This window comes from Myxine glutinosa, chromosome 1 (assembly GCF_964187855.1).
Source record: "Myxine glutinosa chromosome 1, kmMyxGlut1.1, whole genome shotgun sequence".
NCBI lineage: Eukaryota > Metazoa > Chordata > Myxini > Myxiniformes > Myxinidae > Myxine > Myxine glutinosa.
The window spans coordinates 66,141,818-66,285,996 of NC_136261.1; the positions used below are offsets into that span (position 1 = coordinate 66,141,818).

General features: G+C 43.5%; 2 protein-coding genes and 1 pseudogene across 3 annotated transcripts in view; all 3 read left to right on the top strand.

Annotated features, from left to right (window-relative positions):
• Positions 1–20,582: 20,582 nt before the first annotated feature.
• Positions 20,583–86,408, top strand: LOC137424764 (uncharacterized). 2 transcript variants are annotated; one of them, XM_068112558.2, is made up of 10 exons: positions 20,583–20,831; positions 25,814–26,203; positions 26,367–26,720; positions 28,641–28,793; positions 38,242–38,272; positions 62,948–62,982; positions 63,068–63,172; positions 68,362–68,505; positions 68,592–68,620; positions 83,697–86,408. In XM_068112558.2, exons 1-10 carry the CDS (start codon positions 20,786–20,788, stop codon positions 83,787–83,789), a joined length of 1,380 nt encoding a protein of 459 aa, XP_067968659.2. In that variant the 5' UTR covers positions 20,583–20,785; the 3' UTR covers positions 83,790–86,408. The 2 variants fall into 2 exon arrangements, with proteins under 2 accessions (XP_067968659.2, XP_078628838.1); XM_078772712.1 differs by lacking the exon at positions 68,362–68,505.
• A 17,230-nt stretch (positions 86,409–103,638) lies between these two features.
• On the top strand, positions 103,639–104,828 carry LOC144890614 (uncharacterized; annotated as a pseudogene).
• A 6,326-nt stretch (positions 104,829–111,154) lies between these two features.
• FARSA (phenylalanyl-tRNA synthetase subunit alpha) overlaps positions 111,155–144,179 on the top strand; it is a 157,720-nt gene continuing 124,695 nt past the window's right edge. Inside the window, exons 1-2 of the mRNA XM_068112593.2 lie at positions 111,155–111,369; positions 113,658–113,795. Coding sequence (XP_067968694.2) covers positions 111,223–111,369; positions 113,658–113,795 — 285 coding nt within the window. The 5' untranslated portion in view covers positions 111,155–111,222. The remainder of the gene's footprint in view (positions 111,370–113,657; positions 113,796–144,179) is intronic.

Consider the following 144,179-nt stretch of genomic DNA (forward strand, 5'->3'; position numbering starts at 1 on the left):
TCCATATGTTTTATACCTCTCCCACCGCCCCCTTCCCACGCCCCCCCCCCAAAGCCCTCGCCCTCTCTCAGATCTCTCGATGTCTCCATGTCTCTCGGTCCCTGCTCTCAAATGTTGTGTTTGTGTCCTTCCCCCTCTCTCCCCATCTTGTCTACCGCTCCCTATGTTATATGTTTTATGTGTCGGTTTGTCTTTCTGTGTGATTAATGTTCGCTCTTTCACGAGCCTCGACCTTGTATACAAAAAAAAAAAAAAAAGAGAAGGGGGCGCGAAGAGGTGTGTTGGTGAGGTGTGCGAGCGACGAATGTGTGCAAAGGTGTTCGGTGGTCAGGTGTGTGACGAAGTCTGTGAGTGGAATGAGTGTACCTGGGTGTGTAAGAGAAGGTGCAATGACCAAGAGCAGGGAGACGGCTGGATGTATGAGCAAGAAAGGGGTAGCGTATGCGTGTAAGCATGCAGGTGAGGCATCGACGGTAACCGGGTTAGCGGTTAGAGCGACTTATAGCCGAGTCGGGCCCTCGGTGCGCGTCGGGCAGCTTCGCGTGCCGCGAGGACCAGCGGGGATCCGAGCCACGGCGGGTTCGAAAGGACCGCCGTACGTGATCCACGCTGGGCCGCGTTTCGAACGGCCGCGTCCGTGCTCCACTAGGCGGAGTGGGAATCCCGATAGGGAGGGTCGTCATGGCGACCCCCTTTTGTGGAGAAGTTCCGGCAGGTCGAGATCGGGCAATTGGATGGCTCGGCGCCGAGGTGGTGCGTGGGATCTCGGCATGGGTAAGCCCCCGTCCCTGCACCGAGTGCCGGACGCATCCCGCCGCCGGCACCAAAGAACCCGAATTCATTGCTCGGCTTTACGAAGCCGGGCTGTAGACGTGAATTGGCGCACCAAGAGGATCTAATAAGTAGACGGGTGATGAGGTTAGTGTTTTGGACCCAAAATTAGAAAAAGGAAAAATTTGATGATTGGCAGATGATTGGCAAATTTTTGATTTGTTGGAATTTGGTAAGCAAAATTTATAGTAAGAGATGCCCCATGTGATGGGATGGCCAATCCACCATCCCTCACAAGGGGGGCAAAGGAGCACTAGATTATGGGGTTGATGGCAGTGAAAACTAGCCCGGGTGGGTTAGGATATTGTGTGTAGGGACCTAGAAGATGACCTTAGGTGACGTTAAGGTTAGGTAGTGACAATGATACCTGTAGTGGGGACGCAGGTAGATTAGTGTGGATGATAATGACGAGGGAGCGCAATAGTTTAAAGGGACGACTGGGAAGCGCAAGTTTCAGAGGGGAGTAGTTAGATGAGATGATGCCGTGTGAGTGTTGAAGGTGTATAGAAGTGTATTGAGCAGTGTGTAAGGAACAGGTGTGATTGAACAGGTGTGATTGCACAGGTGTGCAACTGGACAGGTGGATGGAGCGGTGTATGAGTGAGTGATATTGATGAGTATTGTGCTGACCAAATGGTCCAGGAAGGAAGGAGGGTGCAGGTGGCACCAGGTGTGAGTGCACAGGTGTGCAACAACAGGTATGAGGAACAGGTGTATGGAATAAATGGTAGTGTGGAATATCTGGAGTATTGGAATGGATGGTCGTGGAGTGAGTAGGATAGGAACTGTGGAGTGGAGTGGATGGTGCGAAGGTGTGAATGGGGGAAGAGTGGACCCCCATCACGGATACCCGGGGCGGGTAGTGTAAGTGTTAGGTAGAGGGTACAGGTAAATTGTGGTTGGATATTGGCATCTGTGGTGCGGGTGAGAGAATGGTATTTGGATGGGTGCATTAGTGTTGTGGAAATGGCTGGGCGTGTAGCCTGTTAGTGTGTGTAGTTGGTTTGGGCACTCCACCACTGTGAGGATGTCGGTCAGGTGAGGCCGCAGGTGGGCTCTGGGAGCCGGTAGTTGTGGATGGGGCCCGAGGATCCAGAGGACGGACCCTGGTAGCCCAGTGCCAGAGGGCACCAAGGGGTGATAGAGCCAAGAGGGGCCTTCCCCAGTAGATAGGTTAAGTTAAGGAGCAGGTAAGCTCGGGTGGCAACTACAGTGGTGGAGGTGTGCAGGTGGGTAGACCTGCTGGGAGAGCTACACGTCACAGCCCAGAAATTGTGCAAGGGCACCGGGAGATGAATCGGGGGAGTGAGAACCCAAATTGAGAAGCACCACAGTTTGGTCAATGGGAATTGGTTATTAGAACCCATAGTGTAAGTGGCCAATGGATTGGCAGGGCAAGACCCCGGGTAGTGTAAAGTGTGTTAATGTCATTTAGAGGATAGTTAGGATTGGAGTCTCCTCGCACCATCTGCATCCACTCACCTGAGATGAGGTAACTCCACACCATGCCATGTTTTATTATTTTTCATTAATGAAAATGTTTTGGATTGTGAGACGCATCATGACGTGGGTGTGACATTGTGCGTAATTCCATCTCTCCCTCCTTATGAGGATTGATGATGAATTGGTGATGGCAAATTTTGGATAGGGGGATTGGAGATGAATTTGGTGTAGAAGGGAAAGATGGGGAAGACAAGACGTAGTGACGAATTTGTAAAGGTGTAAATTGTTGTAAATATGGGGTAAGGGCAAGGGTAGTGTAGGTGACAGGGGGGGGGTGACGTACGGTAGGGACGAGTTTTTCTCACTTCGCTCTCTGTACGCATTTCACCCTGCATTGCCTTTATTGACGTGTACCCTTGTGACCTTACCCCTCACTCATTTGTAATCCCCCCTTTTGTCTCCCACTTGAGGACCTGTGCGCCATTGGGCTCCGAGGGGAGCGTGCGTGAGGTGGCCATTGTGCGCACAAGATTCTCAGAACCAGCATGCATTGCGTTGATGTACCACTTTATGGACCGCTGTTCTGCGGCGAAGTACCACTTGATGGACCCCAGGTTCTGGGGCAGGGCACCTCTGTTGGAGACCGGCCATAGTGGCCAGGGAATCTTGCTTGCGGACCTCGGTAAGGTGGCACCTATGCCAAACAGGTGGACCACCCTTAGTTGGCCCCTGAGGCCCAAAATAAAAATGAACACAAGTTGTGCTTTTTATTATTTCCAAGTAGGCCGCATGAAGCCAGAAGACGTCGGGAAGAACATCGGCCCAGCAGAAAAAGAGAAGACCACCACCAGTTGTTTTGTTGTGTTTATTATGAACAGTGGTGACTGTGCACCGAGTGGTGCTTTTGGTGCTTTGTGGTGCTTTTGGTGCTTTGTGGTGCTTTTGGTGCTTTTGGGTGCTTTGGTGGTATTGGTACTGGTGCATCGATGCAATGCATGCTGTCTCCTCCCTCCCAACAGGAATTTCTTTTTCTTGTTCCCTAAAAAGGAAAAAAACACAGGTCCTGGGTTGCGTTGTAAATAAGAAATAACGTCACTGTAAATAATGCTCCCCACCGTAAATGTATAGTTTGAGAACAATTCCGTAATTCGGTTAGCTGTGGGCTTGAGTCTGTTAGACAGGGTGCAATGCAATAGGGGGACATACTTATTTGTGTTTTAAAATCGTCACACTCAGGGTCAGGTTAAAAGTAGAGGGAACTACACCTACGTGTCACACTAAATTAAAGTTGTAGGCCCGGGAACGGACCTGAAGAAAGGAGGGTGCAGTGTAACGAATTTGGAAAGTGTAAAGAATGTGAAAACTGGTTTGCTGTGTTATAACTGGCCCTCGTAGAGTAAATAAGATCGAAAGACGTCCCTCTAGTTAATTCCATGAACCTACAGACAGGCCACGATATATCTTTTTAAATAGCTTATTTCCTTATTCTATGTAGGCTAAATATGTGTTTCCGACTAGATTGACTCTGCATTGCATCAAACAAAATAAGCGTAGGCCCCTCCGATGATCCATGGCAGCTCAAGTGCCAGGGATTCCCCCATTTGAGCTTTGACAGCAACCGTTTATTGCAGTACTGAACTGCTGTGCAACGTGACGGCGCATTACCTGCAGCTGCTGACCGGTTTTCGACATTTGCGGCCATTACGAACAAGGGGAGTGGCTAGAGAAGACGGGGGCCCCCCTTGTCATAGGGGGGAGGAGTAAGTCGGCCCCGCTCATCCAACCCAGAACAAGGGGTTTGGCTAAGAGAGAGCGGAGCGGGAACCCCCGAGAAAGTGCGCGAAGGTTCGGTGAGAAACCAATATAAACCGCCGCGGGACGCACTCTGTCCTCTTGCTCTGACCCCGTCCTCTTACTCTTACCCCGTCCTCTTGCTTGCTGTCGCTCGTTGTTGCTGGGGAGAAGGAAGACGCCTGAACGAGCAGGTGTGACCGAGCCTGCGAGCCATCGTGCGACCAGCTGCGCTGCAGCTAAGGGGACGCAGGCCACGAAAAGGGCGCGCCAGGCAGCAATCCACGCTGGACCCTCCATTGCCTCCCAAAACAACCATCCATCCTCAAGCCATACCTGCCTGCAATTTCCCCTGTGTAAGTGTGAACGTCGTCTGTCTTGAATGTTGTCCTGGGGTTTATAAGTAAACTGCATAGTATAAGCTAATGATTTCCCTGTGTCACCTGCTTCTTCCATCCATTGCTTGTAAATAACTTGATTGCTCCTTTTTGCTTGTGTGTGTATAATAAATCTGTTCCTCCTCTGTACTCTGTCTTCCTCCTCTCTTCCTTCTCTTTCGGTCGTTTTAGAGGTTTCCAAATTGAATACCTGTGGCGCGATTTGGTCAACATTTGGGGGAGTCGGGCTAATCGGGGATCCTGTAACGGTCGCGGTTGACCATCCACTCGGCCCAAAGTAACATCTTGTCCGCGGCCCGTAACAATATATATATATATATATATATATTGTTGCGGATCTCGATGCCGGCCTTCTCCCCTTACCAAGGGGGGATTAGTCCCCTTGTCTTTGACTGGCCTGGCGGGGCCCGGGACCTATGACGTCCCTTCCGGACAACGCGAAATAGGGTATTAAGACTAAAGCTTGCTATTACCTAATTACTCGCACTGCCCTGAAACGAGGAAATAAGCCCCGCACGAACCACGCGTGTTGAGACGCCGAGCGGTGCATACACATGATCCGTGCCGTTTAGATGGTGAACCCGGTTCTAGCGATCTTATTCGTGCCACGCTTAGTCAATGGATAAATCACAAAATTGGTCGAATTGGAAAAAGGAATAACAGGTTTATTTACACTATTCACAATGGTTCAGAGAAAAAGGAGACACAGTGCAGCCTTATACAGTCTTAACTTAATACCCAGAACAAACGGGCCCGTCTCACACACACACACTCACACAGGGCTTGCAGCTGCAGGATGATGGTCCGCGTCCAAGGATGGCTCTCGTGCAGCTCCCTCCGGTCTCCGGCTCGTCCCGTGCAGATGGTAAGTAGAGAAGACAGGAGCTCTCCACGTGTCGTTTGTACGCACAGGGTTATTACGGGGCGATTTGGTAGGGTGTGGGCTCTGGCGGTTAATCACTGCCAGGCTATTACCGCATTTACTCGCGTGGCTGAAGTAGGCGCTATTCGCCATGGGCGCATCTGGCTTCAGGCGTGTACTCAACGCCTCTTCTTCCTCTCCTCTGGCGCGTTCGTTATACAATGGCGAGTTACAGTTCAATGCCTCAAAGCGAGTGATGCGAGTCAAGTTCTCCTTCAAAGTCCGGCTCGTAAATTCTCCCAAGTGCTCACAATGCGCTCGCCCCCTCAAAACCTCCGACCAAGTCCTCTCCCAACAAGTCCTCTTCATAAGTCCTGTTCAAGGGCTTTGTGCAGTGACTTATATAGGCACGCCCTGTGAACCTTCTAGAACTCACCATACGCGCCTCTCCACGCCCTCTCATGCCATGCCGTTCGAGTCCTGGTTGGCTGGTGGCTCTTACCGTCATCGCCTCTGATGCTCTGCCTTGACGCCGCTCCCACCCCGACCTCGCGCTCCTCCTTCTTAGGCCTACCTCGTGTTACTCGACTAGTGAGCGAGCAAAGGGCAGCAAATGCTGCAGGCAGCCAAAGCGTAATAAACTGAGCGGGCAGCCAAATGGGGCGCGGGATCAATTACGCCCATCGAGGTGGAATTGGAGGGTGAACGCAAAATGAACGGGACCTAAACTCATGTCTTTACACAACGCAGATATTACCAGGGGAAAATGGCCTATACTTACACATACTATGACATAACTAATACTACAAGTGGGCCTACGTGTTGCTCGTGGAACTAACTATGGGGGGCAACCCTTTAACCTTTGATGATCAATATGTGCAAATCTCAAAACCGTAGCAATATATATATATATATATATATATATATATATATATTAGGGTGTTCAGAAAAAAAAACATTCTGAAATTTGATATGCATAGGTGCTCAAAACATGAGGCAACAGGCAATAAACAACTGGCAAAAATTTCAAGTCAACCCATTATAATTAAGTGACAGCTCAACAGACCCAAAATTTTGAATGAGCTAATGTATATATTATATAATATATATACGTTGTAACGCTTATGTATTAGTATACACTATACATTATACAATGTATTGTGTATTATATATGTTATTATGCAAGAATTTGATATTTGTATAAAAATAAAGTTTCTCTTTTTCCATTTTTTGTCAGTAATCAACCAATGATGAGTGCAGCAGTTGCAGCAGGTTATCAAACAAGGGATTCTCTCAGCATTTGGTTGCTGGGAGAAATGATTCCGGCACTTGAGGGCAATCAATTACCCACCAATCGTCAAGTATTATGTCGTTTGTTCTTCGATTTGAAGATCAACAAACTGGATGTTCCAAGAAGCTGTTCAAATGTCATTGATGATGTACTTCAGTTTTGGCATATGGCTAACATTCCCACAAAGCACAAACCAAATGCAATTGCAAAACCTAAAGCTTGCTATCAGGAGTTTGTCCTTCTTAGGAAAAACAAGGCACGGCGAACGGAGAGGCAGGGTCAATTGGAGACTGATTTTAGCCATAAACGGATTCAGCTATTTGATCTATGACATGCTAATTCTGAAAAGCTTATCAAAATTCCACAAGATTTTGAGTTCCTTCAAGATCAACAAGGACCCAGGAAGATGATAATGACCGGAGAAGACTTGCAGTTCAAAAAGCGAGAAGAGAAACGACAAAAACGACAAGGTGAAGAGATGATGCACATTGAAAAAGAACAGGAAGCAAAAAAACAGATGGTGATGAACCCTAATGAAGTGCTGGATGATTCATCACAATCAACAGGTGAAGAATCTGCAAATGATGATGAGCCTGTGGAGATTAACAAATATTTCTCAAAACAAATCGATATGCCTGAAACATCAGGAGCAACAACTCCAATGACTATGAAGTTGGACAAACGTTGCATCGTAGAAGACCCTTTAGTTGCAGCAAGTTTGGATAGAACTGGAACTACACCACGTGAAGCAATGCACATCATTGGTCCTGCACTGAAAGCTGCTGGGGTCCCTGTAAGCAGACTGACGCTGTCAACAACTTCACTTTATGAAGCTCGAAGGACAGTCCGCAAGTCAATTGGAGAAACTATTCAGGAAAACTTTTCGCCTGATACGCCTCTTGTTGTACATTTTGATGGCAAGCTGATGCCAGACAATGATGGTACAATGGCTGATCGTTTGCCTGTTGTTGTATCTGGAAAAGACGTAGAAAAGCTCCTTGGCATTCCAAAACTTCAATCTGGTACTGGAATCCTGATGGGAGAAGCAGTCATTAAGTTCATCAATGAATGGGATGGTGTGTCTGAATGGCTTGCTGGATTATGTTTTGACACAACAAGCACAAATACAGGACTCCATATGGGTGCAATCACAATCATTCAAAATGCCTTAAACAAACGCCTACTGTTTTTGGCTTGTCGGCATCACATATTTGAAATCATTGCTTCAGCTGTATTTGACACATTCTTTGTTGCATCTGGACCACAAATTGGCATTTTCGGTCGCTTTAAGAAGCATTGGACTTCCATTGACACAAGCAAGTTTGCATCACTTGCCACAAGCCTTGATGGCAGTGAGAAGGTTTGGTTTGAAAACAATCGCGACTCTGCAATAACTTTTCTTCGCAGTCAACTAATGGACAAACAGCCAAGAGATGACTATTTGGAATTGATTAGACTGGCTCTCATCACACTTGGAGATAATGTGGAAGGACATGTAAAGTTCAGCCCACCTGGAGCATGCCATCGTGCACGCTGGATGGCTAAAGGCATATACTGCCTCAAGATATCCTGTTTTCGCGACCAGTTTCAGCTATCTGCACATGAATTCCAGTCACTAAGATGCATTTGTCTCTTCAGAGTCACCTTGTATGTAAAAGCATGGTTCACTGCAAATGATACTTGCAATGCACCTTCCAATGACTTACACCTTCTTCAGGCTATGGAAGACTACTCTGAAGTCGATCGAAAAGTTGCCAAGACGGCTCTGTCAAAATTGAGGAGTCATCTATGGTATTTGAGTGAAGATTTGGTTGGCTTAGTTCTCTTCTCTGACAAAATTGCAGTGGAGGTGAAAAAGGATGTGGTAATCTCCTTAGAAAAGCCTGAGATGAAAGCAGATGTGAGATGAGTTCATGTTCCTGCCAGTCACGCATTCAAAGGGAGGCAGCTAGCTGAGTTTTGTGACAAGAAGGTCTCTCAATCTCTTCTGTGCTCTGAAGTTGTCAAAGGAGTTCCTTAAAAGCGATCCTGAAACATGGAGCTCGAATCAAGACTATATTCTTGCCCAAGAAAAAGTTTCTGCACGACGTGTGGTCAATGATTGTGCTGAACGTGCCGTAAAGGTGGCTACAGATTTCAACCTTGCCCTCACTCATGATGAAGCACAGCGTCAGCTCATCTTCCAAGTGGTAGAACAACACAGGAAATTGATCAGAAAGCCACTGAAGAAACATTTCTTTGAGGACAACACAACCTAATGATATCTACTTAATATGATAAAGACAGTGGTTTCTATCATGTGAAAACATTTGACATATGACTTATAATTTTCTTAATTGAAAAATATGTTTTTGAGTAATTAAATGATTTAAAAAGTAAAGCATTGAAAGCTATATTAAATCACTAGTTTTCCGAAAAATTGGTTCTTTTTTCATTTCTACATATGACTTGAGCTGTCACTTAATGTATACTGATCCACCTGAAAGTTGTCACATGTTCATAATGTCCAACCTCTCAAAATTAGAGGGTATGCGTTTTTGAAATAAAAAAAATTTTTCACACCATATAATTTCTGAACGGGCTAATATATATACAGACTTGGCATTTAATATGGAATATTTTTTTTGTGGGGGTGAACTTACTTTTCAAGATGACTTAGAACCAAAAGTTCATTGGAATTATGTTGAAATTATTCTAGATTTTGTTAATGTGACCTTTAAAAGAAACAAAAACCACATTTGACATTTCGAAACAAATAAATTGATCCTTGAAAGTGATGTAAACTGATATCGAACTCAATTCATGGACAGTACTGTGTTAAACTTCTGTACGTTTTCCAGAAGTATCTCTTTATTTTGCACATCAGCAAAAAAATTTTTTAACAAAAACAAAAGTTAAATTACAACTAGGATTATAGACAGTAAAATTACAGTTCAGTACTTCGTGTAACCCCCAAGAGCATTCAGGAGAGCACGTACACGTTGAGGCATGCTGTTCACGAGATTTGCCAAGGTTTCCACAGGAATCCCTTGCCATGCAGTGACAATAGCCTGCTGCAATTCATGCACAGAGGGCGGCTGCTGGTCCAAGTGGTCGATTTCACGTGTTAATTCTGCCCACAAGTTCTCTATCGGATTCATATCCGGGGACATGGCAGGCCACTCCATATGCTCTACACCACGGTCAGCAAGAAAGTGTTGGATCATGCGAGCTCGATGAGGCCGTGCATTGTCATCTTGGAAGACAGTTTCCTCGAAAGGCTGCACGAGCAAATGGAAGCAATGTTTCTTCCAGAATGGCCCTGTACTTGAACTGGTTCAGGTTTCCATTCAGAACAACCAGGTCAGTTTTGCCCCCTGCATGAAAAGCAGCCCAAACGGTCACCCCCACCACCTCCAGCTTGGACTCTCGGCACTATACAATCTTTGTTGTAGGCTTCATGCACTTGTCTGCGCACTCGGACGCGGCCATCTTGACGATAGACCAGAAATCTAGACTCGTCACTGAAGATCACGTGATTCCAGTGTCCTTACTGCCATTGACGGTGCTCTCTGGACCACTGCAATCGGCGCTGGCGGTGTTGTCTGGTCAGGCGTGGCTTTCTCAGGGGACGCCTGGCACGATAGCCTGCTTGAACCAGTCGTTGGTTGAATAGCCTTCTGGATACAGGCACATTTGTCAGTTGCTGCCACTCAGCCCCAAGCCGATTAGCTGACTTGGTACGGCCATTGCGGACTAACCGGTGCAGCTGGCGATCATCCCTCCTTGTGGTTCTGCGGGTACGTCCTGGCCTCGGTATTGGAGAAGGGACACCCCTCTGAACATTTCGTTTCAGGATCTTTGACACCTGACCTTGAGTGATGCCATACTGCCGAGCAATAGCACACTGTTTCATGCCCTAATTTCGTAAAGCCACCACTCCATGACAAACAGCATTGTCGAGTTGACGGACCATCTCCAGAGGAAGCGGCAATAACTTTTGGAGACGTGCAGCAGTTGTTTTCAACTAATACAGAACGTAACAACCCTTGTATACCCGACTGTGAGGCCAATCATCAAATGCACCTGTCCGTACATTTTGCCACGCCACCTGTGATATTATCCTGTTGTTGACTTCTTGCTGCGACAGACAATCAGTGACATGGTTCTTTTAACAAATAAATCACCAAAGTGTAAAAGAAACTCACCAGATTGATATACTGAGTTAAGAAAGTAAACCCAAGTCAAGAAAAAAATATATTCCATATTAAATGCCAAGTCTGTATATTATATCTATATATAATATATATTGTACTGTCCATACATGCTCACATTCTGATGGTGATACTTTATAGAAGTATTCAGTTGAAAAAGATAACGTATTATACTGGCTACCATCAGATGGCGTCTGTGGCCCATTATGTGTGGACAAACAAACAAGCAAATCCAAATGCAATACACTCTCCACTGGTGAGGGTAATAACTAAGAATAGTGTTACTGAAAATGAGGTTATAAAACCATACCATCGGATGGGCAAAATGGGCCACTTTTAGAATATTTTCCAGGGTCATTGTGCGTTCTCAATCGGGCCCCTGAGCCCAGGGGAGTACTCACAAAGGTTGGCAACCTTGCTTCACACCTGTCACTTCTGGACTCATCTCTGACAAATAAGCAGGACAGGACGTCTGCTTTCTCATTTGGCCTTACTCCTTTTGCTCTTTCATCCTTCTGTCCCTCTTCAGACCCATCAAGTAGCATTTGTTCTGCAGCAACCTCCTCCTTGTGAAACTTCCAAAATCGAGGCTCCTCTTTGTTCCTCCTTGAGAAACTTCCAAAATCTAGGCTCCTCTTTTCCTCCTTGTGAAACTTCCAAAATCTGGGCTCCTCTTTTCCTCCTTGAGAAACTTCCAAAATCTAGGCTCCCCTTTGTTCCTCCTTGTGAAACTTCCAAAATCTAGGCTCCTCTTTTCCTCCTTGAGAAACTTCCAAAATCTAGGCTCCTCTTTGTTCCTCCTTGTGAAACTTCCAAAATCTAGGCTCCTCTTTTCCTCCTTGTGAAACTTCCAAAATCTAGGCTCCTCTTTTCCTCCTTGAGAAACTTCCAAAATCTAGGCTCCTCTTTGTTCCTCCTTGTGAAACTTCCAAAATCTAGGCTCCTCTTTTCCTCCTTGTGAAACTTCCAAAATCTGGGCTCCTCTTTTCCTCCTTGTGAAACTTCCAAAATCTGGGCTCCTCTTTTCCTCCTTGAGAAACTTCCAAAATCTAGGCTCCCCTTTGTTCCTCCTTGTGAAACTTCCAAAATCTGGGCTCCTCTTTTCCTCCTTGAGAAACTTCCAAAATCTGGGCTCCCCTTTGTTCCTCCTTGTGAAACTTCCAAAATCTAGGCTCCTCTTTTCCTCCTTGAGAAACTTCCAAAATCTAGGCTCACCTTTGTTCCTTCTTGTGAAACTTCCAAAATCTAGGTTCCCCTTTGTTCCTCCTTGTGAAACTTCCAAAATCGAGGCTCCCCTTTGTTCCTCCTAGTGAAACTTCCAAAATCTAGGCTTCTCTTTGTTCCTCCTTGAGAAACATCCAAAATCTAGGCTCCTCCTTTCCTCCTTGAGAAACTTCCAAAATCTAGGCTCCCCTTTGTTCCTGCTTGTGAAACTCCCAAAATCTAGGCTCCCCTTTGTTCCTGCTTGTGAAACTCCCAAAATCTAGGCTCCCCTTTGTTCCTGCTTGTGAAACTCCCAAAATCTAGGCTCCCCTTTGTTCCTGCTTGTGAAACTTCCAAAATCGAGGCTCCCCTTTGTTCGTCCTTGTGAAACTTCCAAAATCTATGCTACTCTTTGTTCCTGCTTGTGAAAATTCCAAAATCTAAGCTCTTCTTTGATCTTGCTTGTGAAACTCCCAAAATCTAGGCTCCCCTTTGTTCAACCTATGGAAACTTCCAAAATCTAGGCTCCCCTTTGTTCATCCTATGGAAACTTCCAAAATCTAGGCTCTTCTTTGTTCCTGCTTGTGAAACTCCCAAAATCTAGGCTCCCCTTTGTTCAACCTATGGAAACTTCCAAAATCTAGGCTCTTCTTTGTTCCTGCTTGTGAAACTCCCAAAATCTAGGCTCCCCTTTGTTCCTGCTTGTGAAACTTCCAAAATCTAGGCTCCCCTTTGTTCCTGCTTGTGAAACTCCCAAAATCTGGGCTCCCCTTTGTTCAACCTATGGAAACTTCCAAAATCTAGGCTCCCCTTTGTTCCTGCTTGTGAAACTCCCAAAATCTAGGCTCCCCTTTGTTCAACCTATGGAAACTTCCAAAATCTAGGCTCTTCTTTGTTCCTGCTTGTGAAACTCCCAAAATCTAGGCTCTTCTTTGTTCCTGCTTGTGAAACTCCCAAAATCTAGGCTCCCCTTTGTTCCTGCTTGTGAAACTCCCAAAATCTAGGCTCCCCTTTGTTCAACCTATGGAAACTTCCAAAATCTAGGCTCTTCTTTGTTCCTGCTTGTGAAACTCCCAAAATCTAGGCTCCCCTTTGTTCAACCTATGGAAACTTCCAAAATCTAGGCTCTTTGTTCCTGCTTGTGAAACTCCCAAAATCTAGGCTCCCATTTGTTCCTGCTTGTGAAACTCCCAAAATCTAGGCTCCCCTTTGTTCAACCTATGGAAACTTCCAAAATCTAGTCTCGCCTTTGTTCATCCTATGGAAACTTCCAAAATCTAGGCTCTTCTTTGTTCCTGCTTGTGAAACTCCCTAAATCTAGGCTCCCCTTTGTTCCTGATTGTGAAACTCCCAAAATCTAAGCTCTTCTTTGTTCCTGATTGTGAAACTCCCAAAGTCTAGGCTCCCCTTTGTCCCTCCATGCGAAACTTCCAAAATCTAGGCTCCTCCTTTCCTCCTTGAGAAATTCCAAAATCTATGCTCCCCTTTGTTCCTCCTTGTGAAACTTCCAAAATCTGGGCTCCTCTTTGTTTCTACCTGTGAAACTTCCAAAATCTGGGCTCCTCCTTTCCTCCTTGAGAAACTTCCAAAATCTAGGCTCCTCCTTTCCTCCTTGGGAAACTTCCAAAATCTAGGCTCTTCTTTGTTCCTGCTTGTGAAACTCCCTAAATCTAGGCTCCCCTTTGTTCCTGATTGTGAAACTCCCAAAATCTAAGCTCTTCTTTGTTCCTGATTGTGAAACTCCCAAAATCTAGGCTCCCCTTTGTTCCTCCATGCGAAACTTCCAAAATCTAGGCTCCTCCTTTCCTCCTTGAGAAATTCCAAAATCTATGCTCCCCTTTGTTCCTCCTTGCGATACTTCCAAAATCTGGGCTCCTCTTTGTTTCTCCCTGTGAAACTTCCAAAGTCTAGGCTTCTCTTTGTTCCTCTTTGTGAAACTTTCTAATTCTAGGCTCCTCTTTGTTCCTCCTTGTGAAACTTCCAAAATATCGGCTCTTCTTTGTTCATCCTATGGAAACTTCCAAAATCTAGGCTCTTCTTTGTTCCTGCATGTGAAACTCCCAAAATCTAGGCTCCCCTTTGTTCCTGATTGTGAAACTCCCAAAATCTAGGCTCTTCTTTGTTCATCCTATGGAAACTTCCAAAATCTAGGCTCTGCTTTGTTCCTGCATGTGAAACTCCCAAAATCTAGGCTCCCCTTTGTTCCTGCTTGTGAAACTCCCAAAATCTAGGCTCCTCTTTGTTCCTGCTTGTGAAACTCCCAAAATCTAGGCTCCCCTTTGTTCCTGATTGTGAAACTCCCAAAATCTAGGCTCCCCTTTGTTTCTGCTTGTGAAAGTCACAAAATCTAGGCTCCCCTTTGTTCCTACTTGTGAAACTCCCAAAATCTAGGCTCCCCTTTGTTCCTGATTGTGAAACTTCCAAAATCTAAGCTCTTCTTTGTTCCTGATTGTGAAACTCCCAAAATCTAGGCTCCCCTTTGTTCCTCCATGCGAAACTTCCAAAATCAGGGCTCCTCTTTGTTTCTCCTTGTGAAACTTCCAAAATCTAGGCTCCTCCTTTCCTCTTTGAGAAATTCCAAAATATATGCTCCCCTTTGTTCCTCCTTGCAAAACTTCCAAAATCTGGGCTCCTCTTTGTTTCTCCCTGTGAAACTTCCAAAATCTAGGCTCCTCCTTTCCTCCTTGAGAAACTTCCAAAATCTAGGCTCCTCCTTTCCTCCTTGGGAAACTTCCAAAATCTAGGCTCCCCTTTGTCCCTCCTTGCGATACTTCCAAAATCTGGGATCCTCTTTGTTTCTCCCTGTGAAACTTTCAAATTCTAGGCTTCTCTTTGTTCCTCTTTGTGAAACTTTCAAATTACAGGCTGCTCTTTGTTCCTCCTTGTGAAACTTCCAAAATATCTGCTCCTCTTTGGCCATCCTTGTGAAACTACCAAAATCGAGGCTCCCCTTTGTTCATCCTTGTGAAACTTCCAAAATCTAGGCTCCTCTTTGTTCCTCCTTGAGAAACATCCAAGATCTATGCTTCTCTTTGTTCCTGCTTGTGAAAATTCCAAAATCTAGGCTCCCCTTTGTTCCTGCTTGTGAAACTCCCAAAATCTAGGCTCCCCTTTGTTCAACCTATGGAAACTTCCAAAATCTAGGCTCTTCTTTGTTCCTGCTTGTGAAACTCCCAAAATCTAGGCTCCCCTTTGTTCCTGCTTGTGAAACTCCCAAAATCTATGCTCCCCTTTGTTCAACCTATGGAAACTTCCAAAATCTAGGCTCTTCTTTGTTCCTGCTTGTGAAACTCCCAAAATCTAGGCTCCCCTTTGTTCCTGCTTGTGAAACTCCCAAAATCTACGCTCCCCTTTGTTCAACCTATGGAAACCTCCAAAATCTAGGCTCTTCTTTGTTCCTGCTTGTGAAACTCCCAAAATCTAGGCTCCCCTTTGTTCCTGCTTGTGAAACTCCCAAAATCTAGGCTCCCCTTTGTTCCTGCTTGTGAAACTCCCAAAATCTAGGCTCCCCTTTGTTCAACCTATGGAAACTCCCAAAATCTAGGCTCCCCTTTGTTCCTGCTTGTGAAACTCCCAAAATCTAGGCTCCCCTTTGTTCAACCTATGGAAACTTCCAAAATATAGGCTCTTCTTTGTTCCTGCTTGTGAAACTCCCAAAATCTAGGCTCTGCTTTGTTCCTGCTTGTGAAACTCCCAAAATCTAGGCTCTTCTTTGTTCCTGCTTGTGAAACTCCCAAAATCTAGGCTCTTCTTTGTTCAACCTATGGAAACTCCCAAAATCTAGGCTCCCCTTTGTTCCTGCTTGTGAAACTCCCAAAATCTACGCTCCCCTTTGTTCAACCTATGGAAACCTCCAAAATCTAGGCTCTTCTTTGTTCCTGCTTGTGAAACTCCCAAAATCTAGGCTCCCCTTTGTTCCTGCTTGTGAAACTCCCAAAATCTAGGCTCCCCTTTGTTCCTGCTTGTGAAACTCCCAAAATCTAGGCTCCCCTTTGTTCAACCTATGGAAACTCCCAAAATCTAGGCTCCCCTTTGTTCAACCTATGGAAACTCCCAAAATCTAGGCTCCCCTTTGTTCCTGCTTGTGAAACTCCCAAAATCTAGGCTCCCCTTTGTTCAACCTATGGAAACTTCCAAAATATAGGCTCTTCTTTGTTCCTGCTTGTGAAACTCCCAAAATCTAGGCTCTGCTTTGTTCCTGCTTGTGAAACTCCCAAAATCTAGGCTCTTCTTTGTTCCTGCTTGTGAAACTCCCAAAATCTAGGCTCTTCTTTGTTCCTGCTTGTGAAACTCCCAAAATCTAGGCTCCCCTTTGTTCCTGCTTGTGAAACTCCCAAAATCTAGGCTCCCCTTTGTTCCTGCTTGTGAAACTCCCAAAATCTAGGCTCCCCTTTGTTCAACCTATGGAAACTCCCAAAATCTAGGCTCCCCTTTGTTCCTGCTTGTGAAACTCCCAAAATCTAGGCTCCCCTTTGTTCCTCCATGCGAAACTTCCAAAATGTAGGCTCCTCCTTTCCTCCTTGAGAAATTCCAAAATCTATGCTCCCCTTTGTTCCTCCTTGCGAAACTTCCAAAATCTGGGCTCCTCTTTGTTCGTCCTTGTGAAACTTCCAAAATCTAGGCTCCCCTTTGTTCCTGCTTGTGAAACTCCCAAAATCTAGGCTCCCCTTTGTTCAACCTATGGAAACTCCCAAAATCTAGGCTCCCCTTTGTTCCTGCTTGTGAAACTCCCAAAATCTAGGCTCCCCTTTGTTCCTCCATGCGAAACTTCCAAAATCTAGGCTCCTCCTTTCCTCCTTGAGAAATTCCAAAATCTATGCTCCCCTTTGTTCCTCCTTGCGAAACATCCAAAATCTGGGCTCCTCTTTGTTTCTCCCTGTGAAACTTCCAAAATCTAGGCTCCTCCTTTCCTCCTTGAGAAACTTCCAAAATCTAGGCTCCTCCTTTCCTCCTTGGGAAACTTCCAAAATCTAGGCTCCCCTTTGTTCCTCCTTGCGATACTTCCAAAATCTGGGCTCCTCTTTGTTTCTCCCTGTGAAACTTCCAAATTCTAGGCTTCTCTTTGTTCCTCTTTGTGAAACTTTCAAATTCTAGGCTCCTCTTTGTTCCTCCTTGTGAAACTTCCAAATTCTAGGCTCCTCTTTGTTTCTCCCTGTGAAACTTCCAAATTCTAGGCTTCTCTTTGTTCCTCTTTGTGAAACTTTCAAATTCTAGGCTCCTCTTTGTTTCTCCCTGTGAAACTTCCAAATTCTAGGCTTCTCTTTGTTCCTCTTTGTGAAACTTTCAAATTGTAGGCTCCTCTTTGTTCCTCCTTGTGAAACTTCCAAAATATCGGTGCCTCTTTGGCCATCCTTGTGAAACTTCCAAAAGCTAGGCTTCTCTTTGTTCCTCTTTGTGAAACTTTCAAATTCTTGGCTCCTCTTTGTTCCTCCTTGTGAAACTTCCAAAATCTAGGCTACTCTTTTCCTCCTTGAGAAACTTCCCAAACGTGCAGGAGAGAACATGCAGGAGAGAACGTGCTGGAGAGAACATGATAGAGACAACGTGCTGGAGAGAACATGCTGGAGAGAACGTTCTGGAGAGAACGTGCTGGAGAACGTGCTGGAGAACGTGCTGGTGAACGTGCTGGAGAACGTGCCGGAGAACGTGCCGGAGAACGTGCCTGAGAACGTGCTGGAGAGAACGTGCCAGAGAACGTGCTGGAGAGAACGTGCTGGAGAGAACGTGCTGGAGAGAACGTGCTGGAGAGAACGTGCTGGATAGAACGTGCTGGAGAGAAACGTGCTGGAGAACGTGCTGGAAAACGTGCTGAAGAACGTGCCGGAGAACGTGCTGGAGAACGTGCTGGAGAACGTGCCGGAGAGAACATGCCGGAGAGAACAGAGCGTGCTGGAGACAACGTGCCGGAGAACGTGCTGGAGAGAACATGCTCGAGAGAAACGTGCTGGTGAATGTGCAGGAGAGAACGTGTGTCCTGCTTGTTGGCGGAGAGGTATGCACACTCGCCTCTCACCTGTACAGCCTGGGTTTGAATCTCGATCCAGCTCTAAGCTGTCACCATGGTGTTTCACAGGTAGGGTGATTCATCAATATGTGTGCCATCATTGAACTGGGCAACCCATCTGCCAGCATTGGTTGGTGGACGTTAAAAGATCCAAAGGTGTACTTCGCGAAGAGTAAGTGAACGATCTCCGGAACACTAAACGGATTGCAAATTCCTACCCTGACTACTCCTGGAAAGGAGAACTATCACAGATGCCTCTTCATGGTGGTTGTACCCACAAACGCAAGTCGGGGCCAAATCTTCCCCATTCTTCCATGCTGCCCAGATTCGTCAGGGCAGCGCGATCATGGTCAGAGCGCCGATCGATCCCCATGGACCGGTCCTGTCCCTGTTGTCTCTCTTTCTCTCTCACTCTGTCTCTCTCTCTAACTCTGTTTAAGGTGGGGGTACACCAGCTTTTCAACCGAATCTAAAACATTTCATTCTGTATTTCTTTTTTATTATTATTTGATGTACCATACTCTTCCCAGAGTGTCGGTGCTTATGAAGCATTTTCTCGGCAAGGGTATACTGGGTGGTTTGCCATTGCCTTCCCAACGTTGTTTGTCCGTGCTCCAGCCTCTTTAATGTTGAGCGTCAAACAAGGAAGCAGCACAAACCATTTTGAAGGTTTTTTGGTGCGAGTCGGCTGGGGTTTGAAGCTCCGGTCTCCCAGATTCAGAGTGGAGACCTTCCAGCAATTACACCACCAAGTCTAGTTCTCTCTCCTCACACCATGTCAAATACAAAATATGAACGTGAAACGTGTTCACCATTCTTACAGAAGTTTCTGAAATCTTAAATTGTGTAATTCGTACCCATGGCTTGTGTGCTTGTAATAGACTGTGTTCTTACAACTTGCAATGTGTTCATGCACAACCCTTACATAACTTACTAAATTAAGTAAATAACTAATTACAAACGAATAATAAATAAAAAACACCTTTAGAGACCATTTTTCCCCGCAGAGCAGGGGTTGGCCTTTTTCGGGCACGATGGTCCCCTTTTTGAAGCAATGTTTTATGGCCGGATGCCCTTCTAATCAGGTTCACTATGTTTTTTCGTTCAAAATTTTTGAAGATTAGCAAAACGATACATTTTTGGAATATTCAGAGCATGAGGAATCCAAAAATTAATGTTTACATTTGCGTAGACACCTTTGCGAAAATTACACTCAGGACAGTGATGAAGATCTGTAAAAGCATATTCCTGAACGGTATCGACCTAGTAGGTCCTGTGTATCGGACTTATAGTTCAATCTGATACTAACAAGGCTGCTTTCTTGCTTTATAAACCCATACCTATAACTTCAAAGGACTTGCAATATCATGTATTATGTAATACAGTTATATCACAAATATATAGACAATGGTTTTCAATTACCTTTGTTTGTTGCTTTTATATTATCCTGAGCACTATTTTGAGGCCTTTATTGGATTCCTTGACCCAGAAAACATAGGATTAGCATATTTAATTAAGTTTCTAGGTTGACTAGAAGCCGAGATAGCGCCAAATATGTATTTTATGGTGGCCATTTTGAAAATCCAAAATCTGTGTCTGTGCAAATGCTAACATGGATTTTCGGATTCTCCATGGTCTGATGATTCCAAAAATGTATAGGTTTGCTAATCTCACAAAATTTTGAACGAAATTATGTTTGTTCACATAGCGAACCTGACTATTCCTGCCGCCAACCCTGTTAGTCGCCTCTTGCGACACACAGGGAATAACCAGTGAACTGGTGCTCAATTTGCCGACCTCGGGAGGATGAGCAGGCTGAGTCAACCCCCTGGCGTTAATTCAGCGATCGACCGGGATTCGACCACCAGGATCCTCGGATCCCAAGCCAGCACCCGAACCGCTAACGCAACACCAGGCTTATTTACAAACGAATTATAAATACATAAACAAAAGTATCATTTCAATAATAATGGAGGCCATTACCCTTGACAGAGCTTTGGGGCATTCACGACAAATCAAGGAAGGTTTCAAGGCTACAACCAAAGCTTGATGGGTCATCCAACGCATCACAGCAAGGATACTTGAATGAAGTTGACAACAATTCCTTTGGAGTGCCAGAGCCAACTCACCTTTTTATCATCCACCAACAACCAGTGCTGGCTAATGGGATACCCAGGTAAACGTCCGGGATACCCAGGCCCTGCACGCCAAATGCCAGGATGACAGGTTATGGCTACATCAAGATTTGAACCCAGGCTCGCCAAATCAATGGCAAAAGTGGGGTGTCGGCAAACCTCTTAGTTATCCTTCCAGTCTGGATTTTAAGATAAATAACAAATTAATCATGTGCCTACGTCATCGTTCATAACGTGTGATGCATTTACAGCATAATGGATAATGTGAGAGAAGCCAGTTGGTCAGTATTGACTGGCAGAGCGAATGTGTGCCGGTTCACTTTAGCCATGAACAAAAGCATTAGGGTCGAAACCGCAAGAGCACCAAGTGGGCGAAGTTCCTGAAGATGCCAATCTTCCATTTTTAAGGAAACAACTCCCCTCGCCGCAGTTCCCACCATAATGCTCGACTTGTGTACGGCGCTGGTGTACATGTTGTACATCGACTTGGTACATGTGTAGATCAGAATACACGCGTATATCTGTTTCGGACAAAGGACAAAACTTCATCAACTAGGTCGACTTCAATGTCAGAAGAAGAAGAAGATCCTGGAGTTTAAGAACAAGTGACAAATTGCGAATAGCATTACCTGCTATGTCTTCAGGGATCTTTCTCCTGATACACCTGATTCTTCATTCAGGTAAATATAACGTGTCGTTTAACTAGTGAAAGCAGGTAACATTTATTATAAATAAAAAGGGACAAAGGAAACCTGTAAATCCAAATCGATGCTTGCATTTGGGTTCTGGAGTGGATGTTTTTGGAATTTCATCGTTGTCTTTTTAAAATTTCAAACCTCAAAACATCAAAAAACATTAAATTAATATGACTAAACATCGAAAGATATTCAACTGTTCGCCTCTCTTTAATTGCACGTATTTATTATGTTTAGTGTTAAAAAAAGTTATATGAAAGATTATTCTTACAATTGTACAACAAATGTCAAATTACAAAAAGGGTAAATATGTAAGTTTGTGTGAACAGCAGGAAAACAATAATGTAAATATGTAAATTGAAAAAAAAACGAGAGTGAAATGTCTTGGATTGTGATGATTATCAGGTTTGTAGAACTTATTGAACATCCCTCGCACAGCCTCATGTTGTGATTAATTGTTGCAATTGTCTGGATTGTGCAAAGACCACCACAACATGGTTTCATTCATTCTGAACTCTTCATAAGAACTCTTTATTTATTTATTTTAGATAAGGAAATTTTTAATTGTCAGGCCAGGCTTTTTACTTTAAATGTGTAAAATTTATGTAGAAACTTAAACATATTTTTATGCCAACAAGGATAACTTTCGGGACTGTCGGGATAGCCGAGAGGAATGCATGCTCACTTCTGAGTTACCGAGCCTGTGTACGAATCCGAACACAGCTATAAACTGTCTTGTTTCACCTTCACTGCGAGACATGAAAGTACAAAAGTACGTGACGTCCCTCGGATGGACATTTCACCAAAGGATGCGCCTCCCAGCACTGGTTGTTTGTGGACATATTACCTGGTGTTTTTCAATGAGAGTAGGTGAGTTACGTAGAAATGTGAACAGTGAGCAAGTTACAAATTGCTGTGATGACTGACTGTCAAGAAGGCAAAGACAAACTACCAAGCATAACCCTCAATAAGAGAATCCTTTGGCAACGCTGATGCTCTGTAAAGAGTGTGGTACATTGATAATGATGATAGTATCACGGAAGGTAGGCAGACCAGTTTCATATTGAAATACACATCATTCACAATGTGCTCTCTTCATGATTTGCTTGGTTGGTATCTTGGTCTGACAATTTCTCCCATGAAAGTTGGATCGAAACCATAACATTTCAATAAATCTGCTATTTTAGAATGAGAAATTTTAAATGTTTTCATTGTAGATGCAGCAATCACTATATAATATATGTAGATATGTATGTGTAGATATGTATGTATATATAGATATGTATAAATATAAAGAGAAATATATACAGACTTGGCATTTAATATGGAATATTTTTTTTGTGGGGGTGAACTTACTTTTCAAGATGTCTTAGAACCAAAAGTTCATTGGAATTATGTTGAAATTATTCTAGATTTTGTTAATGTGACATTTAAAAGAAACAAAAACCACATTTGACATTTCGAAGCAAATAAATTGATCCTCGAAAGTGATGTAAACTGATATCGAACTCAATTCACAGACAGTACTGTGTTAAACTTCTGTACGTTTTCCAGAAGTATCTCTTTATTTTGCACATTAGCCAAACATTTTTTCAACAAAAACAAAAGTTAAATTACGACTGGGATTACGGACAGTAAAATTACAGTTCAGTACTTCGTGTAACCCCCACGAGCATTCAGGAGAGCACGTACACGTTGAGGCATGCTGTTCACGAGAGTTGCCAAGGTTTGGACAGGAATCGCTTGCCATGCAGTGACATGCAGTCTTGCCATGCAGTCTGCTGCAATTCACGCACAGAGGTTGGCTGCTGGTCCAAGTTGTCGATTTGATGCGTTAATTCTGCCCACAAGTTCTCTATCGGATTCATATCCGGGGACATGGCAGGCCACTCCATATGCTCTACACCACGTTCAGCAAGAAAGTGTTGGATCATGTGAGCACGATGAGGCCGTGCATTGTCATCTTGGAAGACAAAGTTTCCTCGAAAGGCTGCACGAGCAAATTGAAGCAATGTTTCTTCCAGAATGACCATGTACTTGAACTGGTTCAGGTTTCCATTCAGAACAACCAGGTCAGTTTTGCCCCCTGCATGAAAAGCAGCCCAAACGGTCACCCCACCACCTCCAGCTTGGACTCTTGGCACTATACAATCTTCGTTGTGGGCTTCATGCACTTGTCTGCGCACTCGGACATGGCCATCTTGACGATAGAACAGAAATCTAGACTCGTCACTGAAGGTCACGTGATTCCAGTGTCCTGGCTGCCATTGACGGTGTTCTCTGGCCCACTGCAATCGGCGCTGGCTGTGTTGTCTGGTCAGGCGTGGCTTTCTCAGGGGATGCCTGGCATGATAGCCTGCTTGAACCAGTCGTTGGTTGACTAGCCTTCTGGATACAGGCACATTTGTCAGTTGATGCCACTCAGCCCTACGCCGATTAGCTGACTTGGTACGGCCATTGCAGACTAACCGGTGCAGCTGGCGATCATCTCTCCTTGTGGTTCTGCGTGGACATCCTGGCCTCGGTATTGGAGTAGGGACACCCCTCTGAGCATTTCGTTTCAGGATCTTTGACACCTGACCTTGAGTGATGCCATACTGCCGAGCAATAGCACGCTGTTTCATGCCAGAATTTCGTAAAGCCTCCACTCCATGACAAACAGCATTGTCAAGTTGACGGACCATCTCCAGAGGAAGCGGCAATAACTTTTGTAGACGTGCAGCAGTTGTTTTCCATTAATACAGAACGCAACAACCCTTGTATACCCGATTGTGAAGCCAATCGTCAAATGTACCTGTCCTTACATTTTGTCACGCCACCTGTGATATAATCCTGTTATTGACTTCTTGCTGCGAAAGACATTCAGTGACATGGTTCTTTCAACAAAGACATCACCGAAGGGTAAAAAAAACTCACCAGATTTATATACTGAGTTCGGAAAGTAAACCCAAGTCAAGAAAAAAAAATATTCCACATTAAATGCCAAGTCTGTATATATATATATATATAATATATATATATATGTGTATGTATGTACACTACATGACCAAAAAGTATGTGGACACACAAACATCACACATATAATTCCAAAATCATGGGCATTAATAAGGAGTTGGTCCCCCCCCCCCCCCCATTGCCTCTATAACAGCCTCCACTCTTCTGGGAAGGCTTTCCTCTAGATGTTGGAACATTGCTGTGGGGATTTGCTTCCATTCAGCGACAAGAGCGTTCGTGAGGTCAGGCACTGATATTGGGTGATTAGGCCTAGCACGCAGTCAGCGTTCCAATTCATCCCAAAGGTGTTTGATGGGGTTGAGGTCAGGGCTCTGTGCAGGCCAGTCAAGTTCTTCCACACCGATCTCGACAAACCATTTTGTATGGACATTGCTTTGTGCACGGGGGCATTGCCATGCTAAAACAGGAGAAGGCCTTCCCCAAACTGTTGCCACAAAGTTGGAAGCACGCAATCGTCTAGAATGTCATTGTATGCTCTAGCATTAAGATTTCCCTTCACTGGAACTAAGGGGCCTGGCCCGAACCATGAAAAACAGCCCCAGACCATTAATCCTCTTCCACCAAACTTTACAGTTGGCACTATGCATTCGGCCAGGTAGCGTTCTCCTGGCATCTGCCAAACCCAGATTCGTCCGTCTGACTGCCAGATGGTAAAGTGTAATTCATCACTCCAGAGAACGCGTTTTCTCTGCTCCGGAATCCAATGTCGGCGAGCTTTACACCACACCAGCCGACGCTTGGCATTGCGCAAGGTGATCTTAGGCTTGTGTGCGGCTGCTCAGCCATGGAAACCCATTTCAATAAGTTCCCGATGTGAACAGTTCTTGTGGTGATGTTGCTTCCAGAGGCAGTTTGGAACTCGGTAGTGAGTGTTGCAACCGAGGACAGACGATTTTTACACGCTATGCATTTCAGCACTCGGCGGTCCAGTTCTGTGAGCTTGTGTGGCCTACCACTTTGTGGCTGAGCTGTTGTTGCTCTTAGACGTTTCCAATTCACAATAACCAAACTTACAGTTGACCGGGGCAGCTCTAGCAGGGAGGAAATTTGACGAATTGACTTGTTGGAAAGGTGGCATCCTATGACGGTGCCATGTTGAAAGTCTCTGAGCTCTTCAGTATGGCCCAATGGCCAATTCTGCCGCCAATGTTTGTCTATGGAGATTTCATGGCTGTGTGCTTGATTATATATACCTGTCAGCAATGGGTGTGGCCGAAACAGACGAATCCACTAATTAGAAGTGGTGTCCGAATACTTTTGGTCATGTCGTGTATATGTGTGTGTGTATATTTACAGTCACGTGAAAAAGTAAGTACATCCCATGTAAAGTTTTGACTTTTTCAACATATTTCAACATACAGCTATTTGATATTCATTTCAACAATATTGATAGATAAAGGTGATATAATATAACAAATATCATGAAACATTTACAATTTGTAGTCCATTGTATAATTTAAATAAACATAAATGCAAATTTCGCATGTGGAAAATGTAAGTACATAAAAGTAAAAGTAAAAAGTAAGTAAAAAGTAAAAAGTAAGTAAAAAGTAAGTACAAAAAAGTATATATATATCTATATATATATATATATATATATATATATATATATATATATATATATATACATATACATACACACTCAACTCAACCTGTGGCTAATGTGAAACAATGCTGACTCAACATGGACTTGAAACCCAAGGACCTCATCGCTTACGTGGTGACAGCCCACTGAGATAATGAGACTTCGGGATAACCTCAGAACACTTGAACACTTGAACACTGCACTTTTTATAATCGCTGATGTCTTGAATGCCTCATCTAGACATTTAGAAATCTAGAAAACAGGTAGACTCTGAAAGTGTGTATGTGTAATATGCTAAATATTGTCGTTGTGAATTTAAGATTTTCGTAAAGACATTCTTCTTCCTCGCCCATTTTGTATTTTACAGTTCACCTCGTGGCTTCACAGCAGTACATTGCAGTGGATTTTGCCTCAGTCGATGAGAATGTTACGATCAAATGCGTTATATCAGATGTGAGCTTTGATGGAAATGAGTTTTATGACGTGTTGTGGTTATGGACGTCACAAAACGGTGATGGGAATGAAGAAATATTGACGATATCAAAATCAGATGGAACTTGCATTAAGTCATCATCATCAGACAAACTTCGTGGACTGTTTCATGGAATAAAGCTACGGGCACCGGATAAAGTAAATTATGGAGTTTTCTCCCTTATTATGTCACGAGTTCAAGCAAAAGCAAGTGGTACCTACACCTGCCAAGTAAAGACCAAAAACTTTACTCATGATTACATCACAAAACTCTTCGTTCTCGATGGTAAGTCCATTGTTTATGAAACCGAACTAGTAATTTGTAAAACCGTTCATTTTATGGACTGCAATGTTTCTACCAAATGAAGATTATAAAATTGCATCAGCTGCATTTTGTGTTTTTTTTCTGTGCCATTAATGCCAATAACTCCATTTCTTGATGCAATCAGGAAGAGATGAATTCAATGCTGACTCCAGGCAGATCCAGGAATTGGGAGATGACAATGTCTCATTGTCCTGCAAACCTCGACGCAACTTCTCTATAAGTCACGGAGTTTCCTGGTTCTTTACCCCACTTGGTGGAAAGGACATTAAGAAAATCTTTGAGAAATTTCAATCCCAAAGTGGAAGGATTTACAGACACTGGAGCATCAATGATTCATTCAGTATTCAAAACTTCGACAATGGAGATTTTTCCCTGATCATAACATCCAATCGGAGAGAATATTTGGGGATTTACAGGTGCTTTGTTTACAGTCGGAATGCTCATGTTGAAATCACGGTTGAAATGTCGAATCAAAAAGGTAATTATGTAATATTGAATTCCATCATTAATTGGAGAAGGTATTCAGTTGCAACACTAGACAGCTGATCGGGAGGTATTGATGATTGCTTACTTGACATTGCTCATCGTAAAAAAAAACTTTGCAGTATTTTCGAGTCTATCTCATGATGATTTAATGCTGTGACAAAATGTCTTCAGATAATATAAAACTACAAAGTGTCCAGATCGTTTATGCAGTAAATAATAAAGTATAAAATGAAAAATTTTAATTGCAATAAGTTGTTGGCTGTACCTTAATTATATGTCAGTTGACTTATGGAAAGGTTCTATAGAGATTAAAACAAAGAACACATATACTGTAGTTCAATTTTCTTTTTAACTTCTTCACTGCTATAGTATTCGGACATAAAGAAGGAAATAACCCTTTGGTAGCTGGAGTTGACAAGATGGTGCTAAGATACCGCAAAGTGCGCCATCCCACGGATGGACGGTAAGCGGGATGACCCTTATACTCTCATTCGTTTGTGGATCTTCATGATCCCGCAGATGTGTTTCAATGGACAACTGTCGGGTTATCACCCGCGTACTGAACTTATTGTAAAATTCCTGCCACCTTCCGTGGAACATCAGGCCTGGCCAGTCGTTTTGCGAACAAACAGTCCAAGAGTTCATGAACTATGAGCTGTGGACCTCAGAAAATGGGAAGCAGCATAATGAGAGAGAAAATGAGAGTCAAAGGCAATGCAGTATACATAAATGGACCTTCACCTAGCGTTGGTGTGCAGCTGTCTTCGTTGGTGATGTTTTCATTTACAAATGCTTGTGCATAATCAGAACAATCATGTTCAATTCACCTTAAACATGCGAATAAGGATCTATACTGTAGCTCTCTGCTTATAATATTTATTTGAATTGTAATCAATGATAAACAGTTCCATAAACACCTGTGAACATTTGACTTGGGGGTATAAATGTTCGAGAGTCTGGATAGATAAAATAATAAATGTTAGAATGTTAGATAAATAAATGTTAGAATAAATAGAAAAATGTTAGAATTAAAATAAATGTTAAAATAAATGTTAGAAATGTTAAATAAATAAATAAATATAAAGTAAATGTTAATATTAATAAAAAATAATAAATAAATAAATAATAAATAAATAAATAATAATAATGATAATAATAAATAATAAATAATAATAAATGTTAATGTTAATAAATTAATGTTAAATAAATGTTAGAATAAATGTAAATAATAAATAAATAAATAAATAAAATAATAATTAAATAAATAAATATAAAATAAATGTTAATATTAATAAACAAATAAATAACAAAAATAAATAATAAATAAATAATAATAATAATAATAAATAAGAAATAATAATAAATGTTAATGTTAATGAATAAATGTTAAATAAATGATAAAATAAATGTTAGAATAAATGTTAGATAGATAAATGTTAAGAGAGTAAATGTTAGTCCCTCTGAGTCTGGGAGTTCCGTGGTTCAGAACGGCCAAGTCATACTTTGTAATGAATGGTACGTGCTGCTTAATGTTCTGAGACAGAACATGGAAAACATAGCATTGTGCAGACTTGATGGGCCTAATGGCCTCCTCCAGCATTGAGGTTCCTTGTATGGAAACTCATATTGCATTAACATATCATGGAATACTGTACAAGCATTAAATTAATCTCATTGCACTGTATTTATAAGAACGAATTGGTGATGAGGTGGGTGAACCTTTGATGCATTGCCTTCATCAGTGTGGGTTCCACTCCCACCGCTGACAGGGTAGAGATTTCCTCATTCTGCAGGGGCGGGCGACCTGGTTTTTTTTTTGTTTGTTTTAGTCACAGAAACGTCTTATAATTGTTGCTCTATCAATATTAATGGCCTCCATCACTGAGTTTACAATGCACTATCTTTGTTACAGGAAGCACAACTATTCAAACAAAACCAACAGAATCTTCCAATCCATCTGTTAGAAAGAAAACCATTCCATTATTACCTATCCTGGCTGGGACTACTTCTACCTTGTTGATCGTTGGAATTGTAATATTCTGCTGGTACAAGCGCATCATCAAAGGTAAGTGAATCAACCGGAGTGATACCTTGATTGATACCAGCAAGTGCCCGCATGGGATTCTCATGGAGACGGCAAAAATGCAAATGGTGTCCTTCTGTCATCGAGCCGGCAAGCTGGGAGCGACAAGTCACATTTATTGCCACATCTGATGCAATTTAAATTCGCTAATGGCGGCGAGAAGCTCCATTTGAAACGGTTTGTTCGATTTATGTAGATTTTTGATGCATATGGTCTGTAATAAAAACTTGTATTGTTGTCAAAGCCAGTGACCAATTGCAAATTAATACGAGTAGTATGATTCTATTTGTTAGGTTTTTCATAAACTTATAAAAATACTATAATTGTTTTTCCTAATTATCAGAATGCATCCAAAATAATTTTACTGTATTAGTGATTTTTTTACACCTTCAAACATTTAGAGCAGCGACTTAAAAAGTTTCCAGGTACAAAAAACGATTTGATAATGCAATATAATCAGACACCATGTGGTACTCATACAGCTTAAAACTGTATTTTTCTAACCAATACAACTGGCGGCGAGTCAAGTGAAATGGAGAAAATGCAAAAAAATCCTTACTATTGATTTGCAATTGGTCACTGGCTTTGACACTAATACAAATTTTATTACGGACCCCAGACATCAAAAATCTACATAAATCCAACAAAGTTTCAAATGGAGCTCCTCGCTGCCATTAGCATATTTAAATTGCATCAGATGTGGCAATAAATGTGACTTGTCGCTCCCAGCTTGCCGGCTCGATTACAGAAGGACACCATTTGCATTTTTGCCATCCCCATCCCTACCCCGATTAGAAAGGCGTGAGGGCACGGGCAACTTGATGGGATTTTAAAAACATGCTAAAGTCATGTATGGATTAGCTAATGGTGGGGTTGTTTGAACCTTGTGTGGTAGATTGGGACTAAAGAAAGAACGAGATGTTCATTTGCAATGATAATTATCATGTGAAGAATGAACAGATTTAAGGTTAATGAATCAACCGAAATTGGTTGAATCTCAAATAATCACCCATCATCCCGCAACCTACTTCAATATCAAATAAGATGGAAATATAGCATCAAAATAAGCCAAATGTATCGTCAGTCATTACGAAAAAGTAAATTAGGATATAAATACAAATAATCTCAACCTGAATACTCTCAAGATTATCAAAAGCACGTACTTGTACTTTGTACAAATTCGATGGAACAAGCAGCATTCCAAGATTTCTGTGACTTTCGGGGAATCGACATTAATACGCAAAAGTCGTGCGATGTTGTTTCCACCTCTACTACTCCTGACCCACACTACTTCCATATCTTACAAACTCCTCCCTCCCCTCTATCCCCTTGTAACCTTCTCTCCTTTTCCTCCACCTCATACCCACATTCCTCTCCGTCGCTTTTTTCTCAAACTTATTATTCACAATATACTCTCCCCATACACCTTTCCCAATCTAAGTCTTCGACCTATTTTCAAACCCAATTATTGTTCATTTTGGTGAGAAACCACAAAAACGAAAACCTTTTCATTTTTCTTTCAACCTCTTCTTGTGAAACGTGCGTTTACCAAATGCGTTGTAATTCCTACATAACTCTGTTTGTATGATTTCTTCGAAAAATATTGCTTTTACATTGATAACCTCGACCGAACTTTCGTAAGCCAATTTGGTATTTATAAACGAACCCTTTATGAATACTTTCAAATTGAATCCTTCATTACTGACTCAAATGCTTTCTACAGTGCCTTCAAAAAGTATTCACACCCCTTGACTTTTTCCACATTTTGTAGTGCTTCAGCCTGAATTTAAAATCGATTAAATGGAGATTTTTTTTGTCACCGATCTACACATAATACCCCATAATGTCAAAGTGGAATTTATTTTTAGAATTTTTTTTATAGAAAATAATCAGAAATGAAAAGTTTAAATGTCTTGAGTCAATTATTATTCAACCCCCTTGCTATGACACTCCAAATTGAGCTCAGGTGCATGCAATTTCCTTTCACAACATCCTTGAGATATCTCTACAATTTGATTGGAGTCCACGTGTGGCTAATTCAATTGATTGTACATGACTTATAAAGAAACACGCCTTTCTACAGTATATAAGGTCCCGCAGTTCACAGTGCATGTCAGAGCAGGAACTTTCCCATGAAGTCCAAGGAACTCTCCGTAGAACTCCGATGTAGAATTGTAAGGAGGCATAGATCTGGGGACGGGTATAAAACAATTTCTAGAGTGTTGAATGTTCCCAAAAGCACAGTGAGCTCCATCATTTGAAAATTGAAAGAATATGGAACTACCCAGCCTCTTCATAAAGCTGGTCGTCCGACCAAACTGAGGAACCGGGCAAGAAGGACCTTGGTCAGGGAGGTGACCAAGAACCCAATGACTACTCTGACAGAACAACAGAGTTCTTTGGCTGAGATCAAAGAATCTGCCAGAAGGGCAACAGTCTCTGCCACACTTCACAAATCTAGGCTTTATTGGAGAGTGACCAGATGGATGCCACATCTGAGAAAAAGGCACATGACACGTCTGGAGTTTGCAAAAAGGCATGTGAAAGAATCAGAGCATGAGGCAAAATATTCTGTGGTCTGAGGAGAGGAAATTGAACTGTTTGGCCTAAATGCAAAGTCCTACATCTGGTGGAAACTGTGCTACTTCTGCAAAGTGCTATGACTGGCTTATCACCCATCGAACACAATCCCTACCATGAAGCATGGTGGTGGGAGCATCATGCTATGGGGATGCTTTTCAGCGGCAAGGACTGTGAGACTTCTAAGGATAGAGGGAACAATGAATGGAGCAATATACAGGCAAATCCTTGAGGGGAACCTGCTTCAGAGTGCAACAGACCTTAGACTGTGGTGAAGATTTATGTTCGAACACAGGAAAATGACCCCAAGCATACAGCCAAAGCAACATTGGAATGCCTTCAGAACAAGAAGGTGAAAGTTCTTGAGTTCCCAGCCAAAGGCCAGACTAGAATCCCATTGAGAATCTGTGGAAAGACTTGAAGATCGCTGTTCACCGAAGCTTCCCATCCAACTTGACAGAGCTTGAGCAAATCTGCAAAGAAAAATGGGAGAAACTCCCCAAATCCAGATGTGCAAAGCTGATACAGTTATAACCAAGAAGACTCGAAGCTGTAATCGCTGTCAAAGGCGCTTCTACAAAGTATTGACTGAAGGGGTTGAATACTTAATGTAAATTAGATATTTCTGCATTTCATTTTTTATTAATTTGTAAAATATTTCAACAAAAAAAATTCCACTTTCACATTTTGTGGTATTATGTGTATATCAGTGACAAATAACTCTCAATTGAATGCATTTTTAATTCAGGTTGTAACACAGCAAAATGTGGAAAAAAAAGTCAAGGGGTGTGAACACTTTCTGAAGGCACCGCATATATCACCAAAGTTAAACCAACTGGTATAAGTTCGCACTGAGTTATTCCTACCCTTTTTTATACGAGGGCTCATCATTGATCAGTCACTTGATGACATGGCAGGAAAATAATTGAATAATATCGTGGAAACATATTACATCGTCTTTGTGGAATAATTTGCACCTTTAAAGAGCACTATCCGCCTTTTCATTATTCTCCTCCTTTGTTAAGCCAGCATGGCCTCGAGGTATGCACGTTCACCTCTAAGGTGTAAAGCCTAGGTTTAAATCCGCCCCAGCTATAAACTGTCAAACGGCACGATGATTCATCAATGTGTGTCGTCCCTCGGATGGACGTTAAACTTGGCGTCCCATCTGTGGCATTAGTTGGTACATCTTTAAAAAGTGTGTCCTTCGCAAAGGGTAGGTCATCTATCAACGGCATACTATAGGTGAAGAAATGACAAATTCCTGCCATAACTTAGTCCTGGGAAGGCAATGGCAAACCACCCAATATAACCCCTGCCAAGAAAACCGCTTCAGCAGTATTAACAATCTGTAACAAAGTCAAAACATCAGAATCAGAATGTCAGGCCACACACTGAATGATCAATCCTTGCATATTGGATACATTTGCTATTTTCAGGCCTGCAACATCCATTAATATTGAAGGGTCTTTTTCCAGTTTATTTATTCGCCTTTGCTAGTGTCTTGAACTTGTCCTGGAGTTTCCATCTGCTACTACTATGAGTACTTATTTAACAATCCTAATTATTCACACCATCTGGTGAGATCAGTTGGCGAATGGGTTTGGTCAAAGTCTTTCACGAACCGGCTAACCAGGCTTGACGCTCCACAGAAAGTTGCAGGAATTTGGAATTTATTTTGAGTGGAGAAGATAACTCGCCTCTCCTTTAGGAAAGACACAGATGGATATTTATCATCCACCAAAGACCATTGCTGGCAGATGGATCCTCCGGGCTTGACATCCTTCTGATGGACGGCGCACACATACACGAGAAACACCAGGGCCACCGTTTATAGCTGGGTCGAGAAATATCTTTCCGCACTATCAGCTTCTCTCGACGCCTCTACAAAAACCTTACTGTTCTTTCTGCATTTTAACTTCACTGTAATTGCATATTCCTGAAACTTCTGCCATATAAAACACAATGTCAGTTTGGGAGTTTGTGTGTTTGTACAGATGTCTGTCCCCCTGCATAAGGACATGTTTTCAAGGCCAATCTTTTAACACGAAAGTGTGTTCACTACAGTCTATTTTTAAGGATAAAACAAACTCGAAAAACATTTTCCATAAATGAATAATTATGTCTCTTCTATTGGAATTGTAGACGGTGGCTTGCAAACCGAGCCTCAAGGGCGGTGTACAGAAACGTTTTTTAAAATAACAATAACTACAGGGCACAGGGAGGTGAAATTTGCTTCACGTGATGTGCAACGTGCGCAGAATACAACGGGTGTTCATTTACATCAGTATCATGTCGAAAAAAAAGAAGATATAAGCACACCTGACATTAGGCCGAGGCTTCAGACTTTGGCACGCTCACGAGGCTGCACCGCTTTTTACTAGTCTCAAATAATACAGGGTTTGTAAATGCAAGATGGAGCTTATTCATGTCAATCTGGTTATTGGCAGGATTGTTCAGACGTAGCTGTGCAATTACCTGTGAGCAGTCGAATCTATCTTTGATTATATTGGCCTAGTTACAAACTGTTCGATTGGTGCTTTTCAGACAGAGTTGTGAATCCCAAAATGTTCCATCTCTCGGAGGATGTTAAGTCTGGGATCTGTCTGCTATTATAAGTTGGAGGATGTTAAAGATGCCAACAAGATCCTTCAACGAAGAGAAGGCGAATTATCCCAGACACCCTGAGAAAATTCCGAATTGCTGTCCTAACATACAAGGGGCATCCCATCAGCGATATAGTCAAGTCCAACAGAAATTATGCAATCTGAGGGCCAAACTCGCAATTCACTCCTGGCCGAATATGCATACGATACGACACAAAAGTAAATCTCTAGCAAAAACACAATGCAGACCGGATGTTGAGAAATTCCAATTCACACCAAATTCTCAATGACAGATTCAGATTTAGCTCAGAGAACAATTTCAGAGCATGCAATCAGATTTTTTTTTCCTGCAAAAATTACAATTCTCAACGAATACAAGAAGAAGAACCACATTTAGAGGCCATTTTTCCCCTTCAGCGCAGGGGTTGGGCCTTTTTTGTTCACCGTGTCCCCTTTTTGAAGCAATGTTTTACAGCCGGATGTCCTTCCTGCCACCAACCCTATTGGTCCCTCTTTCAGAGCACAGGGAATTACCAGTGAACTGGTACTCAATTATGCCGACGTCAGAGGGATGACAGGCTGAGTCAACCCCGCTGGCGTTACGACGTCAGAGGGATGACAGGCTGAGTCAACCCCGCTGGCGTTAATTCAGTGATCGACCGGGATTCGAACCCAGGATCCAAGAATCCCAAGCCGGCACCCTAACCGCTAAGCCAACACCAGGCTTTTAATTCACAACGAATCTTGATAGATTTCCCAGTAAAATCTTTCCCTGCGATGTCCATAGTCCTGTGTGTCTGGGAAGCAACAGGCCCCCCATAAAGGATGCTCCTGCATTTTAAACCCTCCAGAGAAGTTTCTATCCAATCCCAGAAAGAATCACTCAATAGGTCCTCTCATTTCATACAAGTTGGACCATTACTCAAGTTAATTACTGCACACATGTGACTAAGTTTTGTTTTCAACCTCTTTAAGCTTAGCCTTAATGAAAACAAACCTGTACCATACTCTTTACAGAGTCTTGGTGCTGCAAAAGAAGTTTCTTGGCAAGGGTTACACTGGGTGGTTTGCCTTTGCCTTCCCAGCGCTGTTTGCCGTGCTCTATCCTTTGAATGCTGAGCGTCAAGCAAGGAAGCAGCACGTAACATTTCTAAAATCTTTGGTGTGACTCGGCGGGGGTTTGAACCACCGAAGTCCCAGACTCCCAGACTCCCAGACTCCGAGACTCCGAGACTCAAAGCAGACGCTCAGATCATTCACCATGCAGATATAGGGCCAAAAACTAAATATAGCACAATATCTCAAAAAGTTGTGGACAGTTTTGGACAAAACTTGGTGGACAGGTTGGGTGTGCGATAAAGACAAATTGATTAGATTTTGGAAAAGATCCAGACCCATATCCGGATACGAGAATTTTTTTTTTTCCAAGTGATTCTTCACGATTGATACACATCAGGCCAAAAACTAAATATAGCATGGTATTTCAAAAGGTTGTGGACGGTTTTGGACAAAACTTGGTGTACAGGTTGGGTGTGCGATAAAGACAAATTGATTAGATTTTGGAAAAGATCCAGACCCATATCCGGATACGAGAATTTTTTTTTTTCCAAGTGATTCTTCACGATTGATACACATCGGGCCAAAAATGAAATATAGCATGGTATTTCAAAAGGTTGTGGACGGTGTTGGACAGAACTTGGTGTACAGGTTGGGTGTGCGATAAAGACAAATTGATTAGATTTTGGTAAAGATCCAGACCCATATCTGGATACGAGAATTTTTTTTTTTCCAAATTTTATTTATTTATTTTTTTCTTCACCATTGATAGAAATCGGGCCAAAAACGAAATATAGCATGATATTTCAAAAAGTTGTGGACGGGTTTGGACAAAAGTTGGTGTTCCGGTTGGGTGTGCGATATGAACAAATTGATTAGATTTTGGTAAGGATCCGGGCCCAGATCTGGATACACGAATTTTTTTACTTTTTCAAGTGATTCTTCACCATTGATAGAAAGGACCAAGCATGATACATAGCCTGCAGATGCCTCAACTATTACACCACCGAGTCTGGTTCATTTAATGACACTAAGATTTAAGAGTAAAGTAGATAATGAAAATATATTTGCCTCGAAGGTGTGTCCACAACAATAAGGATTTAAAAACTGTGGCAAAAAATCTACCTTGGAATACCTCTTAACTTACAATACATATACCATACTTTATTTCCTTAATTTATTCACGGATCAATCGACTGGACATAAATTTTTACCTTTTTCCCATTTTTCTCTTTGCTCGTGATTTTTGCGATCGATCCTTCCCCGATTAGAAATAAAATTAGATTCGAATAAAATTAGAATAAAATTGGAAAGATTAGAAACAATTAGAAATAAAAAATTGATTCTTAATATCTGCATCGTATTTATCTTGCCCGTACGCATCATGAAATGTATTTGAATTAAAAACAGTCCTATCATGCAAAACAAATAATATTGGTTAGTTTTTTGCTGTTTTTGTCCTGATCATCATTTTGGGCAATTTATCTTGAGTGGGATCAAGTTCCTGGAAAATAAATTTTCCGACTGCCGAGCAAAGTATATTTCTGTAATTTTTTTTCTTGCGCAATGTACGTTGTCTTGAGAAAACACTTTTTGGGGTCACTTTGAGCATCGTTGTTTTCTTACTTGTGAGCTTCATATGGATTGATACACATGTTATCCTCAGAATAACATTAATTTCTTATTGATCGAAAATAAACTGAGCATTTATTCGTGTGATAATTTATTCTTTTTTATTTAAATGGCAATGACAACAATTAGGGCTGGTGGGGTGGCTTTGAAGTATGCACACTTTCCTCTGAGCTGGGTTTCAATCTTGACCCAGCTGTAAACTATTATCATGGTGTTTCGCATGCAGAGCGAGACATCAATGTGCGCGCTGTCAACTGCGCTAGACATGAGGACGGAGGACCCACCTTCCAACACTGGTTGTTATTGGCTGTTAAAGATTCCCTTGTGCTTTTCGCGAAAAGTCTGCGAGTTATCGCCAGTCACACTGAGCAAATTCTATATTACTGTACTGACAGACTACTTGGAAGGTGATGGCAAACCATCTAACAAAACACTTACCAAGAGTAGCATCATACAGTTATGATCATTATGTATTTACTAGGAAAAGCGCAAAAATTAGGAGGGATTGGAACAGTTTATAAGATGGTGCAGCCTCGTGAGCATGCCAAAGTCTGAAGCCTCGGCCTAGTTGTCAGGTGTGCTTATATCTTCTTCATTTATTAGACATTCTACGAACGTAAATGAACACTCTTTTTACTCTGCGCGCGTTGCAGATCACGTGCAGCGAATTTTACCTCCCTGAGCCTTGTATTTATTATTATTATTTTTTTTTTAATGCTTCTGTACACCACCCTTTAGGCTCGGTTTGCAAGCGACCATCTACAATTCCGATAGAAGAGATGTAAATACTCTTTCATGGAAAATGTTTTTCGAGTTTGTTTTATCCTCAACAACAGACTGTGGTGAACACACATCCGTGTTAAAAGATTGACCTTTAAAATCTACCCTTATGAAGGTAGACATCTGTACAAGCCAAAAATTGACCTCGTGCTCAGAAGCACATTGTTTTCACAGTCATACTAAATGCATATTTAAGGCACTACATTGGTTTCATTTATTTGTGACTAGCTGAATGCACCCGGCGTTGCCCGGGTTCTTTTTGAATGAATTTAATCTTCTGTACATAGGTCTGACGTGAGCCCAGTATCAGTTAGTGCTCAACGATTCCTTGTTCTTTCTTCTGTCGGGCCACGCGAGAGAGAATTTTGAAAGCATATTTTGCAATCAGTCAGATATTCCTATTAAGTGCATAAGTTGTACCTCAAGAGAATTTTTAAAGAAGAGAATATTTATTGCGAAATGGGCCCAGCCCAGCCGAGGCGGCCTCAACTGGCCTCGCCACCGAGCCTATAACCTTCCCGGGGCCCGTGCCGACATTTTTTGTTTCAAAGGTTTCCTCCTATCTTTCACCATTCAGGAGATTAGTGCGTGCAGACAAACAAACAAGAAACAAACAAACAAAAACTTTCTTTTATATATATATAGAAGAAGAAGAAGAATATAGATATACTCTGTATTCAAATGTTATTACAGAATGTTATTTGAGTGAGTACTTGAAAAGTATATTCCTTTGGCTTCAAATATGTACTTATAATTTATGCTTTTCTACTTTACAGAGCCCAAAGGAAAAAGACTTGCGAACGCAAGGTAAAAATGTTTGTCCTATAGTCGAGTCTCTGACCAAATCAAATAACTACCAATTTGTATCCAGCAATTCGAATAGGGTCTTTGGTCGACCACTTGTGCTGACTTGAATGCTGCAATAAAAATAATTTCCTTTATTAGTCCCCTACTGGTTTCACCAGGGACGATAGACTGCAGGTCTATTGTCTATAGTATACAGGTTTTCTTCTCCGTCTGTTTGTCCGTCCGTCCGTCCCACCTTTGCTTTTCTTGACTTGTTTTCCCATATCCTTTAACATATTCAATTGAAACTTGGTGCATAGCTGTATTATGATAAGTTACACAAATGGTTTGCGTTTTGGGGCGTTTCACCAATTTTTGACGGAGTTATGCCCATTTTGAACTTACAAAAGATCACATATTATACATGGGTCAGTTTTGCAGACTTTTCCCCTTACCATTAAAATATTCAACTGAAACTTGGGTGCATGGCTTAAGGTAAAGGTACACGGCTTTATTATATGTTACAGAACAAGTTCGAGTTTCAGGGCATTTCATCAATTTTTAAAATTTGCTATGGCTTTACTATGCAAAATATTGGGACCAGTAGGGGCAGGGCTGGATTTACCCTTTGTGAGCCTGGCTCCAAACATATTTGTGGGCCCCTATTTGGAAACCATTGCAAAAGACTGGAGATCAATACAGAAGCAGTCTTTAACACGACATTCAGATGTGTGTATATATATATATATATATATATATATATATATATATATATATATATATATATATATATATATATATATATATATATATATATTATAATATATATATTATAATATATATATTATAATATATAACATTTATTTGTACAATATTTACAAGTTTAAGTTTCAGATGGAGGTGGTAGCCCTTGGGCAAAAGGACATATGCACAAGTGTATATATATATATATATATATATGTATATGTATATTCTAGCATTAAATTCTATACATAGTCTTTATTGAAACGTATCGCGATGTGTAAACTTTGGCTGGCAGAATGGCCGAGAGGGGAAGGATGCGCACACTCACTTCTGGGCTGTCTAGCCTGGGTTTGAATCCGACCCAGCTATAAACACTCATCCCGGTGTTTCGCGTGTATGGTGATTCATCAATGTATGTGCCGTCCCTCGGATGGACATTAAAAGGGTGTCTGGTCTAGCAGCATTCATTGGTGGACATTGAGGATCCCAAGGTGTCCGACGCGAAGAGTTGGTGATCTATTGCTTGCACGATGGGCAAATTGCAAACTCCTGCCCTAACTAGTCGAATGTCAGCCTGACCAGCCGGTTTGTGAAGACTTAGGCCAAGCTTTCCCCGGGATAATGGTGGCCGTTAAAAAAAGATCGCAGTGTACAATTTTTAAAATATTGGTCGCTACGGGCCCCTAATGGTCGTGTGCCTGGCGCCATTGTAATCCCGATTCTGGGTAGGAGACATGTATTACAAAGCAATTCTCCCTCTTGTTTAGTTGGAGCTTTCACATTCACAGTACTGTATTGTATTCCACATACTCTGTTGTACCTCATGCTGTATCATTCCGCCGTCCAAAATTAAGTCTCAAGTCCATCGCATGTGCTACTTTTATGTACACTGGACTCAACTCGGAGCTTCCGGGAACTCACGTCAGTGGTGGACTTACGAACAAAATTAATTCAACACAACAAAATAACTAGAGATTCCAGGGAAGCAGAACTCAACTGAACTGACTGGACAACTTTAAAGTAGGTCGGGCGTCACATGACAAGTTTGATGAAAATTCGTCAATATATGTGGATGCTAGATTGTTAACGTCGTTTCAGAGCTGAAAAAATATGCCGGCCTATAGCGGCCATTTTGTGACAGATCGGGTTGACATGCGATAGCAACCTACCTTGTGTGGTAAGAGTCTCACACACCAAGTTTGATAAAAATCCATAAGTATTTGTGGACGTTAAAGTCTTAACGTCGTTTTGGAGCTGAAAACAATATGGCGGCCTATGGCGGCTATTTTGTGAAGGATCGGGTTGGAATGCAATAGCAACCCACCTTGTGTGGTAAGGGTTAAACGTTCTAAGTTTGATCAAAATCTGTTAATATTTGTGGACGCTAGAGTGTTAACGTCGTTTTCATGACCAAAAACAAAATGGTCGCCTAAGTCCGCCATTTTTCAACGGATCGGGCTGAAATGTAATACCGACCTGGTGCTTGGGGTACGGATGCTGCATGTCAAGTTTGATCAGAATCGGTTGATATTTGTGGACGCTGGAGTGTTAACGTCGAAAAGTTGACAGACGACAGACGACTACGATAGACGACGGACGCCGGAGGGTTCAGTATGTGATGAACTCAACTGGATGGTAGTCCTGTTGAGTTAATGAAGCACATTTTACCTGGACTCAATTGAGATGAAGATGAAGATCACTCCATAATGGAGAATGGCAATGGACAGGTCTCTCCACAGGGCATAGCAACAATGAAGCCCTACACTAACTCACTTCCTGTCCTTTGCCCAAGATTTGTGTACTTTAAGCTATGTGTACTTTAAGCACATCCCATTATTGCCAACTCCAGCCATTTTTAATGTGCTCAACAAAATAAGGTGACGTTGATCAATAGAGAGGAACTTTTAAGGAGTTGACAATTTGTCCGAAGCCCACTTGTACGGACCTTGGATAATCTGGACTAGTCCGTTGGGAATCTGGACTAGTCCGCTGAGTCGGGTAAAATGTATTTAATGGGTCCAAAGAAAGGAAAGAGTGAAGGAAAAAGGAAATGTGTCTATAAATGTTGCAGACAAGTTAAAAATAGAGAAACTTGAAAGCGGAATGGCTAGAACAAGGATTGTGGAGGAGTTTGACAAATCTAAACAAGCAGTGTCTGTTATTAAGAAAAACAGACAGAATTAAAAATTTATCCGATCCAGATCCAGATCTTCATCAAAATCGAAACAATTTGTCCTTGACACACCGAACCTGTCCAGCAAGTTTTGACATAACCTGTCCATAACCTTTTGAGATATCACGCTATACATTGGTGTTGGCCCTTTCTCTCAATGATGAAGAACGACTTTTAAAATTATAGTATCCGGATCTCCATCCAGATATTCACCAAAAACTAAGGAATTCGACCTTCTCACACCCAACCTGCCCACCAATTGTAGTCCAAATGCATCCACACCTTTTTTTGAGACGTCATGTTCACAGACAGAAAAACAGACAGACAGACAGACCGGTGAAAACATAACCTCCGTCCACCTCCAGTGGTGTAGAAGGTGAATAAGACAGTTTGCAATAAAGTTTGACGTCAGTGCCGGTTGTGGTGTCAACAAGAATGAATGAAACAGCTGAAGGATATGAACCTGGAAGAAGCTGTTTACAAGTTGTATGTGCAGCAGTGTTCGTGGTGTTGAGCCTCAGCCTGTCGCCGAAGAAATCGCTGCACATTTAGGCATCCCACGTGTTGTTGCAAGCAGCGGGTGGTTTCGATTATGTGATACATTTTTTTGTAATGCAAGTTACGTGTTTACCTCCGCCACCAAAGGTGGATGGAGGTGATGTTTTCACACCTGTCTGTTTGTTTGTGAACAAAATATTTCAAAAGGTTGTCGACGGATTCCGACGAAATTTGGCAGAGATGTAGCGCATGCGACAAGGACGAAATGATTATATTTTGGTGAAGATCCGGATTCTGATCCGGATACTAGAATTTTTTGAGTGATTTTTCACCATTGGGAGATGGTGCCAAAAACGATACATAGCAGGATATCTCAAAAAGTTGTCGACGGATTCGGACGAAACTTGGTGGACCCGTTGGGTGTCTGACAAGGACGAACATATTCAATTTTGGTGAAGATTCGGATCCGGCTAGTATAATTTTTAAGTGATTCTTCACCATTGAGTGACATTGCCAACCAGGTGGAGGTAGGCATGCTCTCTACCGAGTGCCGTTCGAGTTAATGCATTTTTTGCTATAGATTTAGAATAGTCACGACTGGCAGCTAATCCAGACACCTGCACCCCCAATTAGTCTGGGTAGGTGTGGTTTCACTGTAATGGATCGTGTGCCAGTGTTTTATAGAAAGTGTTTTTACAAAGATGGTTGAATGTGACATTTCATCGTTGTTGAACTTTTCACACAGACCTAGAGTGGTAAAACTGAGTCGGTCCAGATAGCAAATAACATTTTAAACATTAAGTTCAATATTCAAGTTCAATATTTTTTTTAATTGATTTTTTTTTATACATGGGCTATAAAATAATAATAGCCCTACACCTGTTATTTACAGCATTTACAGCTACAGCTTTGGGCTCGTAATAGAGCTCACACACACACACACACACACACACACACACACACACACACACACACACACAAACGCATACCAGTCATAGTCGGAGCAACAGGAATGATCAAGAAAACCCTTACGGTACTGAGCACTTAACAATCATTCCGGGGAATATCGCTGCAAAAGAGCTACAAGTGGAGGCTGTCAGAGGTTTAGTGAGGATTGTAAAAAGAGCCCTTGGAACGAGGCTATGAGAAGTTTCACAATCTGGTTCATGAATAACGATCCTTTACCGAAGAAAGAGGTGGAGATTTTGAGGTCTGGGAGAACTTCCTACCACCTCCTAAGCCTGCATATGGAGATAGCAACCAACACAAGACAAACACTTAACACAGCCACTGAACTTGGGAGAAGTGGCATCACCTACGTCACTTCCTGGGATACCTTGGGTACCAGCGACGTCATAACAATGGCGCCGCTTTTCTCACCGTTCTCAGCGGGGAATTTCCTCAAGAGGAGTTTCCTCCTCCCTATGGATGCCAACCGAAGGTGATTGTCAGTGCAAGGAAGTAGCACGTACCATTTTCTTTAAGTCTTTGGTATGACTTGAACCGGTCCAAACCGGATGGGCAACCCTACGGGAGCTCATCCACCCTTTGGCAGGTGTTGTGTTTGATCCTGGTAGGGTGTCATAGTCACCCTCTCCGCTTCCAAAGCCATTGAGAGGTGTAGGTAGCACTGGGTTACGTGTTCCCAGGGGCAGTCCCAAAAGACTGACATGACCAGAAGATTGTGAAATTTAATATGAAAAATTGTAAAAATGTAAAGACCTGACCTGCCTAATGTAGTGACACTGAGGGTCAACTTGTAAATTTGCATTTGAGTGAACATCCTATTTGATTTATTGCATTGCTTTATTTGTTTATTTCAACAATCCAAAAGCATCAGCATCCATTTGTGAACATTTGCTTTCCTATTCAGGGCCATCTGTTTATTATGTATGCCGATATGGTGGCCTAATGGTTAAAGCATCCGCTCTGAGTCCGAGAGATCAGGGTTTCAAACCCTGGATGAGTCTTACCAAAGACTTTTTTTTTTGTTGTTGTTGTATACAAGATCGAGGCTCGTGTAAGAGCTAACATTGATCACAAAAAGACAAACTGACACATGAAACATAAAACATATGATAAAGGGAGCGGGAGACAAGATGGAGAGCAGGGACATCGGGAAATCTGTGGAAGGGAGAGGGCTTGGGGGAGGCGGCATTGGAGGGGGGGGGGGGGGGAGGGAGGTGGGAGAGGTACAAAAACACATGGACACTGCAAGGACTTCCAGGAAAGAAGTCGGAATTTCAACAAAGGGGATCTGGAGTGAATTAGCGGGGGTAGAAAAGATCAAGGTTTTGGATGGGGGAAGATAAGAGATGGTGGTGAACAGCTGTTTTAAAGACCTGGAGGGAGGAGTGTAATTGAAGAGAGTGAGGGAGTTTGCCCCAGAGGTGGGAGAAAAGAGGAATGAAGGAGTGAAGGTGAGCAGAGAGCCGAGATTTTGGCAGTTCAACCATAAGAGGGTTGCAGGCAGATCTTGTGCGACCTGTAGGTATATTTGGGGGACAGGGGGAATTCTAGATTCTATCCCCCATCCAAAACCTTGATATTTTCTACCCCCGTTAATTCACTCCAGATCCCCTTTTTTGAAATACCAACTTCTTTCCTGGAAGGCCTAGAAGTGTCCATGTGTTTTATACCTAATTCTAAAGGGCCCTAAAGTGTAATTCTAGAAGGTTCTAAAGTGTAATTCTCGGTGGTTCCAAAGTGTAATTCTAGGGGGTTCTAAATTGTAATTCTAGTAGGTTCTAAAGTGCAATTCTAGAGGGATCTAAAGTGTAATTCTAGAGGGCCATAAAGTGTAATTCTAGAGGGCCCTATAGTATCATCCTTGAGGGTTCTAAAGGGTAATTCTAGAGGGCCCTAAAGTGTAATTCTAGAGGGCCCTAAAGTGTAATTCTAGAGGGCCCTAAAGTGTAATTCTAGTAGGTTCTAAAGTGCAATTCTAGAGGGATCTAAAGTGTAATTCTAGAGGGTTCTAAAGTGAATTCTAGAGGGATCTAAAGTGTAATTCTAGAGGGTTCTAAAGTGCAATTCTAGAGGGATCTAAATTGTAATTCTAGAGGGTTCTAAAGTGCAATTCTAGAGGGATCTAAAGTGTAATTCTAGAGGGTTCTAAAGTGCAATTCTAGAGGGATCTAAAGTGTAATTCTAGAGGGCCCTATAGTTCAATCCTTGAGGGTTCTAAAGGGTAATTCTAGAGGGCCCTAAAGTGTAATTCTAGAGGGCCCTAAAGCGTAATTCTAGAGGGCCCTAAAGTGTAATTCTCGGCGGGTCCAAAGTGTAATTCAAGGAGGTTCTAAAGGGTAATTCTAGAGGGTTCTAAATTGTAAATCTAGAGGGATCTAAAGTGTAATTCTAGAGGGCCATAAAGTGTAATTCTAGAGGGCCCTAAAGTATAATCCTTGAGGGTTCTAAATTGTAATTCTAGAGGGCCATAAAGTGTAATTCTACAGGGCCATAAAGTATCATCATTGAGGGTTCTAAATTATAATTCTAGAGGGCCCTAAATTGTAATTCTAGAAGGCCATAAAGTGTAATTCTAGAGGGCCCTAAATTGTAATTCTAGAAGGCCATAAAGTGTAATTCTAGAGGGCCCTAAAGTATCATCCTTGAGGGTTCTAAAGTGTAATTCTAGAGGGCCCTAAAGTGTAATTCTAGAGGGCCCTAAAGTATCATCCTTGAGGGTTCTAAAGTGTAATTCTAGAGGGCCCTAAAGTGTAATTCTAGAGGGTTCTAAAGTGTAATTCTAACTGGTTATTAAGAGTAATGTTCGAGTGTTCTAAAGTGTAATTCTAGAGGGTTTTAAAGTGTATTTCTAGAAAGTTCTAAAGTGTAATTCTAGAGGATGCTAGAGAGTGATTGAAGAGGGCCATAAAGTGTAATTCTAGATGGCCCTAAAGTGTAATTCTAGAGGGTTCTAAAGTGCATTTCTAGAGGGTTCTAAAGTATAATTCTGGAGGATGCCAGAGGGTGATTGAAGAGGGTCCTAAAGTGTAATTCTAGATCGCCCCAAAGTGTAATTCAGGAGGGTTCTAAAGTGTAATTCTAGAGGGTTCTAAAGTGTAATTCTAACAGGTTATTAAGAGTAATGTTAGAGTGTTCTAAAGTGTAATTCTAGAGGGCCCTAAAGTGTAATTCTAGAGGGTTCTAAAGTGTAATTCTAACAGGTTATTAAGAGTAATGTTAGAGTGTTCCAAAGTGTAATTCTAGAGGGTTCTAAAGTGTAATTCTAACAGGTTATAAAGAGTAATGTTAGAGTGTTCTAAAGTGTAATTCTAGAGGGCCCTAAAGTGTAATTCTCGAGGGTTCTAAAGTGTATTTCTCGAAGGTTCTAAAGTGTAATTCTAGAGGGTTCTAAAGTGTAATTCTAGAGGTTTCTAAAGTGTAATTCTAACAGGTTATTAAGAGTAATGTTAGAGTGTTCTAAAGTGTAATTCTAGAGGGCCCTAAAGTGTAATTCTAGAGGGTTATAAAGTGTATTTCTCGAAGGTTCTAAAGTGTAATTCTAGAGGGTTCTAAAGTGTAATTCTCGGTGGTTCCAAAGTGTAATTCTAGAGGGTTCTAAAGTGTAATTCTAACAGGTTATTAAGAGTAATGTTAGAGTGTTCTAAAGTGTAATTCTAGAGGGCCCTAAAGTGTAATTCTAGAGGGTTCTAAAGTGTATTTCTCGAAGGTTCTAAAGTGTAATTCTAGAAGGTTCTAAAGTGTAATTCTCGGTGGTTCCAAAGTGTAATTCTAGAGGGTTCTAAAGTGTAATTCTAACAGGTTATTAAGAGTAATGTTAGAGTGTTCTAAAGTGTAATTCTCGAGGGCCCTAAAGTGTAATTCTAGAGGGTTCTAAAGTGTAATTCTAGAGGTTTCTAAAGTGTAATTCTAACAGGTTATTAAGAGTAATGTTAGAGTGTTCTAAAGTGTAATTCTAGAGGGCCCTAAAGTGTAATTCTAGAGGGCCCTAAAGTGTATTTCTCGAAGGTTCTAAAGTGTAATTCTCGAGGTTTCTAAAGTGTAATTCTAGAGGGCCCTAAAGTGTATTTCTCGAAGGTTCTAAAGTGTAATTCTAGAGGTTTCTAAAGTGTAATTCTAACAGGTTATTAAGAGTAATGTTAGAGTGTTCTAAAGTGTAATTCTAGAGGGTTCTAAAGTGTAATTATAGAGGTTTCTAAAGTGTAATTCTAACCGGTTATTAAGAGTAATGTTAGAGTGTTCTAAAGTGTAATTCTAGAGGGCCCTAAAGTGTAATTCTAGAGGGCCCTAAAGTGTATTTCTCGAAGGTTCTAAAGTGTAATTCTAGAGGTTTCTAAAGTGTAATTCTAACAGGTTATTAAGAGTAATGTTAGAGTGTTCTAAAGTGTAATTCTAGAGGGCCCTAAAGTGTAATTCTAGAGGGTTCTAAAGTGTAATTCTAGAGGTTTCTAAAGTGTAATTCTAACAGGTTATTAAGAGTAATGTTAGAGTGTTCTAAAGTGTAATTCTAGAGGGCCCTAAAGTGTAATTCTAGAGGGCCCTAAAGTGTATTTCTCGAAGGTTCTAAAGTGTAATTCTAGAGGGTTCTAAAGTGTAATTCTAGAGGGTTCTAAAGTGTAATTCTAGAGGTTTCTAAAGTGTAATTCTAACAGGTTATCAAGAGTAATGTTAGAGTGTTCTAAAGTGTAATTCTAGAGGGCCCTAAAGTGTAATTCTAGAGGGCCCTAAAGTGTATTTCTCGAAGGTTCTAAAGTGTAATTCTAGAGGGTTCTAAAGTGTAATTCTAGAGGTTTCTAAAGTGTAATTCTAGAGGGTTCTAAAGTGTAATTCTAGAGGGTTCTAAAGTGTAATTCTAACTGGTTATTAAGAGTAATGTTAGAGTGTTCTAAAGTGTAATTCTAGAGGGCCCTAAAGTGTAATTCTAGAGGGTTCTAAAGTGTAATTCTAGAGGGTTCTAAAGTGTAATTCTAACTGGTTATTAAGAGTAATGTTAGAGTGTTCTAAAGTGTAATTCTAGAGGGTTCTAAAGTGTAATTCTAGAGGTTTCTAAAGTGTAATTCTAACAGGTTATTAAGAGTAATGTTAGAGTGTTCTAAAGTGTAATTCTAGAGGGCCCTAAAGTGTAATTCTAGAGGGCCCTAAAGTGTATTTCTCGAAGGTTCTAAAGTGTAATTCTAGAGGGTTCTAAAGTGTAATTCTAGAGGTTTCTAAAGTGTAATTCTAGAGGGTTCTAAAGTGTAATTCTAGAGGGTTCTAAAGTGTAATTCTAACTGGTTATTAAGAGTAATGTTAGAGTGTTCTAAAGTGTAATTCTAGAGGGCCCTAAAGTGTAATTCTAGAGGGTTCTAAAGTGTAATTCTAGAGGGTTCTAAAGTGTAATTCTAACTGGTTATTAAGAGTAATGTTAGAGTGTTCTAAAGTGTAATTCTAGAGGGCCCTAAAGTGTAATTCTAGAGGGTTCTAAAGTGTAATTCTAGAGGGTTCTAAAGTGTAATTCTAACTGGTTATTAAGAGTAATGTTAGAGTGTTCTAAAGTGTAATTCTAGAGAGTTCTAAAGTGTAATTCTCGAGGGTTCTAAAGTGTAATTCTAACTGGTTATTAAGAGTAATGTTAGAGTGTTCTAAAGTGTAATTCTAGAGGATGCTAGAGAGTGATTGAAGAGGGCCATAAAGTGTAATTCTAGATGGCCCTAAAGTGTAATTCTAGAGGGTTCTAAAGTGTAATTCTAACTGGTTATTAAGAGTAATGTTAGTGTTCTAAAGTGTAATTCTAGAGGGTTCTAAAGTGCATTTCTAGAGGGTTCTAAAGTATAATTCTGGAGGATGGCAGAGGGTGATTGAAGAGGGTCCTAAAGTGTAATTCTCGATGGCCCCAAAGTGTAATTCAGGAGGGTTCTAAAGTGTAATTCTAACAGTTTATTAAGAGTAATGTTAGAGTGTTCTAAAGTGTAATTCTAGAGGGCCCTAAAGTGTAATTCTAGAGGGTTCTAAAGTGTATTTCTCGAAGGTTCTAAAGTGTAATTCTAGAGGGTTCTAAAGTGTAATTCTAGAGGTTTCTAAAGTGTAATTCTAACAGGTTATTAAGAGTAATGTTAGAGTGTTCTAAAGTGTAATTCTAGAGGATGCTAGAGAGTGATTGAAGAGGGCCATAAAGTGTAATTCTAGATCGCCCCAAAGTGTAATTCAGGAGGGTTCTAAAGTGTAATTCTAGAGGGTTCTAAAGTGTAATTCTAACAGGTTATTAAGAGTAATGTTAGAGTGTTCTAAAGTGTAATTCTAGAGGGCCCTAAAGTGTAATTCTAGAGGGTTCTAAAGTGTAATTCTAACAGGTTATTAAGAGTAATGTTAGAGTGTTCCAAAGTGTAATTCTAGAGGGTTCTAAAGTGTAATTCTAACAGGTTATAAAGAGTAATGTTAGAGTGTTCTAAAGTGTAATTCTAGAGGGCCCTAAAGTGTAATTCTCGAGGGTTCTAAAGTGTATTTCTCGAAGGTTCTAAAGTGTAATTCTAGAGGGTTCTAAAGTGTAATTCTAGAGGTTTCTAAAGTGTAATTCTAACAGGTTATTAAGAGTAATGTTAGAGTGTTCTAAAGTGTAATTCTAGAGGGCCCTAAAGTGTAATTCTAGAGGGTTATAAAGTGTATTTCTCGAAGGTTCTAAAGTGTAATTCTAGAGGGTTCTAAAGTGTAATTCTCGGTGGTTCCAAAGTGTAATTCTAGAGGGTTCTAAAGTGTAATTCTAGAGGGTTCTAAAGTGTAATTCTAGAGGGTTCTAAAGTGTAATTCTAGAGGGTTCTAAAGTGTATTTCTAGAAGGTTCTAAAGTGTAATTCTAGAGGGTTATAAAGTGTCATTCTAGACGTTTCTAAAGTGTAATTATAGAAGGTTCTAAAGTGTATTTCTTGAAGGTTCTAAAGTGTAATTCTAGAGGGTTCCAAAGTGTAATTCTACAGGGTTCTAAAGTGTATTTCTAGAGGGTTCTAAAGTGTATTTCTAGAAGGTTATAAAGTGTAATTCTAGAGGATGCTAGAGGGTGATTGAAGAGGGCCCAAAAGTGTAATTCTAGAGGGCCCTAAAGTGTAATTCTAGAGGGTTCTAAAGTGTAATTCTAACTGGTTATTAAGAGTAATGTTAGAGTGTTCTAAAGTGTAATTCTAGAGAGTTCTAAAGTGTAATTCTCGAGGGTTCTAAAGTGTAATTCTAACTGGTTATTAAGAGTAATGTTAGAGTGTTCTAAAGTGTAATTCTAGAGGGTTCTAAAGTGTAATTCTAGAGTGTTCTAAAGTGTAATTCTCGAGGGTTCTAAAGTGTAATTCTAACTGGTTATTAAGAGTAATGTTAGAGTGTTCTAAAGTGTAATTCTAGAGTTTTTTTTTTTTTTTTTGTATACTGAATCGAGGCTCGTGAAAGAGCTAACATTTACTTCACAAACAAATCAACCAGACAAACAAAACACACAAAAAGCGGGAGCGGAAAACAAGCTGGGGAGAGAAGGTGAAGCACACAAACACAACATTTGAGAGCAGGGAGATGTGTGGAAGGGAGAGGGCTTGGGGCGAGGAGGCATGGGAAGGGGGGGGGGGTGGAGGGAGAAGTATAAAACACAAGGACACCAATGACTTCCAGGACAGAAGTTGGTATTTCAAAAAAGTGGAATTGGGGTGAAATTAGCGGGGGTAGAAAAGATCAAGGTTTTGGATGGGGGAAGATAAGAGATGGTGGTGAACAGCTGTTTTAAAGACCTGGAGGGTGGAGTGGGATTGAAGAGAGTGAGGGAGTTTGTTCCAGAGGCGGGAGAAAAGAGGAATGAAGGAGTGAAGGTGAGCAGAGAGTCTTGATTTTGGCAGTTTGACCATAAGAGGGTTGCAGGCAGATCTTGTGCGACCTGTAGGAATATTTGTGGGACAGAGCCCAGAGAGAGCTGGGGGGGCAAGGCCAGAGAGGAGTCGGTAGAAGATGGAAAGACCACCAACCTGCCTGCGGTGAGTGAGTGAGAGGCCCTTGGAGTTAGCTTCATCGCGGGAGATTCCAATGATTCTGAATGCTTTGGTTTCAACAGCGTGAAGACGAGCTAGGTGTGAGGCAGGAGCACCAGCCCAGAGGGGAGAGCAGTATTCCATTGAGCTGCGGATGAAAGCCTTGTATGTGGTGAGGAGCTAAGGTGTGCCAAGGAAGGACTTCGCACGACGGAGGATGCCCAGTCGGTGACTGGCTTTGGAGGCCAGATTTGAAATGTGGTTTTCCCAGGAAAGATCATGGCAGATAGAGAGACCCAAAAGCTTGAGTGACAGAACTTCTTGGAGAGGATTATTCAGAAAGTGGATGGGAGGGTTGTCCAGTCGGTCTTTTCGGAGAGACATTAGAGTGTTCTAAAGTGTATTTCTTGAGGGTTCTAAAGTGTAATTCTAGAGGTTGTTAAAGGGTAATTGAAGAGGGTTCTAAAGTGTAATTCTCGAGGGTTATAAAGTGTAATTCTAGAGGGTTCTAAAGTGTAATTCCAGAGAGTTCTAAAGGGTAATTCTAGAGGATTCTAAAGTGTAATTATAGAGGGTTCTAAAGGGTAATTCTCGAAGGTTCTAAAGGGTAATTCTAGAGGGTACGAAAGCGTAATTCTAGAGGATAAGAAAGGGTAATTCTAGAGGGTTCTAAAGTGTAATTCTAGAGTGTTCTAAATGGTAATTCTAGAGGGCCCTAAAGTATAATTCTAGAGGGTTTTAAAGTGTCATTCTAGAGGGTTCTAAATGGTAATTTTAGAGGGACCTAAAGTGTAATTCTAGAGGGCCCTAAAGTGTAATTATAGAGTGTTCTAAAGTGTCATTCTAGAGTGTTCTAAATGGTAATTCTAGATGGCCCGAAAGTATAATTCTAGAGGGTTCAAAAGTGTAATTCTGATGGGTTCCTCAGGGTAATGCTAGAGGATTCTGAAGTGTAATTCTGAAGTGTCTTTTAGGGTAATTTAAAAGGGTTCTAAATGGTAGTTCTAGACTCTAGAGGGTCCTCAAGTGTAATTGTAGAGGGTCCTAAAGCGTAATTGTAGAGGGTTCTAAAGTGTCATTCTGGAGGGTTATACAGTGTAATTCTCAAGGGTTCTAATGTGTAATTATCAAGTTAATTCGGCTTTGCCTACTTCATATGAAAATTCCAAACTGAACCACTTCCTTCGGACATCTGTGCGATTTTTTTTTTTTTACTACCATATTGTACTTGATGTCAACAATATGCTTATGATAAAAGGAATTTAACAAGAGGTTGATAAGACACAGGGTGAGGCTGATATTTTTAGCTTATCCTTTCATCAGAAGGGTGGAAAAAAAAATCCATTTTTGGCCCTCTTTCGCTTTGTCGCATTGAGTACTTTTTTCCCCTCGAACAAAGAATTTAACACTCGGAAAGGCAGATACACCTTGTTTCCCATGGTGGCTGCATGTTTTTATCAACTACGACTTCTTAAAGTCCGAGTGGCATCCTGTCCATGATTTTAACCCCCAGCAAATAAATGAAACTGCCTCAGCAGCCTCATGCATCTAACGGGTATCCACGAGGAGGATAAACTAAAACCAAAAAAACCAAATTATTCATTAATCCATTATTACTTGCAAAAGCAAAGATTTTTCAAGTATATTGGTCCGTTGCGTTTGTGGTTCTGTCTGTCTGTCTGTTTGTTTGCCACCGGCCTACAGGTCACAATTCTAAACCGATCGTCACGAAACTCTACCAAGTTGTGTAGGTCGTCCCAATTGAGAAGCCTATTGTTTTTGGGGTCAAAAGGTCAACATAGGCCAAAGGCCACCAACTTTGTTAAATTTCTAAAATCCTCAATTTTCATCCGATTGACTTGAAATTTGAAGAGGACTTGCATATCTGGTCACTCAATTCAACAACCAAGTATATTTGAGCCAAAACGTCAACATAGGCCAAATTTCTGAAATCCTAAATTTTCATCCGATTGACTTGAAATTTGAAGAGGACTTGCATGGCTGGTCATTGAATTCAACCACCAAGTATATTTGAGATCAACATCGGCCAAAAGGTCAACAAAGGCCAAATATCTAAAATCCTCAATTTTCATCCGATTGACTTGAAATTTGAAGAGGACTTGCATATATGGTCACTGAATTCAACCACGAAGTATTTTTGAGGTCAACATAGGCCAAAAGGTCATCATAGGCCAAAAGGTCAACATAGGCTAAATTTCTAAAATCCTCAATTTTCATCCGATTGACTTGAAATTTGAAGAGGACTTGTATATCTGGTCAAAAAATTCAACCACAAATTATATTTTAGGTAAACATAGGCCAAAAGATCAACATAGACCGAATTTCTAAAATCACCAATTTTCATTTGATTGACTTGAAATTCTAAGAGGATTTACATATACTAGGGCATGCCCGTACTATATATATATCTAAAATTATATCCCCCCCCCCCTCTATTTACATGAAATGGTTTGGTCCATTCGCAAAGCCAAAGCGAACGGCTTGCGAGTACGGTGACAATCCCCCCCCCTCTATTTACATGAAATGGTTTGGTCCAAAGCGAACGGCTTGCGAGTACGGTGACAATCCCCCCCCCCCCCCCTCTATTTACATGAAATGGTTTGGTCCAAAGCGAACGGCTTGCGAGTACGGTGACAATCCCCCCCCTCTATTTACATGAAATGGTTTGGTCCAAAGCGAACGGCTTGCGGAGTTTGGTAAAGAAATCGCCATAGCGTGCACAAACGCGCAGGAAAGCGAAAGAATCGCAAATTAGTTTTAATTAGTTTTAAAACATAGTTTAACGCCAACATAGCGCCAACATAGTTTGCCAACGGGAAATAAATGAATACGCTCTCAAATGTGCCGTCCGAGGCAGAGTCTGTTCGCCACGTTCGGCACACGTGATAGCTTGCTGCTCTCTGATTGGTTGAATCATTTTTTGGACATAGCTCGGTAACTACTTCTCCGATTAATATGAAACCTTGAAAAGGCACATCCTCGGGTCCCCAGCAATATACCTGGCAAGTTTCAAGTATATCGGACCCGTGGTTGTCGAGAAACAGCGGTCGCATACACACACACAGACACACACACACACACAGAGATTACTGGAATTATAGATAGATGGTCACTGAATTCAACCACCAACTATTTTTGAGGTCAACAAAGGCCAAAAGGTCAACATAGGCCAAGTTTTTAAAATCCTCAATTTTCATCGGATTGACTTGAAAATTGAACAGCATTTGCACATTCAGTCACTAAATAGGGAAACTAACTATTTTTGAGGTCAAAAGATCAAAGGTCAACTCAAGGTCAACCTTCCAAAATCATCATTTTTCATCTGAAAAATCGTCACTTTTCATCCTGTTGACCCAAGCTTTGATCAAGATTGTCAATTTTAATCTTGATGAAATGGACAATTTGCTTTATCAATGGAATTTATTTTCTTGGGGTGCGGGGGGGGGGGGGGGGGCAGATTTTGCAAGTATCGTGCTCCGCATGACGTCTTCTTGATTTATTATTTATTTGCTCCATTGTTTTTCTTTTCTGTCCATGCAGACTTACTCTAGCACTTACAAAGATGGTAGTATTCTGTTGCTTGACAGCAACCATTTTCCAATGCACATAGTGTTGTCCTGTATATGAAACACTCATCGTGGCCTATACACATTATTTAGACAGTTATATTTGATTCTATATCACCAAATCACGATGGATTTTGTAGTACAATGCCAATATGTAGCCTGATAAGCTATGCTCCATCTGCTAAGCTGTGTAAACAAAAACGAATTAACTCTTGTCAATTCATATTTTCAGCAATTATATATTTTGGTTGGTGAGAGTCTTCTGTATTTCGCAATATCGATTTTGTTTTGAGCAGACATTGAAATGTAAAGCCACATTAACCTACAGTCTCACTTGTGTAAGTTGGTTGTGCAACAAGAGGAACTTTCAAACTTTCATCATCATGACAGTTCTGACTATAATTTGGAGCATTCCTTTTCCTTTTTGAAAATTCTCTTACAAAATTGAGGCTCATGGAATAGCGAGGTGATTGATGAGGAAAAAGGTAACCCACCGACCGTGATGCAGTGTCACAAGCAAGATAATTGAACTAACAGGAAAAGAGGAGGAAACATTTAACAAACCCGAACAAGGCCCACAAGAGTATGTCGCCTGGACAAGCACACTTCAAACCAGTACTAAAGCACAAGCAAAGGCATTCAATGAGACAGGAAGTTACATTAAATCAATAAAGTAACACCAATAAAGTAATGCCTCACAAGTTCCTCCACGTGATGCCATGGAAATCAAAGCCTTCAAAATCTTTGGAATCTCTGACAATGAAGCTGAGTCTGTGGGTCACAGACAGGTCAGTGGTCTCTCCGTCTTCTACCACCTCCTTTCTGGTCTTGCCCCTCCTACACTTTCCTTGATTTGGCAGATCCAGGTTTCTGTAGGGCACACATGATCCACCATCAACCCCTTTGGTGCAACTACCTGAATCCAGAATCACTGCTCACCTCCACTCATTCATTCCTCTTTGTTTCTCACCTGTGAGACAAACTTCCACATTCTATTCAATCTCATTCTTCCATGCAGGTCTTCAAAACAGCAGTTCACCACCATCTCAGATCGTGTCCCCCTCCCACCCCATCCAAACACATGATCACTTCTACACCCAATGACTACTCCCCCCTCTGCCCTCCCCCATAGCTTACCTCTATCCAAATTTCCAGTTATAACTTTCTGAAAGTTTGTTTCTGTATCCATCCTGTCTACCCTGTGCATCATCCCCGAACCCCAATTCCTCCCCACATCCCTTGTTTGTCCAAGCCATCCTCTATTTTGTCTCTCAACCCTGTCGTTGGTCCCCACCTCTCTTTCTACTGCCTATTTTGCTCTGTTGCGTCATGATCTGTTCTGTGCTCTCGCTCTTCCACGGACCTTGATTTTGTACACAACAAAAATAATAGGCCTAATGAAATACTGCGAAACAGGCATCTTCTGCTCTGAAGACAGCCTCTCGTAGCAAAGAATATCATGCCTGGCCGCAAAGGAACTCAGAACCAGTACTTCTGTAAAGTTAATGAATTCTTCAACTATATGGGTGGTAGGATTTATATTTGCTATAAATCCAATCAATGTATGTTAACTCGTTATTAAATCACAATCATGATGTCCTCGTTGTGTACGTATGTACATACATTACAATGTAAATTAGTACAATGTAAATTTTTTGAAAAATGTGTTGATCACTGAAATCCTTCATGCCCTGTGAGATGGAGACGTGTAAAACAGGTGTTTATAAAATTATTTCATTGATTTAATCTGAAAAATATGGGTAAAGATAGAGTGATGAATGTTATGGAACAGCGAATGTAAGGTTGTGTGTGACGTGGCAATTTGAACAAACTGGCAAGCAAAAACGTTATGCTCCACTGTGAAGCTACCTTCTCGAGAACTTGCACTCCATATGTGATGTCTCATTATTTTAATTTGTACATCTCCCCTTTCTCTCCTTACAACTTCCATTTCCTTTTCTCATCAGTCCACGTCAGCTCTTCTGTCATCTCATACTCCTCTCATACTTTCTTAGGCCTCGTCACCACCAGAAAATTGTGAACTATGTAGTTCAAGAGATAACTAGTTCGAGCTAGAAACAAACATCATGTTGCATGGACCAAGGTGATCTGACGGGTTTGGAGAAGCGATATTGTTTGGGCCTGAATCAGGTAGTGCCTGATGCCAGTGAGTCAATACATGACAAACGTGAAATGAAATAGTTTATCATTTGCGGATGGGGACACGATTCTTTCTTTGTAGAGCACTCGCCAAGTGGCTTAAGCATTCGAGCAAGCACTCCATTCAAAACCGGTGATGAGGAATGGCTGGCTTGGCAAGCATGGTAACTGAACACACTCCGGGTTTCTTCCCTTTCACTTTCATGTTAAACAGCAGGAGCGACTGTTTCAAAAGGTAATCAAACATGTTTGTAGTTTATAATATTTTTTATCTCACCTGGAACAAAGTTCAGGGGAGCTTATGCAATGGCGCGTCGTCAGTCCGTCCGTCCATCAGTCCGTAAGCACTTGCAACTTCTCTGAAACCGCTGAAGAGATTGTGACCAAACTTGGCACAAATGATATATGTTGTGTTGTGACTAAAGTTTGTTCACAAAATTAAAAAAAAAGAAAAAAGAATCAGGGTCTAAGGGGGTTCACGGGGTGTCAAAGTGGATCCAGGTTTGACCCCCCAAAATAGGTATTTGCTTTCTTCTCTGAAACTACACACACTATTTCGATGAAACTTCACCACACCCTTCAGCATCCGTGATGTACCAATGCTTGTTCACGCCATTAAAAAAATATCTGCCCCTTTGGGGGTCTACGGGAGGTTTTCCCCCCAAAATAGGTATTTGTGTTCTTCTCAGAAACGACACACGCAATTTCAATGAAACTTCACCACACCCTTCAGCATCCGTGATGTACCAATGTTTGTTAAGGCATTAGAAAATTTGGGGTCTGAGGAGGTATACGGGGTTGGGGGAGGGGCGCGGGGGAGGTTTTCCCCCCACAATAGGTATTTTTTTGTCTGTTTGTTTAAAGTCTTATGATTATCTTAGTATGATTCTATCTGCTGCCCTGTCTTCTAGCAACCATTGAAATTGGTTTAAAATACCTTTAGTCAGTGCAGTATACTGTTTATTCTATCAGGTGAGCAACAGGTGTATTGCCCCTATGTTTACTTCTGGTAGGGGCCATTGCTCCCACGAAACAGCATGGTAAGCTATTTGTTGTGAAAAACCAATCGGGTCCACAACTTTAGTCCATCTGGTGGTTTAATTCCATTAAGACCATGACATCATTCTGTAAATACAGGAAATGCAATAGGAATAAGGTTTGGCATCACATGGGTCCATTCATAACATTCAATGCAAGCAAGCTTAATATTCTATGCAGGCATACCGTTAGCGAGTCCACTAGATGTAACATGTCACAGGAGAAGTCCCCCTGAGCACCGACCGCAGCGGGTCTTATAGCCGCGCCCCTAGCGGTGTCAGCGAGCAACGATCATCACCTGGGTTCAGCATTAGTACGAATACGATTTCACTACACTATTTATACACATTAACACGGTGTTTGTTGAAGGAGGAAAAACCCCTTGGGGAGATGGGATAATATAAACCCCCTTGGGGAGATAATATATATTTTTAATAACATTAATATTATGCTATTATATTTTGTGTTGTTGTTACTTTTGTTATTAGAAGCGGTCTTGGAAAAACGCCAGGATAAAGCTATCTTAACACGGATATACACCTCAACACGCAACTTAATTGGTGGGGAAAACCCCCTTGGGATGTGTAATGGGGGATGTTAAATTGCTACAACCGCCATCGCTGGTTTTGCTAGGTTTTTGATTTTCCCTTCTCCCCCAAACTTCACCAAACATCTACTATTTGTCTAACGTTTTAACCCCCACACTCCCCCCCCCCCAAAATTTTTTTAAATTTCCCTTTCTCCTCGTGTGCTTTTGTCCCATCGTGTGCTTTTGCCTCTGCCCACGTGCGCCGTCTCGCCCCGCCCCCATTTCCCCTTGCCTTCCACCTTTTGCCCTGTTCAAGTGACTCGTGGTCGTCCCTCTAGGCTCCCTCTCCCCATTGGTATTTTTGTGAATATAAGATTGTTCTTCACGGTTCTGTTTAAATATGTTTAAACTTTCCCCTGGAATGTTTTATTCAGTCATATATTACAACACGCTGTTTTTCTTATGATTTAAAAGGCTCCTTTCAATTTCCTCTTCAACTCATTCCATTTCAAAAAAATATTCAATCTCTTATGATTCCAAATCACTCCATGCTCTAAATTCTCATTCATTCCACCCCTCCTCCATCGTTCTTAAATGGATCGCTAACTTGAAAATCACAACAAACCCAATTTGTTATAAATGTTCATCTTTCATTAATCATCCACTTTCTAAACTCCCCCCTTGCCCCTCCCCTCCAAATCTCCCCACTTACCCCTCCCCTCCGAAACTCCCCCCTTGCCCCTCCCCTCCTAAACTCCCCACTTGCCCCTCCCCTCCTAAACTCCCCCCTTGCCCCTCCCCTCCAAATCTCCCCCCTTGCCCCTCCCCTCCAAATCTCCCCCCTTGCCCCTCCCCTCCTAAACTCCCCCCTTGCCCCTCCCCTCCTAAACTCCCCCCTTGCCCTTCCCCTCCTAAACTCCCCCCTTGCCCCTCCCATTCAACTCTCTCCCCCAACCCCACCCCTTCAAATCTCCCCCCCAACCATCCCTCCCAAATTCTCCCTCCTCCCACCTCCTTCTCAAAGCTGCCTCCTCCCCACTTCGTCTCCCTTCTATCTCATACCTCCACCCCCCCCCCCAACCTTCTACTTTCCTCTGCCCCCTCCTCAAACAACCCCTCACTGTGCCTCATCCCATCACCATCAAACCTTTCGTCCTCCTCATCCTTCCCTTTCTTGTAACTCTTCTGTAATCTCTGACACACTATCAACTGCTCTTCCTACCTCCCCCTCTCACCCTTCATCTGACCCTACCCCTCCCCTACCCTGCCCTGCACCCGATGCTCCCCCTCTCTCCTCATTAATGGTATGGACCTCAAACATCCGGGGCCTTCGCTCAAACCTGATTGATCTCTCCATTCAGGTTGCTTCTGACAATCCAGACTTGATCTGCTTAACAGAAACTTTCCCCCTTCAAGATGTCTCTGATTCCTTAATATCTCTTCCTGGTTACTCCCTCCTCCAGTATGATAGACCTGAGCCTCGTCCTGGTGGTGGGGTGGCTATCTTTATCAAAAACTCTCTTCCTCACTCTCCCTGCACTGCCCTCTCTCCACCCCACCCCCAGGAGTACCTCTGGCTACGGCTTCCTCTCTGCTCCCACCTTTTGTTCATATGTGTTCTGTCCCGTCCTCCAAACAGTGATGACTCCATTTACATTTCGCTGTCGGACAACATGGACCAACTTCTATCAACTCATCCAAACTCTCTCTTCCTCATATGTGGCGACTTCAACTGTCATCATGCCAGCTGGCTGGGTGTGGGTTCATCTCTCACCAGCCATGGCACCTCAGCAAAGGACTTCTGCGACTCATTGGGACTGACACAATCTGTCAATTTCCCGACCCGGATCTCAGTCAATGGAGTATCTTCTCTTCTGACCTTGGTTATGACTAACTTCCCTGCAAATGTCTGCTGCTCTTCTTCTGCTCCAATCGGTTCTTCTGATCATGTGCTTGTTAAAGTGGACATCTCTCTGGCCATTCTCAGAGAGCCTCCTCAGCGCCGACAAGTCTGGCATTTCACTCAGGCCGACTGGCACGGTCTGCAAACAGCCATCAATCATCTGGACTGGTCTCCCATCTCTACTGCCTCTGACATCAATTCTTCCTGGGAATTCTTCCAAAGCAAACTGCTCTCTCTCATGCACTTGCCAATCCACAGATTTATCCCATCTCGTCTTCAGTTGTCTTACCCTTCCTCCCGTCCATGGTACACTGAATGTTGTGGTGAGGCAGTTGCCCTGAAACAACTTGCCTTTGCCTCTTGGAAGGCAAATCCAACCGAAGGCAATCTCAGTTCCTTCCACCAAGCTCGAAACAAGTGTGTGTCTACCCTCAGGAGTGCCAGGAAGCACTATCTCTCCACACTCAAGATTGAACTCTCAAACCTGTCTCCTTCCTCCAAATCCTGGTGGCGTCTGGTCAAATCCGTTTCTGGTGTTTGTTCCCCCTCCATCCCCTCCCTTACCTCAAATGGCTACACAGTTGACACCGCACGTGACAAAGCCGAATGCCTCAACTCTGTGTTTGCCTCAACATCTTGTCCCAAACCCATCTCTCTCTGTTCCCACCTTTCCCAGTCGAACCCAACTGCTCCTGGACTCTGTGTCCTTCCCTCCTGACAAGGTGGAGAAGTTTTTTATCAAACCTCGACTCTGATTCTGCAACTGGACCAGACGGCATCAGCCCACGGGTCCTAAAATCCTGCTCTGCCGCTCTATCTCACCCTGTCTCTGTTCTTTTCACCCTCTCTTTTGCTCAAGGTCATCTGCCAGCATCTTGGAAATCAGCAAACATTACCGCTTTACACAAAAAAGGTGCAAAAACAGATCCTTGCAACTACAGACCAATCAGCCTGCTTCCAATTATCAGCAAAGTCATGGAATCCATCATTGCTTCGGATATCAAATCCTTCCTCTTCTCCAATGGCTTGATCTCTGATCATCAATTTGGATTCAGACCAGGTCATTCTACTCTGGACATGTTGCTTCTGCTGTCTCAACAATGGATGGAGGTCCTCAATGCCAAACAGGAAATCAGAGCTGTCTCACTTGACATATCACGTGCCTTCGATACGGTCTGGCACCCAGCTCTGCTCACCAAACTCTCCTCCTATGGTATCCATGGAAATCTCCACTCATGACTTGCGGACTTCCTCTCTGGTCGTAGGCAACGTGTGGCCCTGAATGGATTTCTCTCATCTCACCTGCCTGTTCTGGCTGGAGTTCCCCAAGGTAGTGTTCTGGGCCCTGTGCTATTTCTGGTCTTCATCAATGATCTCTCCGACTCTCTGGAAAATCCTCTCTATCTCTTTGCTGATGACTCCACAATCTGCCGCTCCATTCCTCATCCCTCAGATCGGCAGTCTGCAGCCTCCTCAGGCTCTGCAGACCTGGACAAAATCACAGACTGGTCAAACAAGTGGAACATGTCTTTCAATCCTGACAAATCCCACACTCTTACAATGTCTCTCCGAAAGGACCGACTGGAAAACCCTCCCATCTACTTTCTCAACAATCCTCTCCAAGAAGTTCTGTCCCTCAAGCTTTTGGGTCTCACTATCTGCCATGATCTTTCTTGGAAAAACCACATTTCCAAGCTGGCCTCCAAAGCCAGTCGCCGACTGGGCATCCTCCATCGTGCGAAGTCCTTCCTTGGCACACCTGAGCTCCTCACCACATACAAGGCTTTCATCCACAGCTCAATGGAATACTGTTCCCCCCTCTGGGCTGGTGCTCCTGCCTCACACTTAGCTTGGCTTCACGCTGTTGAGGCCAAAGCTTTCAGAATCATTGGAATCTCCTGCGATGAAGTTAACTCCGAGGGCCTTTCACTCACTCACCGCAGGCAGGTTGGTGGTCTTTCTGTCTTCTACCGACTCCTCTCCGGCCTTGCTCCCCCAGCTCTCTCTGTGCTCTGTCCCCCCAATATTCCTTCAGGTCGCACAAGATCTGCCGGCAACCCTCTTATGGTTAAACTGCCAAAATCTAGGCTCTCTGCTCACCTTCACTCTTTAATTCCCCTTTTCTCCCGTTTCTGGAACAAACTCCCCCACTCCCTTCAATCCCAGTCCTCCCTTCATTTCTTTAAAACAGCTGTTCACCACCATCTCTTATCTTCCCCCATCCAAAACCTTGATCTTTTCTACCCCCGCTAATTCACCCCAGAGTCCTTGCAGTGTTCATATGTTTTATGCCTCTCCCACCTCCCCCCAAGTCCTCCCGATGTCCCTGCTCTCAAATGTTGTGTTTGTGTCGTTCCCTATCTCTCCCCATCCTGTCTGCCGCTCCCTTTGTTTTTTGTGTTTTGTGTGTCGATTTGACTTTTGTGTGATTAATTTTTGCTCTTTCACGAGCCTCGATCTTGTGTACAAAAAAAAAGAAAAAAAAAGTGACCCCTTGCCTCCATCAACCTCCATCATTAATCCCCTTGTCTTGAGCCTGGTGTTGGCTTAGCGGTTAGGGTGCCGGCTTGGGATCCTCGGATTCTGGGTTCTGAATCCCGGTTGATCGATGAATTAACGCCAGGGGGGTTGACTCAGCCTGTCATCCTTCTGAGGTCGGCAAATTGAGTACCAGCTTGCTGGGATGAATGATCCCGGTGTGTACCCCGGTTTAGAATAGGTACACTGTATCCATGCGCATCGAAGAGCGTGACCAAGGGTTGGCGTCAGGAAGGGCATCCGGCCATAAAAACATTGCCTCAAACAGGGAACCATGATCGTCATGGAGCCCGCAAGGCTAACCCCCGCTCTAGCAGGGAAAATGGCCTTAAAACGATCATTCATATATGCATTTTCTCCATCATGTGACCCTTAGTCTCCCTGTCAAGTTTAGTTGCGATTGGATAAGTAACGACCGAATGTGTTGCTGTCAAAAATTGTAAGACAGACAGACATCAAATTGCGTATTTTAGTATGATGATATACACATGGCTCTGAATATAAACTGCTTAAAACCATTTGATTCTCACCTTTACAAACTACTCATTGCTCGTACTAAATGTGCCGTTTTTTCTTTTCAACTTTTAGTGCCAATGTTGCCGTGAAAATGACCAACGTCGAAGGTAATAAACTTTGTGAAATATTCAGCATCAAAATTAGTTATGGATTTACGAAAGCCGTTGATGTAACATATGTTTTGTATGACAGGTCGACAGCAACATGAAAACCCACTGTATGTCAGTGATGCAGCTTATGCGGATAACAAAACACACAACTTTGGCCAAGTCAGCAACGACGCGAAAGCAAAGCAAGGTAAGCATGTGAGAGTAGTCTGTACATGCCTTGTGTTAGTCGTTGGAGTGTTTGTTAACATTACTTGCCTGTGCGGAGCTTACACTTACCTTTAGTTATAAGCAGCCATTTTGTTCTTCATATTTAAATGCATACATATTGTTACGAATTTGGGTAGTTATATATGTAGAGCAGAGTAGATCTGTGTAGGTAACATGCTTCGACTGTCGCGATAGGGAATCTACCTGTAACAAGTCATGTGCAGGCGTTTTGTCGGCTAAGATGTATGATTGTGAATCTACCAGGAGATTCGTGTGTTAAGTAGTATCGGGAATAATGAGTAGAGCCCTTGTATGTCTCACCTGGTGGTCAAACCTTTGTCCTTTATGGCACTGCAGACCACATAGACACTAGTTAGGACCTTTAGTACAACATTAATGACGCCCTTCCCCCCTGGCATGACTTAGGACGAAAGCAGGCCAGAGCACCTCCGATAATGGCCGCCACCATTTGCACCTCCGAGAGGCCTACCCACCTCGCATGGCATTTGCTGTGACCACGGAGTGGGGGAGCGGGAGTGAGAGTGATGCAGTGGGCGTGCCCTGGACGAGCCGGCAAGTCGGGGGAGGCTCTGATTGGCAGGACAGTGCGCCAAAGCTGACGTCACCGGCCCGGGATATTAACAGCGCTGGACGCCTTTGCTGGCAGTTTTGGATCGAGAGTTCGTGTGCGCATTTGAGCAGGAGTTGAGCAGGAGTTGAGCAGGAGTTGAGCAGGAGTTGAGCAGGAGGACTGTGAGTTTGAGCCACGAGAGTTGGGTTTGAGTTGAGACGAGTTCACTCCTGGCCCCTGGCAGTTCGGTAGAGAGTGACATTCGTGGTCGAGAGTTGGTTTTGCAGTGCGCAGTTTGGCAGTGAGCAATTGAGAAGCGTGTTGGAAGGACGAGACGTGCAGTCACACTTGCGTTCTCTCCATTCCTGTCTTTTCGTGTTTCGTGTGGGGATCGACCTCGTGTGAAGCCGCTGGCCTGCGTTGGGTGCTTTGGAGCTTGGTGCACGGATCTCGTGGGCGGCGAGAGGATCGGAGCTTGGAGCAAGGCCTCGTGGGCGCATCGGGGCCGAGCGGGGCCGTCAAACAACACAAGACGACCAAGACAGATAAGCCGAGCTCCACGTGTACATTTTACATGACGTGTTCTTTTTATTAATTCATAATCCCTCGTTTTGTTTCTGAAGTCGGTGTGCGGGATCCCGATTTAGGATATTTATTACTGGCGCGTGTTTTTCCTGTCTCTGCCTTTATTCAATAAACCCTTATATTACTTTTTGTCCATAATACCTGAACGCAGTTTACCGGGTGGTTGATTTCAATAGTTACGGCTGCGGGGACACACGCCGCTTCCCTACATTCCGCGCACTTAGGTGTTTTAGATTTTGGAATCCACCATTGAGTTTCCGCCTCAGAGTTAAAGCCTTCGTGATCGGCATCCGCGACCACCAGATATTAATTTCGGCGGTTGCGCGACAATATTAACCTTGTTTTCAAAAATATATTTGCATTAAGACACAATTCAAGTGCATATGATGTCTCGAGTAAACTAGCAACTTGCTGGTATCAAGTTACACAAAGAGTTCTCTGATAGGCATTGTAGCAGTTACAACAAGATGTGGACCAAATTAGCTAAACAAAATCCCATGGCTCTAAATCAGATCTTTTGAGGAACGGCACGGCCTTTATAATTTGATCTGTTTGTTTTTTACAAACAGAACCCCAATTTTTTTTTTTTGTGTGTGTACAAGATCGAGGCTCGTGTAAGAGCTAACATTAATCACACAAAAAGTCAAACCGACACATAAACCACAAAATAAGGGGAGCAGTAGACAAGATGGGGAGAGAGGGGGAAGGACACAAACTCAACATTTGAGAGCAGGGACATCGAGAGAAATGTGGGAGGGAAAGGGCTTTTAGGGAGGTGGGAGAGGTATAAAACATATGAGCACTGCAAGGACTTCCAGGAAAGAAGTTGGAATTTCAAAAAAAGTGTATCTGGGGTGAATTAGCGGGGGTAGTAAAGATCAAGGTTTTGGATGGGGGAAGATAAGAGATGGTGGTGAACAGCTGTTTTAAAGACCTGGAGGGAGGAGTGGGATTGAAGAGAGTGAGGGAGTTTGTTGCAGAGGTGGGAGAAAAGAGGCATGAAGGAGTGAAGGTGAGCAGAGAGTCTTGATTTTGGCAGTTTCACCAGAAGAGTGTTGCTGGCAGATCTTGTGCGACCTGAACGAATATTTGGGGGACAGAGCACAGACAGCTGGGGGAACAAGGCTGGAGAGGAGTCGGTAGAAGACAGAAAGACCACCTACCTGCCTGCGGTGAGTGAGTGAAAGGCCCTCAGAATCGGCTTCATCGCGGGAGATTCCAATGATTCTGAAAGCTTTGGTTTCTACCGTGTGAAGCCGAGCTAGGTGTGAGGCAGGAGCACCAGCCCAGAGGGGAGAGCAGTACTCCATTGAGCTGCAGATGAAAGCTTTGTATGTGGTGAGGAGCTCAGGTGTGCCAAGGAAGGACTTCGCACGATGGACGATGCCCGGTCGGCGACTGGCTTTGGAGGCCAGATTTGAAATGTGTTTTTCCCAGGAAAGATCATGGCAGATAGTGAGACCCAAAAGCTTGAGTGACAAAACTTCTTGGAGAGGATTGTTGAGAAAGAAGATGGGAGGATTGTCCAGACGGTCTTTTCGGAGAGACAAAGTAAGAATGTGAGATTTGTCAGGATTGAAAGACATGTTCCACTTGTTTTACCAGTTTGTGATTTTGAGGGCCCATACACCGAGATTTATTTTTACAGCAACCTACGACTAAGGGAGGAGTTTGTGCTCAATCAAACTAGAGAGTTCATGGAACATGTTACCCCATGCTGTCTTGAGAAACAAGGAAATAGGTATTTGTCATGATGATGGGTTGACGAGTGGCAAATTTGATTGGTGGTCATCTATCTATAATTCCAGTAATCTCTGTGTGTATGTATGTATGTATGTATGTATGTATGTATGTCTGTTTGTCTGTGACCGCTGTTTCTCGACAACTACCGGTCCGATATACTTTAAACTTGCCAGGTATATTGCTGGGGACCCGAGGATGTGCCTTTTCAAGGTTTCATATTAATCGGAGAAGTAGTTACCGAGCTATGTCCAAAAAACGATTCAACCAATCAGAGAGCAGCGAGCTATCACGTGTGCCGAACGTGGCGAACAGACTCTGCCTCGGACGGCACATTTGAGAGCGTATTCATTTATTTCACGTTGGAAAACTATGTTGCCGTTAAACTATGTTTTAAAACTAATTAAAACTAATTTGCGATTCATCGTAACTGCGATATGCGACCTTCCGGACAGTGAAGACTGCACTTCCGGCAGCCAATCACAGAACGCGTTGTTGCGTAGGCGTGGCCGATGTGAGAGCGAGCCGAGCCGAGCGCGTGCGCCATTACGGTTCGTAATTCGATTTCTTCCGGAGAAAATAATAATTTCTCGATTTCTTATGCGCATTATTTCTCCCAATTCAGTCAGAGCGAAGGGCGGAAGCGAAGAGCGTTGTTTTTTTTGTTTACGGGCGTACGGGCGTACGGGCGGGGTAGAGCGTACGGGTAGCGTTTTTTTTTTTTTTTGGCAAGGAACGGACACCCACGTACGGGCATGCCCTAGTGACATAAAAATGACATAATATTTTGTCCAAGTATTGCTACAGAGAAGGGTTTTGAAAGTGGCAAAAGGCGATTTGTGTTCTACAGTGGTCAAGTATATAATTCAATTGAAATAAAATAAACATTTTAAAGGTCGCCGAAAAAAACAATTCAGAAGTTTACCACCATTGATGAAGTGTTTTATACAACCCCTTATTTAACACGTTATATTAGTTATCTGTGCCTGTTGTTTATGTCCTTCATGACGTTCTGAAAAGCAGCAAGTTTCCTGTTTGGAATTCATCTCTTTTGACTTTTTCCTGACTTTGGAATTTTGGTTTCCTGACTCTGGAATTTTGACTGCCTGACAGGCAGAAGGACTAAAAATAATTATCTTACTCCTCTCTACGCATGCGCGATCGGGACAAATTCAGAGCCAAACTACTGCGAAACTACAGGTCTATTTTCCGATTCATGTTCAAAATAAAGCGTTCAGTTTAGAAAGAGTTGCTCCTCGATCATAAACAGGCTTGTGTAGGTAGACAGGACAGACAAACAGAAGTGAACCAATTGCTTAACCCTGCTCTTCGCTTTGATTGCGCAGGGTGATAAATATCAAATACATTACAAGACATCACCTTGCTTTCAGCCTGGTGTTGGCTTAGCGGTTAGGGTGCAGGCTTGGGATCCTAGGATCCTGGGTTCGAATCCCGGTCGATCGCTGAATTAACGCCAGGGGGGTTGACTCAGCCTGTCATCCTTCCGAGGTCGGCAAATTGAGTACCAGCTTGCTGGGATGAATGATCCCGGTGTGAACCCCGGTTTAGAATAGGTACACCGTATCCCTGCGCATCGTAAGAGGCGACTAAGGGTTGGCGTCAGAAAGGGCATCCGGCAATAAAAACATTGCCTCAAACAGGGAACCATGATTGTCATGGGGCCCGCAAGGCTAACCCCCTTGAGGCTAACCCCGCGTGCTTCCCAATTCCTTCGCTCTAGCGGGGGAAAATGGCCTTAAAATGATCATTCATATTGTGAAAGCAAGGCGATCATTCGTATTCACATCACCTTGCTTTCACATGTCTTAAGGGCATTCAGTAGACGATGAAAAAAATTGACATTACAGTCAACGGGATTACGTTTGATCCCAGCACCATTTGCTCATGACACAGATTGGAATACTAAACAGCCAAACCAAGTTTATGCAATGACATGTTGGGACAATATTGTTGCGACATGGAGGAATAGTTCCACTGGAGCATCCATTATATCACTATTGCTTATGTATAAATGTGCAGGTTATGGGAGTCACTGTGATCGCCAAATCAGTTAAAAGAGCTTAGCAATTTGCTGTCTTGGTGAGAATATTCTTAAGAAAAAGAAAGAAGTCTTTAAAATTCACGAAACTACAAAATAAACATTCACTATACTTAACTATACATTATGAGGTGTTAAGAAGCTTTGGATTGCATTGAAACACCCTTGATTTGGGATCAAAAGTAAGGAGACTGCAAATGTTTACATTGTGCAGCACAAATCCAGGTTCATAGGAATCTGGGAGAAGGTGCAGGACCCATCGGATGTACAGGTGATGCTGAGTACCAAGATTGCATTTACGCATGCGTTTCAACAAAACTTCCCAATTCCTTCCAGTGTTCGATGAAAAGCATTTCAGGTATGTTCTTAGTGAACTAAATGCCATATTTACGTTTGGAAAAATATTTATTTACTTGACACCGATTCTTCATCTCCTCCCTGCAGAATTACCCGTATATCAAGAAAACCTGATGGTGAGTTTGAATTAAACAAAATTGTGCAAGGTTAATGAACTACATCAATGTACAGTATACTCAGCACAAAATTGCAGGACATCACAGAAACTTTTCATACAAACGCCAATGTGGTGCATTAACAATACCATATTATTGTCAGTAATTTTCAATTCACATTGATTCTTGTTTTCAATTCACCTCCATTAGCAAAGAGGCATGGGAGGCACATCTGCGTATGATTGGGGTGTGTGCTCAGGAGGGCAATGTGGTTAGTGGATCTGTGATATGGAAGCAGTTGGCATGAGAAGGGTGACACCAAAAATGAGGTGGAAGAAAGTGGTGGAGAGGGGACATGTAACAAGTGGGGATGCAGAGAAAGGATGCTCAAAATAGAGAGATGTCGAGAGGGAAAACCTGGGTGGCTGACCCCACAACAAGGTGGGATTAATTGGGGTCATGAAAGTAATAGTAAACTAATTCTTGTTTATTTTGCGTTTTAGTTTAAAACTCATCTTGTCTGTTTTGCATTCCCATCTGAATCCCACGTACATGAATGATCTGGGACACCAATGTTCAAACCCATATGCCATTTATGTTTCTCCATTGTCTTGTGGGGGGAAGAGGGAGTGAGAGAGAGAGGGAGAGAGAGAGAAGGGGAAGAGAGAGAACAGAGGGAGCAAGGAGGTGGGGTGGGGGGGGGCGAGTGGGGGGGCGAGTGGGGGAGTGGGGGGCTTTATTTATGTTTATCATTGTTCTTCATGAACTGGAGCATCACCAACACAAGCATGATGGGCCAAATGGCCTCCTGCTCCTCCAAAGTTCCTTGTGTCTCCTTAGGTAACGTTGTTAAGAACAGGAAGAAAGGGGGAGGAGAGGACAGATATTTGGTGTTGGGGGAGGGGGTGTGTGTGAATTAGGTTAAGATGTTGGGGGTGGGGAGTTGACGAATTGGGGTTTGTGGGGGTGGAGGAGTTGAGGACTTGAAGAATAAAGGGGGAGGGTAGGACAGAGTTGGGGCAATGGGTGCAGAAAGAGGACAGAGAGTTGGGAGAGGAAGGTTGAGCCTTCGGGGAGAGGGGGGTTGAGGACTTTGCGAAGGGGCGGGGAAGAGTTGAATTTGTATTTTACATCACAGGGAATATCCGAGGGTCCCCGCTAGTGTAACCAAAAAACTTTAAAATGAAGACATTCTTAGTTGTAAAAATAAGCACTGCTCCATGAATTGTAGGAAGGTATAGCTGAAGGTCAACACAACTTTTACCTGACTTCGTTTACCTGACTTCTGCTTTTATCTGACTTCTGTTATTTTACCTGACTTCTGCTTTTATCTGACTTCTGCTATTTTACCTGACTTCTGCTTTTATCTGACTTCTGCTATTTTACCTGACTTCTGCTATTTTACCTGACTTATGCTTTTACCTGACTTCTGCTTTTACCTGACTTCTGCTTTTACCTGACTTCTGCTTTTATCTGACTTCTGCTTTTATCTGACTTCTGCTATTTTGCCTGACTTCTGCTTTTATCTGACTTCCACCTTCATCTGACTTCTGCTTTTATCTGACTTCTGCTATTTTACCTGACTTCTGCTATTTTACCTGACTTATGCTTTTATCTGACTTGTGCGTTTATCTGACTTCTGCTATTTTACCTGACTTATGCTTTTATCTCACTTGTGCTTTTATCTGATTTCTGCTATTTTACCTGACTGATGCTTTTATCTGACTTGTGCTTTTATCTGATTTCTGCTATTTTACCTGACTTATGCTTTTACCTGACTTATGCTTTTACCTGACTTCTGCTTTTACCTGACTTCTGCTTTTATCTGACTTCTGCTTTTATCTGACTTCTGCTATTTAACCTGACCTCTGCTTTTATCTGACTTCCACCTTCATCTGACTTCTGCTTCTATCTGACTTCTGCTATTTTACCTGACTTATGCTTTTATCTGACTTGTGCTTCTATCTGATTTCTGCTATTTTACCTGACTTATGCTTTCATCTGACTTGTGCTTTCATTTGACTTCTGCTATTTTACCTGACATGCTTTTATCTGACTTGTGCTTTTTTCTGATTTCTGCTATTTTACCTGACTTATGCTTTTATCTGACTTGTGCTTTTATCTGATTTCTGCTATTTTACCTGACTTATGCTTTTATCTGACTTGTGCTTTTATCTGACTTCTGCTTTTATCTGACTTCTGCTATTTAACCTGACCTCTGCTTTTATCTGACTTGTGCTTTTATCTGATTTCTGCTATTTTACCTGACTTATGCTTTTACCTGACTTCTGCTTTTACCTGACTTCTGCTTTTACCTGACTTCTGCTTTTATCTGACTTCTGCTTTTATCTGACTTCTGCTATTTAACCTGACCTCTGCTTTTATCTGACTTCTGCTTCTATCTGACTTCTGCTTTTATCTGACTTCTGCTATTTAACCTGACCTCTGCTTTTATCTGACTTCCACCTTCATCTGACTTCTGCTTCTATCTGACTTCTGCTATTTTACCTGACTTATGCTTTTATCTGACTTGTGCTTTTATCTGATTTCTGCTATTTTACCTGACTTATGCTTTCATCTGACTTGTGCTTTCATTTGACTTCTGCTATTTTACCTGACATGCTTTTATCTGACTTGTGCTTTTTTCTGATTTCTGCTATTTTACCTGACTTATGCTTTTATCTGACTTGTGCTTTTTTCTGATTTCTGCTATTTTACCTGACTTATGCTTTTATCTGACTTGTGCTTTTATCTGATTTCTGCTATTTTACGTGACTTGTTCTTTTATCTGACTTGTGCTTTCATCTGACTTCTGCTATTTTACCTGACTTATGCTTTTATCTGACTTCTGCTATTTTACCTGACTTATGCTATTTTACCTGACTTCTGCTTTTACCTGACTTCTGCTTTTACCTGACTTCTGCTTTTATCTGACTTCTGCTTTTATCTGACTTGTGCTTTTATCTGACTTCTGCTATTTTACCTGACTTATGCTTTTATCTGACTTCTGCCTTTATCTGACTTCTGCTTTGATCTGACTTCTGCAATTTACCTGACTTCTGCAATTTAACTGACTTATGCTTTTATCTGACTTGTGCGTTTATCTGACTTCTGCTATTTTACCTGACTTATGCTTTTATCTCACTTGTGCTTTTTTCTGATTTCTGCTATTTTACCTGACTGATGCTTTTATCTGACTTGTGCTTTTATCTGATTTCTGCTATTTTACCTGACTTATGCTTTTACCTGACTTATGCTTTTACCTGACTTCTGCTTTTACCTGACTTCTGCTTTTATCTGACTTCTGCTTTTATCTGACTTCTGCTATTTAACCTGACCTCTGCTTTTATCTGACTTCCACCTTCATCTGACTTCTGCTTCTATCTGACTTCTGCTATTTTACCTGACTTATGCTTTTACCTGACTTATGCTTTTACCTGACTTATGCTTTTACCTGACTTCTGCTTTTACCTGACTTCTGCTTTTACCTGACTTATGCTTTTACCTGACCTCTGCTTTTATCTGACTTGTGCTTTTATCTGACTTCTGCTATTTTACCTGACTTATGCTTTTACCTGACTTATGCTTTTACCTGACTTATGCTTTTACCTGACTTCTGCTTTTACCTGACTTCTGCTTTTATCTGACTTCTGCTTTTATCTGACTTCTGCTATTTAACCTGACCTCTGCTTTTATCTGACTTGTGCTTTTATCTGATTTCTGCTATTTTACCTGACTTATGCTTTTACCTGACTTCTGCTTTTACCTGACTTCTGCTTTTACCTGACTTCTGCTTTTATCTGACTTCTGCTTTTATCTGACTTCTGCTATTTAACCTGACCTCTGCTTTTATCTGACTTCCACCTTCATCTGACTTCTGCTTCTATCTGACTTCTGCTATTTTACCTGACTTATGCTTTTATCTGACTTGTGCTTTTATCTGATTTCTGCTATTTTACCTGACTTATGCTTTTATCTGACTTGTGCTTTTATCTGATTTCTGCTATTTTACGTGACTTGTTCTTTTATCTGACTTGTGCTTTTATCTGATTTCTGCTATTTTACGTGACTTGTTCTTTTATCTGACTTGTGCTTTCATCTGACTTCTGCTATTTTACCTGACTTATGCTTTTATCTGACTTCTGCTATTTTACCTGACTTATGCTATTTTACCTGACTTCTGCTTTTACCTGACTTCTGCTTTTACCTGACTTCTGCTTTTATCTGACTTCTGCTTTTACCTGACTTCTGCTTTTACCTGACTTCTGCTTTTACCTGACTTCTGCTATTTTACCTGACATGCTTTTATCTGACTTGTGCTTTTTTCTGATTTCTGCTATTTTACCTGACTTATGCTTTTATCTGACTTGTGCTTTTATCTGATTTCTGCTATTTTACGTGACTTGTTCTTTTATCTGACTTGTGCTTTCATCTGACTTCTGCTATTTTACCTGACTTATGCTTTTATCTGACTTCTGCTATTTTACCTGACTTATGCTATTTTACCTGACTTCTGCTTTTACCTGACTTCTGCTTTTACCTGACTTCTGCTTTTATCTGACTTCTGCTTTTATCTGACTTGTGCTTTTATCTGACTTCTGCTATTTTACCTGACTTATGCTTTTATCTGACTTCTGCCTTTATCTGACTTCTGCTTTGATCTGACTTCTGCAATTTACCTGACTTCTGCAATTTAACTGTCTTGTACTTTTATCTGACTTGTGCTTTTATCTGACTTCTGCTATTTTACCTGACTTGTGCTTTTATCTGACTTGTGCTTTTATCTGACTTCTGCTATTTTACCTGACTTATGCTTTTATCTGACTTCTGCTTTTATCTGACTTCTGCAATTTACCGGACTTGTACTTTTATCTGACTCATTAGACTAGTCAAATTTCTGGGAAACGTGAATTCATGAGGCATTTTTGAGTAAAAGCAAGCAAACCACTTTTTCTGGGGTAGTTTTTCGTGCTGAATACGAATCTGTTGTTTGCCAAGCCCAAAAATGCGTAATTAGGTCACTAATCAAGGTCAAAGGTCAATGAGTGCAAAATTCAAAATTTTTGAAAAAATGTTTTATTTTACATCACCTATCTGTACATTTCAATTATTTTACAGTATTTTGTCTGGTAAGGTTACTACAGCTTTTCACAATTATGAAAGTAAAGGGAATTGTGAAGGGAAAAAATCAGATTTTTGTGAATATATCCGTAATGAAGCAACTTTTCGTTTTTTGACATACTGTTTTAATTCACTTGAATTGTTGCCTTAAATACCATCAGTGAAGTGGTTTACCTGAGTCCTATATAATAGCAAGATTGTTTTCTACACTAAATGTCAATATTTGACTAATTAGCCACTTAATTAAGGCTAACGGTCACAAGGCGCAAAGTGCACTTACATGGCACAAGGCGCAAAATGCACTTCATGGCAAACATGTTTGGAGTGCAGGCAGTTGATCATTATCACATGTATTCTTAATTAATCCTGAATCAATTGCAGTCTGTCAGACTGATTGGCTGGAAGGAGGAGCCATCCAGGGGAATGCCAATTAGCTTAACTGTGTAAGCTCTGACCCCCCCCCCCCCCCCTACTTTGGCCTGTTTCGACATGGTGTTTCACTGGCATTGCACTTGCAGGCCTCAGTGCAGAACTGTTTCCCCCACTTCCGACAAGAGCAACTATCAGAACTGCAACCTTTCTTGCAACCACACTGAGTAAGTTCTCGGCATCCCTTTGGAATTGACGGTAAAGTTGTAAGAACCGGTGACAACTTGTCATCAACGAGTTTCCATCCACAATCAGTCGGCGGTGGCAGATCTGTCATTGGATTACTGGCCTCTCTCCAAATGAAACTTTGGTAGTTTGCACGCTCTATGTGGAACTTTGCTGCATCACTAGATGGAGGTAGGGTCTCCGTTGCATGGCATTTGTTGAACAGTTTAATGCGGGCTTGATTACAGTTCTCAGATGGTTCCTTGTAGATATGGCAAATGAACTTTTCAGCATCTTCTGTGACCTTCTTTGATGGTGTCGGAAACTTGCCAAGATCTTGAAGCAGACTGTTGTGTTCAAGGAAGATATCCCATTCTGTTTTCTTTGAGTGTCCTGAGAAAAATGAAACCGTATCGCATCCTGTCAACGCATGAAATGCTGGTAAAGTCTCATAGACATGATCAGCAAGTCCAAGTTCCGACTTTATGTCATGCACAGGAACATACTTCCGTTTCTTAATTGTTCCTGCTCTCATCCAAAGTTTTACGCAAGACATTTTACTGAAGTTGGCAAGCAACAGCACCAACACATCTGTGTCACGCGCTGCGACCACAATGTTTGGTGCATCGGCATGAAGGCAGTGTACAATCATTCTGGTATCTGCTTCCTCGTGATTGCTTTGTAGCAAAGTAGTGTTCATTGCAGGATCTGAACTCTGGACTTCTGTTTCAGAAGCGAAACCTCCACCAACAACAACCACTTTTTCAGGGGGTGCCGCTGCCAGGAGTGCATTCGACAGGAACTGAGCAAGCTCTGTCTTGTTTTCAGTTGATGCGAGAAAGTCAGGCCATTTGTTGGCGAGTGGCACATCTCTATCTTCAATCAGGCGACGAACTGGCCTTGACTTCTTCGTACGTTTGACCCTAGTTCCAACTTTGATTGAAATGTCTCTATATCGATCGAAGGTAACATCAATTCGGCTGTAAGCCCGGCCTTGCCAGAAAATGAACTTTACAAATTCGTCTGCATAATCACCAAAGGTGTTCGCCGTGTTAGGTTTTCCAAGTGACATAACTGCAGCTTGCCCATCAATGATCAAACAGGAAGGCCCATAAAAGGCGATTTCTGAGGGGCATGATACACTCCTGATAAGAATGTCAAATAAAATAGCCTTAACACCCGTTCTAAGTTCGCCAGATGTATCAACAATGCTGATTGGCACCTTCATCAGTTCATGGTTAAGTATTCTAGCCAGTTCAACTGGTCTTCCAGCTCTGTACGCTGCAATTAGTCTCTGCAAAAAGTTTCTGTCTGCTTTTGTGGTTTCGATCTTTCCATTGGCTTTCTTGGTTCCTATTTCATAGAGTGAGGAAAACGTGGGAGCCTTCACCTTCGGAAGTCGATCTCGGAAATCAGTTGATTTTTCAACAAGTCTCACTTTGACAAAGTTTTCCACCTGCTGCTGCCCTAATGTTTTTGCGTTCAGCAGTGACTCTTCTATTTCAGAAGTTGCAACATCTTTTGTTGCGCAGTTAAGGAGGTTTGGTCGACTAGAAGATTCCTCAGCAAATACTTTGAATCGCAGAAGAGTTTGAAGTATGAGTTCTTCGTCGCAGTTGTCACGTTTAGTGCGGGATGAGTTGGCTTCATTATGGACGTAACCAGTGTCCACTCCAACATTCATCATTTCATACGTCTGCATTGAAATGCATGTCCTGTGGTTGTACGAGAGAGTCCATCTTGCCATGGCTGAATTTGTTTTGGTTATTCCGATGATTCCACCCCTCTTTTTCCCTACACCATTAAGCCATTCCAGGCTATGACTGCCAGACTATGACCATTCCAGCCACACTGCAGATAGTTCAAATACGTGCCCTTTCTCAGCAGAGTGACGCAGCTCTTGACACAACCATGATATCGCCATGTCTGCTGATTTGCTTTCAGTTTCCGCCCTTTTGACATCCCTAAATAATTTACTAAGACAGTTAACATGGTAACATGCCTCAGCTGAGATTAAATCATTCTCATTTGCAGTACGGACTAAGATGTTATGTACAAATTTAGCTTTTTCCGTAATTTCATTACTCATTTTGAAGGTTGTGACACGACTTGTCTTCTGCTTCTTGTCAAAGTTCTGGCAGAACATACACAATGTCCAGTTCATCTTAGTAGTACTACTGTGTAAAAACGGACATGCTTCAGCCGAAACACTCTTTCTTTCAGGATCTTTTTCGTTTTTCGATTGTTCCTTGGCTAGCTTAGCATTTATTTTCCCCTTGTGTGTGTATGCAGAGTAACATAGCTTATGCCATTTAAGTTTGGGGAGACTTTCTGGAGGCTCTGCAAAGAGAGTCGAAAGCCTGTCCACGGCTGATCGAAATTCATAGTGTCTAAGTTTGCATCGGAGCTCGGTCGCCTCTCTGATGGCAGCAATACCCTGGTTTGTCTGGTTGAAAATCGTATCTTTGACCTGGCTAGTTCCCTGACAAATGATACAAAGTTCAAACGACACATCCTCACGCTGTCGCTTGAGGCTGGCAATAGGTTCCATGGTTGGCCTGAGGGGAGAAACAGAAACCAAACTAAGCACCAGGCACGCATGTTCTGACCATGAAAACTACAACGTTGTATGATATACTGCAACAGCCCTTAAATGATCGAATAAGCGCAGGCAGTGTTGGCCCGGGTTTTAATCTTATTCTCAAAGACACAAAGTAAAGCTTCTTCAAGACAAAACATCTAACCGATATCACTAATTCATTAGTGGTAGATGCATTAGGCACTCATCGTCAATGCCCATGCCCTGCCTGTCTTTTTGCTACTGTTAGGTAAATGTACATGTATGTAGGCCTGCCTATGATGTGAGATGTCAAGCATACATTACACATTTGTATGTACATGTATCTCACCAAAGAAGAATGCATTCCTTTACTTTCATTTGATTTTATATTTCATTTTTTAACAATCTTAAAAAGACCCTTACCTGTACTCCTGAAATGTTTAATGCCTGATGCCTAGGGTACGAACTAGATGGCTTATGCTAGGCTATTAGATTCATTCTTCATCATTAAGGGTCTATTGAAGAACACCCTGCTCTGTCTGAATGGAAATGATTTGACAAACATGGCAAATGCATTGGGGTCAGAAAGATGAAGCCACTTTCACTGTTGAGTGAAAGGGATGGTTTCAAGTGCAAGTAACTGTTACGTCATTGCAAGACTTTCGCACTCATTGACCTTTGACCTATGTTGTTTACCGGTGACATTTAGATTCTGTCTTTATAAAATCTATCTCTAGACCATCAATAGGAGCATAAAAACTCTGCCCCATTGTGCATTTAGAGGTTAAACTGCAAGCAAATTACGCAAAAACTAATTGTCGCCCCTTACAGAGATAAAGGCAAATGAGCATAGATGTGTCCTCACGTTTTCCTTTAAAAATAAGATTTTGAAAAGCTTTAGCAACCTTACTAGACAAAATATTGTAAAATAATTGAAATGTACAGATAGGGGATGTAAAATAAAGCATTTTTTCAAAAATTTTGAATTTTGCACTCATTGACCTTTGACCTTGATTAGTGACCTAATTACGCATTTTTGGGCTTGGCAAACAACAGATTCATATTCAGCATGAAAAACTACCCCAGAAAAAGTGGTTTGCTTGCTTTTACTCAAAAATGCCTCAATCATTCTATAAAGGCACATTTTCAGATTTTTTGACTAGGCTACATGCTTTTATCTGACTTCTGCTTTATCTGACTTCTGCTTTTATCTGACTTCTGCTTTTATCTGACTTCTGCTATTTTACCTGACTTATGCTTTTATCTGACTTCTGCTTTTATCTGACTTCTGCTTTTATCTGACTTCTGCTTTTATCTGACTTCTGCTATTTTACCTGACTTCTGCTTTTATCTGACTTCTGCTTTATCTGACTTCTGCTATTTTACCTGACTTCTGCTTTTATCTGACTTCTGCTTTTATCTGACTTCTGCTTTTATCTGACTTCTGCTTTTATCTGACTTCTGCTATTTTACCTGACTTCTGCTTTTACCTGACTTATGCTTTTACCTGACTTATGATTTTATCTGACTTCTGCTTTTATCTGACTTCTGCTATTTTACCTTTCTATGCTTTTATCTGACTTGTGCTTTATCTGACTCCTGCTATTTTACCTGACTAATGCTTTTATCTGACTAATGCTTTTATCTGACTTCTGCTTTTATCTGACTTCTGCTTTTATCTGACTTCTGCTTTTATCTGACTTCTGCTATTTTACCTGACTTCTGCTATTTTACCTGACTTATGCTTTTACCTGACTTATGCTTTTATCTGACTTATGCTTTTATCTGACTTCTGCTTTTATCTGACTTCTGCTATTTTACCTGACTTATGCTTTTATCTGACTTGTGCTTTTATCTGACTTCTGCTATTTTACCTGACTTATGCTTTTATCTGACTTGTGCTTTTATCTGACTTCTGCTATTTTACCTGACTTATGCTTTTATCTGACTTATGCTTTTATCTGACTTCTGCTATTTTACCTGACTAATGCTTTTATCTGACTTCTGCTTTTATCCGACTTCTGCTATTTTACCTGACTGATGCTTTTATCTGACTTCTGCTTTATCTGACTTCTGCTATTTTATCTGAATATGCTTTTGTCTGACTTCTGCTTTTATCTGACTTCTGCTATTTTACCTGACTTCTGCTTTATCTGACTTCTGCTATTTCACCTGACTAATGCTTTTATCTGACTTCTGCTTTTATCTGACTTCTGCTTTTATCTGACTTCTGCTATTTTACCTGACTTATGCTTTTATCTGACTTATGCTTTTATCTGACTTTTGCTATTTTACCAGACTCATGCTTTTATCTGACTTCTGCTATTTTACCTGACTTATGCTTTTATCTGACTTCTGTTTTTATCTGACTTCTGCTATTTTATCTGACTTCTGCTTTTATCTGACTTCTGCTTTTATCTGACTTCTGCTTTTAACTGACTTCTGCTTTTATCTGACTTCTGCTTTTATCTGACTTCTGCTATTTTATCTGACTTCTGCTATTTTATCTGACTTCTGCTATTTTATCTGACATCTGCTTTTATCTGACTTCTGCTTTTATCTGACTTCTGCTATTTTACCTGACTGATGCTTTTATCTGACTTCTGCTATTTTATCTGACTTCTGCTATTTTATCTGACTTCTGCTATTTTATCTGACTTCTGCTATTTTATCTGACTTCTGCTATTTTATCTGACTTCTGCTGTTTTATCTGACTTCTGCTATTTTATCTGACTTCTGCTTTTATCTGTCTTCTGCTTTTATCTGACTTCTGCTATTTTACCTGACTTCTGCTTTATCTGACTTCTGCTATTTCACCTGACTAATGCTTTTATCTGACTTCTGCTTTTATCTGACTTCTGCTTTTATCTGACTTCTGCTATTTTACCTGACTTATGCTTTTATCTGACTTATGCTTTTATCTGACTTTTGCTATTTTACCAGACTCATGCTTTTATCTGACTTCTGCTATTTTACCTGACTTATGCTTTTATCTGACTTCTGTTTTTATCTGACTTCTGCTATTTTATCTGACTTCTGCTTTTATCTGACTTCTGCTTTTAACTGACTTCTGCTTTTATCTGACTTCTGCTTTTATCTGACTTCTGCTATTTTATCTGACTTCTGCTATTTTATCTGACTTCTGCTATTTTATCTGACATCTGCTTTTATCTGACTTCTGCTTTTATCTGACTTCTGCTATTTTACCTGACTTATGCTTTTATCTGACTTCTGCTATTTTATCTGACTTCTGCTATTTTATCTGACTTCTGCTATTTTATCTAACTTCTGCTATTTTATCTGACTTCTGCTATTTTATCTGACTTCTGCTATTTTAACTGACTTCTGCTGTTTTATCTGACTTCTGCTATTTTATCTGACTTCTGCTTTTATCTGTCTTCTGCTTTTATCTGACTTCTGCTATTTTACCTGACTTATGCTTTTATCTGACTTCTGCTTTATCTGACTTCTGCTTTTATCTGACTTCTGCTTTTATCTGACTCCTGCTATTTTACCTGACTTCTGCTTTTATCTGACTTCTGCTTTTATCTGACTCCTGCTATTTTACCTGACTTCTGCTTTTATCTGACTTCTGCTATTTTACCTGACTTGTGCTTTTATCTGACTTCTGCTTTATCTGACTTATGCTATTTTATCTGAATATGCTTTAATTGACTTCTGCTTTTATCTGACTTCTGCTATTTTACCTGACTTCTGCTTTTATCTGACTTCTGCTTTATCTGACTTCTGCTTTTATCTGATTTCTGCTTTTTTCTGACTTCTGCTATTTTATCTGACTTCTGCTATTTTATCTGACTTCTGCTATTTTATCTGACTTCTGCTATTTTATCTGACTTCTGCTATTTTATCTGACTTCTGCTATTTTATCTGACTTCTGCTTTTATCTGACTTCTGCTATTTTAACTGACTTTTTTTTTCTTTTTCTTTTTTTTCTTTTTTTGTATACTGAATCGAGGCTTGTGAAAGAGCTAACATTTACTTCACAAACAAATCAACCAGACAAACAAAATATATAAAAATAGGGAGCGGAAAACAAGATGGGGAGAGAAGGGGAAGCACACAAACACAACATTTGAGAGCAGGGAGATGTGTGGAAGGGAGAGGGCTTGGGGGGAGGAAGCGTGGGAAGGGGGGGGGGGGGAGGGAGAAGTATAAAACACAAGGACACCAAGGACTTCCAGGACAGAAGTTGGTATTTCAAAAAAGTGGAATTGGGGTGAAATTAGCGGGGGTAGAAAAGATCAACGTTTTGGATGGGGGAAGATAAGAGATGGTGATGAACAGCTGTCTTAAAGACCTGGAGGGTGGAGTGGGATTGAAGAGAGTGAGGGAGTTTGTTCCAGAGGCGGGAGAAAAGAGGAATGAAGGAGTGAAGGTGAGCAGAGAGTCTTGATTTTGGCAGTTTGACCATAAGAGGGTTGCAGGCAGATCTTGTGCGACCTGTAGGAATATTTGCGGGACAGAGCCCAGAGAGAGCTGGGGGGGGGGGCAAGGCCAGAGAGGAGTCGGTAGAAGACGGAAAGACCACCAACCTGGCTGCGGTGAGTGAGTGAGAGGCCCTTGGAGTTAGCTTCATCGCGGGAGATTCCAATGATTCTGAATGCTTTGGTTTCAACAGCGTGAAGACGAGCTAGGTGTGAGGCAGGAGCACCAGCCCAGAGGGGAGAGCAGTATTCCATTGAGCTGCGGATGAAAGCCTTGTATGTGGTGAGGAGCTCAGGTGTGCCAAGGAAGGACTTCGCACGATGGAGGATGCCCAGTCGGCGACTGGCTTTGGAGGCCAGATTTGAAATGTGGTTTTCCCAGGAAAGATCATGGCAGATAGTGAGACCCAAAAGCTTGAGTGACAGAACTTCTTGGAGAGGATTATTCAGAAAGTGGATGGGAGGGTTGTCCAGTCGGTCTTTTCGGAGAGACATCGTAAGAGTGTGAGATTTGTCAGGATTGAAAGACATGTTCCACTTGTTTGCCCAGTCTGTGTTTGCCCAGTTCCACTTCTGCTTTTATCTGACTTCTGCTTTTATCTGACTTCTGCTATTTTATCTGACTTCTGCTTTTATCTAACCTCCGCTTTTATCTGACTTCTGCTATTTTACCTGACCTCTGCTTTTATCTGACTTCTGCTTTTATCTGACTTCTGCTTTTATCTGACTTCTGCTTTTATCTGACTTTTGCTTTTATCTGACTTCTGCTATTTTACCTGACTTCTGCTTTTATCTGACTTCTGCTATTTTACCTGACTTATGCTTTTATCTGACTTCTGCTATTTTATCTGACTTCTGCTATTTTATCTGACTTCTGCTATTTTATCTGACTTCTGCTATTTTATCTGACTTCTGCTATTTTATCTGACTTCTGCTATTTTATCTGACTTCTGCTTTTATCTGACTTCTGCTGTTTTATCTGACTTCTGCTATTTTATCTGACTTCTGCTTTTATCTGACTTCTGCTTTTATCTGACTTTTGCTATTTTACCTGACTTATGCTATTTTATCTGACTTCTGCTTTTATCTGACTTCTGCTTTTATCTGACTTCTGCTATTTTACCTGACTTCTGCTTTTATCTGACTTCTGCTTTTATCCGACTTATGCTTTTATCTGACTTCTGCTTTATCTGACTTCTGCTTTTATCTGACTTCTGCTTTTATCTGACTTCTGCTATTTTATCTGAATATGCTTTTATCTGACTTCTGCTTTTATCTGACTTTTGCTATTTTACCTGACTTCTGCTTTTATCTGACTTCTGCTTTTTCTGACTTCTGCTTTTATCTGACTTCTGCTTTTATCTGACTTCTGCTTTTATCTGACTTCTGCTTTTATCTGACTCTGCTTTGTCTGACTTCTGCTTTTATCTGACTTCTGCTTTTATCTGACTCCTGCTATTTTATCTGACTTCTGCTTTTACCTGACTTCTGCTTTATCTAACTTCTGCTTTTATCTGACTTCTGCTTTTATCTGACTTCTGCTTTTATCTGACTTCTGCTATTTTACCTGACTTCTGCTTTTATCTGACTTCTGCTATTTTACCTGACTTCTGCTTTTATCTGACTTCTGCTATTTTATCTGACTTCTGCTTTTATCTGACTTGTGCTTTCATCTGACTTGTGCTTTTAACTGACCTCTGCTTTTATCTGACTTCTGCTACTTCCTGTGTCTTGAATAGTTTCTTATTTTTTCTTTCTTTATTTACTTTTTATTTTATTTTGCTTTATCCTTATCTTTTTCTAACCTTCCTTTAGCTGCCCTATAGTGGCTTTATGCCTTGTTTGGGGCGATTTCCATGAAAAAAAAACAACTAAAACTAGAGCGTCACTCGGCAGAGCACATGCCTCTGCCAGGCTGAACAGTTTTCTGTTTTGTATCGCACTGATTGGCCAGATCTGGATTGGGACCTGAACCAAAATCTAATCGCCTTGTTCTTGTCACCTAACCAACTCGTCCACAAAATTTAGTCATCATTCGTCCATAACTTTTTTAAATATCATGTTATTTATCACTTTTCGCCCGATCTCTCAATGGTGAAGAATCACTTAAAAATTAGGATCTTCTCCAAAATCTAATCATTTCGTCCTTGTCACATATGCTACATCTCTGCCAAATTTCATTGGAATCCGTCCACAACGTTTTGAGATACCCTGTTCACAAACAGACAGACAGACAAAGAAACAGACAGACAGGGGTGAAAACATAATGTCCATCCACCTTTGGTGGCAGAGGTAAAAAAAAAAAAACGGACAAAAGTATATGTTGATTACTTTTTTTTTAAACGAATAATAATAAATAAATAAATTCTGTGTGCAGGAAGATGCATCGGATGAATTGATCTACGCGGAAATCGACTACAAGATGACGAACGAGTTCAATGCGTCGAATGAGACATCGTTTTGTGCTTAGGCGATCCTTTGTTTTCGATTCTACTTGTAAAATGTGAAAATTCCTCCTTTTTTTTTTACTGTAATTAGCAGACTTTGCATTTTAAAATCAATATAGAACATATGTGGATGTGCATGCAAAGGCATATTAAAGAATTTGTAAACAATCGCTATTAATCAGGAAAAAAAACAATGGTCTATTGTAAAAAAAACTGTCTTGTAAAAAGAACAATGGTTCACCAAGTTTTATGTTTTTGGGATTTTGTGCAATCATGTGTGGTCATATTTATGGGCAGAATGGTCCGTCTTTTAACATCTTTTGATGGAGTCCTTTTATTGAACTTTGATCGATCTAAACTGTTTAGCTCATAACTCTCTGCTTGGCCTACAAGTTTACAACTGCAGACATTTGGCTGTTCTAAGAGTAGTTGTGAGGAGATTTGAAAGGCATGATGGACTCAAATGATCATTTTATCCCTTATTATTCTTTTATTTACTTTTCTGAGTTTGCCAAGGCATCATTTAAGATCTAATCATGATTAGTATATTTATCGGAATAAGACTCCAATTGAAAGATTTGGAGCCTTGTGGGCTGACTGTATGTTAACTTTTGAAAGCATCATCCTGCAGTAACATGAATCATTTTCTCATGTTTACCAATTGGCCATTTGTTTGAGGTATATACAACCAAATGTAACTTATTTTTTATGCACAGGTATTTATGTTTCAAAAAGGATAATGTATGTTTAATCTAATGATTATTCCACTGCATAGTTTACTGCTAACCTTTCACGGTTCATCAGCACATTGTCTCTGTACGTTTCAGTCACTGTTAGTCCGATCATATCAATATCTTCAGTAATGTTATAACCATTTGTAACAAATATAATTCTTTAAATACCATTCGTCATCAAGGGTTTTATTTTCAGAAATATTATATATATATAAACTCAACATCAAAAGAAACGTATCAAATCTTTAGAAGGACACTCATTGAAATCGTCCACGCAAAAATGATAAATATTTGAACACAGGTAAAGTTCAGCTATCTTTACTAAACACACGTCAACAAACAAGAGGTTGCCTCAATCACAAAAAGCAAAAAGCATGAACATCACAAGGGGTGGTGCAACAAAAGTCACAGCACTGCAACACAAAGGCACGCACCTGAATACAGTCAAAACAAAATGACACAGGGATGGACACAACACGCCCAACAGTCAAGGACAGAATGACAGCAGTCCTCAATATCGTGTGTGTCCTCCCTGAGCTGTGATGCAGGCTGTACACCTCCGATGCATGCTCTGTACCAGGCGTCTGATGCGGTCCTGGGGAAGTCTGTCCCACTCCTCCTGCAAGACTTGAATGAGCATTTGCCCATTGACAGCCGTTAATCTCCTCGATGCAGGATGTCGACCAAGCTCATCCCATAAATGCTCAATCGGATTGAGGTCAGGGGAATAAGGCATCCAAGAAATCACTTCAACACCCTGTTCCTGGAGGGAAGTTGGTGGTCAGGCGAGCAGCATGGGGTCGAGCATTGTCCTGCTGGAAAACTGCGATGTCAGGATGAGCATGGAGAAATGGCAGCAGATGAGGTCTCAAAACTTCATTGACATAACGCTGACTTGTGAGATTGCCTTCGATGACGACCAGAGGTGTCCTGAAACGGGTGGAAATGCCGGCCCATACCATCACACTGGGTCCTCCCCAACGATTGATCTGGCGAATACAGCACGATGCATACGTTTCCCCACCTCTGCGCCATACCCGTTGACGCCCATCAGCAGCATGGAGGCAAAATCTGAACTCATCACTGAACAAGACTGCACTCTACTGTTGCTGTGTCCAGCGGCGATGCTGCAGACACCATCTTAGTCTGTTCCGCAGATGCACTGCATTCAACACTGGACCTCTGCAAGGACGTCTTGCCACCAAGCCCCGACTTCTCAAGCGCCTCCGCACAGTAGAGACACTGATGCGGTTGCTGTGGCCACCTTTTGTCACTGCAACTGTTTGGGTCGCAGGGCAGAAACGATCACGAAGATGCTGCAGCACAATCCAGCGGTCTTGGTTTGGGGTGGTTACCCATGGTCTTCTTCTTCGTGGACAGTTCCAGTTTCACCATAATGCCTGGCTAGGTTGGAAATTGCAGGCTGTGAGCAACCAAGACGTTGGGCAATTGTTCGCTGGCTTACACCAGCCTCAAGCATCCCAATTGCCCTTCAACGTTGTTCAGATTTCAGGCGTGGCATCTGAATTTTATTGTTGTTTTCCCTGTCAAAAGCCTCTAGAATGACTATAGACAGCAGTAAATGAATGTCTAACCATGAGAACTGAAGGATTTCATTATGAGGGTCATTATTTAAAGGGAAAGATCCCTATACAGAACCACTCAAGCATGCCATTGTTGATCAACCAGGTGATTGAAGTGAAGTTCCCGTTACATAATCAGCCATTACAATTGAAGAAACGTGTTTGTAAAGCTGCACATTTCAAAAAATGAAAGTGATAAGTTTCTTTTGATGTTCAGTATATATGTATATTTGATGTTCAGTATACAAATATTTGTCACTCCTGGGGTGGTGATTATTTTGTTTGATGATGGTAAACAATAAACTGTGAAGTTTACTGCGGCAACTCTTATTGTTATCATTGTCATTATTATTGTCCCCTGCCCCTTCGACAAGGTCGGAGACAGGACATTGAAATGAGCTCCTTCTGACCGACTGATCATCTATCCATGTACATTTGTGTACGCGATACTTAAAATACCGTATAACATTTAGCCTTAATATTGCAGATATCTATTCCTCATGACATGATCTCAACATGATTAGATCACGGCTGTGATTGGCTGAATTATGTTACCATGGCAACCATCCCAGTAACTTGGCTTGTGCACGCGATATTTCAGAAAATGTTCAAGATTTAGCTTTCATATGAAAGATATCTATTCCTCATACCACCCAAAAGGCGGGGGACCTAGAGTATCAGCTCCTTCTTATCATTATCATTGTCTTCTGGGGAGCATAAGGGTGTCTATGATTGGTCATGAGTTTTTCCATAGAGCTGAAAATTTGTTCTGGAAAGATTTATATTCCATCACAGAATATTGCTGAAGCAAGGGTGGAAATCACTCCATTTATGATGACGAAACGTCTGATGCCCGATGTAGAGATCGGTTTCTGAGGTTTGGGACATGGATTGTAGGGACAATGACAGGGAGATCAGGAGAAGTGGTGGAAGTATTGGTCAGAAGAAGAGTGGACATATGTTGTGTGCAGGAGATGAGATGGAAGGGAAGTGGTGTGAGAATGGTGAAGGGTAGGCAGCGACAGAAATACAAGTTTGTGTGGCAAGGGTGCCCAGAAGGCGTGAATGGTGTTGATGCCCTGTTTTCTGAGGAGTTTGTAGACAGTGTGGTGAGTGTGACTAGAGTGAGTGAAAGGTTGATGATTGTGAAAATGATGATTGGAAAGCTCTTGGTGAACGTCATCTCGGGATATGCTCCGCAGGTTGGTCGGAGCGATGAAGAGAAGGACAAGTTCTGGTGTGCGATAGAGAAGCTGATGGAAAACATGAAAGATAAGGAAGTTATTGTGGTAGGAGGGGACCGAAATGGACATGTGGGAAGGAGTATGGACGGTTTTGAGGGAGTTCATGGGGGTTACGGATATGGTGTGAGAAATGGAGAAGGTGAAAGGATTTTGGAGTTTGCTGATGGAGCTGATTTGTTGATTTGTAATACTCAGTTCCAGAAAGAGGATAATAAGCCTATTACATACACGTCAGGTGGGTCGACGACAACCGTTGACGACCTGCTGGTGCGTAGGCGAGATAGGGGGCAACTCCGGGACACAACGGTGATCCCGGGGGAGGAGGCTGTTTCACAGCACCACTTGGTTGTCTGCGACATAAGGGTGAAAGGTGCGAGGAGAGCTCGGCGGGTGAAGTACCAACCGAAAAATGGAGGTGTGGAGGTTGAAAGAGGTGACAGTGAGGGAGGCATTAAAAGATAGGCTGAGTATGGTAGAGGATGATGTGGTTGAGCTTGAAAGTGGTTGGATGTCAATGAAAGATAGTCTGTTGGGAGCCGTTGGTGAGGTATGTGGATGGACAAAAGGACCACCGAGGCACTCGGAAACATGGTGGTGGGATGATGAAGTTGGAAAGAAGATTGACGAGAAGAGGAAGAAGTTCAAGGAGTGGCAGAAGGTGAAGGGTACAGGGGCAGAAAAGGCAGAGCATGAAAGTTATAAGGCAGCCAAGAAGGCTGCAAAGAAAGAGGTAGCAAAGACGCAGGAGGCATGTAGGAAAATGTTCGGAGAACGCTTGGATTTGGAAGAGGGTCTGAGAGTGGTATTCAGAATTGCAAAGCAGATAGCGAAAGAGAGTTGTGATGTGATGGGGGTGAGTTGCTTGAGGGATGAAGTGGTACAAATCGTTGTGGACCCAGATGGAATTAAAGGAAGATGGAAGAGATATATGGAAATATTGTTGAATGCAGAGAATGAATGGGATGGCAACATAGAGAGTAACCCAGTTTTAGGACCGGCAGAGAAGATAACCGAGAAGGAAGTTGAGGAAGCGATAAAAGCAATGAAGAGTAGAAAAGCGGGAGGGCCGACGGGAGTTGTGGGAGATATGTTGAAGGCAGCAGGAAGTTGGGGTGTGAAGAGAATGACAGAGATCTGTAATCTGGTGGTGAAGGAAGGCCACATTCCAGTGGATTGGGAACTGAGTACCCTCGTCCCTCTATATAAGGGGAAAGGGGACCCTCTGGACTGTGGCTCGTATCGAGCGATAAAGTTATTGGAGCATGGAATGAAGGTATTGGAAAGGGTGTTGGAGAGGAGGATAAGGAAGAAAGTGAAGATCGACGAAATGCAGTTTGGATTTATGCCAGGAAGAGGAACGACAGACGTGCTTTTTATTGTGAGGCAGTTGCAGGAGAAGTACATGGAGAAGAAGAAGAAGTTGTTTCTTGGGTTTGTTGTTCTGGAGAAAGCATTCGATAGGGTTCCACGTGAAGCAGTGACATGGGCATTGAGGAAGTTATGAGTGGAGGAATGGTTGATCAGAGTAGTGATGGCAATGTACAAAAGAGCGCGCACAGATGTAAGGACGAAGGACGGGAACAGTGGTGAGTTTGAGGTGAAGGTGGGAGTGCATCAGGGGTCGGTACTAAGTGCACTACTATTTGTAGCTGTGATGGAGGTGCTGGCTCAGAACGTAAAGGAGGGTTTACCGTGGGAGTTGTTGTATGCAGTTGATCTGGTGTTGATTGCAGAAAGTATGGATGGACTGAAGGAGAAGATGAACAAGTGGAAGGAATGTATGGAGACAAAAGGTCTGAAGGTGAATATCGGAAAGACGAAGGTGATGGCAAGTGGTAAAGCATGTGGTGAGGTGAAAGAACTGGGAAGTGGCCGTGTGCTGTGTGCAGGAAGGGTGTCGGAGTGAATTCCATTCAATGTACAATGTGCGCTGAGTGGATTCATCAAAAATGTAGTGGTCTGAGAGGGTCATTAACCAGTGTGGCAGCTACATTCAAGTGTAAGGTGTGCACAGAGGGAGCTGCAGATGGAGGAAATGTTGAGTTGCATCTTGGAGACGGTGTGAAGCTGGAAGGTGTGAAAACATTTTGTTACCTAGGAGACATGCTGATTGGAGAAGGTGGACCAGACTCGGCAATGGTTGCTGGAGTGAGATGTGCATGGAGGAAGTTTCGGGAATTTGGTGGCGTGCTGACGAGGAGGGGAGTGTTGTTGAAGCTGAAGGGAAAGGTGTATGCTGCATGTGTGAGAAATGTTAGGATTTATGGGAGCGAGACATGGATAATGAATGTAGAGCAGCAACAAAGGCTGGAAAGGGTGGAAATGCGAATGGTTTGGTGGATGTGTGGAGTATTGTTGAGAGTGAGGAAGACAAATGATGAATTGTGAAAGATGATGGGAATGGAGCCTGTGATTGATGCTGTGAAGAGAAACAGGTTGAGATGGTTTGGTCATGTGTTGAGGAAGGATGAAAGTGACTGGTTGAGAAGAGTGATGGAAATGAATGTAGAAGGAAGTGGAGGATGGGGAAGACCGAGAAAGACTTGGCTCAAGATGGTGGAAGAAGAAATGCGGGCAAGGGGGTTAACAAGGGGAGATTCAGAAAATAGGGCAAAATGGAGAAGATTGTCATGGGGACCGCAAGGCTAACCCCCGTTGTTACAGGGAAAATGGCCTTAAAATGCCTGTTGTTGCACAGAGTATTGCTGAAGCTCACCCAGGACATGAGTTTAGAGTTGGCCAAAGTACGAGATTACAATGGAATACTCTGCAAAATGTGTTGTTGGATCGTCAACCTTCAGATGAGACAGTCAGGTTAACCCCTAAACCCCCTACAATAATGATGATGTATGTGATGATGCAACGCCAAGCCTGTGAAATAGCACAACGACAGTCCCATTGTGCTTCTCTATAATTACAAATCAAAGCAATTTCATAGATTGACTTGTCAATGAATTGATTGGAGTCGATATTTACATCAGCCATCAAAGGTGGTCGGAGGTTATGTTTTCACCCATGTATTTGTCTGTCTGTCTGTGAGCAGGATATCTCAAAAGGTTGTGGATGTATTCAGACAAACTTGGTGGACAGGTGTGTGACAAGGAGAAAGTTATTAGATTTTGATGAAGATCTGGATCCGGATACGAGATAGAGCCAAAATTCCGGAATAAAAAAGTGATTCTTCACCATTAAGAGATCGGGCCAAAAACTGTATACAACATGACATTTCAAAAAGTTGTTTACGAGTTATGACAAAACTTGGTGGATGAGTTGGGGAGGTGACAAGAACAAGCCGATTAGATTTGGTTCAGGTCCGAGTCCAGATCCGACCTATCAGTGGGATACAAAACATCAGTGGGGCACAAAACAAAAAAACGTACATTATATACATATATGCAGGGGCGTCGAGAGTGAGAAACACGGGGGGTCGCTGCCTCGGGGCGCGGGGTCCGTTTCGGGGCCCGAGCTTCTCGTGTAATTCTTTTAAACAGTACAGGGAAACCCCTCATCAGCTCATCCTCACTTCCTCATCGTTACAATTAAACCCAGAAGCTGATTTTGCTTTCTTGCCGCAAACAAAGCAACATTTACCACTGTTAATGGTACAGTTTGAAACTTTATAGAAAATGGTTATTAGCCAAAAATGTGCGTTACAAAGAAATGGGTTTATATCCTCTTTGTCCAGAAAAAAAGAATAACCATCTTCTCACGTTTTTTTTGCCAATCTTAGGGAGAAATAGTGTTCAACAGTCGAGGGTGCGATTTGACTCGATCGGTCCAAACGTCCCGCTATCTAATTTATTTTCGATCATGCAGCTAAATAAAAGTGACCATTTGTTTTTAAAAAGTTATTTGTTTTTCATTAAAGAAAGTTCCTTAAAAAGATATAAGACAGAGAAATGGTGTGGGTGGGGGCCCCGAGGTTGTTTGCCTCGGGGTCCGTGCTGGCTCTCGACTCTCCTGCATGTATATATGTATGTATGTATATATATATATATATACATATATATATATATATATACATATATATATATATATATATATATATATATGTATATATATATATATATATATATATATATATATATATATATATATATATATATATATATATATATATATATATATATATATATATATATATATATATATATATTGTTGTGGATATGAGAATGTTTTTTTATTTTATTGTTGTGGTAAAATGTTGTTGTAAAAGGTTGTTGTAAAATATCACCCCTCCTCCCTCCGTTTGTGGTTGTATAAAGGTCAAAGGGCGTTCCCGTAGTTAGTCCATAAAACATACATGCAGGACACGATATATCTTTTTTGACAGTTATATCCTTATTATGTGTATTAGTGTAAGGCTGTGTCTTCCATTAATTGAAATACTCCATTGCACCAGTGAAAGAGATAGATTCCCTTCATTCCCACTCCCAACACTTCCATTCCCCCCTGTCCGTCAATTGCAATTCGCATTGCCAACTGCATGTTGGGCGGTTTTCCCTTCATCCGCCATTGACCACGAGGCAGGGTTGGGGGAAGGAAGGCGGGTCCCCACCTCGTCAGAGAGGGGAGGAGTGAGCCGGCCCCACTCGACCAACCATGAACAAGGGGTTTGGCTTGAGAGGGCGGGAAGAGAACGTTTGGGGGAGGTTTGCAAAGGTTGAGGGGCGGGGCCTATATAACCCACGGCGGGGGTGTTCCCAGGAGAGATGCACTCTGAGTTGGTCTGAGTCGGTTGCCAGAGGGAGTTGGTGGTCAAGAGAGAGTCGTGAAGAGTCAGTCAGTGGAGTCGGTGGTCAGTTGGTTGCGGTGAGGAGTCGGTGGTGAGGAGTCGGTGGAGAGGAGTGAGAGAACCAAGAAAGAGTTGAGGGTTTGGACCAGACGAGTCGGACAAGGCCTGGCAAAGCACGCGACGTACACAGCAGCCAAAACAGCAGCGTGGGGCCTGGCCTGAACGGCGGCTGCTGAACGCGCCGGTTGTGCTGCGGGACCCCCTTGGACCTCCCTCTCCCTCCAGCCATCCACCTCCTGCCTTTCCACCCTTCTTGTATACGTGAGTTTGTTTTGTTTGTTCTGTCCCTGGGTATTTAATTAAGTCTGTAGGTAAGCTAGTATTTTCCCTGTGTCACCTGCGTCTTATGTGTTGTAAATAAACTTGATTGCTTTCTTTTTGCTTGTGTGTAAATAGTCAATAAATTTAGTAGTATTTCCAAACCTTTCTTTGCCTTCGTTTTCCTCTTTGCATTCGTCGCCTTTGTCTTTTCCCTATTGACTAGCTGTGGTGCGATCCGGCCAAAGTCCTGGGTGAATCGGGTGAGTCAGGGATCCTGTAACGGTCGCGGCCATACCAAACCGCTCGGTAACTAACATCTTAATCCGCGATCTGTAACAATATATACAGTATATAGATAGATAGATATACAGTATATATATATATATATATATATATATATATATATATATATATATATATATATATATATATATATATATATATATATATATATATATATATATATATATATTGTTGCGGATATGGGATTTGGCCTCCATATCCGCTTGTAAATATTCCCATATTTCCCCAATACTCCCCAACTATCCCCAATCCCCCATTCCCTAGTCCCATTGTCTGTAAACAACACTCTGTAGAACCGACCTTCCCCTTCTTCCCCCATTAAATGTCGTGCCCAGGTCCACCGCATCTCACGTAGACAACTTTCGGACATCTTGCTAGTTATTCTTAGTCTATGTCAGTTAAGGACTCGTTTCCATTAATTCTGACTCTTCGTTGCACCAGAATGTGATTGTATGGCACCAGTAGTGAGTTTAGGACCTCCCCATACCTCCTCCCATCTTCCCCATGAAACAACAACAACAACTACAACAACAACTACAACAACAACTACAACAACAGAGGGGGGCGGCGCGGCGCGGGGAGTGTGCGTCCTCACTCCGGCTTGGTTAGCCGCCATTGCCCATGCGCTCCACGAGGTTACCACGAAGGGGCTGGCTGTCAACTCCTCGTCAGGGGCGGAGCCCGGTAACCCCCCGCAGCCAGTGAGAAGCGGCGGGCCGATTCCATCTGGGGCGGAGCTAACGAGCCGAGGGCGTGTCATTCCCCGCCGGATATGCGCAGCCACTTACCGGACGTGAGGTGAGATGCGCCCCCAGCTTGGAAAGACAAGTCGCGACCTCCGAGCGCTGAGCGACCTCCCCGCATCTTTGGACCGGACCGGGTCGATTTTGCCCCTGAGCCAAGGTGCACCTTGAGCCATCGAATACCTGCCCCTCCTTGCCATCAATCCCCGTGTGAGTCAGTTTTGTCCCGTTTATCTGTGGTCTGTCGGGAATAAGATAAGTGTGTCTAAGTGCCTATCTTCCTATGCTGTCTCTCTCATCCCTGTAATCTAAACGTTCCGAACTAATATAACCTCCTCCGGAGGCCTTGAGAACTGTACCCCTGGTGTCGTGTCATTTAACCTAGCCGTTGTGTCCTTTCCTTCATTGATCAAGCGTAGCGCGACTCGGCCAACGTTCGAGTATAATCGGGTAACTTGTGCGAACACGGCGGCCATTCCGCTCGGCCCATCATAACATCTAAGTCGTGTCCGTAACAATATATATATATATATATATATATATATATATATATATATATATATATATATATATACTGTATATATATATACTGTATATCTATATCTATATACAAGCAGAAGTACCTCCCGGGCGGGGGAGGGGAGGGGGGGGGGAGAGCGAGCCCCTTGGCAAAGCGAGCGATTTTTTTTGTCATAGCGTCATAGCGTTCATAGCGATTTTTTTTTTTCATAGCGTTCATAGCGTTCATAGCGTCATATCGTTCATAGCGTCATAGCGTTCATAGCGTCATAGCGTTTCATAGCGTCATAGCGATTTTTTTTTTCATAGCGTCATATCGTTCATAGCGTCATAGCGTTCATAGCGTCATCACGTGATCGCTCTGAGCGAATCAGCGCCCACCTGCTCTGATTCCGTTGTTTCCGTGCGCTGAAATGCGCTGAAGTAAATATGAATAAAAAATATGGATCGTCAAATATTTTGAGTTCGGCCATGTTCGTCCCAGGCTCAATGGCCATGTCTATGCCAAATATCAAGCACGTAAGCCTCTCCGTTTAGGAGTCTATCGGTAACATTACACACACACACACACACACACACACACACACACACACACACACACACACAAACTGTGTTTTATATATATAGATTTGTGCAGCGTCTCCTGTCCTGTGTTGTCACTGAACTGCTTTCTCAAACTTTTGTGAAATCGTACCAAACTTCTGGAATGCACATATCTCTCCCGTCGGTATGTCCTCAGGGTATTTTCTTTGAAAAATTTTCCAATATATATGTTATTGTTTTTGGAATTTTTTGGGGAATTTTGTTTTTTCAACTTCAAATAAGCCCGTTCCTCAGTATCGACGCTTGGTGCGGCGAGCGCAGCGAGCCGGGCCAAGCTAGTATATATATATATATATATATATATATATATATTGTTACAGACGCGGTTTTAGATGTTATTTTACCGAGCGGTTGGTATTACCGCGACCGTTACAGGATCCCCGACTCACCCGATTCCACCCAAACGTTGGCCGGATCGCACCGCAGCTAGTCAATAGGGAAAAGACAAAGGCGACACGGATGTGAAGAAGAAGAAGAAGACAAAAAGGTTGGAAATACTACTAAATTTATTGACTCTTTACACACATAAACAAAAAGAAAGCAGTCACGTTTATTTACAAGCACATAAGACGCAGGTGACACAGGGAAAATACTAGCTTATACAGACTTAATTAACCCAGGACAGAACAAACAGAACAAACTCACGTACACAAGAAGGATGGAAAGGCAGGAGGTGGATGGCTGGAGGGAGAGGAAGGTCCAAGGGGGTCCTGCAGCACGATCGGCGCATTTAGCAGCCGCCGTTCCTTCACGGCCTTGCTCAAAACCGCCGTCCAGGCCCCAAGTGGCTGTGGGGTGTTGTTGCTGCTGTGGCCTCCGCTGCTTTCCCAGGACTTGTCTGACGCGTCTGGTCCAAACCCTCAACTCTTTCTTGGTTCACTCACTCCTCACCACCGACTCCTCACCGCAACCACTGACTGCCACCACCGACTCCTCACCGCAACCAACTGACCACCCACTCCACTGACTGACTCTTCACGACTCTCTCTCCGACCAACTCACGTGCGCGCCTTTTTTTGCGCCTCCGGCGATTAAGCCGCCGGCCTTTTTGGACACGCCCATCGGGGTGCTCACCTCGGCCCTGGTTGGTCGCGCGACCCTCTGGCTCCGCCCTTGATGATGACGGGCGGGCACGCCCCTCTTCCCCTCTATGACGAGGTGGAGACACGCCTTTCTTCCCCGACTCGAGCACATGGTCAATGGTGGTTTTGGAGGGGATGTAATATGGGCAATCGAGGCTCGGCAATGACGAGAGGGGATGTAATATGGGCAATCGAGGCTCGGCAATGACGAGAGGGGATGTGAAGGAAATGGAGATTTTGGGGATGGGAAGGAAAGGGGATCTATTCTCTTTCACTGGTGCAATGGAGTACTTCAATTAATGGGAGACACAGCCTTACTCTAAAACACAGAATAAGAGATAACTATCAACAGGGGTATTCTATTATTTGGCTGATGTGTATGCTTGTGGACTAATTATGGGATGCCCTTTCACCTTTACACAGCTCCGGAGGTAGGGGGGCGCAGAATAAACAATAATCATCACCAATTTACCACAATACAACACAATCAAAAAAATACAGGCCTCATGTCCGCAACACTGCACCCTCCTCCTCTTAGGCACGGTCCGGGCCTACAACTTTTATTTAGTGTGACACGTAGGTGTAGTTCCCTCTACTTTTAACCTGACCCTGAGTGCGACAGTTTTAAAACATAAATAAATGTGTCCCGCTGCTCCATTGCACCCTGCCTAACAGACTTACGCCCACAGTTAACCGAATTGCGGAATGGTCTTCAAACTACACACTGACGGTGGGAAGCATTATTTACACTTGATGCTACTTTTATTTACAAGATTAACCCAGGACCTGTAATTGTTCTTTCTGGGGGGGAGACAGTCTGCTCTGCATCGATGCACCATGAAAGCACCCAAAAACGCACCAATACAAGCACCCTCAAGCACCAATCGGTGCAGTCACCATAGTTCATCAGTGTTCAATCAAAATAAAATCAACAACCCCTAACCCTGCAGGTGATCTCTTGCTCTTTGGCTCCCTCTGCTGGTTATTATTATTTTCCTGGTGTTGTCATCTTCCTTCATTTTCTTACTGGCGGCCTATTTGAACTGAAAAATGCACCCAATGTGTCCTTTTTATTTGATTTTATTTATAGCCCACAGGGCCGACTAGTGTGGTTCACCTGTGGGGCATCGGTGCCCTGTGGCCAAGGTCCGCCAGCAAGATTTCGGGCCCTCATGGCCGGTTCCAGCAGAGGGGCCATGCCCCAACCCATGGGGTCCATAAGTGGTGCTCGGCCACAGACATGTGGTCCATAATGTGGTGCATCGATGCAGACAGCTGGTTCTGGGAATTTCGGGCGCACAATGGCCGACCCACGCACGCTCCCCTCGGCACCCAGTGGCGCACAGGTCATGTGGGAGACAAAAGGGGAAAGACAATTGAGCGAGGGGTAAGGTCACAAGGGTACACATCAATAAGGCAATGCAAGGCGAAATGCGTACGGAGGGCGAAGTGAGAAAGCTCGTCCCTACCGTACGTCACCCCCCTGTCACCTACCCTACCCTTGCCCTTACCCCATATGTACAAAAATCTACACATTTACAAATTCGTCACTACTGTCACGTCTTCCCCATATTTCCCCTTTTCCAAATTCGTCTCCACAATCCCTCTACTTCAAAATTTGCCATCACCAAATTCATCATCAATCCTCATAAGGAGGCAGAGATGGAACATCAAAGCACAATGTCACACCCACGTCATGATGCGTCTCACAATCCAAACATTTGCACAGTAAAAATAATTAAACATGGCATGGTGCGGAGTACCTGTCACCTCAGGTGAGTGGATGCAGATGGTGCGAGGAGACTTCATCCTAACTACTTTCTAAATGACATTAACACACTTTACACTACCCGGGGTCTCTCCCTGCCAATCCATTGGCCAACTTACACTATGGGTTCTAAAAAACCAATTCCCATTGACCAAACTGTGGTGCTTCTCAATTTGGGGTCTCACTCCCCCGATTCATCTCCCGGTGCTCTCGCACAATTTCTGGGCTGCGACGTGTAGCTCTCCCAGCAGGTCTACCCACCTGCACACCTCCACCACTGCAGTTGCCACCCGAGCTTACCTAGCTCCTCACCCTAACCTAACTAACTGGGGAAGGCCCTCTCCTGGCTCTGTCACCCCTTGGTGCCCTCTGGCACTGGGCTACCCGGGTCCGTCCTCCTGATCCTCGGGCCCCATCCACAACTACCGGCTCCCAGAGCCCACCTGCGGCCTCACCTGGCCGACATCCTCACAGTGGTGGAGTGCCCAAACCAACTACACACACTAACAGGCTACACGCCCAGCCATTTCCACAACACTAATGCACCCATCCAAAGACCATTCTTTCACCCGCACCACAGATGCCAATATCCAACCACAATTTACCTGTACCCTCTACCTAACACTTACACTACCCGCCCCGGGTATCCGTGATGGGGGTCCACTCTTCCCCCATTCACACCTTCGCACCATCCACTCCACTCCACAATTTCCACCATACTCACTCCACGACCATCCATTCCAATACTCCATACCATTTATTCCATACAACCATTTATTTCACACAACCATTCTCCATTCACCTGTTGTTGCACACCTGTGCAATCACACCTGGTGCCACCTGCACCCTCCTCCTCTTCCTGGACCATTTGGTCAACACAACACACCTCACCATTACTCACTCATACACTGCTCCACACACCTGTTCAGTTGCACACCTGTGCAATCACACCTGTTCAATCACACCTGTTCAATCCTCAAACACACGGCATCATCTCAGCTAACTACTCCCCTCTGAAACTTGCGCTTCCCAGTCGTCCCTTTAAACTATTGCGCTCCCACGTCATTATCATCCACACTAAACTACCTGCGTCCCCACTACAGGTATCAGTCACTAACTAAACTTAACGTTACCTAATGTCATCTTCGCTAGATCCCTACACACGATATCCTAACCCACCCGGGCTAGTTTTCACTGCCATCAACCCCATAAGCTATAGCGCATTTGCCCCACTCTTCTGTGAGGGATGGTGGATTTGCCATCCCACCACATCGGGGAGGTCCTACTATCAATTTCGCACACCTAAATCCAACCAATCAAAAATTCTGCCAATCATCGTACCAATCATCAAATTTCGCCTTTTTCTAATTTCGTGGCGAAAACACTATCCTCATCACCCGTCTACTTATTACATCCTCTCGGTGCGCCAATTCACGTCTACAGCCCGGCTTCGTACAGCCGAGCAATGAATACGGGTTGTTTTGTGCCAGCGGCTGGATACGTCCCGCATTCGTGGCAGGGACGGGGGCTTACCCAGGCCGAGATCCCACGCACCACCTCGGCGTGGAGCCATCCAATGTCCCGATCTCGACCTGCCGGCACGTCTCAATAGAAAGTGGTCGCCATGACGACCCTTCCTATCGGGCTGCCCGCTCCGCCTAGTGGAGCCCGGACGCGGCCGTTCCAAGCGAGGCACAGCATGGATCGCGTACGGCGGTTCTTTCGAAACCGCCGTGGTTCGGATCCCCGCTGGTCCTCGCGGCACGCGAAGCTGCCCGACGTGCACCGAGGGCCCGATTCGGCTATAAGTCGTTCTAACCTCTAACCCGGTTACCGTCGATGCCTCACCTGGATGCTTATACGCATACGCTACCCCTTTCTTGCTCATACATGCAGCCGTTTCCATGCTCCTCGTCGTACCTTTTCTTACACACCTCGGTACACTCATTCCACTCACCGACTTGGTCACACACCTGACCACCGAACACCTTGGCACACATTCGTCGCTCGCACACCTCACCAATACACCTCTTCGCGCCCCTTCCTCGGTCACCTCCTCTGTGACAATCACAGGTGTGCTGTCACTCGCACACCCAACCACGTGCCTCACTACCAATTCCAGCGTGCATTCCCACTCACGCTCTACCATTCCAGGTGTGCATCCTTCCATTCCAGGTGTACATCCTCGCTCACCTGTCACACCCAACTCATGCTCCGTGTCACTCTCACTACTCTCACCACCACTCTTGACAACGCACTCACCCTTACTCCCGACAGCGCACTCTTTCCTCATGCACCTGTCCGTTACACACCTTTCTCGCGCATCCTCTCGCGCACACTCTTTCGTTACATCCTCTGTAACTCTCACCACAGGCGTGCATTCTCCTTCACTCTTGACAGCGCCCTCTTTCCCCATGCACCTGTCCGTTACACACCTTTCTCGCGCATCCTCTTGCGCACACTCTTTCGTTACTTCCTTCATAACACTCACCACACCGCGCTTCCATGTACCCCCTCGCACACGCGCTTCGACCAACTCACTCTTGACGGCACACTCACTCCTCGGCGTGCACTTTTTCCTCACACACCCCATGGTCGGACATTCTCGCACACCTCTTTTTTTGCACACCAGACCTGTCGCACACTTCACCAACGGCCTTTCACGAACACCCGGATCCAAACCAATCCCCAAGCCGACTGAAGCTTTCCTCACATCATATACATTGCCACTCACCTCCGTACCTCGTCTCCGCACCTCCTTTGCCACCTGCAAACTCTTTATTTGGTTAGTGAGCATCACATTATGAGTTGAGCACCGACCTTGTACATATTCCGTCACCTCCTCCTGGATTTCTCTTTTAGTTTCTGTCCGTCTCTTCTTAATTTCACTCACCTCTTCTTCCACTTCCTCTAATTTTTGCTCACCTCTTTTATTTCTCGGTGCGTCTCCTCAAGTTCGTCCTCTAAGGGTACCGTGACCGTCTCTATGTGCATCCTCACCTCTCGGTCCTTTGTCTCCATTACTTCTGTCACCTCGTCCACCCTCATTGTCAGTTCCTCACGTACCATCTGACATTGCCTCTGCGTCGCTATTAATTCGTTTTTAATTTCTTTTTGTGTCACCTTTAACCCTCCTAGTACTGCAGTGTTCTTTTGAACCTGCTCCACTAGTTCTTTTTGTCCCTCCGTCAGCTGTTCCACCTCCTCCGTCAGATCTTCTATTCCCCCTTGTAACTTTGCCGTATTATTTCTCACCTCTTTCTCCATACGCTTCTCACCTCGCTTTACCTCCTTGCGTAGCCCCGAAACCTCCTCCTTCATCTCCTTCCTTTCTTTTGTAGATGCCGCCCTCATCTGTCCCAATTCATCCCTCTGAGCATCCAGTTTGGTTTCTACCCCGATTTTTACCTCCTCTATCTGCTCTCCCATTTGTTTAATTTCTCGGGCGGATTGCTCCCCTATCTCCCGCAATTTGCCTTCCATCCTATTTTCTAACCCCATTAACCCATTTTTCACCTCTTTTATCCCATTGTCTAACCCCTCAAATTTCTTGTCTAATCCCTCACCGGTACCCCTCGCTTCGTCCCTCATTACCCCCATTTGGTTTCCCATTACCCCCATTTGGCCCTCCAATCGCTCACCCTGAGCATCCATCCGGTTCCCCATTACCCCCATTTGCTCACCCTGAGCCTTAATTTGCTCACTCTGAGCATCCATAAGGGCCTTCATTTGGATCATAAAAAGGCCCCAATCCATCGGCGGTGCTGCTACGGTCACGGGCGTGGCAAAATTTGGTGCCGCTACACCCACGTGCGCGAGGACGCCATTTTGCGCGCCTGATACTCCCTCAACCGCCTCCTCATTGCTCCCCTCCATTTGATCCTGGGTTACTCCTAAACCCTCTATCTCTCCCACCGGCATCCCGTCGCCTTGACCAGCCATGGCGCGATTTCAAAGTTCAGGTTTTGTAAAACAAAACAAATTTCGGCCGCTCCAAATTTTTGACCAAATTTTTTCTAGATGTTTTAAAAATTTGGTTCGGGCCCCGAATCCCACTCCTGACACCAATTGTTACAGACGCGGTTTTAGATGTTATTTTACCGAGCGGTTGGTATTACCGCGACCGTTACAGGATCCCCGACTCACCCGATTCCACCCAAATGTTGGCCGGATCGCACCGCAGCTAGTCAATAGGGAAAAGACAAAGGCGACACGGATGTGAAGAAGAAGAAGAAGACAAAAAGGTTGGAAATACTACTAAATTTATTGACTATTTACACACATAAGCAAAAAGAAAGCAGTCACGTTTATTTACAAGCACATAAGACGCAGGTGACACAGGGAAAATACTAGCTTATACAGACTTAATTAACCCAGGACAGAACAAACAGAACAAACTCACGTACACAAGAAGGATGGAAAGGCAGGAGGTGGATGGCTGGAGGGAGAGGAAGGTCCAAGGGGGTCCTGCAGCACGATCGGCGCGTTTAGCAGCCGCCGTTCCTTCACGGCCTTGCTCAAAACCGCCGTCCAGGCCCCAAGTGGCTGTGGGGTGTTGTTGCTTCTGTGGCCTCCGCTGCTTTCCCAGGACTTGTCTGACGCGTCTGGTCCAAACCCTCAACTCTTTCTTGGTTCACTCACTCCTCACCACCGACTCCTCACCGCAACCAACGCAACCACTGACTGCCACCACCGACTCCTCACCGCAACCAACTGACCACTCACTCCACTGACTGACTCTTCACGACTCTCTCTCCGACCAACTCACGTGCGCGCCTTTTTTTGCGCCTCTGGCGATTAAGCCGCCGGCCTTTTTGGACACGCCCATCGGGGTGCTCACCTCGGCCCTGGTTGGTCGCGCGACCCTCTGGCTCCGCCCTTGATGACGACGGGCGGGCACGCCCCTCTTCCCCTCTATGACGAGGTGGAGACACGCCTTTCTTCCCCGACTCGAGCACATGGTCAATGGTGGTTTTGGAGGGGATGTAATATGGGCAATCGAGGCTCGGCAATGACGAGAGGGGATGTAATATGGGCAATCGAGGCTCGGCAATGATGAGAGGGGATGTGAAGGAAATGGAGATTTTGGGGATGGGAAGGAAAGGGGATCTATTCTCTTTCACTGGTGCAATGGAGTACTTCAATTAATGGGAGACACAGCCTTACTCTAAAACACAGAATAAGAGATAACTATCAACAGGGGTATTCTATTATTTGGCTGATGTGTATGCTTGTGGACTAATTATGGGATGCCCTTTCACCTTTACACAGCTCCGGAGGTAGGGGGGCGCAGAACAAACAATAATCATCACCAATTTACCACAATACAACACAATCAAAAAAATACAGGCCTCATGTCCGCAACAATATATATATATATATATATATATATATATATATATATATATATATATATATATATATATATATATACATATATATATATATATATATATATATATATATATATATATATATATATATATATATATATATATGTATATATATATATATATATATATATATATATATATATATATATATATATATATATATATATATATATATATACACACACACATATATGTATATGACAGGGAGCTTTGCTGCAAGAAACTTGGCTGCAATGAATGTTTCTTCGGAATGTAGATAATGAACTTTCCTTCTTTTTTAAACATCAGTGGATAACTTTGTTGGAAATGTACGTCATCGTGTCGGCTTTCGGATAGTCTTACTTCCTTCTCTAGCCTTCCTTTTCCCCATTCCATGTGCTCACACCTCAGACACGTGAGTTTTTAGTTCCACTATGTTCTGTCTTTCGTCATCTGGTATGGCGTTTCCATAAATAACACATTTACCCTGACGACAGAAACCAGCTGCATCTCTTTATTTTAAAATAAGATTATCTAACCACAGGAGTTGCCTTCGTGGGAGTGGTGTGTAAAAAGGCAGCCACAAGGGTTTAGTGGACTATCAACTCTTTGTTGGAGATCTATGGCTCATGGATGACTTTGAATACACATAATGACATCGTTTCCAATTTACGTGATTTCCAAGGTCATTTTAAGACCTTATGGACCAATCAACATGGTGTATGAGATATCATGAACTAGGGATGTCAGCATCCTGAGTCGTGGGTTCAGATGGAAATAGCAAACATAATATCGATGTGTTATGCACTCGAGGACATATTTACTTCATCAATGAACCATTAACTAAAACTGAAATGATATCTAAATGGAAATTATCCGCAAGCTTCAGCACCAAATTAGGTGATGACAAGGGCAGATTTCCATGATAAATTCGATTAATGTAGAAAATTTCCCTGAATATGTTGAGCGAGGTCACATTCAAGGGGTCACTATTTACAATAAGGTGACCTTAAGAATAGTGTATAAAGTGCATTCAGAAAGTATTCAGACCCCTTCACTTTTTTCACATTTTCTTATGTCGCAGCCTTATGCTGAAAGCGTTTAAATTCATTTTTTTCCCTCATATCATCAATCTACACTCAAAACCCCATAATGACAAAGAGAAAACAGGATTTTAGAAAGTTTTGCAAATTTATTAAAAAGAAAAAACTGAAATATCACATTGACATAAGTGTTCAGACCCTTTGCTATGACACTTGAAATTTATCTCAGGTGCCTCCCATTTCTCTTGATCATCTTTGAGATGTTTCTACACCTTGATTGGAGTCCACCTGTGGTAAATTCAATTGATTGGACATGATTTGGAAAGGCACACACCTGTCTATATAAGGTCTCACAGCTGACGATGCATATCAGAGCAAAAACCAAGCCATGAGGTCGAAGGAACTGCCTGCAGAGCTCAGAGACAGGATTGTGTCGAGGCACAGATCTGGGGAAGCCTACAAAAAATCTCTGCTGCATTGAAGGTTCCCAAGAGCACAGTGGCCTCCATAATTCTTAAATGGAAGAAGTTTGGAACAACCAGGACTCTTCCTAGAGCTGGCCGCCCGGCCAAACTGAGCAATCGGGGGAGAAGGGCCTTGGTAAGAGAGGTGACAAAGAACCAGATGGTCACTGTGGCTGAGCTCCAGAGATCCTGTGTGGAGATGGGAGAAACTTCCAGAAGGTCACCCATCACTGCAACACTCCACCGATCTGGGTTTTATGGCAGAGTGGCCAGGCGGAAGCCTCTCTTCAGTGAAAGACATATGAAAGCCGGCTTGGAGTTTGCATGAAGCACCTAAAGGACTCTCGGGCTGTGAGAAACAAGATTCTGTGGTCTGATGAAACCAAGAATGAACTGTTTGGCCTCAATTCTAAGCGTCATGTCTGGAGGAAACCAGGCACCGCTCATCACCTGCCCAATACCATCCCAACGGTGAAGCATGGTGGTGGCAGTATCATGCTGTGGGGGTGTTTTTCAGCAGCAGGGACTGGGGGACTGGTCAGGGTTGAGGGAACAATGAACGGAGCAAAGTACGGAGATATCCTTAATGAAAACCTGAAACAGAGTGCTCAGGACCTCAGACTGGGCTGAAGGTTCACCTTCCAACAGGACAATGACCGTAAGCACACAGCCAAGACACGCAGGAGTGGCTTAACAAAGGTGCTTCAACTAAGTACTGAGTTAAGGGTCTGAATACTTATGTAAATGTGATATTTCAATTTTTTTTTTTTAATGAATTTGCAAAACTTTCTAAAATCCTGTTTTCTCTTTGTCATTTTGGGGTATTGAGTGTAGATCGATGAGGGAAAAAATGAATTTAAACGATTTCAGCATAAGGCTGCAACATAACAAAATGTGAAAAAAGTTAAGGGGTCTGAATACTTTCTGAAAGCACTGTGTATCCAAAGCGTTTCCTAGATTAATTATATATTTCTGCAGCGACTTCAACGAGTGCAGAGTTGGAAGCAAAACTGCAACTTTTTGAAGATAATCACATATCTCCATGATGGAACATATATTAACGTCAGATGGGTGTACACCTGGGTAAATATATGTTGTTTCCTGAACTTCTAGGTGTCAACATCCAGCACAAATTGTCCTGGACTGCCCATATTCCAATGCAGGCCTCCAAAGTTTGGTTTCACAGTTTCCATCAGCTTATTCTGAGGATTTAAATGTAAAACACAATTACTGACATTAAATGCCACACCAAGTTTCATTTCTTGGTTTATAGATCAGTAATTTATTGCTGTGCGATGAAGTGCAACATGGCTTGTTGCTCTCCATTAACCTTTTTTTTTTACCTTTTCTGCCTTAGAAATTCACTTTACATTACGAATCTTTATCAGCATGGCAAGACCAGTGAGCTACTGATAAACAACCACAGACTGGTTATGAGCTTTTATATCATCTTCCGCCTCTGCACCAGATGTATTCCACCTGCCCTTTCCATTCTGTCATCCACTTCACAAGGATAATATGTTCCTTTCATGAACCACAGCTTATCAGCCTTCCATGTTCAGATCTCTGTGCTCCTGCCTGCCACTCGGATGATAGGTTTGTTTTATTATCTGAAAGTTGACAAAAGCACGCTACCAGTCGCCAACACAAACGATCAAAAACAATCAAAACTAGAAGGCCACTCGACACCCGGTAGAGAGCATACCTCTGCCAGGCCGAACAGTTTACGTTTGTTTTGTATCCCATTGATAGGCCGGTTCTGGATTCGGACCACAAACAAGATAGAATCGGCTTGTTATTATCGCCTAATTATCTCATCCACCAAGTTTTGTTATAATCTGTCCACAACTTTTTGAAATATCGTGCGATATATTCGTTTTTGACACGATCACTCAATAATAATAATAATAATTCATTTATTTTAATTATTAATTTAATTAATTTAATTTAATTTGAATTTTGAATTAATTTTTATTCAATTAATTTGAATTCAATTTCAATTCAATTCAATTGAATTCAATTAATTTTGAATTAATTTGAATTAATTAATTTGAATTAATTAATTTGAATTTAATTTAATTTAATTAATTTAATTTATTTAATAATGGTGAAGAATCACTTTAGAAATTATAAAAATTCTCCAGATCTTCATCAAAATTGAATCGATTGGTCCTTGTCACATACCAAAACCTCTCCACCAAATGTAGTCCAAATCCATCCACAACTTTTTGGGATATCATATTCACAAACAAAAAACAGACAGACTGACAAACAGACAGGTGAAAACATGACCTCAGTCCACCTTTGGTGGCCGAGGTAACAATCAAAATCAAGAGTGAGGGTTATCGATGCTAAAGTACAACGCAGATCCATTTTGCACGGGAAACTTAAAATACATGCAACATATAGTGTAGCGAGTCATTCAAAGACCGTCTGGACAACCCCCCAATCTACTGTCTGAACAATCCTCTTGAAGAAGTTCTGTCACTCAGGCTTTTGGCGTTTTGGGTCTCACTATCTGCCGTGATGTTTCCTGGGAAAACCACATTTCCAAGCTGGCCTCCAAAGCCAGTCGCCGACTGGGCATCCTCCGTCGTGCGAAGTCCTTCCTTGGCACACCTGAGCTCCTCACCACGTACAAGGCTTTCATCCGCAGCTCAATGGTATACTGTTCCCCCCTCTGGGCTGGTGCTCCTGCCTCACACCTAGCTCGTCTTCATGCTGTTGAAGCCAAAGCTTTCAGAATCATTGGAATCTCCCGCGATGAAGCTAACTCCGAGGGCCTTTCACTCACTCACCCCAGGCAGGTTGATGGTCTTTCCGTCTTCTACCGACTCCTCTCCGGCCTTGTTCCCCCAGCTCTCTCTGTGCTCTGTCCCCCAAATATTCCTGCAGGACGCACAGATCTGCCTGCAACCCTCTTATGGTTAAACTGCCAAAATCAAGACTCTCTACTCACCTTCACTCTTTCACTCATATCTTCACTTCACTTCACTTTCTTCACTTTCACTCACTAGCTATACCAGGGCCTAAAAAGTCAAAACGCGATACAAACAAAAGTCAGTTATTGGAGTCTGTTGCTATGCACTATTGCATTACATGCTTTCTATGTTACTTTGCCATGGACTTCTGTAATACATTGGATTATGTGTCTACACAGCACCATATACGTAACTGGACTTCTCCAAGTGATATAAGTGGCAGTAGGGTGGTTATCAGTCTATAACAGTGTAGGAGATGCAAAAGCTTGGTTGCTAGGCAGAATGACTTGTCAATTGCTCGGAAAGATCAGTGTTGTCATGAGGTGCCACAACAATATCATTTTAAGCTCTCAAAGTTGGTTTAGTCTATATATGTACTCCTTGCCATTTCTAATGGCTTAAAATGGCTGTTAAGTGGACTATGTGGATTAGTTGGGTCGGCGAAAACAACAAGCTGATTCAAATTTGGTTCAGGTCCAGATCCAGATCAGGCCTAACAGTGGGATACAAGATGTAAACTGTTCAACTTGGCAGAGGTCATTGGAACTTGGAAAATCATTTGGCATTGGAAAATCATTGGAATTTCCCGTGATGAAGCTGATTCTGAGGGCCTTTCACTTACTCACCGCAGGCAGGTCAGTGGACTTTCTTTCTTCCACCGACTCCTCTCCGGCCTTGCTCCCCCTGCTCTGTCTGTGCTCAGTCCCCCAAATATTCCTACAGGTCGCACAAGATCTGCCAGCAGCCCTCTTCTGGTGAAACTTCCAAAATCAAGACTCTCTGCTCACCTTCACTCCTTCATCCTCTTTTCTTCCACCTCTTGAACAAACTCCCTCATTCTCTTCAATCCCTCTCCTCCCTCCAGGTCTTTAAAACAACTGTTCACCACCATCTGTCTTCTCCCATCCAAAACCTTGATCTTTTCTACCCCCGTTAATTCACCCCAAATCCGCCTCTTTCAACCCCCAACTTCTTTCCTGGGGTTCCTAGTGGTGTTCATTTGCTTTTTACCATGTACACCTCCCTCCTCCCCCAGCCCTCCCCCTTCCACAGACCTACCGACGTCCTTGTACTCTTCTGTTGTTGTGCTTGTGTGCTTCCCTCTCCCCCCCCCCCCCCCCCCCCTCTTGTCTCCCGCTCCCTTCATTGTATGTTTTTTGTGTGTGTGCATGTTTTCATGTTCAATGTGTCCGCTCTTACACGAGCCTCGATTCTGTATATATATATATATTATATATATATATATATTATATATATATATATATATATATATATGAGATATGCTCTCTATCAAGCTCCTTTTATTATCTCGCACTCACGAAACGAAAAGCGGGGTTAAGCAATTGGTTGCATACGTACGCACGTGTCTGCATCTTGTTAAAGGCGTACATCAAAAACGGTTCAACGGAAGAAATTGAAACTTTACCACATGTTACATGACATTTGATGTAGCGCATATTGAACATACATCGAAAACGGTGCAAAATTAGAAGCATTGGAATTTTGAATCACCTCAGCATTTATTGTGCTCGGCTAGTGAAAGAAGCATAGCAGAAGTCGTAAAATTTGCCGTCCTAACGATCTCCCGATTTATACTCCAGCGACCTATTCTGGCGTCTTTATCAGCGTTGGTAGTTATATGAAAACACTTGAGAACTAGAACAACACTCAGTAGAGAACATACCTCCATCTGGTTGGCCATATCATTCAATTGTGAAGAATCACTTAAAAATTCTACTAGCTGGATCCGGATCCGGATCTTCAACAAAATTGAATCGATTCTTCCTTGTCACACACACAACCTGTCCAACAAGTTTCGTCCAAATCCATTGATAACTTTTTGAGATATCCTGCTATGTATCGTTTTTGGTGCTATCTCCCAATGGTGAAGAATCACTTAACAAATTCGAGTAGCTGGATCCGAATCCGGATCTTCACCGAAATCTAATCATTTTGTCCTTGTGACATACGCTACATCTCTGCCAATTTTCGTACGAATTCGTCCACAACTTTGAGATATTTTGTTCACAAACGGACAAACAAGAAGACGTCATACCTAGAGCAAGATAATTGCAAAATCCACCCCCCTCCCCGTAAAAAAGGTTGCAATTGATCCAGCAAATCGTTCATTTCATCAAGATCAAAATTGGCAATCTTGATCAAAGCTCGGGTCAATTGGATGAAAATTGATGATTTTTCAGATGAAAATTGATTTTGGAAGTTTGACCTTGAGTTCACCTTTGACCTTTTGTCATCAAAATTAGTTGGTTTCCCAATTCAGTGAGGCCCTATGCAAATGCTGTTAAATTTTCAAGTCAATTGGATGAAAATTGATGATTTTGAAAGTTTGACCTTGAGTTGACCCTTGACCTATGCCCTCAAAAATAGTTGGTGTCTCTATTTAGTGAGTCAATACACAAATGGTGTTCAATTTGTCAATCGGATTAAAAATGGCGATTTTAGAAATTTGACCTCCAGGTGACCTTTGACCTCAAAATCAATAGGCTTCTCAATTGTGACGACCTCTAGAACTTCGTGAAGTTTCATGACGATCGGTTTGGAATTGTGACCTGTAGGCGAGTGACAAACAGACAGACAGACAGAATAACAAGAAGATGTCATGTGGACCACGATACTTGCAAAATCGGCCCCCCCCTCCCCCAAACGTTTTCCATTGATACAGCAAATTGTCCATTTCATTAAGATTAAAATTGACGATCTTGATCAAAGCTCAGGTCAACAGCATGAAAAGTGATGATTTTCCAGATGAAAATTCATGATTTTGGAAGTTTGACCTTGAGTTGACCTTTGGCCTTTTGACCTCAAAATAGTTGGTTTCCCAATTCAGTGAGGCAATATACAAATGCTATTCAATTTTCAAGTCAATCGGATGAAAATTAACGGTTTTTCATATGAAAAGTGATGATTTTGTAAGTCTGACCTTGAGTTGACCTTTGACCTTTTGACCTCAAAAAAAGTTCATTTCCCAATTTAGTGACTCGATGTACAAATGCTATTCAATTTTCAAGTGAATCGGATTTAAAATGGCGATTTAAGAAATTTGACCTCCAGATGACCTTTGACCTCAAAATCAATAGGCTTCTCAATTGGGACGACCTATACAACTTGGTGAAGTTTCGTGACGATCGGTTTCGAATCGTGACCTGTAGACCGGTGACAAACAGACAGACAAACAGACAAACCACAAACGCAACCGACCAATGCACTTGGAAAAACCTTCCATTTTGCAAGTAACAAACAGACAGATAGGGCTGAAAACATAACCTCCATCAACCTTTGGTGGCGAAGGTAACATTAATAAAAGCAACTTTGTAAAGGCTTATGAATGTACTCCATAGCAGACTTTTTAAAGCATAAATTTTACACATTTACCTGAGAAGTGTAGATAGATGCAATTACAAATTTGTAAGACTGTGCGTGGTAAGTATTCTATAAATATCATGTAATATTCTGGAATCTCGTTGGTAATGGCACACAACCCTTGGCCATGTCGCTCCCAAGCTTTGCTCCACCCCTATATACTAGCCACGCCCCAATCTAAGCAATTGCAATTCAAAACCAGCTCAAAACACGAAACCACAACGTTGCACGTTTTTGCCGCAATAAACGTAATATTTTTTGGAAATTTAAGCAAATAGTTGGTGGTTGGGCGGAAGCCTACCAATAATTAATTTAAATTGACATGGAAAGACCCAACCTTAATCGACAATAACTGCATGTTTAAGGCGGTGTATAGGCGCAGAAATCTGCTCCTCCGATACATCGTTCGCTTTAATAATCCGTTCTTTTTAATATAACGCCGCTTGACTATCTCTGTAGCTTTATTACAATTCCTACAATGGATGTCTAAAACAAAAAGGTAATTCATGGTTACACTTTGTGTTTGTAAAGACTTTGTACAGTTGTACTGTATATCCAGCGACCAAGGAGTGAGGAAGTCATGGCGGAGGCTACATTATCAGAGCTGGTGCTACAGCGACTTGCCGAGGCTCCAACAGGTCTGGACAGCTGTGACCTGGCAAATACCATCGGTCATGATCACCAGGCTGTTGTGGGAGCGATCAAAAGTCTGCAGTCTTTGGGAGAAGTACGTCCGTCAACGTGGACTGCGCCGTGTGTACATCCAATGATCCACATGCTTAAGGAGGCGCTCTCATTCAATGATTCGGACGGCCTTAGCCGGCAGGCATTGTGTTGAGAGTGCTGTCGTTAGGTTTCGTTGTCACGCGATGTAGTGTTGACTCACGAATATTATTATCTGGAAATACTCTAAGCCCGCAGTTGTAGTATGGTGCAATCGGCATCCTTCAGAATGATTCCAGTTGTAGTATGGTGCAATACCAATAGGCATCCTTCGGAGTTATTCCAATTGTATGATGCAATCGGCATCCTTCGGAATGATTCCAATTGTAGTATGATGCAATCGGCATCCTTCGGAATGATTCCAGTTGTAGTATGATGCAATCGGCATCCTTCAGAATGATTCCAGTTGTAGTATGATGCAATAGGTATCCTTCGGAATGATTCCAGTTGTGGTATGATGCAATAGGCATCCTTCGGAGTTATTCCAATTGTATGATGCAATCGGCATCCTTCGGAATGATTCCAGTTGTAGTATGATGCAATAGGCATCCTTCGGAATGATTCCAGTTGTAGTATGAATATGATGCAATCGGCATCCTTCGGAATGATTCCAGTTGTAGTATGATGCAATCGGCATCCTTCGGAATGATTCCAGTTGTAGTATGATGCAATCGGCATCCTTCAGAATGATTCCGGTTGTAGTATGATGCAATAGGTATCCTTCGGAATGATTCCAGTTGTGGTATGATGCAATAGGCATCCTTCGGAGTTATTCCAATTGTATGATGCAATCGGCATCCTTCGGAATGATTTTAATTGTAGTATGATGCAATAGGCATCCTTCTGAATTATTCCAGTTGTAGTATGATGCAATAGGCATCCTTCGGAATGATTCCTGTTGTGGTATGATGCAATAGGCATCCTTCGGAATGATTCCAGTTGTGGTATGATGCAATAGGCATCCTTCGGAATGATTCCAGTTGTGGTATGATGCAATCGGCATCCTTCGGAATGATTCCAGTTGTAGTATGATGCAATCGGCATCCTTCGGAATGATTCCAGTTGTAGTATGATGCAATAGGCATCCTTCGCAATGATTCCAGTGTGGTAAAATTTTAACTCACAAACTCTCTCAAGATGTAGAGCTTTATTGAAATCAATCTCCACATCGTTTATAACAAGATAGAGCAATACATTAGTACTCCAAGATATTTCCCGAGCACATCCTAAGCAAGCACATAAGCAATATTATTAATCTCACCAAACTCAAGTCCAGTCACATTTAACAGCGCAGTAACCCTTCACTCGTAAAGCAGTCCCTCTTATAGGGAAGCTCACCACTGGAGGGAATTACGAGGATCTTCTTGATTTCATCACATCCAGTTGTAGAATGATGCAATCGGCATCCTTCGGAATGATTCCAGTTGTAGTATGATGCAATGGACATCCTTTGGAATAATTACAGTTGTCATAAGATGTAATCGGCATCCTTCGGAATGATTCCAGTTGTAGTATGATGCAATAGGCATCCCTCGGGATGATTCCAGTTGTAATATGATGCAATAGGCATCTTTCGGAATGCTTCCAGTTGTCGTATGATGCAATAGGCATCCCTCAGAATGATTCCAGTTGTAGTAGGATGCAATTGACATCCTTCAGAATTTTTCCAGTTGTAGTGTGATGCAATCAGAATCTTTCAGAATGATTCCACTTGTAGTATGATGCAATCGGCATCTTTCAGAATGATTCTATTTGTATAATGCCATAGGCATCCTTCAGAATTATTCCAGTTGTAGAATGATGCAATTGGCATCCTTTGGAATGATTCCAGTTGTCATATGATGCAATCAGCATCCTTCAGAATGATTCCACTTGCAGAATGTTGCAATTGGCATCCTTCAGAATGATTCTCGTTGTATAATGCCATAGGCATCCTTCGGAATAATTCCAGTTGTGGAATGATGCAATAGGCATCCTTCGGAATGATTCCAGTTGTAGTATGATGCAATAGGCATCCTTCGGAATGATTCCAGTTGTAATATGATGCAATAGGCATCCTTCGGAATGATTCCAGTTGTGGTATGATGCAATCGGCATCCTTCAGAATGATTCCAGTTGTAGTATGATGCAATCGGCATCCTTCGGAATGATTCCTGTTGTAGTATGATGCAATAGGCATCCTTGGCAATGATGCTGGATTGCTGGTGTGGTAAAATTTGACTGCTTTTGACGAATGACGGACTATCGTTGACGATGCTTTCCTTGTGAACATGTTCCGCTGGATTGTTCCAGGTGATCTCTGCACAGCAGCGCTCCACCAAGAGATGGGAATTGACGAGTGAAGGTCAAGAGGTTGTGAGAGAAGGCAGTCATGAAGCCCGAGTATTTGATGCAATCCCTCCGAGTGGAATCCTTCAAAAGGAGCTTATGGTAAACTTTCCTTTGGCTCGGTGCAAATTTATATGTGCAGGTCGTGGTTCAAATTTAAAAGTGGGGCACAGGTCACAACTACCCTACCACGACTTCCTTTTCATTCTAGCTCATGTAATGCTTCACTTCATTACTTCTTGTTTGTATGTGCAGTCTTGGTGGTTTGTAGTTTGATCGGACCGCTTCTTCTTCTTTCATATGCAGCATATGGCTGTGGGTAACATCATTTGCTGGGAGCTCGAGCAATCCTTCCTGCTGTAGCTTGGAGCAGGAATTTGGAATTTGTTCAGGATGCCAGCGATAACTCACCTCCACTTTGTGAAGGCCACCGTGGAATATGTATGTCCATCAAGCTGAAAGACGAGATTCCCAGTTTAACGTCCATCCTAGGGAGGGCACAAACATTGACCAACCGCTGAAAACCGTTTAATAACATTTGCTCATGAATGCCTTTGGAAACTGCAACCTGTTTCCAATATTTTAATTTTGCACAATTGCAAGTGCAATAACCAGACTCGGGGAAAGTTTAATAAGAAAATGCATCGCATTGATCAGACTCTTTCAAATAATGGTTAGAGAGTCTGCTCTGAATTGGGGAGGTTATCGGGTCAATTATGACGTCGGCCAGGTCTTACCAAAGACTTAAAAATGGTGCGAGCAGCTTTGTTACTTGATGCTCAGCATTTAGAGGATATAACATGGACAAACCCCATCCGCTGGTATATATGGGGAGGAGGAAATCCCTCCTCAATTGCCCCACTCGGTGTGGAGAGAAGGACAACTACAAATATGGGGCACAAATAGTGCCCCCCCCCCCCCCCACCTGGGGAGTTACTTCACTGTTTTGATCGAAAGTTAAATCCCATGCTGTCTCATAAATGTGTCTACATGTATGTGCGTGATTTGTGTTGCAGCCCCTCCACAAGCCTTAGACTTAGAGCCTGCAGTAAAATATATATATTGTGTGCGGCCATGCCCTGATAAACGCGACATATTAATTGTGTGTGTAATTGCATTAGGTTGAAACTTTCCATCATCATACTAAAATACGCCATTTGTGTCTGTCTGATTAATTTTTGACGCCAACACATTCTGTCGTTACTTATCCAATCTCAACCAAACTTGACAGGATGACGAAGGGTTACATAATCAGGTGAAGGTTGTAAGCGCATTCATTTGCACCCTTCCACAAGGGGGTTTTCACCCCCACCCCCCCCCCCCCCCCCCCCCCCCGAGCGAGTTTGCACACCATTGCCGTCAATGGGGTTGCACGTTGAGGTGTATATATATATATGCTAAATTAGCTTTATCTTGGCGTATTTCCAAAGAACATTCATCGTGGCGTTTTTCCAAAGACGCTTTTCATAACAAAATTGATGATAATCGCATATTGTTAATGTTATTACAAAACAATATTAATACTAATAATGTCCCACTTCCCCAAGGCCTTTTTCCTGCAGTGATAATGTGAACAAATAGCTTATAGTTATAATGGCGTTTCTGTGGGAGCAATGGCTTCTAACAGGAAGTAAAAATATTATACACCACAAACACGTATGCTTAGCTTTTTAAACAGTCGCCAATGCTCTTTATAACACTAAATAAAGAAATTTGGAGGAATCCTGACATCCGTGAAGTAAGGTTTACTTACAGATCTGAGCGAAGATCTACTGTACTCTATATAACCCACAAATGTTGGGTTAATAACATGACCCTTTCTGCCGCTACCGTGGCATTTTTCGTAGCGAATTTTAAAAACTCGCTCCTGCTGTTTCATACGAAACAAAGGGAGAACCTCGGGTTGTGCTTCTTTACCAAGCAGCTAGCTAGCGCTTGCCAAGCCAGCCGTTCCTTAGCGGTTTTGAATGGAGTGTTTGCTCAAATGCGTAAACCACTTGGCGATCTCTTCACAATAAACTTGGTAAATGAACACACACCCAATGTTCTTGAGACCCACCCATAGATCGTCTGTAATCTATATACCCCAAAGAGGAATGACGCGTCCTGCCCCTCCCGGAGTCTGTGGGTGTACTCGTAAAAACAAACTACAGTAAACCCTCGTCGAACATGGGGGTTAGGCTCTTAGATAACGGCACATTTGAGGGCGGCGTGTGGGTGCTCCTTGTAGGGACAGGTTCCTAAAAAATAATGTGTTGCGCAAGCTTAAGATTTTGTGGAAATATTTTGTACTTTTTTTTTCTGTTAATTAAAAAACCTCAGAGGGAATGTGTCCATAAATATACTGTTTATATATAAGTTTGTAGAGTAAGGGGGTTAATTGTTTGTTGCTGGGGGATCGTTTTCACCGGTGGGAGTGGCAAGGCACAAATGCTTGGGTTAAACTCCTTTCATATAGCACATATAGCACAATCCCTGGTGTTGGGCTAGGGGCTAGGGTGCCGGCTTAGGATCCTAGGATCCTGGGTTCGAATCTCGGTCGATCGCCAAATTAACGCCAGGGGGGTTGACTCAGCCTGTCATCCTTCCGAGGTCGGCTAATTGAGTACCAGTTCACTGGTAATTCCCTGTTTGTCGTTGAAGGCGGCAAAAAGGGTTGGCGTCAGGAAGGGCATCCGGCCGTAAAACATTGCTTCAAAAAAGGGGACAAAAAAAAACAACAACAACTACCACGGTCCCCGAAAAGGCCAACCCCCGCTTTGCGGGGAAAAATGGCCTCTAAACGGTGGTTTTATTTTATTTTATATAGCACGGAACTCCATATTTTTGTAACGACTCATATGGATGTGTCCGTATTTTCGTCATCAGATAAATTTGTCGCGATTATCGGGAATAGAGGTGCTATTCCGAAATGCTGATTCGTTTCTTAACACATTTCATCTAGATGGGGTGCAATGCTAACGTATCAAGACTACGATTATGTGAATTACTCCCATGGTAGTTTTTATGAGGTTTTTTTTGTAGAAGTTAGCCAGGTACAAAACCTTGCAAGCGCGTTACCATGAACAGATGTCTGCCAGGCAGGAGAATTTCTGTCTATGTCAATAAATACAGAAATATTGTCCATTGCTTGATTTTCTCATCGCTGTTCCCTCCAATGAACATGTCACGGAAAATACCGAAGTGCCATCTTTACATTGCATGAAATAAAGACGCGATTCTGCTGCACACAAATACAAAACCCGATAATGTCTGCCGGTTGCATTGAAGTTTGTGATCGCATCGATACCAGACCAATCAATCCTAGCAAGTAACGTTGATGCAGGAGGAGGCCATTTGGTCCATCATGCTTGTGCTGCACGATCACATTAAAAAAATCCGTTGGGTTCTTGATTCGGTTTCACGGGGGGTAGGGGGGATGAGAAAAATATGGCAAACACAGGGGCTGGAGTGTCATGAATACAAATAAAATCAGTGTTAAAAAACGTATTTGTTTATTACAACTGGCAACTTTCCCTTGTGCGTGAGGCATGGTATGTGTTACTGACCCCTGCCATAGAGTGTGGTTAGACTTGTTAATTCCACCTATCTCCTATTAGAGAACATTACCAATGTTAACCTGACCCAGAAATTTGCCATTATAGCCGTGCCAAAATGGTTTCTCACGTGTTAAGTCTGCAATGGCCGGTCACCACACCAAACTTGTTCTTGCAGAATAAGAGTTTATTATACTAGGACGTGCCCGTACGTGGGTGCCCGTTCCTTGCCAAAAAAAAATAAAAAAATGTCTTCGCCCATGCATGCATGGGCGTGCCCGTAAGTGCGTGATGTGACCGTACAATGAATGTATCGTCCCGACGCTGCAGCTCGGATGGCGCTGCAGTTAATCGGGCCTGTATCGGCAGAGTTATTATAAACGTGTACTACAATCGATCGTACCTTACAACAATCAACACAGATTGCAACGTCAAATAAATGAATACGCTCTCAAATGTGCCGTCCGAGGCAGCGTCTGCTCGCCACGTTCAGCATCAGTACGTCGTCACTATGACTATCCGTAAGTCCGGAAGTGACGTCCTCATTTGACTGTCCGGAAGGTCGCATATCGCAGTTACGATGAATCGCAAATTAGTTTTAATTAGTTTTAAAACATAGTTTAACGCCAACATAGCGCCAACATAGTTTGCCAACGTGAAATAAATGAATACGCTCTCAAATGTGCCGTCCGAGGCAGAGTCTGTTCGGCACGTTCGGCACACGTGATAGCTCGCTGCTCTCTGATTGGTTGAATCGTTTTTTGGACATAGCTCGGTAACTACTTCTCCGATTAATATGAAACCTTGAAAAGGCACATCCTCGGGTCCCCAGCAATATACCTGGCAAGTTTCAAGTATATCGGACCCGTGGTTGTCGAGAAACAGCGGTCACAGACAAACAAACACACAGACACACAGACACACACACACACACACAGAGATTACTGGAATTATAGATAGACTAGGGCATGCCCGTACTATATATAAGCTAGGACGTGCCCGTACGTGGGTGCCCGTTCCTTGCCAAAAAAAAAAAAAAAAAAAAATTTGTGTAGGGGTGTGTGTGTGTAAACATCCTAGGGCGTGCCCGTACGTGGGTGCAAAAAAACATGCGTGCAAACAACAACAACAAAAAAAAACTTTGAAACCACGTGGCAGTAACGACCACAGAACCCCCCCCCCCCCCCCTCTATTTACATGAATGGTTTGGTCCATTCGCAACGACCACAGAACCCCCCCCCCCCTCTATTTACATGCAATGGTTTGGTCCAAAGCGAACGGCTTGCAGTGTTTGGTAAAGAAATCGCCATAGCTCGGTAAGTACTTGTCCGATTAATATGAAACCTTGAAAAGGCACATCCTCGGGTCCCCAGCAATATACCTGGCAAGTTTAAAGTATATCGGACCCGTGGTTGTCGAGAAACAGCGGTCACAGACAAACATACACACATACACACATACACACATACACACAGAGATTAATGGAATTATAGATAGATGAAGGCACAGGACGACAAAAACGGAGAATCCCGGGACAAAAGATAGACGGGCATGAAAACGGGCAGATAAATAGAGTACAGTTGCGATCCAATATAATGAAAACTCACTTAATACAGGAAAAAGCCTGGTGTTGGCTTAGCGGTTAGGGTGCCGGCTTGAGATCCCAGGATCCTGAGCTCGAATCCCAGTTAATTGCTGAATTAACGCCAGGGGGGTTGACTCAGCCTGTCATCCTTCCGAGGTCGGAAAATTGAGTACCAGCTTGCTGGGATGAATGATCACAGTGTGTACCCCGATTTAGAATAGGTACACCGTATCCCTGCGCATCGTAAGAGGCGACTAAGGGTTGGTGCCAGGAAGGGCATCTGGCCATAAAAACATTGCCTCAAGCAGGGAACCATGATTGTCATGGGGCCCGCAAGGCCAACCCCTGCTCTAGTGGGGAAAATGGCCTTAAAACGATCATTCATTCATTCATATACTTAATACAGGAAATATAATGTAATCAAAATCGCCACGAGCACACAACATGGGGGCTAGGTGAGGTCTTGTAGGCAGACATTATGGCGATGAGTCCAGTATCCGCCAAGTAAAATATGTGCAGAAAACATGAAGGGGGTAGTGAATGCTCTGGTTTACACTGGAGCAAGTATGATTCTAGGAAACCTCTCCATTACATGACATGTGAGTTTAAGGGGGTAGTGAATGCTCTGGTTTACACTGGAGTTAGTATGATTCTGGGAAACCCCTCCATTACATGACATGTGAGTTTAAGCGGGTAGTCTTGAATGCTCTGGCTTACACTGGAGCGAGAGAAATTCTGGGAAACCCCCTCCATTACATGAAAAATGGAAACATGGAAACCGCCTCCAGACCATTATTCCTCCTCCACCAAACTTTACAGTTGGCACTATTGTTACGGATTCGTCACTTCCGTCGTTGTGGTTTTCATCCACTGTAAGCATTTTTCGTTCCATGTACTATTATTGTTATCGTTTAAGTGAAATGGAGATAACTGTTTGCAAAAGGTGAAAAATTAGTGTTTTAAAAGAAACCGGAAACCGGATCGGGAGAAAACCGGGAGAAGAAGAGGAGGAAGCAAGAAAGCGGAGCAAAGAGGTCGGGAAGAAAAGCCGAGCTGCTTTGAGGTCTCGAGGAGACGCTGGCGAACGGGGGTCACGAGCGAACTTTGGTTTTCCCGGGAAAGGGATTCCTGTGACAGAGTGGTTATCGCTGTGACAGATAAACCTGTATGACGGGTTTTGTGGTTGATTCCGGAGAGAATCGTTGGAGAGCAGGTACGCCTCCATTACGGGCCCGCCCGCCATTTCGCCTCGCTCCTGCCATTTCGCATCGCTCCAGCCTTTTCACCTCGCTCCAGCCATTTCACCGCACCCAGCCGTTAGCCTGGTTTGCGTGTGTAACGTGGATTTCGAGTGGGAATTTGCGGTCCTCCGTTTGGTAGCCGTTGAACGTTCATACCCGAAGATGTGATTTCCCAGTCGCCTTTTGGGTGCACCTTTGCGCCTCTTCGGCAGCGTTGACTGTCAGCCGACCTGGATTCTGGTCTCGATACGACCTTTTTCTTGCGATCGCCGGAACGTGGATCGACTTTTGCTTGGTGCTGGGACAGAGACTTTGGGGAATGTTCTTTTCGCTCACTTGGAGCACAGTGAGTTATTGAGTAAGAAACTGATGGTCCCATCATAGGAATGATATAATATTTGTTGTACAATTGATTAATATTGTATTTGTGCTGTTATTCTGGTGTGACATTAATACAATACTTGTTTTTTTGTAACAACTGGTTGGTGTGGTTTCACCATTGGTCATTGACACACAGAATAACGTGCCTCCCAGGCACGTCAAGGAAAGCTCCCCTCCAAATTCATCTTCCTTTCTGTTATTCTTTCAGCTGTCCTTTGTCCCTGAACAAGTCTACTTGTGTGAAGTTAGATTAAGATAGGCCAACACTCTGTCTTCCAGAGCCTATGCAACTGTTTAGCCAGAAGAGCCTTTTTAATATAAATTGGTGTGGTTTCACCATTGGTCATTGAACACAGAATAACGCATCTTTCTGCCGTGACTCCTTTCGGGGCTCGGAGGTACACCTTGACCGGGGTTTGGGGAGGAGCACGTAACACTATGCATTCGGGCAGGCAGCGTTCTCCTGGCATCCGCCAAACCCAGATTCGCCTGTCGGACTGATAGATGGTGAAGCGTGATTCATCACTCCAGAGACCGTGTTTCCACTGCTCCAGAGTCTAATGGCGGCGAGCTTTACACCACTCCAGCCGACGCTTGGCATTACGCATGGTGATCTTATGCTTGTGTGCGGCTGCTCGACCATGAAACCCCATTTCAAGAAGCTCCCGACGAACAGTTGTTGTGCTGACGTTGATTCCAGAGGCAGTTTAGAACTTGGTAGTGAGTGTTGCAACCGAGGACAGACGATTTTTACGTGCTTCAGCACTTAGCGGACCAGTTCTGTGAGCTTGTGTGGCCTACCACTTTGTGGCTGAGCTGTTGTTGCTCCTAGACATTTCCACTTCACAATAACAGCACTTACAGTTGATGGGGAAGCTCTAGCAGGGCAGATATTTGAACTGACTTGTTGGAAAAGGTGGCATCCTATGACGGTGCCACATTGAAAGTTCTTCAGTATGGCTCATTCTACTGCCAATGTTTGTCTATGGAGATTGCATGGCTGTGTGCTTGATTAATATATACCTGTCAGCAATACAATACCAGTCAAAAGTTTTAGAACACCTCGATTTTTCCAGTTTTTATTGAAATTTACGCAGTTTATTTTCCAGTGAATAACCTGAAATGGTACAAAGGTAAGCAGTAAACTGCTCGAGGTTAAAAAATAAGTTTAGGTTAGCCAAAACGGAAAAATAGTGTAAATTGCAGTTATATTGTAAAAAAAAAAAGGCCTTCAGAGAACAAGTAATGGGTTAACAACTTACAGCTGTTCTGCAACAATGTAAGTAAATTAAGCCTTGAAGGTTGATGCAAACAATTCCTACAGGTGTCCCAACCTCTGCTGATTACTTGATTACAAACCTCCGTCTGTATAAAAGCAGTATTGGAACAGACCGTTATTACATCCTCTGAAGCATTATTTGGACAATATTGCACTGCAGGAAGTAGTAAATTGGAAACTGGAAAAAACTCTGACAGGAAGAGGTCTGGCAGACCCAAAGCCACAACAGAATCAGAAGACAAGTTTCTGAGAGTCAACAGCTTGTGTGATAGGCAGCTCATAGGACAACAGCTTCAATCACAGCTTAACACTGGTCGAAGTAAGCAAGTCTCAGTTTCAACTGTGAAGGGAAGACTTCGAGCTGCAGCTTTGACGGGTCGAGTGGCAGTAAGAAAGCCATTGCTAAGATGGCAAAATAAGAAAAAGAGGCTTGCCTGGGCCATGAAGCACCGCTAGTGGACTACTGATGACTGGAAGAAGGTCTTATGGACCGATGAATCAAAATTTGAAATCATTGGTTCATCACGCAGCGTTTTTGTATGCTGTCGAGTAGGCGAAAGGATGGTTCCTCAGTGTGTGACACCAACTGCCAAACATGGAGGAGGAAGTGTGATGATTTGGGGCTCTTTTGCTGGATCCAGAGTCGGCGACTTGCACACAGTGACTGGTACCCTGAACCAAAAGGGCTACCACAGCATTTTGCAGCACCATGCAATACCCTCTGGTATATGCCGAGTTGGTCAGGGGTTCACCCTACAGCAAGATAATGACCCCAAACACACCTCCAGGCTATGTCAAAACTACCTTCGAGGAAAAGAACAAGACGGTAGGCTTCAAATCATGGAATGGCCAGCACAGTCTCCAGGCATAAACCCCATCTAGCTGGTTTGGGATGAACTGGACAGAAGGGTGAAAGCAAAGCAACCTACAAGTGCAACACATTTGTGGGAACTTCTGCAACAGTGTTGGGAAGATCTTCCCGAACAATATTTGATTTCCATTGCAGAAAGATTGCCACGAGTGTGTTCGGCGGTTATATCTGCAAAAGGTGGCTACTTTGCCGAGTCAAAAATTTAAATTAAATTTTGTTAAACAAAACGATGATATGATTTCTTTTTTTATCTCCAATTGTTTATTTGTTCTATGCTTAATTTCCGAGTACATTGAGACATTAAACTGCGTAAATTTCAATAAAAACTGGAAAAATTGAGGTGTGCTAAAACTTTTGACCGGTAGTGTAGGTGTGGCTGAAACAGCTAAATCCACTAATTAGAAGGGCTGTCCGCATACTTCTGGTCATGTAGTGTACTTATGAAAATGACTGGGAGTAATGAACGGTTAGTTATTAATTAGTTATTTCGTAAGGAATGTTGGAGTAAGTGTTTTGTAACCCAAGTTAAAATGTCCAAGATCGGGAGGATAGGAAGCTCCTTGTTTCCCGGACAGTGTGTTTGTCTCTTTTCTTTAATTAACAATTTTAATTTCGTTTCCCATTGTATTTTCTCACATCCAACATGACAGCATCAAAGTGGCATGTCCACATGAACGACCTCGGACCTAGCTGCGTTGATATGGCAGAGACAGACACGTTAACAACTTCATCGCTGTGAGAGCTTGTGCCGCCACTTGCAGGGTGCAGTAAACACCTCGCCATTGGGGGCACAAAGCAGCGGCAACTATGCAAGCCAACAGCGGAGGAGTGCCAAGAGAGAAGATAACGAGGTCTGTGTCATGCTTAGTCCCACAGTCAATCCAGTTTTGGCGTGCCACAGCACATGCCAATCCAGTCATGGTACACGTCCACACCAGCTGCAGAAACTGGGCCTTCACTTGCAAGCCCATCAGCAATTCATGTGTGCCTCCCAGGCATGTCAAGGAAAGCTCCCCTCCAAATTCATCTTCCTTTCTGTTATTCTTTCAGCTGTCCTTTGTCCCTGAACAAGTCTATTTGTGTGAAGTTAGATAAAGATAGGCCAACACTCTGTCTTCCAGAGCCTATGCAACTGTTTAGCCAGAAGAGCCTTTTTAATATAAATTGTTAATGGGTGGCAGTATGCACAGAAATATCTGATGTGGCACTTTAAAAAAACAAATAAAGGCTTACCCTTAGTCAGCCCGCTTTCCCCTCGCAGGGGTCTAGAGCCATGCAGAACTGTGGATTCGTGCTGGCTAATAGTATGAGCGATCTTTGGAAAACGTCCCGGCTATCTAATTTCGCACATGAAGTCAAGCCAATAGATTGAATGAGAAGAAACATGTGAGTGCATGTGAGAACAGTGTGTGTGATGTAAGCTTTCAGAGGAAGGGTAAGGTGCTAATGTAAAATCTCGTCTGGAAGGGTCAAGAGGCCAACAGCTCCTTTGAATCCTCCCAACATTGTCGGGTGCAGCTCGTCCTGGCTCCAGCACAATCGGCAAAGGTGGTTGACTCCTTTGTGGCACAAACAGACATGCAAATTGTTTTCGGTTCCCCAGCACATTTCAACAGCACCGAATGGTCTGGCATTCCGTCTTTTGAGCCGTCTGAGCAGGGCGGATACTTGAGGAAGCAAAGTTTGTGGCGTGCCCTTTGACTTGCCACATTGTCTTCATTGGTATGCTCAACAGCCAACGCCCCCTTTAATGTAAATGAGAGTCGACTATTTTTCTTCCAACGGGGTTTCCCACTCAGCGGTCTTTCCCACCTAACTCTTTTGAAAAGTAAGGGGGAATTGCGTTGCCTGTAATGTGATGCTTCCTCAGGTTCTGGTGACAACAAAGCCTGCGGGTGACAACTCCTTCCTCGGGTTCTTCCACCCCTCCCTCTAGCTGTTCCAAATTAATTATGGGGACCAGTTCTTCCAAGGATATATTTCCCAACTCTTCCATATCCGAATCTAGCTACCTTAACCTCCTCCTGGGGACATTCGATGGACCGACTCACCTCATCTCCCAGACTCTCTTGGACTCGATCAATGTCCTCCCCGATGATACTGTCCAAGGTGCTCGGCCGCTCCAGTACAAATTTATTCTCATAATCATCCAATTGCGGCCCCGGCAGGTCTTTATCTACACACACCCGGTCCGGTTCCGTTACATGGACCTCCAATATCTTTACCCCCTGTTGCTCCGCACAACTGCCCTGGTGCTGCAAAAGTTCCAATTCCTCCCCCTGCTGGTGCATTGTAACACCCATTTACTTCCAAACATTCCTCATTTAAATTTGAGTTTCCCCCATTTACCTCTAGACACTCCACATTTACTTCTACACATGCCACCTCCTGTTCCCCAAGCGTATCAGCTTGGGTCTCACACTCTTCCATTCCCAATGCTGACTCCTCCCGTTTTGAATCAAATTCTGTTGCCCATGGCTTCTTCTGTGCCCCAAGCTCATTCTTTTGTTCTTCCTACAACTCACTTGTTCATCCATCAATTTTATTTTCCATTCGTTCACTGCGCTCATTCTGAGCATTAATTTTTGCACTCATTCCCTTTATATCCCCCTTCAATTCCCCTTCCATTCCCCTCATATCTCCCCTTAATTATTTAGCCATCTCCCTCATTTCGTCCCTAAATCCATTCATTCCCATTATTTGTTCCATTATCATTTGTAGTGAGACCTGGTCGGGTATCACGGCCGCTCCCATTCCCCCCCCTCCCCCCCCCCCTGCCATGGGGGAGTGGGGTGGACTAATGCTCGGGACGGGGGAGGTTTCCCTCCTAACCTCTATCTATCTCCGGCTCACTTCCAAGTTCTTCGGGGTCCCCAACCCGCTCGGCCATCTCACTTGCTTCTGCCATCCGCGGTGAGAAAGCAGTTCTCCCACCCGCCTATTTTTACCTCAGAAAATAAAAATATTTTTAATTGTTCGAAAAACGCAATGTTGCGCTTCGTACTCCAATCGACTACAAAATTTGACACCCCGGTACTATGATTACTTCCCCCTCGACGAGAGAAAGACGGTCGTTAAAAAATTTAGATTCCGAAAGCTGAGCGCAATTTGCCCTTTGGACACAGAGTGTCCACTAGGTTTGAATCCCACTCCTGACACCAGTTGTCGCGTGACTACCCTTAGTGAACACCGCAGGATAACACAGATGACCAAAACGAGCTTAATACTCCGAGGCGTTCAGTTCAATGGCGGAGTCAATACATGCGGCGTTGTAGGTTGCTTTGCTTTCACCCTTCTGTCCAGTTCATCCCAAACCAGCTCGATGGGGTTTAAGCCTGGAGACTGTGCTGGCCATTCCATGATTTTGAAGCCTACCGTCTTGTTATTTTCCTCGAAGGTAGTTTTAACATAGCCTGGAGGTGTGTTTAGGGTCATTATCTTGCTGAAGGATGAACCCCTGACCAACTAGGTGTATACCAGAGGGTATTGCATGGCGCTGCAAAATGCTGTAGTAGCCCTTTTGGTTCAGGGTACCAGTCACTCTGTGCAAGTTGCCGAACCAGCAAAAGAGCCCCAGACCATCACGCTTTCTCCTCCATGTTTGACAGTTGGTTATGTAAATGTTATGTAAATTTGACAGTTGGTTATTTGACAGTTGTCACACACTGAGGAACCATCCTTTCGCCTACTCGACGGCGTACAAAAACCCTGCGTGATGAACCAAAGATTTCAAATTTTGATTCATCGGTCCATAAGACCTTCTTCCAGTCTTCAGATGGCAAAATAAGAAAAAGGCTTGCCTGGGCCATGAAGCACCGCCAGTGGACTACTGAACACATTTGTGGGAACTTCTGCTGCAGTGTTGGGAAGAACTTCCCGAACAATATTTGATTTCCATTGCAGAAAGAATGCCACGATTGTGTTCGGCAGTTCTATATGCAAAAGGTGGCTACTTTGCTAAGTCAAAAATTTAAATTAAATTTTGTTAAACAAAATGATTCCATGATTTCTTTTTTACCTCCAATTGTTTATTTGTTCCATGCTTAATTTCAGATTACATTGAGAAATTAAACTGCGTAAATTTCAATAAAAACTGGAAAAATTGAGGTGTTCTAAAACTTTTGACCTGTAGTGTCTGTAGTGTGTATGTGTATATATATATATATATATATATATATATATATATATATATATATATATATATATATATATATTGTTACAGACGCGGCTTTTAGATGTTATATTGACCGAGCGGTGGTGTATTTAACCGCGTCCGAACAGTTCCTCCCCGATTAAAACCCGATTCCACCCGACGTTGACCAGATCGCCCCACAGATATTCAATCGGGAAATCTCTAAAGCGACCGAAAGAGAATGAAAAAGAAGAAGAAGAAGAATACGGAGGAAGAACAGGTTTTATTATACACACACAAGCAATGGATGGAAGAAGCAGTAACACAGCGAATCCTTAACTTACACTATTCATTTTTACTTAGCCCCAAGACAAACGAGCAGGACAGGACGTTCACACTTACACAGGGGATAATTGCAGGCAGGTAAGGCTTGAGATGGAGGCAAGGTCGGGAGGCCGCCGTTCGCAATTCCTCGCGGTTTTGGCGGGAAACCCTCGTCGTGTATCCGCTGTGGTCGACGGCACGCGCTGGTTCGGCACACCTGCTCCTCTTCTGGGGTGGGGCCGTCTCCCTCCTTTCAGCGCGTCTCTCCAAAGCTGGTCTCCTTGCCGAGTACCTCTCTTCTTTGGCTTGGAGCGTTTCGCATCTCACCGCCTCTCTTTGGTGCAGCCTCTTTGCTCCTCTCCCAGGGTCATCTCCAGCTCATCTCTCAAAGCAGTCCCCTGCAGTCGCTTTTATCACCTCGAGCGAAATCAAGCCGCCGACTCCGAGGGCACGCCTACCGGGTCACTCACCGCGGTGTTGATTGGCTGTTAGGGCTGGTTCACTCCTTTCCTCTTATGACGAGGTGGAGGCACGCCTTTCTTCCCCAACCTTACCTCGTGGCCAATGGTGGTTTGAAGAAAACCGGCCAAAATGCGGAAAGCAATTGGCAGGGAGGTTTTGGGGAAATTGGAAGGGCCTACGCTTATTTTGTTTGATACAATGCAAAGTCAATCTAGTGGGAAAACACATACTTAGCCTACATGGAATAAGGAAATACACTATTTAAAAGATATATCGTGACCTGCGTGTATATTTCATGCAATTAACTAGGACGCTGACTGCGACCATTATTTACATTACAGGGTGGTACCGTACGTTTGTAACGTTCACATTGTAACGTTACCATTGTAACGCTTTCACATTCATTACACTTCCTCCAAAATTGTTACACTTCTCAAAAACCGTTACACTTCTCAAATTCGTTACACACTTCTCAAATTCGTTACACACTTCTCAAAATCGTTACACTGCACCCCCCTTTCTTCAGGTCCGTTCTCGGGCCTATTAAACTTTAACTTAGTGTGACACGTAGGTGTAATTCCCTCTACAATTAACCTGACCCTGAGTGTGACAATTTTAAAACACAAATAAGTATGTCCCCCTATTGCATTGCATCCTGTCTAACAGACTCAAGCCCACAGCTAACCGAATTACGGAATTATTCTCAAACTATACATTTACGGTGGGGAGCATTATTTACAATGACGTGATTTCTTATTTACAACGCAACCCAGGACCTGTGTTTTTTTTTTTTCTTTTTTTTCTTTTTAGGGAACAAGAGAGAGAAATTCCTGTTGGGAGGGAGGAGACAGCACGCATTGCATCGATGCACCAGTACCAATACCATCAAAGCACCCAAAAGCACCAACCACCACAAAGCACCACAAAGCACCCAAAAGCACCATCCAGTGCGCAGTCACCATGGCTCATAATACACACAACAAAACAACTGGTGGTGGTCTTCTCTTTCTCTGCTGGGCCGATGTTCTTCCCGACGTCTTCTGGCTTCATGCGGCCTATTTGGACATAATAAAAAAGCACAACTTGTGTCCATTTTTATTTAGGGCCTCAGGGGCCAACTAAGGGTGGTCCACCTGTTTGGCATAGGTGCCACCTTACCGAGGTCCGCAAGCAAGATTCCCTGGCCACTATGGCCGGTTTCCAACAGAGGTGCCCTGCCCCAGAACCTGGGGTCCATCAAGTGGTACTTGGCCGCAGAACAGCGGTCCATAAAGTGGTACATCAACGCAATGCATGCTGGTTCTGGGAATCTCGGGCGCACAATGGCCACCTCACGCACGCTCCCATCGGCACCCAATGGCGCACAGGTCATGTGGGAGACAAAAGAAAGACAATTGAGCGAGGGGTAAGGTCACAAGGGTACACGTCAATAAGGCAATGCAAGGTGAAATGCGTACGGAGGCCGAAGTGAGAAAGCTCGTCCCTACCGTACGTCACCCCCCTGTCACCTACCCTACCCTTGTTCTCACCCCATATGTACAAAAATGTACACATTTACAAATTCGTCACTACTGTCACGTCTTCCCCATATTTCCCCTATACCAAATTCGTCTCCACAATCCCTTTACTTCAAAATTTGCCATCACCAATTCATCATCAATCCTCATAAGGAGGGAGAGATGGAATTACGCACAATGTCACACCCACGTCATGATGCGTCTCACAATCCAAACATTTGCATCATAAAAAATAATCAAAACATGGCATGGTGTGGAGTACCTGTCACCTCAGGTGAGTGGATGCAGATGGTGCGAGGAGATCCTTCATCCTAACTATCCTCTAAATGACTTTAACACACTTTACACTACCCGGGGTCTTTCCCTGCCAATCCATTGGCCAACTTACACGATGGGTTCTAATAACCAATTCCCATTGCCCAACTGTGGTGCTTCTCAATTTGGGGTCTCACTCCCCCGATTCATCTCCCGGTGCTCTAGCACAATTTCTGGGCTGCGACGTGTACCTCTCCCAGCAGGTCTACCCACCTGCACACCTCCACCACTGTAGTTGCCACCCGAGCTTACCTAGCTCCTCACCCTAACCTAACTACCTGGGGACAGCCCCTCTCCTGGCTCTGTCACCCCATGGTGCCCTCTGGCACTGGGCTACCCGGGTCCGTCCTCCGGATCCTCGGGCCCCATCCACAACAACTACTACCGGCTCCCAGAGCCCACCTGCGGCCTCACCTGGCCGACATCCTCACAGTGGTGGAGTGCCCAAACCAACTACACACACTAACAGGCTACACGCCCAGCCATTTCCACAATACCAACGCACCCATCCACATACCATTCTGTCACCCGCACCACAGATGCCAATATCCAACCACAATTTACCTGTACCCTCTACCTAACACTTACACTACCCGCCCCGGGTATCCGTGATGGGGGTCCACTCTTCCCCCATTCACACCTTCGCACCATCCACTCCACTCCACAATTTCCACCATTCTCACTCCACGACCATCCAGTCCAATACTCCAGATATTCCACACTACCATTTATTCCACACAGCCACATACACCTGTTCTTCATTCACCTGTCGTTGCACACCTGTGCAATCATACCTGGTGCCACCTGCACCCTCCTTTCTTCCTGGACCATTTGGTCAACACAACACGCAATCACCACTACTCCCTCATACACTGCTCCATTCACCTGTTCAGTTGCACACCTGTGCAATCACACCTGTTCAATCACACCTATTCAATCCTCACACACACGGCATCATCTCAGCTAACTACTCCCCTCTGAAACTTGCGCTTCCCAGTCGTCCCTTTAAACTATTGCGCTCCCACGTCATTATAATCCACACTAATCTACCTGCGTCCCCACTACAGGTATCAGTCACTAACTAAACTTAACGTCACCTACTGTCATCTTCTAGGGCCCTATCAATATAACCTAACCCACCCGGGCTAGTTTTCACTGCCATACACCCCATAAGCTATTGCTCCTTTGCCCCCATCTGTGAGGGATGGTGGATTTGCCATCCCACCACATCGGGGGTCTCTCTATCAATTTTGCTCGTCCAAATTCCAACCAATTCAAAAATTTTCCATTTACTGCCAATTCTACCCACCTTTCGAAATTTCGTATCAATTCACTATCACTATTACCATCACCCGTCTACTTATTACATCCTCTCGGTGCGCCAATTCACGTCTACAGCCCGGCTTCGTACAGCCGAGCAATGAACGCGAATTCTTTTGTGCCGGCGGCTGGATGCGTCCCGCATTCGGGGCAGGGGCGGGGGCTTACCCGGGCCGAGATCCCACGCACCACCTCGGCGTGGAGCCATCCAATGTCCCGATCTCGACCTGCCGGCACGTCTCAACAAAACGTGGTCGCCATAACGACCCTTCCTATCCAGCTGCCCGCTCCGCCTAGTGGAGCCCGGCCGCGGCCGTTCCACGCGAGGCCCAGCGTGGATCGCGCACGGCGGTCCTTTCGAACCCGCCGTGGCTCGGATCCCCGCTGGTTCTCGCGGCACGCGAAGCCCGGCACGCACCGAGGGCCCGATTCGGCTATAAGTCGCCCTAACCGCTAAACCGGTTACCGTCGACGCTTCACCTGGACGCTTACATGCATACGCTACCCCTTTCTTGCTCATACATGCAGCGGTTCCCATTCTCCTCGTACCTTTCCTTACACGCCTCGGTACACTCATTCCGCTCGCCGACTTGGTCACACACCCGACCACCGAACACTTTGGCACACATTCGCTGGTCGCACACCTCACCAACACACCTCTTCGCGCCCCCTCCTCGGTCACTTCCTCTGTGACAATCACAGGTGTGCTCTCATTCGCACACCCAACCACGTGCCTCACTACCAACTCAAATGTGCCTTCCCACACACGCTCTACCATTCCAGGTGTGCATCCTTCCATTCCAGGTGTACATCCTCGCTCACCTGTCACAACCAACTCACGCTCCGTTTCACTCTCACTACTCTCACCTCCACTCTTGACAACGCACTCTTTCCTCATGCACCTGTCCGTTACACACCTTTCTCGCGCACACTCTCCCGTTACACCGTCTGTAACACTCACCACAGACGTACACTTTCTCGTTACATCCTCTGTAACACTCACCACAGGTGTACACTCTCTCGTTACTTCCTCCGTAACACTCACCACAGGTGTACACTCTCTCGTTACTTCCTCCGTAACACTCACCACAGACGTACACTTTCTCGTTACATCCTCTGTAACACTCACCACAGGTGTACACTCTCTCGTTACTTCCTCCGTAACACTCACCACAGGTGTACACTCTCTCGTTACTTCCTCCGTAACACTCACCACAGACGTACACTTTCTCGTTACATCCTCTGTAACACTCACCACAGGTGTACACTCTCTCGTTACTTCCTCCGTAACACTCACCACAGGTGTACACTCTCTCGTTACTTCCTCCGTAACACTCACCACACCGCGCTTCCATGTACCCCCTCGCACACGCGCTTCGACCAACTCACTCTTGACGGCACACTCTTTCCTCATGCACCCGTCCGTTACACACCTTTCTCGTGCATCCTCTCGCGCACACTTTTTCGTTACTTCCTCCGTAACACTCCCCACACCGCGCTTCCCTGTGCCCCCTCGCACACGCGCTTCGACCAACTCACTCTTGACGGCACACTCATTCCTCGGCGTGCACTTTTTCCTCACACACCCCATGGTCGGACATTCTCGCACACCTCTTTTTTCGCACACCTGACCTGTCACACACTTCACCAACGGCCTTTCACGAACACCCGGATCCAAACCAATCCCCAAGCCGACTGAAGCTTTCCTCACATCATATACATTGCCACTCACCTCCGTACTTCGTCTCCGCACCTCCTTTGCCACGTGCAAACTCTTTATTTGGTTAGTGAGCATCACATCATGATTTGAACACAGACCTTGTACATATTCCATTACCTCCTCCTGGATTTCTCTCTTAGTTTCTGTCCGTCTCTTCTTAATTTCACTCACCTCTTCTTCCACTTCCTCTAGTTTTTGTTTAACCTCTTTTATTTCTCGGTGCGTCCCCTCAAGTTCGTCCTCTAGGGCTACCGTGACCGTCTCTATGTGCATCCTCACCTGCCGGTCCTTTGTCTCCATTATCTCTGTCACCTCGTCCACCCTCATTGTCAGTTCCTCCCGTACCATCTGACATTGCCTCTGCGTCGCTATTAATTCGTTTTTAATTTCTTTTTGTGTCGCCTTTAACCCTCCGAGTACTGCAGTGTTCCTTTGAACCTGCTCCACTAACTTCGTTTGTCCCTCTGTCAGCTGCTCCACCTCCTCCGTCAGATCTTCTATTCCCCCTTGTAACTTTGCCGTATTATTTCTCACCTCTTTCTCCATACGCTTCTCACCTCGCTTTACCTCCTCGCGCAGCCCCGAAACCTCCTCACTTACCCCTCGTCGTATTTCCTCCATCTCTTTTGTAGATGCCACCCTCATCTGTCCCAATTCATCCCTCTGAGCATCCAGTTTGGTTTCTACCCCGATTTTCACCTCCTCTATCTGCTCTCCCATTTGTTTGATTTCCCTGGCAGATTGTTCCCCTATTTCCCGCAATTTGTCCTCCATCCTATTTTCTAACCCCATTAACCCATTTTTCACCCCCTCTAACTGATTCTCCTGGGCAGCCATTCTGTTTTCCACCCCCGTTAACCCATTCTTTACCTCTTTTATCCCGTTGTCTAACCCCTCAAAATTTTTGTCTACCTTCTCACCGGTACCCCTCGCTTCGTCCCTCATTACCCCCAATTGGCCCTCCAATCGCTCACTCTGACCCCTCATTTCCTCCCTCATTTCCTCGCTATTCTGGGCCATAAGGGCCTTCATTTGTATGAAAAAAAGGTCCAAATCTACCAGTGGCGCTACTACGGTCGCGGCAAAATTTGGTGCCGCTTCACCCACGTGCGTGAGGACGCCACTTTGCGCGTCTGATACTTCCGCAACCACATTGCTATTTTTTTCCTCCTCCCTATCCTCCATATACATTTCCCCGAGGTCCTGGGTCGATTCCACCCTGTCTATTTCTCCCACCGACATCCGATCGCCTTGATTGTCCATGGCGCGATCTCAAAATTCGGGTTTTGCTTTATAAAACAAAATAAATTTCGGCAGCTTGTAATTTTGAGCGCGTTAAGCATGCTTCGGGTCCGATTTCGGGTCCGATCTCCCTCCTCGACACCAAATGTTACTGCTATAACACAATTGGTGTTCCAAAATTTGGGCCTAACAAATTTAGGCCCAGGTCCGAATCCAACTCCTGACAACCAAATGTTACAGACGCGGCTTTTAGATGTTATATTGACCGAGCGGTGGTGTATTTAACCGCGTCCGAACAGTTCCTCCCCGATTAAAACCCGATTCCACCCGACGTTGACCAGATCGCCCCACAGATATTCAATCGGGAAATCTCTAAAGCGACCGAAAGAGAATGAAAAAGAAGAAGAAGAAGAATACGGAGGAAGAACAGGTTTTATTATACACACACAAGCAATGGATGGAAGAAGCAGTAACACAGCGAATCCTTAACTTACACTATTCATTTTTACTTAGCCCCAAGACAAACGAGCAGGACAGGACGTTCACACTTACACAGGGGATAATTGCAGGCAGGTAAGGCTTGAGATGGAGGCAAGGTCGGGAGGCCGCCGTTCGCAATTCCTCGCGGTTTTGGCGGGAAACCCTCGTCGTGTATCCGCTGTGGTCGACGGCACGCGCTGGTTCGGCACACCTGCTCCTCTTCTGGGGTGGGGCCGTCTCCCTCCTTTCAGCGCGTCTCTCCAAAGCTGGTCTCCTTGCCGAGTACCTCTCTTCTTTGGCTTGGAGCGTTTCGCATCTCACCGCCTCTCTTTGGTGCAGCCTCTTTGCTCCTCTCCCAGGGTCATCTCCAGCTCATCTCTCAAAGCAGTCCCCTGCAGTCGCTTTTATCACCTCGAGCGAAATCAAGCCGCCGACTCCGAGGGCACGCCTACCGGGTCACTCACCGCGGTGTTGATTGGCTGTTAGGGCTGGTTCACTCCTTTCCTCTTATGACGAGGTGGAGACACGCCTTTCTTCCCCAACCTTACCTCGTGGCCAATGGTGGTTTGAAGAAAACCGGCCAAAATGCGGAAAGCAATTGGCAGGGAGGTTTTGGGGAAATTGGAAGGGCCTACGCTTATTTTGTTTGATACAATGCAAAGTCAATCTAGTGGGAAAACACATACTTAGCCTACATGGAATAAGGAAATACACTATTTAAAAGATATATCGTGACCTGCGTGTATATTTCATGCAATTAACTAGGACGCTGACTGCGACCATTATTTACATTACAGGGTGGTACCGTACGTTTGTAACGTTCACATTGTAACGTTTCCATTGTAACGTTTTCACATTCATTACACTTCCTCCAAAATTGTTACACTTCTCAAAAACCGTTACACTTCTCAAATTCGTTACACACTTCTCAAATTCGTTACACACTTCTCAAAATCGTTACAATATATATATATTGTTGCGTATATGAGATTGGCCTCCATCCATATCCGCTTGTAAATATTCCCCTATTTCCCCAATACTTCCCAACTATCCCCAATCCCCCATTCCCTAGTCCCATTTTCTGTAAACAACACTTTGTAGACCCGACCTTCCCCTATTTCCCCCATTAAATGTCGCATCCAGGTCCACCGCATCTCACGTAGACAACTATAGGACATCTTGCTAGTTATTCTTAGTCTATGTCAGTTAAGGACTCGTTTCCATTAATTCTGACTCTTCGTTGCACCAGAATGTGATTGTATGGCACCGTTAGAAAGTTTAGGACCTCCCAATACCTCCCCGCAGCTCTTCCTCATGGTACAACAACAACAACAACAACAACAGCGGCGGCGGCGGCGTGGGGAGTGTGCGTCCTCACTCCGGCTTGCTTAGCCGCCATTGAACATGTGCTCCGACGGGGTTACCACGCAGGGGCTCGCTGTCAGCTCCTCGTCAAGGGCGGAGCCCGGTAACCCCCCGCACCCAATAGAAGCGGCGGACCGATTCCATCTGGGGCAGAGCCAATGAGCCGAGGGCGTGTCACTCCCCGCTGAGCATGCGCAGGAAGAGGGAGGTGACGTCAGATGCGCCCTCAGCTTGGAGAGAGAAGACGCCACCTCCGAGCGCTGAAATACCTCCCCGCATCTCTGGACCGGACCGTGTTGATTCTGCCCCTGAGCCAAGGTGCACCTTGTGCTATCGACTGCCTGTCCTTCCTTGCCATCAATCCCCGTGTAAGTCAGTCTTGTTCCGTTTGTCTGTGGTTTGTCGGGGATAGATAAGACTGTGTCTAAGTGCCCATCTTTTCTGTGCTTTACCTCTTACCTTGTAATCTACCCCTTTTCTGCATCACCAATTATATCCTCCTCAGGAGGTCTTGAGAACTGTACCCCCTTGTGTCGTTTCATTTATCCCAGCCGTTGTGTCCTTTCCTTCATTGATTTAGCGTAGCGCGATTCGGCCAACGTTCGAGTGGGATCGGGCGGGATCGGGTTCTAATCGGGGAGTAACTGTTCGGACGCGGTAATACACCACCGCTCGGTAAAATAACATCTAAAACCGCGTCTGTAACGATTGGTGTCGGGAAGTGGGATTGGACCCGAAGCGCGCTTCACGCGCTCGAAATTATTAACGGCGAAATTTGATTTTGTTTTACAAAAATAAAAACCCGAATTTTGAAAGTCGCGCTATGGCGGATCAAGACGGCTGGGTTCCGGTAGAGGAGAGTGAGGCAGGGTCGATCCAGGACCAAATTGAGGGACAAGAGGAGAGCGAAGCAGTGAGGGCGGCAGGTTCGCAAAATGGCGCCTCGCACATGGCTGCGGCGGCCGCACCCGCTGCACAAGTGGGAGGGATGGCCCAAATGCAGGCCCTCATGGAGCAATTTATGGCGCAAATGCAGGCGTCCCTCAACCTGCAGAAGGACGATATGAGGGCTAATAGTGAGCAAATGAGGGCTGATAGTGAGCGATTGGGTGAGCGATTGGAGGGCCAAATGGGGGCCAATAGCCAACGGTTAGAACAAAGGATGGGGTCCAATAGCGAGAAATTGAGGGAGGACATGGGGGCCCAGATCGGAGGGTTAGGGAGTAGAATAGAGGGATTAGACAATAGATTAGGGGAAATACAGGAGGGGTTAATGGGGGTAGAAAACAGAATGGCCGTTCAGGAGAATCAAATGGAAGGGATGAAAAAGGGGTTAGAGGGGTTAGAAAACAGTATGGAAGGCAAATTGAGGGACATGAGGGACCAAGCGGAAAGGGAAGTTAAACAAATGGGGCAGCAGATAGAGGGGGTCAGAATGGGGGTAGAAACTAAATTGGATGCTCACAGGGAGGAAATGGAGCAGATGAGGGTGGCATCTGGGCAGGAGATGCAAGTGATGGGAGAAGAGATCAGAAGAGGTGTGAGTGAGGAGGTCGGAGGAGTGCGCGAGGAGGTGAGGCACTGTAAGGAGCGCATGGAGAAGGAGGTGAGAAAGGGGACTGTAAAATTGCAAGGTGGTATAGAGGAGTTGACGCTGGGAGTAGAACAACTGACAGTGGGACAAAAGGAGTTGGGGGAACAGGTAAAGAAGAACACAGCGGTAATAGAGGGTTTAAAATCGACACAGAAGGAGATGAAAAAGGACGTAGGGGTAATTAAAAAAGAGTGTCAGACGGTACATGAGGACCTGATGAGGAAAATGAACAAGGTGGTAGAGGTGATGGAGGTTAAAGAGCCGGAGGTGCGGGAGCACATAGAAAAAAATTAAGTGGAGTTAGAGGAAGAACATAAAGGGGCGCACGAGGAGATGAAGGAGGTGAAGCAGAAATTAGAAGAAGTGGAAGAAGGGGTGAGCGAAATTAAGAAGCGACGGAGAGAGGATAAGAAAGAGATAAAGGAGGAAGTAAAAGAATTGGTCCAAAGTCTGTGTTCGGGTAGTGATGATGTGCTCATTAACCGGATGAGGGATTCGCAGGTGATGGAGGAGAAGCGAAGAGGAAGAGGACCCGGTGTAAGTGGTGACCAATATGGTCGTGCGTATGATGCGCCAGGTGATTTAATGAGCTTGGGGGTCGAGATAGACCCGGATGTTCGGGAGAGGCCAAGAGTGAGGTGTATGGCTGGTCCGGAGGGTATGGAACGAGGGTGCGAGCGAGAGGGTCCGGTGAGGGGAGAGGTGCGAGGTGTGAGTGAGCAAGGTTGTGGTGGTATGGAATGGGTAGCGGGTTGCGGAAGTGTGACCCATGCATCGACACCAACAGGGGTAGTTTTTAGAGGGACAGGGGAGGCACGAGAGCCCCTTGGGGGTAATGTACTGTGGGGGCCCGGCCGGTTCGGCCCCGCGCTGACCCTGCAAGGGGCAACGCACGGGGTCCGGCAGGTGGGCAACGACTCGCATACGAGGTGGTCCCACAAGGTCCCACTCGCGCCGTATGCCGGTGGGTAAGGGTGGCATCCCTGCCACCCTTCCCATGGGGGGCAAATGCGCTATAGATTATGGGGGTGTATGGCAGTGAAAACTAGCCCGGGTGGGTTCGGTTATATTGTTAGGGATCTAGCGAAGATGACATTAGGTAACGTTAAGATTAGTTAGTGACTGATACCTGTAGTGGGGACGCAGGTAGATTAGAGTGGATGATAATGACGAGGGAGCGCAATAGTTTAAAGGGACGACTGGGAAGCGCAAGTTTCAGAGGGGAGTAGTTAGATGAGATGATGCTGTGTGAGAACTGGACAGGTGTGTGGAGCAGTGGGGGAGTAGTGAGTGTGGTGGATCAGCGCGAATGCACTTGGGGGAGAGAAGGGTGCAGGCGGCACCAAGTATGAGAGCACAGGTGTGCAAGTACAGGTGTGTGGAATACATGGACTATTGGAATGAGTGGTGTGGAGAGAGTTGGAGTAAGTGGTACGGAGTGGTGTGCATGGTGCGAAGGTGTGGATGGGGGAAGAGTGGACCCCTTTCACGAGTACCCGGGGCGGGTAGTGTAAGTGTTAGGTAGAGGGTATAGGTAAATTGTGATTGGATATTGGCATTTGTGGTGCGGTTGCAGAATGGTATTGTGGATGGGTGCATTAGTGTGGTGGAAATGGCTGGGCATGTAGCCTGTTAGTGTGTGTAGTTGGTTTGGGCACTCCACCACTGTGAGGATGTCGGCCAGGTGAGGCCGCAGGTGGGCTCTGGGAGCCGTTAGTGTCAGTGGGTGCCTGAGGATCCCGGGTGTGGATCGGGCAGCCCGTGCCAGAGAGGGCACTGAGGGGGTGAGAGTGCGAGAGGGCCTTCCCCAGTTAGTTAGGTTAGGGTGAGGAGCAGGTAAGCTCGGGTGGCAACTACAGTGGTGGAGGTGTGCAGGTGGGTAGACCTGCTGGGAGAGCTACACCTCACAGCCCAGAAATTGTGCGAGAGCACCGAGTGTTGAATCGGGGGAGTGAGACCCCAAATTGAGAAGCACCACAGTTTGGTCAATGGGAATTGGTTTTTTAGAACCCATAGTGTAAGTTGGCCAATGGATTGGCAGGGAAAGACCCCGGGTAATGTAAAGTTGTTAAAGTCATTTAGGAAATAGTTAGGATTGATGAACCCGTCGCACCATACGCAGCCACTTACCTGTGATGATGATGACTCCACACCTGTGTTTCCTTGTTTTGAGTTGCAGGAAATGAGAATTGCTGTTGGATTTGTGAGACGCATCACGACGTGGATGAGACATTGGGGTGATTCCATCTCTCCCTCCTTAGGAGGGACTGATGATGAATTGGTGATGGCAAATTTTGATGAGAGTTGGAAATGGCAAATTTGATTGGTTAGGAGGGAGAGAAGACGAATTTGGTTTATGGGAGGAACGGGGAAGACAGTAGGGACGTTTGTTGATGTGTAAAGTAGATGTTTATGGGTAGTGTTGTGTTTTGTGGATACAGTAAGGGGTAAGGGAGGGGCACTGTAGGTTACCTGGGGGTGGGGGGGGGGGGGCGTACGGTAGGAACGTACCTGTCTCACCTGGTTCCCATGTGCCCCCAGTGTGCATTACCTTATATTGCGTGCACTTTTGCGCCCTTACCACCTTACTCAATTGTCTTCTTTTGTCTCCCACCTCCGAGGATCTGGCTTTGGGGCAGAGAGAGAGGAGAGAGAGGTGCTGGCTCTGCAGTTGTGGGCCTGTACTTTCGCTGCTTGCTGCCTGGATCGATACACCATATGGACCGCAATTTTTGTGGCCGCCCACCATGGACCGCAGTTCTTTTGCGGGCAAGCACCACCCGTTGATGGACCTCTGGGTCAACGTGGCACCTATGCCATACAGGTGAACCACTTATAGTTGGCCCCCTGACGGCCACAATTTAGAAATGGACGCGGTTGGCGCCTTTCTTTATTCCTAAAGAAGCCAGAAGGCCAAGTACACCACATGAAGGCAAGACCAGCGGCAGAACATCGGCCGGCTGCGACACCACCGGTGACTATGAACACTTTATTGGTGCACCGGATGGTGCTGACTGTATGTATGGGGTGGTGCTTTTGGTGCTTGGATGGGGTGCTCTGCACATTATTAAAGGCCGTAGGGCCACAGGGCACTCGTGGGTTGGTGTATCGATGCTGGCATGCGTGCTCTCTCTCTATGCATAACATCTGCATGTGTTCCTCAAAGAACAGGTCCTGGATCGTAGTGTAAATATCAGTCTTGTGTAAATAATGCTCCCTACCGGCTGTATGTTTAGTTTGAGGATTCTTTCCGCGATTCTGTGGGTGTTATTCTGTGGGTGTGTTTCTGTGAGGAGAAGGGTGCAACGTCGCAGGGGGACATATTTACTCATTTGTGAACATCTGTAAAACTGTCGCACTCAGGGTTGAGTTAATAGTAGAGGGAACTACATCTGAGTGCCACACTAAAGTAAGTAAAAATTTATCGGGTCGGGACGCCCCGAGGTAGAGAAGGGTGCAATGTTGCGGATATGAGATTGGCCTCCATCCATATCCGCTTGTAAATATTCCCCTATTTCCCCAATACTTCCCAACTATCCCCAATCCCCCATTCCCTAGTCCCATTTTCTGTAAACAACACTCTGTAGACCCGACCTTCCCCTATTTCCCCCATTAAATGTCGCATCCAGGTCCACCGCATCTCACGTAGACAACTATAGGACATCTTGCTAGTTATTCTTAGTCTATGTCAGTTAAGGACTCGTTTCCATTAATTCTGACTCTTCGTTGCACCAGAATGTGATTGTATGGCACCGTTAGAAAGTTTAGGACCTCCCAATACCTCCCCGCAGCTCTTCCTCATGGTACAACAACAACAACAACAACAGCGGCGGTGGCGTGGGGAGTGTGCATCCTCACTCCGGCTTCGTTAGCCGCCATTGAACATGTCCTCCGACGGGGTTACCACGCAGGGGCTCGCTGTCAGCTCCTCGTCAAGGGCGGAGCCCGGTAACCCCCCGCACCCAATAGAAGCGGCGGACCGATTCCATCTGGGGCAGAGCCAACGAGCCGAGGGCGTGTCACTCCCCGCTGAGCATGCGCAGGAAGAGGGAGGTGACGTCAGATGCGCCCTCAGCTTGGAGAGAGAAGACGCCACCTCCGAGCGCTGAAATACCTCCCCGCATCTCTGGACCGGACCGTGTTGATTCTGCCCCTGAGCCAAGGTGCACCTTGTGCTATCGACTGCCTGTCCTTCCTTGCCATCAATCCCCGTGTAAGTCAGTCTTGTTCCGTTTGTCTGTGGTTTGTCGGGGATAGATAAGACTGTGTCTAAGTGCCCATCTTTTCTGTGCTTTACCTCTTACCTTGTAATCTACCCCTTTTCTGCATCACCAATTATATCCTCCTCCGGAGGTCTTGAGAACTGTACCCCCTTGTGTCGTTTCATTTATCCCAGCCGTTGTGTCCTTTCCTTCATTGATTTAGCGTAGCGCGATTCGGCCAACGTTCGAGTGGGATCGGGCGGGATCGGGTTCTAATCGGGGAGTAACTGTTCGGACGCGGTAATACACCACCGCTCGGTAAAATAACATCTAAAACCGCGTCTGTAACTATATATATATATATATATATATATATATATATATATTATATATATATATATATATATATATATATATATATATATATATATATATATATATATATATATGTATATATATATATGTATATATATATATATGTATATATATATATGTATATATATATATATGTATATATATATATATATATATATATATATATATACACATATACACACACATAAATATATACATATATACATACATATATACATACATACATACAGTATAATATAACTAGAGGACGGGGAAGACCGAGAAAGACTTGGCTAAAGATGGTCGAAGAAGAAATGCGGGCAAGGGGAGATGCAGAAAATAGGGCAAAATGGAGAAGATTGTCATGGGGACCGCAAGGCTAACCCCCGCTCTTGCAGGGATAATGGCCTTAAAATGCTTGTTGTTGTTGGTGTTGTTGGTGTTGTTGTTGTTGTTGTTGTATAAACACACACATACAGTCACGTGAAAAAGTAAGTACACCCCATGTAAAGTTTTGACTTTTTCAACATACAGCTATTTGATCTTAATTTCAACAATATTGAAAGATAAAGGTGATATAATATAACAAATATCATGAAACATTTACATTTTGTAGTCTATTGTATAATTTAAATAAACATAAATGCACATTTCGCATGTGGAAAAAGGAAGTACACCCCGACAATTATCACTCCTTCAAATACCGAAAATTAGAATCAGGTGCACCAGCTCAGGTGCAAATGATTAGAACATCGTTAGAGAGGATCTGGGAGGAACCTGTCTTATTTAAACCTCAGACGTTTAGTTTGGTTTGCTCTTTGTTGTTGAAGTGTGCGGCGTCACCATGCCGAGATCAAAAGAGCTCTCTGAGGCTTTCAGAAAGAAGGTTATAGATGCCTACGAGTCTGGGAAGGGATTTAAAAAGATCTCCAAACTTTGAAATCAATCATTCGACTGTCCGGAAGATAATCTACAAGTGGAGAAGATTCCAAACAACTGCCAAATTGTTCAGGCCAGGCCGCCCCAGCAAGTTCAGCCCGAGAACAGACCACAAGATGCTGAAATAAGTCTCGAAGAACCCCAGAATGTCATCACGAGACCCACAGGTACCTCTTGCCACTGTTGCTGCCGAAGTGCACAAGTCTACCATTAGAAAGAGGCTGCACAATTTGATCTACATGGGAGGCGTGCCAAGAGGAAACCTTTGCTGTCCAGAAAGAACATCAGGGCAAGACTAAAGTTTGCCAATGAACACCTCGGCAAAGACCAGCACTTCTGGAACAATGTGCTCTGGACAGATGAGTCAAAGGTCGAGCTATTTGGCCACAGTACCAGAAGACATGTTTGGCGACAACCAAGGACAGCATTTGACCACAAGAACCTGATACCAACTGTAAAGCATGGTGGTGGAAATATTATGGTTTGGGGCAGCTTTGCTGCATCAGGGCCTGGACAGCTCACCATCATAGAATCCACTATGAATTCTTCATTGTACCAGAGGGTGCTTGAGGATAATGTGAGGCCATCTGTCAGAAAGTTGAAGCTCAACCGAAGGTGGACCTTGCAACATGAGAATGACAATAAACATACCAGTAAATCCATCGAGGGTTCTGGAATGGCCAAGTCACAGCCCGGATCTAAATCCCATTGAGATGTTGTGGGGGGGATTTGAAACGAGCTGTGCATGCAAGAAACCCCTCAAACATCGCACAGCTGAAATAATTCTGCATGGAGGAGTGGTGCAAAAATTTCTCCCAGTCGATGTCAGAGACTGGTAGACAGTTATAAGAAACGCCTACTTGAGGTTGTTTCTGCCAAAGGGGGCAATACCACCTATTATACCCAAGGGTGTACTTACTTTTTCCACATGCGAAATTTGCATTTATGTTTATTTCAATTATACAATGGACTACAAAGTGTAAATGTTTCATGATATTTGTTATATTATATCACCTTTATCTGTCAATATTGTTGAAATGAAGATCAAATAGCTGTATGTTGAAATATGTTGAAAAAGTCAAAACTTTACATGGCGTGTACTTACTTTTTCACGTGACTATATATATATATAAATATATATACACACATACATATATATATATATATATATATATACACACATACATATATATAATATACACACATACATATATATATACACACATACATCTATCTATAATTCCAGTAATCTCTGTCTGTCTGTACGTTTGTCTGTGACCGCTGTTTCTCGACAACCACGGGTCCGATATTCTTTTAACTTGCCAGGTATATTGCTGGGGACCCGAGGATGTGCCTTTTCAAGGTTTCATATTAATCGGACAATTACTTACCGAGCTATGTCCAAAAAACGATTCAACCAATCAGAGAGCAGCGAACGATCGCGTGTGCCGAACGTGGCGGGCACACTCTGCCTCGGATGGCACATTTGAGAGCGTATTCATTTATTTCACGTTTGCAAACTATGTTGGCGTTAAACTATGTTTTAAAACTAATAAAAACGAATTTGCGATTCATTCGCTTTCCTGCGCGTTTGTGCACGCGATGGCGATTTCTTTACCAAACTCCG

Coding starts and splice junctions, on each gene's coding strand:
- LOC137424764 (XM_068112558.2), top strand. CDS start 20,786: ATGTCTTCAGGGATCTTTCTCCTGATACACCTGATTCTTCATTCAG. Junction 20,832..25,813: donor ACACCTGATTCTTCATTCAG/GTAAATATAACG, acceptor TGTATTTTACAG/TTCACCTCGTGGCTTCACAG. Junction 26,721..28,640: donor TGAAATGTCGAATCAAAAAG/GTAATTATGTAA, acceptor TCTTTGTTACAG/GAAGCACAACTATTCAAACA.